Raw genomic sequence first — 144,179 nt, 5'->3', positions numbered from 1 at the left:
ACAACCTAAAACCTGACAATAAAAACAAATTGTGATAACATTAACAGCTTCATATGTGTGAGTTATGGTTTTAGTTTAGTATATATTTGAAATAGACTACAGCGTCCTTGCTGCGGTGCTTAATCAATTTACCAACGTTTCCCCCTTATGGTGTAAGTATCAGACGGATCGCAGCTGCAAGGAGGATGAAACTGTAATTATTTGTGTATCCTGGATGTGGTTAGCCATAACTAATGCCACCCTTATAGGGACTGATCCAGAGACGAATGTCATTTTTTACCACTACTCATGCGTCAGAGTCGCATTGCGTATGCTTTGCTATGATCATGCGATGCCGGTCGCAGGGAGGAATTATTTACAAAGTTATTGACAAACAGGTGTTGGAGATAAGCCTCCTCTAGCAAGTCCCTTCAATCGTCTGTATAGCAAGTCCCTTCAATCGTCTGTATGATACCGGTTGGTTAACAATGCATTGGGAATCCCAGGAAGCAGACAACACACGCAGTTATGTCCACCAAATGAGACTGCCTCCACTTTATTCAGCATGACATTATATAGAGAAAAAAGGTACTTGCATGAACACTTGATACACGTCACATTTCAAAACAATAATGCATCTCTTCCCATAACTCCTCTCAGGCTGACACCCTCCTACGTGTCCTTCACAAGAAGTCTAAACACAAGAGACTGTCTAATAACATATTTTCAAGACTAGGCAGGCAGAGATCCGCATAGGCTCGAAGCCACATAAGCACCCGGAATTTTTATGACATTTGGCTAAGGTAGGCAGGGCTAGCCTTAGTGATGGACAGTTGGGGTCAGGTGACCCAGGGTGCCTATCAGGTGTAGGTAGGAGGAGTATATACAGGGGTATATAGGCCTTGGTGTAGGCAGCCATCTTCCTCTTAGCAGTTTCTTCGGATGCAGTAAGGAGTGTCATTTGCATTACGGTGATTTCTTTGTATTCCCTGTCACTTTCTCTTTCCCGTTCACCTGCATTATTTTGTGCTGTGCCCTCACTGTTCCCCCCTTTGCACCATGCCCCGTCTGCGAAGATCAGCGCCCCCTCCCCGGCGCCTTGCTGAGGCTGCCCGCCCGCTCACGGCGGCTAGTTACCGCCGGCCGCGGGTGCGGGTGGTGCCCCCTCCCGCTGTTCCACCCGCAGGAGAGCTGTTGCTGCTCTCCCCGGGCGGCGGTATCTCCCCGGCAGCGGCTGCGGTCGGAGATCAGCGCGGCGGTAGTACCGTGCGCGCCGGGTCTCCGGCCTCCCTGGTCCTTCCGTCCTCCCTCCTCGCGGCTGCAGTGAGCGGGTCAGGTGACCCGCTGAGTGGGTCCCGTGACGCCGCACGGCGCGGTATTTCGGGGCTCCCCTCAGCCGGTTCCCCTGCGGGTGCCTTGCTGGTGGAGGATTTAGTTTCCCTGGCATCAATTTCGGGCACAGCTCGGGGGGCGGGGCCCGCTTTTAGCAACGCATCTGGGGGTGGGTCGGTACCCCTTTTCGCCCCGCCGTTCCCCTGGTTCCCGCTCCTGTGGTGAGCGTGGTAGCGGCAGCATCGGGCATGGTCGGGCAGGTGGCTGGGATTCATCTGGGCGCGCTCCCGGTGTCCCAGATCCTGCTGCCATCGGCCGGTGGCCTGTGGCCCGGCGATGTGACGCCATCTGCTGGCCAGCTAATGGTACAGCAGATGGGGTCAGTCCACAATACCATGGCCGCTTCGTTTACGGCAACGGGCAGTGGGTCTCAGGCTTCGCCCACGGGTTTCCTGCCGGCTGCGTCGGTGTCGGTGGCCTGCTCGGGTGCGCTACAATTCCCGGTCATGACCTCCAGGGCGTCGCCTGAATTCTGGGGGGGGTGCCCCCCCTTTCTGCCCCTTATTTGCCGCCGGCGTTTGCGCATTCGCAGGGCTCAGTACCCTCTTGGCCCGTCCCGACGGGTCCGGGGTTGGCCCCGTTTCCGGGGTCTTACGCCGGCGGTGTTTCTCCCGGGGCCCTTACGCAGACGCCTTATTGGTCGGGGATGTTTCCGCAGGCTCCGTTCGCTTGGCACCCTGGTTTTGCCGCTCCGGCCATCTGGCCTCCCTCCTTTGGTGCGGCCGTGGCCGCGCCTGCCCCCTTTTCCCAGCCCCCCCTTTCTGCTTCCCCCCTCCATTGCCTCCTGGTCCCCCTCCGGCAACTGCCGTTTTTGTACCTCCCCTCCCCCCCCCCCCTGCTGTCTCCCCGTCAGGTGTCGATGTGTTAAGGGGGGTTTCTCCCCGGGAGCCATGGCGGTCGCAGCGTCCAGTGCAACGCAGATGGGATTGGCGGCATAGAGCGAGCAAGTGTGAACAGGCGAAGCTGGGGGATCTCGGGTCCCTGAAGACGTGCTGCCCGGCCCCGCCGCCGCGTCCGAAGAGGTGGGAGGTCCTTCTGGAACTGGTGAGATATTTAATCCTTCTTCTTCTGATAGCTCTTCTTCCAGCTCTTCTTCTGATGATAGGTCTTCCGAGTCCCCTAGGCGCCCGCGTAAATTAGCCAGGCTCATTGCGCATCGCATACACAAGAAAGATAGGAAGGCAAAGGGCAAGGGTTCGACGGTCGAGTCGGACCCTCCGCGTTTTACGGAAATGGTGCACTGCGCGAACACTGCGGTCACCAGGGGTTTGCGTAAGCGGATGAGGGAGAAAATTAGGAAGGGTAAATATGTCGACATGTTCACCCTTACGGATGACATGCAGAAGGCTTTCGATAAGGCTAGGAAAGCCGGGGGCATTGGTGAAAATGCATTTTGCAATTTTCATCAGTGGCTCCGGGGGTTCTTAGTATTTACGGCGTGCTACGCCGAGACAAGGCCGGCGGAGTATCATAATACGGTCAAATATTTATTCCTGGTGCACGAGATGTACGTGACCTCCAAGGGTTACGCGTGGCGGGACTACGACGAGAAATTCCGTCGCAACCAGGACGGTAACCCTACACTACCCTTGGGGTTCAAGGACGTTGAAGTGTGGCTGAAGGTCACGCAACATAATAGGCCCCTCCCAGAGTCCCAAGGCGGTAAATCGGGTTTGGGTGTTCGGCCGAGCCCGACTCTGGGGAATAAAGGGAAATGCTTCGCTTTCAATGATGGCAAGAGTTCCCGGGGTTCGAACTGCCGTTTTCGCCACTCCTGCAAGGTGTGCGGCGGGGGACACCCGGCCAAGGATTGCAATTCCACTCCCGGGTCCCGGCTCTCGGAGGCTGCCGAGGTGCTTGGAAGTGGAAAGTAAGGCGTTTTCCCCCATTAACATCCCGGAATTGACCAAGTGGTTGGGTGCTTACCCCGACCTCACTTCCGGGCTGTTTTTGTTAGACGGTTTCCGTCACGGTTTCAGGCTTCCCATTCCAGATTCAGTCCTCGTTGTCTTCATGCGCAATTTGAAGTCCGCGCGCAATTTCCCTTCAGTGGTCTCTCGGAAGGTTCAGGCGGAAATCAGTTGGGGCGCATGTGCGGCCCTTTCCCGTCCCCTCCCGTGCCCCAGCTATGCATATCCCCTTTGGGGGTGGTTCCCAAGAAGGCCCCGGGCCAATTCCGCCTCATTCAACACTTGTCACCCCCCCGTGGTCGCTCGGTCAACGACGCCATCCCGGCAGAATCTTGCAGGGTGCGGTACCAATCCTTTGACGAGGCCCTTCGGTTGGTCAAATTGGCGGGCCCCGGCGCCCTCCTGGCCAAGCTGGACATTGAGTCCGCTTTCTGCCTGCTGCCCATTCACCCCGATTCCCTTTGTTTCCTCGGTTTTCGGTTAGGGGGGGGGGGGGGTTCTACGTTGACCGGTGCTTGCCGATGGGTTGTTCTGTTTCTTGTGCCTATTTTGAGAAATTCAGTTCTTTTTTGCATTGGTGCGTGGTGTCTGCCTCCGGTCACCCGGGGGTTGCCCACTACTTGGACGATTTTCTCTTTGTGGGTCCGAGGGACAGTCCGGTTTGCGGGGATGTCCTGGGTTTGGCTCAGCGTTTGTTCGGCCGGCTGGGGGTGCCCGTGGCCTCGGGTAAGACCGAGGGGCCCACGGTTTGCCTCAGTTATTTGGGCATTGAAATCGATGTGGAGGCCGGTTGCTGCCGGCTTCCCGCCGATAAGGTGCACAAATTGCTGGGTCTTATAGAGCAATGCCTTCTTAGCCGTAGGATCAGGTTACAACGAGTGCAGTCGTTACTGGGGTCTTTCAACTTTGCGTGCAGGATCATACTCATGGGGCGCGTGTTCTGCCGTAAACTTGAGAGGTCTATGGCGGGGGTTCGCAAGCCTCACCATACGGTGTATATTTCGCGCGAGATTAGGGAAGACTTGCAAATCTGGTCCACATTTTTGGTTTCCTTTAACCTGGAGGTATTATGGCCAGTGGAGCGCTGTTCCAATGCCGCGTTGCAGCTTTTTACTGATGCTGCCGGCGGTTCGGGCTTCGGGGCTTTTTTGAGGACGGATTGGTGCGCCGCCCCTTGGCCGTTGTCATGGGTTTCCAGCGGTTTCACAAAGAACTTGCTTCTTTTGGAATTGTTCCCGTTGATAGTGGCGGTTGAATTGTGGACACCCAGCTTGTCGGATCGCAGTATTGTGTTCTGCTGCGACAATCTGGGTGTCGTACACGCTGTTAATAACCAACGTTCGTCCTCTCCACAAGCTTTGTGCCTGTTGCGTTATTTAGTGCTTAAATGCCTGAGGCATAATATTCATTTCACGGCTGCGCATGTCCCGGGTGTTGACAATAGAATTGCTGATGCGCTGTCCCGTTTTGAGTTTGGTAAGTTTCGGGAGCTGGTTCCTGAGGCGGCTGTTGGGGGTTTACCGGTTCCGCCCTTCCTGTGGAAGCTCATTGACTAGGAGTTACGGTGGCCTGTTGCCTCGGTTTCGCTGGTGGCCGGTGTGGCCGGGTGGCGGTAGTCCTGAACGCTGCCGCGGTGAGTGGTCCTGCCTATGCGGGTAGGACGCCGGCTTGGGTCGCGGAAGCCCGGTTTCAGTTGGCAGGTTTTGCGACCTGGCTGTTGGGAAGTTCAGATGTTAAGTTGTGATTTGTTGCGCCTGTTGCGCGAACCCAAAAACGCGTTTTTACCCGTTGATTCTTGAACGGCCAGCATTCAGGAATGGAGGGTGTGAAGTGAATTTAAAAATTTTCCTCCGAGGGGGCCGAATTACAATTGGCATTTCACTCACGGTCCACGGGAGGTTTTTTGAGTTTTCTCGTTCACTTGGGTTCTTTATCATGCATGTTTTCGTTATGTTGCTGTACTTGAATAATTTGCTGACGGTAGGAATTTTCTTTTGCAGCGTCTTTGGATGTCTCGGATCTGATTTGGCTTATTGGCCATTCTTACATTTTTTGGGCGGAGAGCGATCCTATGGTGGGGCAAACGGGTGAGGTCTTTGGGGACAAGGTAGTCAGATGGTTGGGTGTTAGAGGTTTGCGTTGGTTGGGTTTACTTAGTCTGCTGTTTCGCCACGAACGAAGGTGGGGGCGGCCTGGCTGGATTGTCATTCACCTCGGGGGGAATGATATGGGTCGAGTCAAAGGCATCGACCTCATCCTGAGTATCAAGGCGGACTTGGTCGCGTTGCGAGCATCCTGGCCCCAAGTGACAGTTGTCTGGTCTGACATAGTGCCCTGTTTCCACTGGCGGGGTGCTGTTCGTTTTTCTGCAATTGAAAAAGCTAGGAAGAAAGTTAATTCTGCAGTGTCAGTGTATGTGCAGGCGATAGGGGGTTTGGTTGTTAGGCACCCGCTTTTAGTTCTTCGCAATGTGCAGTTTTATAGGGAGGACGGTGTGCACCTTTCCCCTGCGGGTATTGGTGTGTTCTTAGAAAGTATCTTTCGAGTTTGTCGGGTTGAGTTTTTTCCTTTGGTTTGGTTGGATGGCGGTCTGCGGGTTTTGCTGTCGAAAATCCTTGTTGTGGCGGAAAGTCGCTACCAGCCAGCGGTCAAAAGTTACATAAGTGGTCACTGTGGGGCACCCCCTTTTGATAGAACAGCGAGTGTGTCCTCCCCTTGCGGGTGGACTACGGATGTTCCCGTGCGGGTTCGTCCAAGGCTCTTCTAGAGTAAGGGGGGTGAGTCCTGCGCAGTGCGGGTTATGTTTAAGGAGGCGGTTGTGAGTCCCCTCCTAGTTTTATTGGTTTATTATAGTTGACTGGTGCTGGTGAGTTGGTAGCGCCTTTTCTCGCCATCCTCCAATATTTAGCTTAAATGACAGGTCATCGAACAATAAATGCCAGTTTGACCTTTTAAATCTAGCAGTTGGTGTCCGTGTGGTTATTTCATAGTGATAAGCTAGCTAAGTGTTAATGCTAAGTGCGTCAGAATAAAGGCATGGGTGACTTATAGCTATGACGTGCTTCGCACAGAACGTACTAACTGTGAAATGTCAGCATTATTATGATTCATCCAGAAAAGCATACTTCTACTTCACTACATCATGGCTGCTACTTAACAAAATGGCTGACACTGCTTAAGCTAAATACATCTATCTTCCTCACAGGCAACCTTTGTGAGTGTTACCGGGGCTGGGGAGGGGGGGTTACTAAGACTCAGGCATGTATGATGTAACTGCCTGCAACTGTGATCTGTACACAGTTCTGTCGGCCAGTCTGCCCTGCAATAGGGTTACCTAAAGAAGGTTGATTATCGACTGATGTGCGTCTGATGATTGCGCCTTCCTACACAAGTGGGGGATCTAAGACAACTCCGGTAGGAGTTTGAGTAGAAATCCTGTCAGCCGTGAAATATGCATATTTTTGCACAGCTGTGGCGTAGAAATTCGCAACTGCAAAGGCATTTGCTGACATTTCTGAATCGGGCCCAAAGAGGAACATTGGGGCTAATTCAGACCTGATCGTCGATGTGCTAAATTTAGCACATCTACGATCAGTCACACTGACATGCGAGGGGACGCCCAGCACAGGGATAGTCCGCCCCACATGTCAGTCCCTGCCCAGTCACACAAGTACAAAAGCATGGCACAGCGGCGATACTTTTGTACTTCAGGAGTAGCTCCCAGCCAGCACAGATCCTACGCACGCAGGGAGCTACTCATCGCTGCCTGGGTCACAGCGGCTGCGCGTGACATCATGCAGCCGTCGCGGCCCATCCCCCTATGGCCTAAACGGTGGCTAAAGGCTGCCGGACCTCCAACTCCCGCCCAGCGACCGCCTCTGCCTGTCATCAGGCAGAGGCGATCGCAGGGCTACGACAGCCATTGGATGTCTGCCATGCGCCGGCGCACTACAACGCCGGCGCATGCGCAGTTCAGACCTGATCGCTGATGTGAGAAAACGCACAGCACCGATCAGGTCTGCATCAGCCCCATTTATCAAAGCTTGGAGAGAAATAAAACAGAGATACATAAAGTAGCAACCATTCAGCTCCTAGCTGTCCTTTTTCTAGCACAGCCTGTAAGGCCATTGCTTACAAAGGGACTAATTCAGATCTGATCGCTGGACTGCTAATTTTGCTGTCCTGGGATCAGATAGTCACCGCCTAAAGGGGGAGTGTAAATTCGCCATGCAAGTGTGCGATCACATGTGTAGCTGAGCTGCAAAAAACCATAAACCCCCTATCGGCTGATGATTGCCCTGTGTTTTCAAATATATAACACCAAAACTTAAAATACTTTATATATTAAATAAAGACACGGAGACATACATTTTGGCAGAAATTGTCAGCTATTTATTTAAATGAACTAATGCAATCTAATGACTGCATGAGATAATAACATTTAAAGTATGGTGGCACGAAAGAATGGCTAAAACCAACTTAACCCCCAACCAAATCAAACCATCTAAAACACCAAAGGTATCCACTCAACCTTCTTCTTGACTACCCCCTGTAAAGGTGGTGAGGCTGCCCCCGTAAAGGTGGTCTAGCAGATGTATACCAGTCAACGAAGGTGAGCGCACCTAAAAATCAACCACCAATCTAACTCCAATCAATTTCCTAACCAACAACAGGTAACTTGCCGTTCTTTCCCGCCATGAAAAGTTCCACTAACTGAAAAACCGTAACCCAAAAACACCATAGCCGACGAAAACCCCCACTACCAGAACCGCCCCTTAGGGAGGGAGGGTGGGGAGACTGTATATCAAAGTGTATAATGACTAAAAAAAGCCTTTATCGTGTCTTGAGCCATTATTGTCATTTCAGGAAGGGTATAATTTCCATGTCGATATTCAGCCCCTTAGGGGTCAAGGTACCTAATTCGTATATTGCCCTTGTCTCTTCTTTTGATATAAGATCTTCCACGTTTCCCCCTCTCCAAGGTCTTAGAATTTGTTTTAATCCCACAAATTGTAAAAGGCTTGGGTCTGAATTGTGTACTTCTTTAAAATGTAAGGGTACACTATGATTCTCACATCCATTCTTTATATTGCATAGATGTTCCTGGATCCGTATGTGCAGTTTCCTTTTCGTCTTACCCACATACTGTAGGCCACAAGGGCACCACAGCATGTAGATAACGCCGGTCGTATGGCAGCTTATTCTCCCTCTAATCTTGAATATTTTCTTATTGGAGAAGGATTCAATCTCCTTAATGACTCTTATGGAGTTGTGCCTGGTCTTCTTACAGGCTGTACAAACTCCACATTGAGAGAAGCCTTCATTCCTCTGTGGTGGTTCCATTTTGCTTGTTGAAAAATGACTCCTAATTAATGTTGTCTTCAAGGTGGGTGCCCTCCTGTAAACTACACGTGGACGCAGTGGTAGCAGTTCTTGAAGGTCCTCATCTGTCCTTAATACGTGCCAATGTTGTTTAATGCTCTTTTCCAAAAGTTTACTTTGTGCAGAATAATCTAAGATGAACAGTACATCATTTGGTTCCTTCTCTTCCTTTGTGTTATATTTCAGTAGTTCTCCTCTTTCTATTTTGGTGATTCTTTCTTTTTCCTTTTCAAGAAAATCATACATTCCACACAGAAAATCACACCTGCAGTATATGTTAATCCCCCTCCTCTCTACCCACCCTTTTCATAGAACATTATATAACATTAATATTTGTCAACAGGGACTACGTGATATATAAATAAATGTTATTTTAAATTAATTATCATCTGGTGTTGTTAATTCTATTATAGTCTGTCTGGTATATGGGCCGATTTGGATAAATTTGGATCTAGATTCTTATGCATGATTACATCATTGAAGATCACCAGATATATATGACTGGATATCTAGTAGTGCATAATTATGATTAGAATCATTTTCTTGCTTTTCTTCATTTTAATTAGAAGTAAACACGCTATAAATCTAAGTTGTTATCTTGAGAAAACTTAATGCATGCCAATCAAACACTATAAACAAATCTGCAATACACAATAAGGGCAAGGAAGCCAGGATCACCATTCAACCTGAGGGCGGAAGTGACTAGATACCAAGGATTACAAACGATAATGATATTGTGACAGATAACTATTATATATGTGTTTATGTGTTGTGCTGTTTGTGTGTCCTATAAATTGACCAATTAATCTGTAAGAAAAACGAGTGAAGAAGCTGCTACCGCCTTTACATTTGAGGGCGGAAGTAAACTGTTACCATAGGAGCGCTATAAAACAGCGTTGGGCTGGAAATCGATTATACCGCAATCCTGACGAAGCCTTACTAGGTGAAACGCGTAGATCGCAGAAAGAATCGATCCCGCCCCGTACAGCGCCCGGAAGTGAGAAACAACGGAGCCAGAGGGACGGGAGTCTGCCGGCAGACAGTACCAGCGCTGCACCTTCCAGCAAGTACATCACGACACTCATCACTACAGGGCAAAAATTACAGGACTGTGCTTTGAAAACGGTAGGAGAGATCCTGACCAATCACACTGCTGTTAACCCCTGCATCTATATACTGTTTTGCATGAACACAGACTAGACACCAGCACCTTCTAAATATCAGTGCAATTTACTGAGACTTTGCCACAACTCAGAGGAATCTGTTTCCCAGTGGGGTAAATCGCGAAACAAGTGTGCCCACAGGGATTGTTTTTATGTTTTTATGTTTGTCTTGTCCTATATGTTATGTGTGTGGATACAATACCGGTACTAATTGAGCCTTTTTAAATTGTCACAATTTATCCTTTTACAAATAAATTACTTATTTTTTAGACATTTAAATTGATTTGTCATCCTATATATTTTATATGGTATTTAAGTCACAATATATTTAATATTTATTGACCAATGCAAACCTAGTGAGCGCTGAACCATACACTATTTATACATGCTCCCTTATAGTGGGTCTGTGTAGTGCACCCACTAACAGTTCATAGCAGCCACTAGTTTGCAAGGCAGTAGGACGGAATAGCGCAGTTCTTAACAACCACTTTTTATATTGTACCTTCCACTACAACAAGAACAGCAGCTGTTTCCGTCCACAACCTTCTCACCATATCTCTATATTGGGCCTATTGATTAAACATGGCGTACAATAGGGAAGAAAGATATAAGCAATTAGAGACTTTTAATACATTCAGAATCAATAGTAGAAAAAGACCCATACAGGTAGTAGATGAAAATTTCTGTACCTTATATCTCACACTAGAGAAATTAGAGATTACAGAAATAAAGCAGTGGTGGGAAAGCACCACATTAAGTAAATATCTAGATCAGAATATGATACCAAGGGGCTTGCGTATTCTAAAGAAACCCACCTTTATGTCAAATGATAGTAAATTCATTGACAGATGGAATGGAGCACTGGATGCATGCTCCAACAATCTCATGAGACTTATCATAGAGGATAGAGAACTCTCATTGAAGAAAATTGAAGAGAATATAGAAAATATCAAGAAAAGGATTGAACCATTGGAAAAACTAGAGGATTTCAAGAAACTAGATGGCCTCACCAGAAATAAGATCAGGAAAATTGAAGAAGAGGTCATAGAACAAAAGAAACGAAAATACACCAGAGACCTGGAAGATTATGAAGTAGACTATAGGAACTGGAAGAAAGATAACTCCTATAGGACTGAACAGAACAACAGGAGGCAATATCCGATAAGGGATAATGGGATGGAAAGAACATATGAGCCAAGGAATCAAAGACGAAATCAGGAGGGAGATATACCCAATAGGAGACAAGAAGGAAGATTCAACTATCGACAGAAACCATCAGATAGGGGGCAAGAAAGAAAACCAGAGGTTGGAAGAAGGAACCGTGACCAATCAACATATAGAAGGCGGATGGAATACGTCCAAGAAAGACACCAGGGGACCAGCTCCAAGGAATGGGGAAACAATCAAGAAAGGACATCAAAACATTACCCAGATGAATATACCCTTAGACGGAGCTTTAATCAAGGTCAACTGGATGGAGAGGAAGATATGAATAATAAAGCAAGAACCCTCATCAACAAACTGACAGAAAGATTGGACCATTCCAAAACCAAAAGAAGACCGAGGGAGGTTGATGAGGAAGAAGAATATGAAGATGCAGACGACTGTATGGATGCTTTTTTAGACATGGTCTGCAGGGATCACAACCAGACGGAACCAGGGGCAATACCAAAACTGCCATATCCCCATCAGGACAAGGGAAAGAGGAAGAGGTTACAACAAAGTATAAGTACAAGCGAGGAAAGCGGGGAGGGGTCAAGACCAAACGGAAGAAGAAACAACAAGAAGAAGAAGAGCACCAAAAGACGTCAACAGAAGGCATCTTCAACTTAAGTACCCATAAACTCAGCGATGTTGAAATAAGGATTCTACAAAAAGGGTTAAAGTTTGCCCCTACAAATAAACTGAATAAATTTGGCACCTTCATTGACCTCCAGAAATTTGTAAGGATATTAACTTTGAAAAAATTCCATAAAAACAATCAAAAGAAAACAAGTACAGTAGAGTCACAAGAGGACGGCTTTTTGCATTCAGGCCTGAAAGAACCTTCCACATTTTTTCCACAACATCTCAAAAGCCATTCAATCAAAACGTTTCAGAAATTAGTCGAATTGGATATAGAAAGGATGACGGGAACTATACCAAAAAGAAAATGGAATATTACCAGGGACAAAAAGGAAGCCCTAATATCCCTCAGCAAGAACCCAGATATCATTATAAAGGCAGCAGACAAGGGGGGAGGAGTAGTCATCATGGACAAATCTATGTATGAAAATGAAGCAAGAAAACAATTAAGAGATGAAACAACATATCAAAAACTAGGGGTCAACCCCACAATCAAGTACACAGGCAAACTCACTCAACTCTTGAAAGAAGGTCTAGATAGCGGAATACTTGATAAGAAAGAATTCAATTATCTGAACCAAAAAAATCCCATCACACCGGTGTTTTACCATCTACCGAAGATGCACAAGGATACAAAAAATCCACCTGGAAGACCCATTATTGCGGGCATAGGCTCCCTGACCTCCAATCTTTCTGGATATGTAGACAAGTATCTACAACCAGTAGTAACAAAGCAGAGAGGCTACATAAAGGACACCACACATGTTATTAATATGCTAAAAGCAATAGAATGGGAGGAAGGTCTTATCATGGCGACCTGCGACATCAAATCCTTGTATACATGTATACGACATGAAGATGGGTGCAAACATGTGACGAACCGACTAATGGAGGACACGAACCTCAGAACTGAACAAATAGAATTTTTGGAGAAATCCATGCAGTTTATATTACACCATAACTATTTTCAGTTTGGAGATGATTTTTATGTTCAGGTAAAGGGGACAGCTATGGGTAGCAAATTTGCGCCTTCCTACGCAAATCTGTTCCTAGCTGAGTGGGAACAGGACAATATCTGGACCACCCACCCGGAGAATAATCTAAAACTTTGGGCAAGGTTCATTGATGATGTTATCATCATCTGGAAGGGTTCGCAGGAGGATCTTGAAGTATTCTTGAACCATCTGAACGAAAACTCATTAAACTTGGAGTTTACATACCATATAAGCAGAGAATCAATTAATTTTTTGGATCTAACAATCTTTGTGGAAAATAACCATTTGGAAACAAGAACATTCACCAAACCCACAGACTGCAATAGTTACTTGAATGCACATAGCAACCACCATAAGAAATGGATTACCAACATCCCAGGGGGCCAATTTAGAAGAATCAGAAGAAACTGTTCCAGGGACATCGATTTTGAGAAACAGGCCAAGAATATGGTGGAAAACTTCAAAGAGAAAAATTACAACTTAATGCATCTTGAAAAGGAAAAAGAAAGAATCACCAAAATAGAAAGAGGAGAACTACTGAAATATAACACAAAGGAAGAGAAGGAACCAAATGATGTACTGTTCATCTCAGATTATTCTGCACAAAGTAAACTTTTGGAAAAGAGCATTAAACAACATTGGCACGTATTAAGGACAGATGAGGACCTTCAAGAACTGCGTCCACGTGTTGTTTACAGGAGGGCACCCACCTTGAAGACAACATTAATTAGGAGTCATTTTTCAACAAGCAAAATTGAACCACCACAGAGGAATGAAGGCTTCTCTCAATGTGGAGTTTGTACAGCCTGTAAGAAGACCAGGCACAACTCCATAAGAGTCATTAAGGAGATTGAATCCTTCTCCAATAAGAAAATATTCAAGATTAGAGGGAGAATAAGCTGCCATACGACCGGCGTTATCTACATGCTGTGGTGCCCTTGTGGCCTACAGTATGTGGGTAAGACGAAAAGGAAACTGCACATACGGATCCAGGAACATCTGTGCAATATAAAGAATGGACGTGAGAATCATAGTGTACCCTTACATTTTATAGAAGTACACAATTCAGACCCAAGCCTTTTACAATTTGTGGGATTAAAACAAATTCTAAGACCTTGGAGAGGGGGAAACGTGGAAGATCTTATATCAAAAGAAGAGACAAGGGCAATATACGAATTAGGTACCTTGACCCCTAAGGGGCTGAATATCGACATGGAAATTATACCCTTCCTGAAATGACAATAATGGCTCAAGACACGATAAAGCCCTTTTTTAGTCATTATACACTTTGAAATATAGACGCCATCAAGAAAATCATACATTCCACACAGAAAATCACACCTGCAGTATATGTTAATCCCCCTCCTCTCTACCCCCCCTTTTCATAGAACATTATATAACATTAATATTTGTCAACAGGGACTACGTGATATATAAATAAATGTTATTTTAAATTAATTATCATCTGGTGTTGTTAATTCTATTATAGTCTGTCTGGTATATGGGCCGATTTGGATAAATTTGGATCTAGATTCTTATGCATGAATACATCATTGAAGATCACCAGATATATATGACTGGATATCTAGTAGTGCATAATTATGATTAGAATCATTTTCTTGCTTTTCTTCATTTTAATTAGAAGTAAACACGCTATAAATCTAAGTTGTTATCTTGGGAAAACTTAATGCATGCCAATCAAACACTATAAACAAATCTGCAATACACAATAAGGGCAAGGAAGCCAGGATCACCATTCAACCTGAGGGCGGAAGTGACTAGATACCAAGGATTACAAACGATAATGATATTGTGACAGATAACTATTATATATGTGTTTATGTGTTGTGCTGTTTGTGTGTCCTATAAATTGACCAATTAATCTGTAAGAAAAACGAGTGAAGAAGCTGCTACCGCCTTTACATTTGAGGGCGGAAGTAAACTGTTACCATAGGAGCGCTATAAAACAGCGTTGGGCTGGAAATCGATTATACCGCAATCCTGACAAAGCCTTACTAGGTGAAACGCGTAGATCACGGAAAGAATTGATCCCGCCCCGTACAGCGCCCGGAAGTGAGAAACAACGGAGCCAGAGGGACGGGAGTCTGCCGGCAGACAGTACCAGCGCTGCACCTTCCAGCAAGTACATCACGACACTCATCACTACAGGGCAAAAATTACAGGACTGTGCTTTGAAAACGGTAGGAGAGATCCTGACCAATCACACTGCTGTTAACCCCTGCATCTATATACTGTGTTGCATGAACACAGACTAGACACCAGCACCTTCTAAATATCAGTGCAATTTACTGAGACTTTGCCACAACTCAGAGGAATCTGTTTCCCAGTGGGGTAAATCGCGAAACAAGTGTGCCCACAGGGATTGTTTTTATGTTTTTATGTTTGTCTTGTCCTATATGTTATGTGTGTGGATACAATACCGGTACTAATTGAGCCTTTTTAAATTGTCACAATTTATCCTTTTACAAATAAATTACTTATTTTTTAGACATTTAAATCGATTTGTCATCCTATATATTTTATATGGTATTTAAGTCACAATATATTTAATATTTATTGACCAATGCAAACCTAGTGAGCGCTGAACCATACACTATTTATACATGCTCCCTTATAGTGGGTCTGTGTAGTGCACCCACTCCTTTCCTATACAGTCAATTTGTTTCCTTAAACCCCTATCGGCTGATGATTGCCCTGTGTTTTCAAATATATAACACCAAAACTTAAAATACTTTATATATTAAATAAAGACACTGAGACATAAATTTTGGCAGAAATTGTCAGCTATTTATTTAAATGAACTAATGCAATCTAATGACTGCATGAGATAATAAAATTTAAAGTATGGTGGCACGAAAGAATGGCTAAAACCAACTTAACCCCCGACCAAATCAAACCATCTAAAACACCAAAGGTATCCACTCAACCTTCTTCTTGACTACCCCCTGTAAAGGTGGTGAGGCTGCCCCCGTAAAGGTGGTCTAGCAGATGTATACCAGTCAACGAAGGTGAGCGCACCTAAAAATCAACCACCAATCTAACTCCAATCAATTTCCTAACCAACAACATGTAACTTGCCGTTCTTTCCCGCCAACAGCGAGGTTCTGACTACAGAAACACGCTCCGCCACCATACCCCTAACCTAAAGAACCCACAACCGAAAACAGATCCTCAATAAACAAATGCAATCCCTCTCTAGCTAAGTGAAGGCCATCTGGCCTAAACAAGTGGCAAGAACGAAATTTGATCCTTTGGTGCCAAACCACCGCACCTCCTTTCGCTAAAACTGAGTTAGCCACCGCTGAATTCACTTTCTTCCTGGCTCCATCAATCGCTCTACAATCAAACACTCCTCGCCAACATAAACGGGGCACCATACAAGACCACACCACTCTACAACCCGGCCAAGCCATCATAATCTCCTCCAAATCGCGCACCATCAACAACCGTAGATCCACCGCCTTTCCTTTCCCCAAATAATTTCCACCTAGTGACTCACCAAAATCCTAGGCAAACCAAACCGACTAGCCTGTTCAAGAAGTTTGGCCTTCATCTCCCGCCAAAGCATACCCCTCACTCCTATCCACCTCACATCTGCCGACATTGGAAACCGCAGCGCCCCGTCTGAGGCCATAAGCCTAGCCGCCCAAAAAATTTATGAGTGACCAATCACCCAAATGCCAAACCTATCATTCTGCAAACCTACAAGGAGGGAAAAGGCAAAAAAGATTAATTTCGTTTAAACCCACCAAAGAACTGAAAGTTGTGAATTAACTGTTCGAATACTGAGGATCTGCCAAAAAGAAAATTCTGTAAGGAATTCAATTTCCTGTGAAACAAGCTTCAGGCCAATCGAAACCACATAAAGATACTCCTATGCCGCCTTTCGCTTGCGCCTCCTTAAACTCCTTCTTAGAATCCTCCGTCAGTGTGAAAACATCAACATACTCCCCTTGCTGAATTCGTTTTCTACAACTCTCGCGGAGCCCTCGCAAGACCGCAGTGTAGTCGCAATGAACTACGCCCGGCAAATTGCGACGCTTTCTGGCCCTACGCACGCTACCAGAAACCTTATGCCTTTTGCCCCGCCTATCTCGCATTCGCGCCTCCCGCTGCGCATATTTATGAGCTCTCCTCTTTTCCTTCGCCGCGCTACTAACCGCCGATCGCACAGAAGAGGATGAAGAGGTAGAAGAACTGCTATACCCCCTGTATGAAGAGGAAGATGCACTCCCCCAACTCACATCAGAATCCTCCTCCAACTCACCTGACGTCCCGGACACAGACGGCGATGCCTCCCCTTCAACTAGGCCGCCATCGAGGTCCTCCCCTTCTGCCGAGTCTGAAAAAGATGGAAGAGCCGCCCCAGAGGCCGCAGTCCCACTGGCGGAATTTGAAGACAACAAAATCCCCCTGGGGTCCCTAACACCTTCGGCCGCCGTATTGCCTCCTATTAAAGCTGCGGCTGCCCCTAAATTGCGGCAAGCTTCTAAAAACTGTGCCATGGCGGGGCCGGAAGCGCCAGGTACAGTAACGCTATCCACCGCTGCGGGCAACGCATGACCACTCCCCGGGGACCCGGCCGACATAAAGGGCGCCAAGGCAGCGGCCATAACTGACACCGTCGATGAAACGGCAGAGGGGTCAAACGCTGCAGCCCCTGCATTCATTCCTTCTCCCTGCTCAGCAGCTGCCACAGCACCTCTGTCCCCAGCACGCTGCCCTGCCTGCCTCCTAACAGATCTGGAGCCTACTGCAACCTGATCCCTCGCTCCCCCTCCTGCTCTCCCCTCTTATGCAGTTTGCCTAGGCACCACCCCTCCTCTAGCTGAGACCAGCAAATGGCCACCACCCCCTGATGCCACAGCCACCTGACCCCCACTGGCTGCCTGGGAGCTTCTCCTGCCAGAATATGGAGAGCTCCCAGGCAAACTCCCTGTATCACTGGCTGCCTGGTGCGCGTGTGTGCGTCCCCGTGAAGCCATATCACCGGGGGACCGGTGGCTACCGTGCCTCCGCCCCGGCATCACTCGTTCCCGCAGTCAGGGATGTCTCTGCACCCCTCACGGAGCCAGCCCCTTCCATTCTATTGCGCCTCGCGCGTTTAGAGGCACGCACGCACCCACCCCCTTGTGGCCGGAGAGGGAGTCCTGCCAGCGGGCTTCCCCACTGCACTCCCCCGCCGGCCGCGCACAGGCTGCTCCTCCGCTCCCGGCCCTCTACCCGTCGCTGCCCCGGTCTGATCATCCGGCGCCCGCGGGAGCAGAGGGGGAGACACGCCGCCACGAACCTCTGCGTGCCCCCGTACACGGGCACGCGCAGCAGCGCCGCCAGCAGCACCAGCACTCACGCGCTGTGAGCCCCGGCCAGAGGGGGATCCCACGCAAGTACCCGCTGCATCCAGGTAACGGGCAGGGGTCCGGGGCAGGCGCTGCGGACGGGGCATGGTGGCCAAATGCAGATGCAAACAAACACAGCAAAAAACCCAAGTCCTGCCTACACACTCCTGTATCCTCAATCCCATAACGCCTAAGCTAAACTACAAGCTATGGGGGGAACAGTATAAAGGCAAAATCAAAAGCTTTTATCCCAAGCCCTGGACAGCACTTACCAGACCAAAGACTGAAACAAAAGAGGCTGACCCAGCCCCCTCACCAGACTAATCATACCACTAGCCCACCCCTATACTCTATTCCTATAGGACCCCATAACTTCCCCCCCTAAACCTCAAAAACAGGCCTGCTCCCAGCCTATGGGGTTTAACCCACTCCTTTCCTATACAGTCAATTTGTTTCCTTTGGGCTGTAACACACTGGCCGGTTTCTCCCGGATGGCTAAAAGCCGGACAAACTTTGTCCGGCTTTTTGCCATCCGGGAGAAACCGGCAGAGTCTGTCACACAGGACGGCTTTGAGCCATGTGTGATGCTGTGCGCATGCGCAGCATTAGGCATGGCTTGGGAAAAAACCGTTGTGTGTGAAAGCTCCCCTTCACACACATGGTTTACTGGCTGCAAAGACGGCCAGGCGCCCGCCTGGCAGCCGGACCTTCCAGTGGTGAGACCCGGCTGCAACCCGGCAGCCGGGCCGGGGCCGTGCAGTGTGTAAGGACACTAGTCCTCACACTGTTCATTACAATGCCGGCACGGGAAAAAGCCGGGTAGTGTGTTTTAGCCCTTTTTGTGCAGTCTGTGCGCAGCCCAGGACTTACTCCTCCAGTGCGATGAGAAGAGGCTGATATCGGGGCCGGAGATGATGTCAGACACCCTCCCTGAATACGCTTGGGCACGCCTGCGTTTTCCAGAACACTCCCAGCAAATGCTCAGTTCCCATCCACAAATGGCCTCTTCCTGTCAATCAACTTGCGAACACCCGTGCACCATTCCCGTCGTTGTTGTACGATGCACGCGTGCATTGCGGTGCATACGCATGCGCAGTTAGAATCTGATCGCCCGCTGTGCGAAAACGCACAGCAGCTATCAGATCTGTATTACCCCCAAAGTCCATTCGGGAGTAAGGGTGTGTACACACGGTGAGATCCTTGCTATGCCCGATTTTTACTTGCGATTTCCCTTGAACTCCCCCAGAGCCCAGATAGCACAGATATTGACTAACTTTTCTTGAGATATGGACTATGCGTGCTTACGATTTTGGCTTATGTGAGATTTTGGCTTATGTGAGATGTCATTGACATGTGAGATGAACTAGATAGTACACCGATCTAGCAGGGATTGACTTGCCTGCACAGTCTATCTTTTCTTGCAATGCCGACCTGGCGGGACCGCGCATCGGGATCACAAGGTGACTTTCACTTTGCGATCTGCACTAACTTTTCTTGAGATTTTGACTATATAGTCAAAATCTCAAGAAAATATCTCACCGTGTGTACACACCCTAAGCAAGATTTCATCCTGCTTATCCATCTATGCTCCTCTGATGGTGACTGTGAAGAAACACAAGTCTCTCTAGATGAAGGGACACTTTCACTATATGAAGAGTGTGGAATTTACCCTCCAAAGTGCAACAGAAAAGGTGCCGACTTTGCTATTGAAAGTGCATGCTACAAAGGTGTCAGGGGTCAGGGCTGTATTAACAGTATGTCCGGATGAGTCTTGCGCAGCCGCAAATATATCAATAGTCCAAAAGTTGCTTCTTGAAATGTCAATTGACATTATTTTGTCAGGTTTCATGGCTTCACCAGTTTCTCATCCTGCTGTGTTCTCACAGGGCCTAATTCATGTTTCTACGCAGATGCAATTGCAAATGCGATTTTCTAGGCTACAGAGCTGCTAGTGTTAGCAAGAGACGCTGCCGTCTGGGAATAAAAAAAGATGCCAACCGGACTCCATTACAAACTCGTTCGCAATTGTGTACACATTTGCAGCCTATACACATCAAAGAGGAGACAATGGGGGTCATTCCGAGTTGATCGCTCGCTAGCAACTTTTTACAGTGCTGCGATCAGGTTAAATCTCGACAAAACTGAAAACAGTAATGACACACCTGCATTTTTGCAAACAATTTCCTGTTAACACCTTCAAACAGTCACTTCTAATCAATCACTTTACTATGAAATCTTCATTGCGGGCAGATTCGCAGTGTCACCTTGATGCATGTGCAGTGCAATCGCAGCCTGCCGATCAGGGCTTAAAGTGGTCTTGGAGAGGTGGTGCAACTCATGTACCCCCCCCCCCCACACACCTCCCCCCCCCCCCCCATCTCCCCTCACATTAAGCAAAGAGAGTGATAGTGTTTTCGGCAAACCCCCTCCCCCCGCAAACTATAAATTAGTGACATACTTTCCATACTTTATAAAGGGGAATTGATCTAACAAAGAGGCAGCATGGTCACACAATAGTACCCCCAATTCAAATGACACCACACTGTAGCACAATCTTATTCACATCACATGTAGTGCCCCTGATTCATTTTACACCACATAGTAATGCCCCATATTCAAGTTCTGTCACTCAGTAGTGCCCTTAATTCACATTGCGCTACACAATGGTACCCTGTATACATGTTATGCCACACAGTAGTGCCCCTTTATTTATTTATTAACAGTTTCTTATATAGCGCAGCATATTCTGTTGCGCTTTACAATTGGAAATAATAATGATATAACAAAACTGGGTAATAAAAGTCATAGAGGTAGGAAGGCCCTGCTCGTAAGCTTACGATCTATAGGGAAATAGGCATGTATACACAAGGAAAGGTGCTATCTATTGCATAGTCGTCCAGATTCCAAAGGTTCTTGGTGGGCTGTATGATATGGTCATACAGCAATGATGAACCGGGGTCAAGAGAAAGGGAAAGTGAAGAATGAGAAGACATGTGAGGATATGTGTGGACTGTGCAGAGTGGATGCAATTTGATAGGAAAGTTTATGAAAGTTATGTGGGTGGTTCAGGAATTTGATACGCTTGCCTGAAGAGGTGAGTTTTCAGGGAACGCCTGAAGGTTTGGAGACTAGAGGAGAGTCTTATTGTGCATGGTAGGGCATTCCACAGAGTGGGTGTAGCCCGTAGAAAGTCTTGCATTCGTGAGTGGGAGCGAGTAATGAGTGTGGATGAGAGACGCAGATCTTGTGAAGAGCGAAGATGTCGGGTTGGGAGATATTTTGAGATAAGCGAAGTAGTGATGAGCGGGTTCGGTTTCTCGGAAACCGAACCCCCCCGAACTTCACCCTTTTTACACGGGTCCGAGGCATACTCGGATTCTCCCGTATGGCTCGGTTAACCCGAGTGCGCCCGAACGTCATCATCCCGCTGTCGGATTCTCGCGAGATTCGGATTCTATATAAGCAGCCGCGCGTCGCCGACATTTTCACTCGTGCATTGGAAATGTTAGGGAGAGGACGTGGCTGGCGTCCTCACCGTTTATTCATTGTTGAGTTGATGCAAATATTTGTGCTTGCTTATATCATTGTGGGGACTGGGGAGCAGCTTTAAATTAATATAGGAGGAGTACAGTGCAGAGTTTTGCTGATCAGTGACCACCAGTTTTATCCGTTCTCTGCCTGAAAAAAAACGCTCCATATCTGTGCTCAGTGTGCTGCATATATCTGTGCTCACACTGCTTAATTGTGGGGACTGGGGAGCAGCTGTATTATATAGCAGGAGTACAGTGCAGAGTTTTGCTGACAGTGACCACCAGTATACGTTGTCTGCCTGAAAAAAAAACACTCCATATCTGTGCTCAGTGTGCTGCTTTATTGTGTGGACTGGGGAACACCAGTATAATATATATATATATATATATATATATATATATAGGAGGAGTACAGTGCAGAGTTTTGCTGACCAGTGACCACCAGTATATAATATATAGCATTACGGTACAGTAGGCCACTGCTGTACCTACCTCTGTGTCGTCAAGTATACTATCCATCTACATTCTATACCTGTGGTGCATTTTAGTTTTGCAGTTTGCTGACACAGTGACCACCAGTATATATAGCAGTACGGTACGGAAGGCCACTGCTGTACCTACCTCTGTGTCGTCAAGTATACTATCCATCTACATTCTATAACTGTGGTGCATTTTAGTTTTGCAGTTTGCTGACACAGTGACCACCAGTATATATAGCAGTACGGTACGGAAGGCCACTGCTGTACCTACCTTTGTGTCGTCAAGTATACTATCCATCTACATTCTATACCTGTGGTGCATTTTAGTTTTGCAGTTTGCTGACACAGTGACCACTAGTATATATAGCAGTACGGTACGGAAGGCCACTGCTCTACCTACCTCTGTGTTGTCAAGTATACTATCCATCTAGATTCTATACCTGTGGTGCATTTTAGTTTTGCAGTTTGCTGACAGTGACCACCAGTATATATAGCAGTACGGTACGGAAGGCCACTGCTCTACCTACCTCTGTGTCGTCAAGTATACTATCCATCTACATTCTATACCTGTGGTGCATTTTAGTTTTGCAGTTTGCTGACACAGTGACCACCAGTATATATAGCAGTACGGTACGGAAGGCCACTGCTGTACCTACCTCTGTGTCGTCAAGTATACTATCCATCTACATTCTATACCTGTGGTGCATTATAGTTTTGCAGTTTTCTGACACAGTGACCACCAGTATATATAGCAATACGGTACGGAAGGCCACTGCTGTACCTACCTCTGTGTCGTCAAGTATACTATCCATCTACATTCTATACCTGTGGTGCATTTTAGTTTTGCAGTTTGCTGACACAGTGACCACCAGTATATATAGCAGTACGGTACGGAAGGCCACTGCTGTACCTACCTCTGTGTCATCAAGTATACTATCCATCTACATTCTATACCTGTGGTGCATTATAGTTTTGCAGTTTTCTGACACAGTGACCACCAGTATATATAGCAATACGGTACGGAAGGCCACTGCTGTACCTACCTCTGTGTCGTCAAGTATACTATCCATCTACATTCTATACCTGTGGTGCGACCTTGGTGCGCCTCTTTTTTTCTTTGCATCATGTGCTATTTGGGGACAATTTTTTTGAAGTGCCATCCTGCCTGACACTGCAGTGCCACTCCTAGATGGGCCAGGTGTTTGTGTCGGCCACTTGGGTCGCTTAGCTTAGTCACACAGCTACCTCATTGCGCCTCTTTTTTTCTTTGCATCATGTGCTGTTTGGGGACAGTTTTTTTGAAGTGCCATCCTGCCTGACACTGCAGTGCCACTCCTAGATGGGCCAGGTGTTTGTGTCGGCCACTTGTGTCGCTTAGCCATCCAGCGACCTTGGTGCACCTCTTTTTTTCTTTGCATCATGTGCTGTTTGGGGACTATTTTTTTGAAGTGCCATCCTGACTGACACTGCAGTGCCACTCCTAGATGGGCCAGGTATTTGTGTCGGCCACTTGGGTCGCTTAGCTTAGTCACACAGCTACCTCATTGCGCCTCTTTTTTTCTTTGCATCATGTGCTGTTTGGGGACAATTTTTTTGAAGTGCCATCCTGCCTGACACTGCAGTGCCACTCCTAGATGGGCCAGGTGTTTGTGTCGGCCACTTGTGTCGCTTAGCTTAGTCACACAGCGACCTTGGTGTGCCTCTTTTTTTCTTTGCATCATGTGCTGTTTGGGGACAATTTTTTTGAAGTGCCATCCTGCCTGACACTGCAGTGCCACTCCTAGATGGGCCAGGTGTTTGTGTCGGCCACTTGTGTCGCTTAGCTTAGCCATCCAGCGACCTTGGTGCACCTCTTTTTTTCTTTGCATCATGTGCTGTTTGGGGACTATTTTTTTGAAGTGCCATCCTGCCTGACACTGCAGTGCCACTCCTAGATGGGCCAGGTGTTTGTGTCGGCCACTTGGGGCACTTAGCTTAGTCACACAGCTACCTCATTGCGCCTCTTTTTTTCTTTGCATCATGTGCTGTTTGGGGACTATTTTTTTGAAGTGCCATCCTGTCTGACACTGCAGTGCCACTCCTAGATGGGCCAGGTGTTTGTGTCGGCCACTTGGGTCGCTTAGCTTAGTCATCCAGCGACCTCGGTGCAAATTTTAGGACTAAAAATAATATTGTGAGGTGTGAGGTGTGAGGTGTTCAGAATAGACTGAAAATGAGTGGAAATTATGGTTATTGAGGTTAATAATACTATGGGATCAAAATGACCCCCAAATTCTATGATTTAAGCTGTTTTTGAGGGGTTTTTTGTAAAAAAAACACCCGAATCCAAAACACACCCGAATCCGACAAAAAATTTTCAGGGAGGTTTTGCCAAAACGCGTCCGAATCCAAAACACGGCAGCGGAACCGAATCCAAAACCAAAACACAAAACCCGAAAAATGTCTGGTGCACATCACTATAGCGAAGTGATGTACGTTGGTGTAGTTTGGTTAATGCCTTGTGTGTGAGTAAAAGTATTTTATATTTAATATGGTAGAATACAGGTAACAAATGGAGGGACTGACAGGTTAGATCTGGAGATGATGAACGTCTAGCGAGGAAGATTAGCCTTGCAGCTTCATTCAGAATGGATTGTAGTGGTGAGAGTCTCGTTTTGGGAAGACCAGTTAGGAGACTATTGCAATAATCAATGCAGGAGATAATGAGAGCGTGGATTAGAGTTTTAGCAGTGTCTTCTGTAAGGTATGGTCATATTTTGGATATGTTTTTTAAAACGCACGTAACATGATTTTGAGATAGATTGAATGTGGGGAACACAATTCCCACAGTAGTAGTGCCCCTTACACATGACCACAGTAGTAGTGCCCCTTACACATGACCACAGTAGTAGTGCCCCTTACACATGACCACAGTAGTAGTGCCCCTTACACATGACCACAGTAGTGCCACTTATACACATAATGCCCAGAGAAGTTCCGCTTATATACAAAATGCCCACAGTAGTAGTGCTGCTTATATACAGAATTCACACAGTAGTAGTGCCCCTTAAACAAAATGCCCACAGCAGTAGTGCCCCTTACAGATAATGACCATAGTAGTGCCAATTATATACATAATGCCCACAGAAGTGCCACTTATATACAAAATGCCCACAGTAGTAGTGCCGCTTATGTACAGAATGCCCACAGTAGTACAGTCCCTTACATATAATGCCCACAGTAGTAGTACCCCTTACACATAATGAGCACAGTAGTGGCGCTCGCTTATACACATAATGACCACAGTAATACCCCTTATACATATCTCTGCCTCTGTCACCTCCAGTGGTTCCCCACCTTTCTTGTCCCTCCAGTTCCCTCTCATATTGTCTTCAAGATGCGCAGAGCCCGCTCCTTTTCATGGCTCCTCTTCACTTCAGCAGCAGTGACAGCATGATATCACATACACCATGGTGAAAAAGGAAGCCACTGGGACCTGAGGAAGGGATGAATGCTGTCCAACAGATATAACGTGTGTGAGTACCAGGAGGGGTGGGCTGTAAATGGAGAAGAACCATGGAGACACCAGGACCTGAGGAAGGGGAAGGTGGCTGAAGCTCATCAGTAACATTAGCACTGCCTGTATCGTCTATTGATATAGGTGATGGGGCAGTTTTTCAGTTACTGTGCAGGGCAATGGAGGTGGTGGAACTAGTTCCCCCTACCTTTACATGTGGTGGAACTCTGTTCCATATCATTCCCCCCACACACACTTTAACCCCTGCTGCCGATAACCGCTCACTTACGTCAACATTGGCCAGAGGATACAAACATCAAATAGACTCAATATTTTCTTAGCAGCATTATTTCCAGATGCAGCCATAACTGCAAACAAAATAGAGCCCCAGAGCTAAGTTTTTGGAGCAAAACAGTGCCATATCATGTAATATTGAGGTAATACATTTAAGGCAGGGCAGGGCTGACTTCAGCGGTGTCACAACTGAGGGCCTGAGCTGACGGAAGGCAGCCTCAGTTGTAGGGGCTGAGATGTACCGGAACCTGGGAGGTTGTATCAGACCCCTGGACATGTAAGTAACATGAAGAGAAACCGCCCGAAGGCGTGACCACGACAACTTGAGTAAAAGTCAATGATATTTATTTATGACAAACTCCATGCATCACAGTAGCAGTAAAAAGTAACATAAAAATCAGCAGAGAAATAATAATACAGTTCCTGGGTACTACAGGATGGCAGGGGCCACAGAGCTCTGGTGGTATGAGACAGTTCTTATTATCTGCAAGTTGGAAAGTCCTTACCAGGCTCAACTGTAGCAATGAGGAAAGCCCAGGGTCGTACCAGCTGGTGTTCTATGGAAAGCTGGACTGCTGTAGATAAAATGCTGCTGTGGGTACTGGTTAGAACCAGACAGGTGTTGGCACGGAGTGGATACTGGCTGGAACCAGTTAAATAATAAATAGAGCTTGAGAGCGATGCAATATAGATGAAATGTAGAATTTGAGAGCGGAGAAATAATAATACCGGTGGAGAGTGGTAAACTGCAGAAAGGACACCGGCCCTTTAAGAGAAGCTGTACACTGCTGGAAGCTGAGCTGGAAGCAGGTGATGTAGTAGCTGGAAACAGGTGAGTCCAGAATGGATCGGAGAGTCAGGCTACACCGCAGATGGAATGCTGGTGCGGGTCTCTATAGCAGAAGTCTGGAGACAGGAGCTGGAACCTGGAAGACATTCACAGAAGAGAGACAAACTGGAACTAGGTTTGACAACCAAAGCACTGACGCCTTCCTTGCTCAGGCACAACCTATTTATACCTGCAGCAAGGAAGGCATTGGCTAGGCAATTATGCAAATTAATAATACTGACAACGGATTGGTAGGAATGATCAGCTGACAGAATCCAAGATGGCTGCGCCCATGCAGACACTTGGAGGGAAGTTTGGATTGTAATCCATGTGGTCTGGAAAACAGTAATGGCGGCGCCGGCCACCGGAGACAGGAGACGCCAGGCTGACAGATGCACATCCAACCACGCGGACACAGCGGAGGCCGCGGCTGACGTAATCGCCACTCTGAATGCAGAAGCTCAGGGATGGCGGCGGAGGCCGCGGGAGACGCCATGCCAGATGTATAAGGCGTTACTGTGACTGCGTCCAGAGAGACAGGCGAGGATGCGGGAATGTGCACATCAGGATGACAGATGGGATCCGGTCCTGGAGCGCTGTGCCAGCCTTAGGAGGCATCTGATAGGTAAGAAATGGCGTCCAGATACCCGGATCGTGACAGCACCCCCCCCCCCTTAGGAGTGGCCCCAGGACACTTCTTTGGCTTTTGAGGAAACTTGGAATGGAATCTCCGGACCAAGGCAGGAGCATGGACATCAGAAGCATTGGTCCATGAACGTTCCTCAGGGCCATAACCCTTCCAGTCAATAAGATACTGAAGTTGACCGTAACGGTGACGTGAGTCCAGGATCTTGGCTACTTCATACTCAACGCCTCGTTGAGTTTGGACTTTCGGAGTTGGAGGAAGTGAGGAAAGAAACCGATTCAAGATTAGCGGTTTCAACAGGGAAACATGGAATGTCCTGGGTATCTTTAAGAAGGGAGGCAACTGGAGTCTGCAAGCAACAGGATTGATGACTTGATCAATTTTAAAAGGACCGATGTAGCGAGGTGCAAACTTCATACTGGGAACTCTTAACCTCAAATTCTTCGTGGATAACCATACCCGATCACCCACCTTGAGAGCAGGAACTGCTCGACGCTTCTTATCCGCAAACTTCTTGTACCTGAACGATGCCTTGAGCAGAGCTGATCGTACGCTCTTCCAGATATTGGCAAACTGATGCAAGGTGATATCCACTGCGGGAACAGAAGTTGCTGGAAGCGGTTGGAACTCAGGGACTTTAGGGTGGAATCCAAAGTTGGTGAAGAATGGTGTTGAAGAAGATGAAGAATGATACTGGTTGTTATGACAGAACTCGGCCCAGGGAAGTAATTGAACCCAGTCATCTTGAGAGGAGGACACATAGATGCGGAGGAAGGCCTCCAAGTCCTGATTCACCCTCTCAGTTTGACCATTGGTCTGAGGATGGTAAGCCGTGGAAAACTTTAGCTTGACTTGGAGGGCTTGACATAAACTTCGCCAGAATTTGGCTGTGAATTGAACTCCTCGATCTGAGATAATTTCTTCTGGAAGACCGTGGAGTCGAAAGATCTCTTGTATGAATACTTGAGCCAACTTGGAAGCTGACGGAAGACCGGTGAGAGGAATGAAGTGTGCCATCTTGGTGAACCGGTCAACTACCACCCAGATGGTATTAAACTTGTTGCACATGGGCAAATCTGTAATAAAATCCATCGACAAATGGGTCCATGGTCGACGGGGAACAGATAGTGGAACCAGTTGCCCCGCAGGCGACTGGCGGGATACTTTATGTTGAGCACACTTTGGGCAAGATGCAATAAACTCCAAAACGTCCTTTTTCAGAGTTGGCCACCAATAGGACCTAGAGATAAACTCCAGGGTTTTTTGGGTACCTGTATGTCCGGCAAAGCGGGAAGCATGGGCCCAATGCATGAGCTTCTTCCTTAGTGTCGGCTTCACAAAACTTTTCCCTGATGGGGGCGTAGAGTCCATCCCTACCGTGGAGAATGCCAACGGATTTATAATAGGATGCTTGTCTGAAGACTCTGACTCATTTTCTTGCTCCCATGAGCGGGAAAGGGCATCGGCCTTGCGATTCTGAGAGCCCGGACAGAACTGGAGTTTAAAGTCGAACCTGGAAAAGAAAAGTGCCCATCTGGCCTGACGAGGGTTGAGACATTGTGCGCCTTTCAGATATAGAAGGTTCTTGTGGTCTGTAAGGATGGTGATTGAATGAGAAGCTCCCTCCAACAGATATCTCCACTCCTCTAGAGCGAGCTTGATGGCTAGCAACTCCTGGTCGCCAATGGCATAGTTGCGCTCCGCTGGGGAGAACTTCCGTGAGAAGAAACTGCAAGGATGTAAATGGCCATCTTTAGCCCTCTGAGATAACACCGCTCCTACTCCAACGGAGGAGGCATCCACCTCTAGGATGAAAGGAGAGTCGATGTCAGGCTGTTTCAGGACAGGCGCAGAGATGAACCTCTGTTTTAAAAGATGAAAAGCTTGCATGGCTTCTTCAGACCACTTGGACGGGTTAGCACCCTTCTTGGTGAAAGCAGTAATAGGCGCCACAATGGTGGAAAAGTCTCGTATAAACTTTCGGTAATAATTGGCGAACCCCAAGAACCTCTGGACCCCTTTGAGGGTTAAGGGTACCGGCCAATTCTGGATTGCTTGTAGTTTCTCAGGATCCATCTCTAGTCCGGAACCGGACACAATGTACCCTAGAAACGGAATGGACTTGACTTCAAAGACGCATTTCTCTAATTTGCAATAGAGATGATTGACACGGAGACGGGACAGAACCTCCTTTACCCAAAAACGATGTTCCTCTAAATTGTTGGCAAAAATGAGGATATCATCTAGATAGACCACGACATGACGGTATAGAATGTCTCTGAAGATCTCATTGACGAAATGCTGGAAGACAGCTGGAGCATTGCTCAATCCGAAGGGCATGACGAGGTACTCATAATGTCCGTCACGGGTGTTAAATGCGGTCTTCCACTCGTCACCCTCACGGATCCGGATGAGATTGTATGCACCTCTCAAGTCCAGCTTTGTAAAGATGGTAGCTCCGCTAACTCTGTCAAAGAGCTCAGTAATCAGGGGTAAAGGATAGCGGTTCTTGATGGTAATGTCGTTCAAACCTCTGTAGTCGATGCACGGCCGCAGACCACCATCTTTCTTTTTTACAAAAAAGAAGCCTGCGCCGGCTGGAGAAGAAGAAGGTCGAATGAACCCCTTTGCTAGGTTCTCTTTAATGTATTCCTCCATAGAATGCGTCTCGGGCAGAGACAATGGATAAGTTCGGCCTCGAGGTGGAACCTTCCCTGGAACGAGATCAATCGGGCAGTCCCATTCTCTATGAGGAGGAAGGATATCAGCAGAAGCTTTACTGAACACATCCGTGAAATCTTGATATGGAGGAGGTGGAACATCAGACGACCTGGGGGAGGAAGAACAGACAGGCAACACTTTAAACAAACATGTCTCAGCACAGGAGGAACCCCATGCCAGGATTTGCGTAGTCGTCCAATCAATTGTAGGATTGTGAAGACGGAGCCATGGAAGGCCCAGGACCACAGGATGTGTGGCTCTTGGAATCACTAAAAGTGAAATAAGTTCGGAATGAAGAACTCCCACTCTCAGACGAACTGGTAGAGTCCTTAGAGCAATAACTGTATCAAAAATTTTACTGCCATCCACGGCAGTTAAGGAAAAGGAGGAAGGAAGTCTCTCGGTGGGTAGGGACCACCGTTTAACATAGGCTTCGGTAATAAAGTTCCCAGCTGCTCCGGAATCCAGGAGGGCAATGACGTTCTGATAACGTTGAGCAACTTGAAGCGAGACTGGGAGATTACAATCTTGAGGAGATGGAGAGGAGATCATTACTCCTAGCCGGCCCTCTCCTTGGCGAGCTAGGATTTGGAGTTTTCCCGGACGTTTGGGACAGGCATTAATAGTGTGAGACGGAGCTGCACAATACAGACAGAGAGACTCAGAGAGACGTCTTCGGCGCTCAGCAGGAGTTAAACGGGAACGGCCAATTTGCATGGGTTCATCTTTAGTTGGTGACAGTTGGCGAGGAGGAGGAGCAGAAGATTTTGGAGCAGATGATCTTCCACGCTCAGTTGCTCTCTCTCTGAAACGTAAGTCAACTTTTGTACAAAGTGAGATTAGCTCATCTAACTTGGAGGGTAAGTCTCTGGTAGCTAACTCATCTTTAATACGCTCGGATAAACCATGCCAGAATGCAGCATACAGGGCCTCGTCGTTCCATGCCAGTTCAGATGCCAGGATCTGGAACTGTATAAGATATTGTCCTACAGTATGTGATCCCTGGCGTAAACGGAGAATCTCAGACGAAGCTGAAGTTACCCGGCCTGGCTCGTCGAAGATGCGCCTGAATGTTGACACGAATGCAGTGTAAGAAGATAGCAGGGTGTCGGACCTCTCCCATAACGGTGATGCCCAGTCAAGGGCTGAGCCACTGAGAAGTGAAATAATGTAGGCAATTTTTGTACGGTCACTGGGAAAATTGCCAGGTTGTAGCTCAAACTGAATCTCACACTGGTTGAGAAATCCCCTGCAGAATCTTGGAGATCCGTCAAATTTTGCTGGCGTTGGAAGATGAAGACGTGGAGCAGAAATGGGTAAGGTGGGTGGGGTTATAGCTGGAGTCACTGTGGTTGACGCACCAGACGCGCCTGATCCACGGAGAGTTGTCTGAATCCCATCCAGCCGAGTAGAGAAATCCTGGAGACAGCGGATGATGTGGCCCTGTGCAGCCTCCTGATGTTCTAGTCGGGCTGCCAGTTCTTGCATCGGCCTGGCCGCTTGATCCTGGTCTCCGGCTGGATTCATTAGGTCAGTGCTTACTGTCACAACTGAGGGCCTGAGCTGACGGAAGGCAGCCTCAGTTGTAGGGGCTGAGATGTACCGGAACCTGGGAGGTTGTATCAGACCCCTGGACATGTAAGTAACATGAAGAGAAACCGCCCGAAGGCGTGACCACGACAACTTGAGTAAAAGTCAATGATATTTATTTATGACAAACTCCATGCATCACAGTAGCAGTAAAAAGTAACATAAAAATCAGCAGAGAAATAATAATACAGTTCCTGGGTACTACAGGATGGCAGGGGCCACAGAGCTCTGGTGGTATGAGACAGTTCTTATTATCTGCAAGTTGGAAAGTCCTTACCAGGCTCAACTGTAGCAATGAGGAAAGCCCAGGGTCGTACCAGCTGGTGTTCCAGGGAAAGCTGGACTGCTGTAGATAAAATGCTGCTGTGGGTACTGGTTAGAACCAGACAGGTGTTGGCACGGAGTGGATACTGGCTGGAACCAGTTAAATAATAAATAGAGCTTGAGAGCGATGCAATATAGATGAAATGTAGAATTTGAGAGCGGAGAAATAATAATACCGGTGGAGAGTGGTAAACTGCAGAAAGGACACCGGCCCTTTAAGAGAAGCTGTACACTGCTGGAAGCTGAGCTGGAAGCAGGTGATGTAGTAGCTGGAAACAGGTGAGTCCAGAATGGATCGGAGAGTCAGGCTACACCGCAGATGGAATGCTGGTGCGGGTCTCTATAGCAGAAGTCTGGAGACAGGAGCTGGAACCTGGAAGACATTCACAGAAGAGAGACAAACTGGAACTAGGTTTGACAACCAAAGCACTGACGCCTTCCTTGCTCAGGCACAACCTATTTATACCTGCAGCAAGGAAGGCATTGGCTAGGCAATTATGCAAATTAATAATACTGACAACGGATTGGTAGGAATGATCAGCTGACAGAATCCAAGATGGCTGCGCCCATGCAGACACTTGGAGGGAAGTTTGGATTGTAATCCATGTGGTCTGGAAAACAGTAATGGCGGCGCCGGCCACCGGAGACAGGAGACGCCAGGCTGACAGATGCACATCCAACCACGCGGACACAGCGGAGGCCGCGGCTGACGTAATCGCCACTCTGAATGCAGAAGCTCAGGGACGGCGGCGGAGGCCGCGGGAGACGCCATGCCAGATGTATAAGGCGTTACTGTGACTGCGTCCAGAGAGACAGGCGAGGATGCGGGAATGTGCACATCAGGATGACAGATGGGATCCGGTCCTGGAGCGCTGTGCCAGCCTTAGGAGGCATCTGATAGGTAAGAAATGGCGTCCAGATACCCGGATCGTGACAAGCGGTGATTAATTAGGGGAGAGAGTGGCGTAATGATTGATATTATCGCAAGTTGATGCGCACCCCTTCTTCTCTCTGACTTCTCCTCTGGTGACACAAGGTGGCCATCCAAAGACTGGGAAAGCACATCTCTTTCCTTCATATTTACCATGAGACATATTATAGAGCAATACTGTATGTCTGAATTATATAAATGCTTTGGTGAAGACTGTAGACAGGGAAACCAGTCTTTTAAGTGGGATGTAGTCAGGACTTTGGTAGTCAGGATCCCGATGGTCCGAATTCTGAGAGTGACACAATGCCAACAGATCCCAATGGTGAATATTAGGGTTAGGGTTAGGCACTAGGGTGAAGGTCAGAATTAGGCTGTGGGAGGGGTGGGTTAGGGATAGGATGCGGGAGGGCTGGGTTAGGGTTAGGTTGCAGGAGTGGTGAGTAGGGTTAGGCTGTAGGGTGGGGTTTAGGCTGTGGGAGGGGATGGTTAGGGTTAGACTGTGGGAGGGGATGGTTAGAGTTAGGCTGTGGGAGGGGTGGGTTAGGGATAGGCTGCGGGAGCGGTGGGTTAGGGTTTATATACTCACTGGGATACACTGGCATTGTGACCATCAGGATTCTGGTGTTGGGATTCTGGCCATTGGGATCCTGACCAACATCATTTCACACCCATCCCTTTTAAGTAACTCTTGCAGGAAATAATACACAACCCTATGAATTTTCATTTAAGTGGGCAACCACTTTAATATTCCACACGCTAAACAACACATATCTTCTTGGTGAGAAAAGGTAGAGCTTACTATTGACAACATCATCTATAATGCTAACACATCGACTGTGCTACTCAAGTATTCAACAAGGCAGAGGAGGCGCAATTAACACTTTCTTTGTGATAAAGTTATACTCAGCCATCACAATCTGGCAGCTCCTTCACTCTGGAGAAGTCTGTTCAGATATCCAAAAGATTTTATTCTTAACTTTCTTTAAAGACTATAGAATTTCCTTTTTGAATAGCTTTAGGCAGTGTGACAAAAAATGACAAAGCTAGCATTTTAGTGAAATAACAGTTGTATGAACCCCTACTGATTTTAGTACAGAGAACACCTACAAGCACATTTATATTTTGGACAACTTAAATTACCTTAAAAAAAAAAGACTGTGTTGCATCACTGTGCGGTACATCGAGAAATATTCAAATTAGGAGCATCTATAATGTATTAAAAATGGGTCAAAGGATGAAAAATAGTCACAGCACATCTGCAGTATTAGAAAATTTCAAGTGTATCTGTATATTGTATAAGATTTATTTTGCACACATTGTGGATAATGTCAGCAGGGCTAGTATGTATTTAGCTTATGCCGGTAATTCTTGGTAAATTAATATTCAAGATGGTTTGTTAACATATGATTGAGTAGCACCAGAGGTCTGGATTGGAACCTACAGACATATTTATCAAAGACCTACTGACGATAAAAAAATTGTATTTTCACCATATACAGTATATATAGGCCTTCCTACCTCTATGTCTGCCTGTTTTTACCCAGTTTTGTTCTATTACTGTTGTTCTAATTGTAAAGTGCAACGAAATATGCTGCGCTATATAAGAAACTCTTAACAAATAAATAAATACATAAATAAATAAATATAGTTTTTAGTCATTCCGTCCTATACATTAAAGTGTTATTTTATGCAATAAGTATTGCAGGCACTGTACAGCTGCAATACTACAGTAGTTCCATTACTGACTTTTATATATATATATTAGTGATGAGCGGGTTCGGTTCCTCGGAAACCGAATCCCCCGAACTTCACCCATTTTACACGGGTCCGAGGCATAGTCAGATTCTCCCGTATGGCTCGGTTAACCCGAGCGCGCCCGAACGTCATCATCCCTATGTCGGATTCTCGCGAGATTCGGATTCTATATAAGCAGCCGCGCGTCGCCGACATTTTCACTCGTGCATTGGAAATGTTAGGGAGAGGATGTGGCTGGCGTCCTCTCCGTTTGTTAATCTTGAATTCTTGATGCAAAAATATTTGTGCTTATTGCTTAATTGTGGGGACTGGGGAGCAGCTGTATTATATAGGAGGAGTACAGTGCAGAGTTTTGCTGACAGTGACCACCAGTATACGTTGTCTGCCTGAAAAACACTCCATATCTGTGCTCAGTGTGCTGCATATATCTGTGCTCACACTGCTTTATTGTGGGGACTGGGGACCACCAGTATATTATATAGGAGGAGTACAGTGCAGAGTTTTGCTGACCAGTGACCACCAGTATACGTTGTCTGCCTGAAAAACACTCCATATCTGTGCTCAGTGTGCTGCATATATCTGTGCTCACACTGCTTTATTGTGGGGACTGGGGACCAGCAGTATTATATAGGAGGAGTACAGTGCAGAGTTTTGCTGACAGTGACCACCAGTATACGTTGTCTGCCTGAAAAACACTCCATATCTGTGCTCAGTGTGCTGCATATATCTGTGCTCATACTGCTTTATTGTGGGGACTGGGGACCAGCAGTATTATATAGGAGGAGTACAGTGCAGAGTTTTGCTGACAGTGACCACCAGTATATATAGCAGTACGGTACGGAAGGCCACTGCTCTACCTACCTCTGTGTCGTCAAGTATACTATCCATCTACATTCTATACCTGTGGTGCATTTTAGTTTTGCAGTTTGCTGACAGTGACCACCAGTATATATAGCAGTACGGTACGGAAGGCCACTGCTCTACCTACCTCTGTGTCGTCAAGTATACTATCCATCTAGATTCTATACCTGTGGTGCATTTTAGTTTTGCAGTTTGCTGACAGTGACCACCAGTATATATAGCAGTACGGTACGGAAGGCCACTGCTGTACCTACCTCTGTGTCGTCAAGTATACTGTGCATCTACATTCTATACCTGTGGTGCATTTTAGTTTTGCAGTTTGCTGACAGTGACCACCAGTATATATAGCAGTACGGTACGGAAGGCCACTGCTCTACCTACCTCTGTGTCGTCAAGTATACTATCCATCTAGATTCTATACCTGTGGTCTATTTTAGTTTTGCAGTTTGCTGACAGTGACCACCAGTGTATATAGCAGTACGGTACGGAAGGCCACTGCTCTACCTACCTCTGTGTCGTCAAGTATACTATCCATCCATACCTGTGGTGCATTTCAGTTGTGCGCAGTATATATAGTAGTAGGCCATTGCTATTGATACTGGCATATAATTCCACACATTAAAAAATGGAGAACAAAAATGTGGAGATTAAAATAGGGAAAGATCAAGATCCACTTCCACCTCGTGCTGAAGCTGCTGCCACTAGTCATGGCCGAGACGATGAAATGCCATCAACGTCGTCTGCCAAGGCCGATGCCCAATGTCATAGTAGAGAGCATGTAAAATCCAAAAAACTAAAGTTCAGTAAAATGACCCAAAAATCTAAATTGAAAGCGTCTGATGAGAAGCGTAAACTTGCCAATATGACATTTACGACACGGAGTGGCAAGGAACGGCTGAGGCCCTGTCCTATGTTCATGGCTAGTGGTTCAGATTCACATGAGGATGGAAGCACTCATCCTCTCGCTAGAAAAATGAAAAGACTTAAGCTGGCAAAAGCACAGCAAAGAACTGTGCGTTCTTCTAAATCACAAATCCCCAAGGAGAGTCCAATTGTGTCGGTTGCGATGCCTGACCTTCCCAACACTGGACGGGAAGAGCTTGCGCCTTCCATCATTTGCACGTCCCCTGCAAGTGCTGGAAGGAGCACCCGCAGTCCAGTTCCTGATATTCAAATTGAAGATGTCACTGTTGAAGTACACCAGGATGAGGATATGGGTGTTGCTGGCGCTGGGGAGGAAATTGACAAGGAGGATTCTGATGGTGAGGTGGTTTGTTTAAGTCAGGCACCCGGGGAGACACCTGTTGTCCGTGGGACGAATATGGCCATTGACATGCCTGGTCAAAATACAAAAAAAATCACCTCTTCGGTGTGGAATTATTTCAACACAAATGCGGACAACAGTTGTCAAGCCGTGTGTTGCCTTTGTCAAGCTGTAATAAGTAGGGGTAAGGACGTTAACCACCTAGGAACATCCTCCCTTATACGTCACCTGGTCCGCATTCATCAGAAGTCAGTGACAAGTTCAAAAACTTTGGATGACAGCGGAAGCAGTCCACTGACCACTAAATCCCTTCCTCTTGTAACCAAGCTCCTGCAAACCACACCACCAACTCCCTCAGTGCCAATTTCCACCTTACACAGGAAAGCCAATAGTCCTGCAGGTCATGTCACTGGCAAGTCTGACGAGTCCTCTCCTGCCTGGGATTCCTCCGATGCATCCTTGAGTGTAACGCCTACTGCTGCTGGCGCTGCTGTTGTTGCTGCTGGGAGTCGATCGGCATCCCAGAGGGGAAGTCGGAAGACCACTTGTACTACTTCCAGTAAGCAATTGACTGTCCAACAGTCCTTTGCGAGGAAGATGAAATATCACAGCAGTCATCCTGCTGCAAAGCGGATAACTCTGGTCTTGTCAGCCTGGGTAGTGAGAAACGTGGTTCCCAATGTCCACTTAACCACGGACATGTGGACAAGTGGACCAGGGCAAACTCAGGACTATATGACTGTGACAGCCCACTGGGTAGATGTATTACCTCCCGCAGCAAGAATAGCAGCGGCGGCACCAGTAGCAGCATCTCGCAAACGCCAACTTGTTCCTAGGCAGGCTACGCTTTGTATCACCGCTTTCCATAAGAGGCACACAGCTGACAACCTCTTACGGAAACTGAGGAACATCATCGCAGAATGGCTTACCCCAATTGGACTCTCATGGGGATTTGTGACATCGGACAACGCCACCAATATTGTGCGTGCATTACATCTGGGCAGAATTCCAGCACGTCCCATGTTTTGCACATACATTGAATTTGGTGGTGCAGAATTATTTAAAAAACGACAGGGGCGTGCAAGAGATGCTGTCGGTGGCCCGAAGAATTGCGGGCCACTTTCGGCATTCAGCCACCGCGTGTCGAAGACTGGAGCACCAGCAAACACTCATGAACCTGCCCTGCCATCATCTGAAGCAAGAGGTGGTAACGAGGTGGAATTCAACCCTCTATATACTTCAGAGGATGGAGGAGCAGCAAAAGGCCATTCAAGCCTATACATCTGCCCACGATATAGGCAAAGGAGGGGGAATGCACCTGACTCAAGCGCAGTGGAGAATGATTTCAACGTTGTGCAAGGTTCTGCAACCCTTTGAACTTGCCACACGTGAAGTCAGTTCAGACACTGCCAGCCTGAGTCAGGTCATTCCCCTCATCAGGCTTTTGCAGAAGAAGCTGGAGACATTGAAGGAGCAGCTAAAACGGAGCGATTCCGCTAGGTATGTGGGACTTGTGGATGGAGCCCCTAATTCGCTTAACCAGGATTCACGGGTGGTCAATCTGTTGAAATCAGAGCACTACATTTTGGCCACCGTGCTCGATCCTAGATTTAAAACCTACGTTGTATCTCTCTTTCCGGCAGACACAAGTCTGCAGAGGTTCAAAGACCTGCTGGTGAGAAAATTATCAAGTCAAGCGGAACGTGACCCGTCACCATCTCCTCCTTCACATTCTCCCGCAACTGGGGGTGCGAGGAAAAGGCTAAGAATTCCGAGCCCACCCGCTGGCCGTGATGCAGGGCAGTCTGGAGCGAGTGCTGACATCTGGTCCGGACTGAAGGACCTGCCAACGATTACTGACATGTCGTCTACTGTCACTGCATATGATTCTGTCACCATTGAAAGAATGGTGGAGGATTATATGAGTGACCGCATCCAAGTAGGCACGTAAAACAGTCTGTACGTATACTGGCAGGAAAAAGAGGCAATTTGGAGGCCCTTGCACAAACTGGCTTTATTCTACCTAAGTTACCCTCCCTCCAGTGTGTACTCCGAAAGAGTGTTTAGTGCAGCCGCTCACCTTGTCAGCAATCGGCGTACGAGGTTACTTCCAGAAAATGTGGAGAAGATGATGTTCATCAAAATTAATTATAATCAATTCCTCCATGGAGACATTCACCAGCAATTGCCTCCAGAAAGTACACAGGGACCTGAGATGGTGGATTCCAGTGGGGACGAATTAATAATCTGTGAGGAGGGGGATGTACACAGTGAAAGGGGTGAGGAATCGGAGGATGATGATGAGGTGGACATCTTGCCTCTGTAGAGCCAGTTTGAGCAAGGAGAGATTGATTGCTTCTTTTTTGGTGGGGGCCCAAACCAACCAGTCATTTCAGTCACAGTCGTGTGGCATACCCTGTCGCTGAAATGATGGGTTCGTTAAAGTGTGCATGTCCTGTTTATACAACATAAGGGTGGGTGGGAGGGCCCAAGGACAATTCCATCTTGCACCTCTTTTTTCTTTCATATTACTTTGCATCATGTGCTGTTTGGGGACAATTTTTTTGAAGTGCCATCCTGCCTGACACTGCAGTGCCACTCCTAGATGGGCCAGGTGTTTGTGTCGGCCACTTGTGTCGCTTAGCTTAGTCACACAGCGACCTTGGTGCGCCTCTTTTTTTCTTTGTATCATGTGCTGTTTGGGGACTATTTTTTTGAAGTGCCATCCTGTCTGACACTGCAGTGCCACTCCTAGATGGGCCAGGTGTTTGTGTCGGCCACTTGTGTCGCTTAGCTTAGTCACACAGCGACCTTGGTGTGCCTCTTTTTTTCTTTGCATCATGTGCTGTTTGGGGACAATTTTTTTGAAGTGCCATCCTGCCTGACACTGCAGTGCCACTCCTAGATGGGCCAGGTGTTTGTGTCGGCCACTTGTGTCGCTTAGCTTAGCCATCCAGCGACCTCGGTGCAAATTTTAGGACTAAAAATAATATTGTGAGGTGTGAGGTGTTCAGAATAGACTGAAAATGAGTGGAAATTATGGTTATTGAGGTTAATAATACTATGGGATCAAAATGACCGCCAAATTCTATGATTTAAGCTGTTTTTGAAGGTTTTTTGTAAAAAACACCCGAATCCAAAACACACCCGAATCCGACAAAAAAATTTCAGGGAGGTTTTGCCAAAACGCGTCCGAATCCAAAACACGGCCACGGAACCGAATCCAAAACCAAAACACAAAACCCGAAAAATGTCCGGTGCACATCACTTATATATATATATATATATATATATATATATATATATATATATATATATATATCTCCTATATAATAGCCCTGTGATTCTGTGCCTGGGTTTCTAACGCTGGGCGTGGCTAGGACTCTCATTGGGTTAGTGGCAGGTCTATCACACCCAGCCCACAGCTGATTGGGTGAGAAACGCCCTCCCACACAGGTTACATCCAATGGGAGGCTCTGCCCTTTGCCTGCTGTGTTTTCACAGAGCAGGATTAGCAATGGGACTGATGGAGCTGCAGCTCCAGCCCCACACCCCAAAATAGGCCCACTGCATCTGCAGCAACATACCCTCCAACAATTTACACATAAACATTGATACACATTCGAAAAGGGGGCGTGGCCACGGGTGCAGCCGCGTTGCCATGCCCCTTTTCCTGTACTTTCAATGGAAGCTTGAAAAGTCAAAAAACAGTACAGACCATAAAAAAAAGGGACTGTACCTGCCAAAAAGGTGCAGCTGGAGGGTATGCCACTGCATCTGCAGCAAGTCTCTGTGCTGCATATAGGGTAAAAAACAGCGTCCTATGGGGGTCATTCCGAGTTGATCGCTAGCTGCATTCGTTCGCTGTGCAGCGATCAGGCAAAAACTTGGCACTTCTGCACAGACGTATGCAGCGCAATGCACATGTGCGGCTTACGATTACAACGAACTATGTAGCTTTACACAGGGTCTAGCAATGATGCTTTTCAGTCGCATAGGCAACCGCAGAGTGATTGACAGGAAGTGGGCGTTTCTGGGTGTCAACTGACCGTTTTCAGGGAGTGTTTGGAAAAAAAACCAGGCATGGCTGGGTGAACGCAGGGCGTGTTCATGACGTCAAATCAGGAACTGAATGATCTGAAGTGATCGCAAGCGCTGAGTAGGTCTGAAGCTACTCTGAAACTGCACAATTTTTTTTTGTACCCGCTCTCCGATCCCTTCGTTCCCACTTCTGCTAAGCTAAAATACACTCCCAGTGGCCGGCGGCATAGCGTTTGCACGGCTGCTAAAAACTGCTAGCGAGCGATCAACTCGGAATGACCACAAATGTCCTGCTGCCAGTTCACCTGCCCCCCTCCGGCATCGACAATCCCCACTCCCTAGCCGCGCCGCAGGTGGAACAAAAGCTGCTGCGTCCACTGGCATAGATGTGTATGAAAGCGGCGCATCGGAAGACTTTCATAGGCCTCCCTGCGCCGCATACTCTCTGAGCCCGGGAGCCTGCTCTGCATGTGATGTCACAGAAGTGCCTCCCCACCACAGCCGCACCCAGATCCCCAGAGGCCCTGACTCCGCAACACAGCACCTGGCCTGCCAGCCTGGAAGCCCCGAGATGGTTAATGTAACGGATAGAGAGGGTGATATCGCGGAGGGTAGTGTCTGGATGCTGAATCAATGTAAAAGGTGACAGTGCTGTGCAGTGCAGTGGGTGTGCAGTCTGGCCTGGTGCTAGGGTGTTCGGCGCCCCCTCCAAACTATAAATTTGCACCCTCGCATACTTTACAAATGCACAGCGCACATAATGACCCCTGTAGTAGAGACACTTACACATGTAATGCCCCCTGAACCAGTGACGCTTACACATGTCATGCCCCCCCTGTACCAGTGACGCTTACACACGTAACGCCCCCTGTACCAGTGACGCTTACACACAAAACGCCCCCCTCTACCAGTGACGCTTACACACGTAACGCCACCTGTACCAGTGATGCTTACACATGTAATGCCCCCTCTCCCAGTACCGTTTACACACATAACGCCCTCTGTACCAGTGCCGCTTACACATGTAACGCCCCCTGTAGCAGTGTCGTTTACACACGTAACGCCCCCTGTACCAGTGTCGCTTACACACGTAACGCCCCCTGTACCAGTGCTGCTTACACACGTAACACCCTCTGTACCAGTGTCGCTTACACATGTAATGCCCCCTGTACCAGCAACACTTACACACATTATGCAGCAGTCACACATACACACACACACACACACACACACACACACACACACACAACAGACACATATATACAAACACATACATACTGTACATACATTACACACATACACAGTCACACATATATACCGTATGCACAGACACTGTATATACACACACACACTCACTCTCTTTCCAGACACTTATCTAATGAAGTCTGGCTGTCCGAAGCTGTAGCAGCTCATCCTCCTGCTGCAGCATGGTCCCGTGTAGCTCCACCCCTTACTCCCATCTAGCTCTGCCCAGTTTGGCTCCCACCCGGCCACTGAATGTCACACAGGGGAGGGGAGGGGGGAGAGGAGGCTTTGTGCTGCTGGCGCCGCTGCATATGTGACAGCAGCCGGCAGCAGCAGGGATAGCAGCAGCAGCTCAGCACAGGGATGCAGAGCAGGGAGAACGCCTCTCCTTCCTGGTGCCTCCCTGCACTGCATCCCTTTGCTGAGCAGCTAGCGCCGGCCTGTGTATAGTGTCACTGACACTAACACTGCACAGCACTCTCACCTTTTACATTGATTCAGCCAGTCACACAGTTCTGCCAGCCAGTCACTATTGTTAGCACCAGTGTCCCAATGCGCCGCAATACAGGGAAGTAGATGCACTACATAAACTACAGCTGTCAGCAGCCCTTAGCACCGAAGCATTACACCCCTTAGGGCTGCTGGGAGCTGTAGTTTATTGTGTACATCTTCTTCCCTGTAATGCGGCGCGTTGGGACACCGGCGCAAACAATAGTGACTGGCTGCTGTGCGAGTCTCCGGGAGAGCCACTGCCAAAGGGAGGACAGCAGCTTAGCTGCTGACAGGAGGAGAAGCAGGATAAGCATTACCTGCCCTTCCCCCACTCACAGTACCTCCGAGCCCCATCCGCGGCACCCCGACACACCCCCTCCAGTGCCCACGATAGCTCCGGACACCCTCCCCCACCCACAGCGACCCCGCACCCGTACCTCCCGCCACACCACCACATCCACCCCTCCCCCTCCTGGGGCAACCCCGCAACTGCTCCTCCCCCACCCGCAGCGGCTCCGGACCACCACCCGCGGCACCCACGCACCCTCCCCCACCTGCGGCACCACCGCAACCGCCCCCCCCATGGCACCCCAGGATCCCATCCGCCTCTTCCCCGCACCCCTTACTCCCCCAACCAAAGCACCTACTAGGTGATTCACCAGGCCCTGCGTGCGCTGTCCACGCCGTTGCAAGGGGCTTCCACCCCTTAACCATTGCACGCCCTTTGTCCGTGTAATATTTAACAACTCACACAATTATGATTGGATGTAATACTCCATATAATAAAAATATTGCACGCCACAAGGGTGTGCAAGGGTTAATGGGGCGTAGCCCCTTACGACGGTGTGAAGAGCGCACGTAGGGCACGATTAATCACCTAGTATATATATATATATATATATATCCATAAGAAATGAGGCGGCACTCAGAGGCTTTGTAACTTGCAGAAAATGTAAATTATAATCGGTAACATTTTGGAGACGTGTTCCCCTTCTTCAGACCAACACACTAGTGACAACAAGTGAAATAAATACCCACACTTACCCCTGTGACCTCTCCTCAGTCACGCTGCCTGCAGCACCGTCCGGACACTTCCTGCATCTCACAGTCAAGCGGAAGTGACGTCTTGGGTCCCGGCTGCATGACCTAGGTAATGCTGTAAACAACACAACATACAGTGTTACAGCGTGTCTTTTTACAAAACAGACAATTTTCATAAAGTGCATACTTTCGGAATGTTGCCTTAGCTACTAGCAACATATAGGTGATTAACCAATAATCACGTGCAGTAAAAATATACTTGTGCTGCAGTGTTTAATACATCACATCTCACAGACAATAAAAAATACCATTAAAACATTACATTTAAAAAAACATAAAGCATTGAAGGGATAACATATTCCTATAAACGTTCCGATATATTATCTTATAATATATATTTTTTGTTTTATTGTATGCATTATAGTATTAACTTCATTGTGACTTCATTAGAGATGAGCGGGTTCGGTTTCTCTGAATCCGAACCCGCACGAACTTCATGTTTTTTTCACGGGTCCGAGCAGACTCGGATCTTCCCGCCTTGCTCGGTTAACCCGAGCGCGCCCGAACGTCATCATGACGCTGTCGGATTCTCGCGAGACTCGGATTCTATATAAGGAGCCGCGCGTCGCCGCCATTTTCACACGTGCATTGAGATTGATAGGGAGAGGACGTGGCTGGCGTCCTCTCCATTTAGATTAGGGTTGAGAGAGAGAGAGAGAGAGAGAGATTGACCTGAGGCTGTGATACTGTAGAAGAGAGTGCAGAGTTTAGTGACTGACGACCACAGTGACCACCAGACAGTGCAGTTGTTTGTTTTATTTAATATATCCGTTCTCTGCCTGAAAAAAACGATACACACAGTGACTCAGTCACATACCATATCTGTGTGCACTGCTCAGCCCAGTGTGCTGCATCAATGTATATATATATCTGACTGTGCTCAGCTCACACAGCTTATAATTGTGGGGGAGACTGGGGAGCACTGCAGTGCCAGTTATAGGTTATAGCAGGAGCCAGGAGTACATAATATTATATTAAAATTAAACAGTGCACACTTTTGCTGCAGGAGTGCCACTGCCAGTGTGACTAGTGACCAGTGACCTGACCACCAGTATATATAATATTAGTAGTATACTATCTCTTTATCAACCAGTCTATATTAGCAGCAGACACAGTACAGTGCGGTAGTTCACGGCTGTGGCTACCTCTGTGTCGGCACTCGGCAGCCCGTCCATAATTGTATATACCACCTAACCGTGGTTTTTTTTTCTTTCTTTATAGTCATACTAGTTACGAGTATACTATCTCTTTATCAACCAGTCTATATTAGCAGCAGACACAGTACAGTGCGGTAGTTCACGGCTGTGGCTACCTCTGTGTCGGCACTCGGCAGCCCGTCCATAATTGTATATACCACCTAACCGTGGTTTTTTTTTCTTTCTTTATACATACATACTAGTTACGAGTATACTATCTCTTTATCAACCAGTCTATATTAGCAGCAGACACAGTACAGTGCGGTAGTTCACGGCTGTGGCTACCTCTGTGTCGGCACTCGGCAGCCCGTCCATAATTGTATATACCACCTAACCGTGGTTTTTTTTTCTTTCTTTATACATACATACTAGTTACGAGTATACTATCTCTTTATCAACCAGTCTATATTAGCAGCAGACACAGTACAGTGCGGTAGTTCACGGCTGTGGCTACCTCTGTGTCGGCACTCGGCAGCCCGTCCATAATTGTATATACCACCTAACCGTGGTTTTTTTTTCTTTCTTTATACATACATACTAGTTACGAGTATACTATCTCTTTATCAACCAGTCTATATATTAGCAGCAGACACAGTACAGTGCGGTAGTTCATGGCTGTGGCTACCTCTGTGTCGGCACTCGGCAGCCCGTCCATAATTGTATATACCACCTAACCGTGGTTTTTTTTTCTTTCTTTATAGTCATACTAGTTACGAGTATACTATCTCTTTATCAACCAGTCTATATTAGCAGCAGACACAGTACAGTGCGGTAGTTCACGGCTGTGGCTACCTCTGTGTCGGCACTCGGCAGCCCGTCCATAATTGTATATACCACCTAACCGTGGTTTTTTTTTCTTTCTTTATACATACATACTAGTTACGAGTATACTATCTCTTTATCAACCAGTCTATATTAGCAGCAGACACAGTACAGTGCGGTAGTTCACGGCTGTGGCTACCTCTGTGTCGGCACTCGGCAGCCCGTCCATAATTGTATATACCACCTAACCGTTGTTTTTTTTTCTTTCTTTATACATACATACTAGTTACGAGTATACTATCTCTTTATCAACCAGTCTATATATTAGCAGCAGACACAGTACAGTGCGGTAGTTCACGGCTGTGGCTACCTCTGTGTCGGCACTCGGCAGCCCGTCCATAATTGTATATACCACCTAACCGTGGTTTTTTTTTCTTTCTTTATACATACATACTAGTTACGAGTATACTATCTCTTTATCAACCAGTCTATATATTAGCAGCAGACACAGTACAGTGCGGTAGTTCACGGCTGTGGCTACCTCTGTGTCGGCACTCGGCAGCCCGTCCATAATTGTATATACCACCTAACCGTGGTTTTTTTTTCTTTCTTTATAGTCATACTAGTTACGAGTATACTATCTCTTTATCAACCAGTCTATATTAGCAGCAGACACAGTACAGTGCGGTAGTTCACGGCTGTGGCTACCTCTGTGTCGGCACTCGGCAGCCCGTCCATAATTGTATATACCACCTAACCGTGGTTTTTTTTTCTTTCTTTATACATACATACTAGTTACGAGTATACTATCTCTTTATCAACCAGTCTATATTAGCAGCAGACACAGTACAGTGCGGTAGTTCACGGCTGTGGCTACCTCTGTGTCGGCACTCGGCAGCCCGTCCATAATTGTATATACCACCTAACCGTGGTTTTTTTTTCTTTCTTTATACATACATACTAGTTACGAGTATACTATCTCTTTATCAACCAGTCTATATATTAGCAGCAGACACAGTACAGTGCGGTAGTTCACGGCTGTGGCTACCTCTGTGTCGGCACTCGGCAGCCCGTCCATAATTGTATATACCACCTAACCGTGGTTTTTTTTTCTTCTTTATACATACATACTACTACGACATCTCTTTATCAACCAGTCTATATTAGCAGCAGACACAGTACAGTACGGTAGTTCACGGCTGTGGCTACCTCTGTGTCTGCACTCGGCAGGCAGTCCGTCCATAATTGTATACCACCTAACCGTGGTTTTTTTTTATTTCTTCTTTATACATACATAGTTACATAGACATCTCTTTATCAACCAGTCTATATTAGCAGCAGACACAGTACAGTACGGTAGTTCACGGCTGTGGCTACCTCTGTGTCTGCACTCGGCAGGCAGTCCGTCCATAATTGTATACCACCTAACCGTGGTTTTTTTTTCTTTCTTCTTTATACATACATAGTTACATAGACATCTCTTTATCAACCAGTCTATATTAGCAGCAGACACAGTACAGTACGGTAGTTCACAGCTGTGGCTACCTCTGTGTCTGCACTCGGCAGGCAGTCCGTCCATAATTGTATACCACCTAACCGTGGTTTTTTTTTCTTTCTTCTTTATACATACATAGTTACATAGACATCTCTTTATCAACCAGTCTATATTAGCAGCAGACACAGTACAGTACGGTAGTTCACGGCTGTGGCTACCTCTGTGTCTGCACTCGGCAGGCAGTCCATAATTGTATACTAGTATCCATCTCCATTGTTTACCTGAGGTGCCTTTTAGTTGTGCCTATTAAAATATGGAGAACAAAAATGTTGAGGTTCCAAAATTAGGGAAAGATCAAGATCCACTTCCACCTCGTGCTGAAGCTGCTGCCACTAGTCATGGCCGAGACGATGAAATGCCAGCAACGTCGTCTGCCAAGGCCGATGCCCAATGTCATAGTACAGAGCATGTCAAATCCAAAACACCAAATATCAGAAAAAAAAGGACTCCAAAACCTAAAATAAAATTGTCGGAGGAGAAGCGTAAACTTGCCAATATGCCATTTACGACACGGAGTGGCAAGGAACGGCTGAGGCCCTGGCCTATGTTCATGGCTAGTGGTTCAGCTTCACATGAGGATGGAAGCACTCAGCCTCTCGCTAGAAAAATGAAAAGACTCAAGCTGGCAAAAGCAGCACAGCAAAGAACTGTGCATTCTTCGAAATCCCAAATCCACAAGGAGAGTCCAATTGTGTCGGTTGCGATGCCTGACCTTCCCAACACTGGACGTGAAGAGCATGCGCCTTCCACCATTTGCACGCCCCCTGCAAGTGCTGGAAGGAGCACCCGCAGTCCAGTTCCTGATAGTCAGATTGAAGATGTCAGTGTTGAAGTACACCAGGATGAGGAGGATATGGGTGTTGCTGGCGCTGGGGAGGAAATTGACCAGGAGGATTCTGATGGTGAGGTGGTTTGTTTAAGTCAGGCACCCGGGGAGACACCTGTTGTCCGTGGGAGGAATATGGCCGTTGACATGCCAGGTGAAAATACCAAAAAAATCAGCTCTTCGGTGTGGAGGTATTTCACCAGAAATGCGGACAACAGGTGTCAAGCCGTGTGTTCCCTTTGTCAAGCTGTAATAAGTAGGGGTAAGGACGTTAACCACCTCGGAACATCCTCCCTTATACGTCACCTGCAGCGCATTCATAATAAGTCAGTGACAAGTTCAAAAACTTTGGGTGACAGCGGAAGCAGTCCACTGACCAGTAAATCCCTTCCTCTTGTAACCAAGCTCACGCAAACCACCCCACCAACTCCCTCAGTGTCAATTTCCTCCTTCCCCAGGAATGCCAATAGTCCTGCAGGCAATGTCACTGGCAATTCTGACGAGTCCTCTCCTGCCTGGGATTCCTCCGATGCATCCAGAGACTTGTTGGAGGTACTGTGTCCCCGGTACCAAATACCATCTAGGTTCCATTTCTCTAGGCAGGCGATACCGAAAATTTACACAGACCTCAGAAAAAGAGTCACCAGTGTCCTAAAAAATGCAGCTGTACCCAATGTCCACTTAACCACGGACATGTGGACAAGTGGAGCAGGGCAGGGTCAGGACTATATGACTGTGACAGCCCACTGGGTAGATGTATGGACTCCCGCCGCAAGAACAGCAGCGGCGGCACCAGTAGCAGCATCTCGCAAACGCCAACTCTTTCCTAGGCAGGCTACGCTTTGTATCACCGGTTTCCAGAATACGCACACAGCTGAAAACCTCTTACGGCAACTGAGGAAGATCATCGCGGAATGGCTTACCCCAATTGGACTCTCCTGTGGATTTGTGGCATCGGACAACGCCAGCAATATTGTGTGTGCATTAAATATGGGCAAATTCCAGCACGTCCCATGTTTTGCACATACCTTGAATTTGGTGGTGCAGAATTATTTAAAAAACGACAGGGGCGTGCAAGAGATGCTGTCGGTGGCCAGAAAAATTGCGGGACACTTTCGGCGTACAGGCACCACGTACAGAAGACTGGAGCACCACCAAAAACTACTGAACCTGCCCTGCCATCATCTGAAGCAAGAAGTGGTAACGAGGTGGAATTCAACCCTCTATATGCTTCAGAGGTTGGAGGAGCAGCAAAAGGCCATTCAAGCCTATACAATTGAGCACGATATAGGAGGTGGAATGCACCTGTCTCAAGCGCAGTGGAGAATGATTTCAACGTTGTGCAAGGTTCTGATGCCCTTTGAACTTGCCACACGTGAAGTCAGTTCAGACACTGCCAGCCTGAGTCAGGTCATTCCCCTCATCAGGCTTTTGCAGAAGAAGCTGGAGACATTGAAGGAGGAGCTAACACGGAGCGATTCCGCTAGGCATGTGGGACTTGTGGATGGAGCCCTTAATTCGCTTAACAAGGATTCACGGGTGGTAAATCTGTTGAAATCAGAGCACTACATTTTGGCCACCGTGCTCGATCCTAGATTTAAAGCCTACCTTGGATCTCTCTTTCCGGCAGACACAAGTCTGCTGGGGTTGAAAGACCTGCTGGTGAGAAAATTGTCAAGTCAAGCGGAACGCGACCTGTCAACATCTCCTCCTTCACATTCTCCCGCTACTGGGGGTGCGAGGAAAAGGCTCAGAATTCCGAGCCCACCCGCTGGCGGTGATGCAGGGCAGTCTGGAGCGACTGCTGATGCTGACATCTGGTCCGGACTGAAGGACCTGACAACGATTACGGACATGTCGTCTACTGTCACTGCATATGATTCTCTCACCATTGAAAGAATGGTGGAGGATTATATGAGTGACCGCATCCAAGTAGGCACGTCACACAGTCCATACTTATACTGGCAGGAAAAAGAGGCAATTTGGAGGCCATTGCACAAACTGGCTTTATTCTACCTAAGTTGCCCTCCCACAAGTGTGTACTCCGAAAGAGTGTTTAGTGCCGCCGCTCACCTTGTCAGCAATCGGCGTACGAGGTTACATCCAGAAAATGTGGAGAAGATGATGTTCATTAAAATTAATTATAATCAATTCCTCCGCGGAGACATTGACCAGCAGCAATTGCCTCCACAAAGTACACAGGGAGCTGAGATGGTGGATTCCAGTGGGGACGAATTGATAATCTGTGAGGAGGGGGATGTACACGGTGATATATCGGAGGGTGATGATGAGGTGGACATCTTGCCTCTGTAGAGCCAGTTTGTGCAAGGAGAGATTAATTGCTTCTTTTTTGGGGGGGGTCCAAACCAACCCGTCATATCAGTCACAGTCGTGTGGCAGACCCTGTCACTGAAATGATGGGTTGGTTAAAGTGTGCATGTCCTGTTTTGTTTATACAACATAAGGGTGGGTGGGAGGGCCCAAGGACAATTCCATCTTGCACCTCTTTTTTCTTTTATTTTTCTTTGCGTCATGTGCTGTTTGGGGAGGGTTTTTTGGAAGGGACATCCTGCGTGACACTATCTATTGTGCAATTTTAGGAATAAATTTGTTTTATTAATTATACCATTAGTGTTGTATTCATCAAACCTAGCGCAGTCACAATATCCCCCTTTTTTCTGCTGTGTAATATAACGGGAGTGACTCTCCCTTTTTCCTGTGACTGCAGCTCGACGAAGCATCTCACACCCAAAGCGCCCAAGTACCTTCGGGTATATCTATTCTTTCACACAGTCAGCTACCTCATTGCGCCTCTTTTTTTCTTTGCGTCATGTGCTGATTGGGGAGGGTTTTTTGGAAGGGACATCCTGCGTGACACTGCAGTGCCACTCCTAAATGGGCCCGGTGTTTGTGTCGGCCACTAGGGTCGCTAATCTTACTCACACAGTCAGCTACCTCATTGCGCCTCTTTTTTTCTTTGCGTCATGTGCTGATTGGGGAGGGTTTTTTGGAAGGGACATCCTGCGTGACACTGCAGTGCCACTCCTAAATGGGCCCGGTGTTTGTGTCGGCCACTAGGGTCGCTAATCTTACTCACACAGTCAGCTACCTCATTGCGCCTCTTTTTTTCTTTGCGTCATGTGCTGATTGGGGAGGGTTTTTTGGAAGGGACATCCTGCGTGACACTGCAGTGCCACTCCTAAATGGGCCCGGTGTTTGTGTCGGCCACTAGGGTCGCTAATCTTACTCACACAGTCAGCTACCTCATTGCGCCTCTTTTTTTCTTTGCGTCATGTGCTGATTGGGGAGGGTTTTTTGGAAGGGACATCCTGCGTGACACTGCAGTGCCACTCCTAAATGGGCCCGGTGTTTGTGTCGGCCACTAGGGTCGCTAATCTTACTCACACAGTCAGCTACCTCATTGCGCCTCTTTTTTTCTTTGCGTCATGTGCTGATTGGGGAGGGTTTTTTGGAAGGGACATCCTGCGTGACACTGCAGTGCCACTCCTAAATGGGCCCGGTGTTTGTGTCGGCCACTAGGGTCGCTTATCTTACTCACACAGTCAGCTACCTCATTGCGCCTCTTTTTTTCTTTGCGTCATGTGCTGATTGGGGAGGGTTTTTTGGAAGGGACATCCTGCGTGACACTGCAGTGCCACTCCTAGATGGGCCAGGTGTTTGTGTCGGCCACTAGTGTCGCTTAGCTTAGTCATCCAGCGACCTTGGTGCAAATTTTAGGACTAAAAATAATATTGTGAGGTGTGAGGTATTCAGAATAGACTGAAAATGAGTGGAAATTATGGTTTTTGAGGTTAATAATAATATGGGATCAAAATGACCCCCAAATTCTATGATTTAAGCTGTTTTTTAGTGTTTTTTTAAAAAAACACCCGAATCCAAAACACACCCGAATCCGACAAAAAAAATTCGGTGAGGTTTTGCCAAAACGCGGTCGAACCCAAAACACGGCCGCGGAACCGAACCCAAAACCAAAACACAAAACCCGAAAAATTTCAGGCGCTCATCTCTTCTTTATAGTGAGGCAAGGTCGATCCACCTGTAGCTTTTATCAAAGTGGCATGCACAAACTGGGTAGAGTGTATTGCAATGGTGCATCATGTCTGATGGTTATGTGGAAAAGTCTTTTCTATGTGTGTTTAACAATAAACAACAATGTTTGTATTGCAACGTTTCCAGCCACGAGTACACTAGAAAAGCTTTTGACATGACCTTTTTTTGAGAATGATACAAAGTACTGTACTCTAAGCACAATTGTTTGTAGTTTCTCCATGCCGCCTCAAAATAAACTGGCAGATTTCTTCTTGTTGGAAAACCTAGGGGGTTGAAGCCCGACACTAAGCTTGCTGTCCTCTGTGAGCGCATCGCAGCTGCTATCTTAGCAAGCAAAAATGTAATCAGCGAGGAGTATTGGAAAAACAATAACGTCTACTTTATCTTCAAAGTAAGCACACACACACACACATAAGAAAACTCTTCAGATGAGGTGTCAATCTGCCTGGTCTGAAATCAAAGTGACTCTGGGGTTCTCGGCTAAAACATGGTATTGTGATGAAAAACAAACTTCAAATCCAAATTGAATTGGTTGCTAAAACAAAACTGCATACACCTGCTAAACTTATAGCTGATTCTTAATGATATTCATGGATAAAGTCACATAAAATAAAGATATAAGAAAGGACAAATGACCAGTGGCCGCTGTAGAAGCAAAAAGAAGAGATGAAAGTGGGCCCCCTTTGTTGTGGTTTTGGTTCTAATTTGTCATCATCATGTTTTGGTTTTGGCTAAACCACCCTCAACTGTTTGGGTTTGGATTCGGATTTTGGTTCGGTTTACAATTGATTAAAAAAAATATTGATATTCATTGATATTCATTGATAAATGTCTATAAAAATCAACAATCATGTAATTTTTGCGATCTAAAACTCATTATTCATATTTAACATGTGAATTCTGAATTGTGGTAAGTCGAACCAGGACTCGATTTGGATTGGATCTACTGGTTCAGTTCAGATCCACAAAATGTGGGTGGATTTGGATCTCTGGAGAACCAAACGGCACATCTCTAGCAAAAAGTATCATACCAGCTCCTAACTGTCATTTTTCAAACCCAACCTGTGACATGGCAGTTAGTAGCTGATTGGCTGGTACTTTATCTCTGTCCACTTTATCTCCATCCAAAGCTTAGTAAATAGACTCCTTATTTATTTAAATTGTATTCACTTTTTCATCCATTACTAATGCATTCTGTTGCAGAGATTTTTTTTAAGTGTACTGTATATGAGAAAAAAAAAATCCACCCTATTCATAAATTATATATAATCTCCCCTTCCCCATGCACTTTTTTCTAACCCTCTCTATGACAGAGGTAATTGCAATTCTTTCAATATTTATCTCAGCAACAATCCATTTTCCTGCCAGAAGAGGCAGGACAATTTTGCATCCCACTGCTCTGACATTAACATCTCTCATGTTGAGAGTACAGTGGAGATTTATCAAAGCTTGGAGAAAGAAAAAATGGACAGAGATAAACTGTCAGTTTCCAGGATATGGGGTCCATTTAGTAACTAGTGATAAAACTCATTATGAGGGCGGGATGTACTAAAGGGAAAATGCGATAAAACCCCTGTTTTCAGGGGTTTTATCGCATTTTGGTATGTACTAACCACCGTCTGCTAGTTTTTTTTACCCCTGAGGGTATCGTCATCTTTGGATGGCAATACCCTATAGAAGCCTATGGGCTTCTTAACGCCTGCCACTTCAACCCGCCACCTCCGCTGCCACCCGCCGCAGACGCCGACCCCCTCCCCAGGACATACCTTCTTCCTGGAAGCCCTGATCCCGGAAGTTAAACTCCTCCTCTCCCTAGCAACAGAACAGGAGGTCCTTACTTCTGCAGGGAGGAGGAGGAGGTGCCCGGGACAGCCTACTGCCTGCTTCCCGGCAGGTGAGCAGGTGGAGACCCCAGGGAGGTGACGGAGACCCCCCGCACACCATCTCACAGGTATCGCGGGGGGCTTCCGTCACTGCATTGCGATGTTAATCGCATATGTTAGTACATATGCGATTAACATCGCTGCGATGGGCGGCGAGGGGCGGCGATGTATGAGAAAACTAGTTGCATATGATAAATGGTGCTCCAGCTTCCAACTGTCATTTTTCAAAAACATTACAGATAGGAGCTGATTGGCTGGGGCACCATTTATCATACTCACTCGTTGATAAATGAGCGCCTGTGTTTGAAAAATGACATTAAGGTTGGGTACATATCAGGACGATGTGTGTCCCAGCTGACATGAGGACCGATGGAACAATGGCCCTCATTCCGAGTTGATCGCTCGCTAGCTGCTTTTAGCAGCATTGCAAACGCTAAGCCACCGCCCCCAGGGAGTGTATCTTAGCTTAGCAAAATAGCGAACGAAAGATTAGCAGAACTGCTACTAAATAATTTGCTGCAGTTTCTGAGTAGCTCCAGACCTACTCCTAGATTGCGATCACCTCAGTCCGTTTAGTTTCTGGTTTGATGTCACAAACACGCCCTGCGTTCGGCCAGCCACTCCCCCGTTTCTCCAGCCACTCCTACATTTTTACCTAGCACGCCTGCGTTTTTACCTGGCACGCCTGCGTTTTTACCTGGCATGCTTGCGTTTTTTAGCACACTCCCTGAAAACGGCCAGTTTCCGCCCAGAAACACCCACTTCCTGTCAATCACACTACAATCACCCGAGCGATGAAAAAACGTCGCTGAAGCTTGTGTAAATCTACAAAGTTTTGTGTGAAAGTACTTAGCGCACGCGCGCTGCGTACCATGCGAATGCGCATATTTGCCGTTTTTTTACTTAATCGCTGCACTGCGAAAATCATCAGCGAGCGATCAACTCGGAATGACCACCAATATACTGTATACCACGCAGCTATACACACCGCACAACAGGCGTACGACTGTGCAATATAGCATTACCCGCCATATTCACCTGCATACTGTCGTCAGTGGGGGCGGCCCATCTGACATGCAGCACATCAGATGGGGCGACTCTACTGACGAAAGGTCAGGAGTGCGCAATCGCGTATACTCACTGAGTGATATGGACACTACTGTGTATTGTTCCTATCTACTTCGGCATAATTTATGGTCCAATATATACCCTAATGTATACTCTACCTCAGGAGCAAATTGGTTAGAACTTTGGGGTCTACTGTATGTACTATGCATTGGAGAGAGATAAAGTGGATGGAGATAAGAAAGGGGTCTATTTACTAAGCCTTGTATGGAGGTAAAGGGGGTCATTCCGAGTTTATCGCTCGCTAGCTACTTTTTGCAGCCGGGCAAACGCATAGTAGCCGCCCACTGGGGAGTGTATATTTGCTGTGCAAGGGTAGCTCAGAACTTACTCAGCGCTTGCGATCACTTCAACCTGTCCGGTCCCGGAATTGACGTTAGACACTCGCCCTGCAAATGCTTGGACACGCCTGCCTTTTTCCAAACACTCCCAGAAAATGGTCAGTTGACACCCACAAACACCCTCATCCTGTCAATCTCCTTGCGATCGGCTGTGCGAATGGATTCTTCGTTAAATCCATCGCACAGCAACGATCCGCTTTGTACCCGCACATCGCGCCTGCGCATTGAGGTGCATACGCATGCGCGGTAGTGACCTGATCGCTGCGCTGCGAAAAACGGAGATAAAGTCCCAGCCAAAAGGCTTCTAACTGCAATGTCACAGGCTGGGTTTGAAAAATGTCAGTTAGTTGAGAGTGTGATGTTACAGACTGTGTTTGAAAAATGACAGATAGGAGCTGGTTGGTTGGTACTTTGGGGTCTATTCACTAAGAGTTGGACGGAGAAAAAGTGGATGGAGATAAAGTACCAACTAACTGGTTGGTTTGGGCCCCCACCAAAAAAAGAAGCAATCAATCTCTCCTTGCACAAACTGGCTCTACAGAGGCAAGATGTCCACCTCATCATCATCCTCCGATTCCTCACCCCTTTCACTGTGTACATCCCCCTCCTCACAGAGTATTAATTCGTCCCCACTGGAATCCACCATCTCAGGTCCCTGTGTACTTTCTGGAGGCAATTGAGGGTGAATGTCTCCACGGTGGAATTGATTATAATTCATTTTGATGAACATAATCTTCTCCACATTTTGTGGAAGTAACCTCGTACGCCGATTTCTGACAAGGTGAGCGGCTGCACTAAACACTCTTTCGGAGTACACACTGGAGGGAGGGTAACTTAGGTAAAATAAAGCCAGTTTGTGCAAGGGCCTCCAAATTGCCTCTTTTTCCTGCCAGTATACGTACGGACTGTCTGACATGCCTACTTGGATACGGTCACTCATATAATCCTCCACCATTCTTTCAATGGTGACAGAATCATATGCAGTGACAGTAGATGACATGTCAATAATCGTTGGCAGGTCCTTCAGTCCGGACCAGATGTCAGCACTCGCTCCAGACTGCCCTGCATCACTGCCAGTGGGTGGGCTCGGACTTCTTAGCCTTTTCCTCGCACCCCCAGTTGCGGGAGAATGTGAAGGAAGAGCTGTTGACGGGTCACCTTCCGCTTGAGTTGACAAGTGTCTCACCAGCAGGTCTTTGAACATCTGCAGACTTGTGTCTGCCAGAAAGAGAGATACAACGTAGGCTTTAAACCTAGGATCGAGCACGGTGGCCAAAATGTAGTGCTCTGATTTCAACAGATTGACCACCCGTGAATCCTGGTTAAGCGAATTAAGGGCTCCATCCACAAGTCCCACGTGCCTAGCGAAATCGCTCCGTTTTAGCTCCTCCTTCAATCTCTCCAGCTGCTTCTGCAAAAGCACGATGAGAGGAATGACCTGACTCAGGCTGGCAGTGTCTGAACTGATTTCACGTGTGGCAAGTTCAAAGGGTTGCAGAACCTTGCACAACGTTGAAATCATTCTCCACTGCGCTTGAGTCAGGTGCATTCCCCCTCCTTTGCCTATATCGTAGGCAGATGTATAGGCTTGAATGGCCTTTTGTTACTCCTCCATCCTCTGAAGCATAGAGAGGGTTGAATTCCACCTCGTTACCACCTCTTACTTCAGATGATGGCGGGGCAGGTTCAGGAGTGTTTGCTGGTGCTCCAGTCTTCAGCACGCGGTGGCTGAATGCCGAAAGTGGCCCACAATTCTTCGGGACACCGACAGCATCTCTTGCACACCCCTGTCGTTTTAAAAAAAAATTCTGCACTACCAAATTCAATGTATGTGCAAAACATGGGATGTGCTGGAATTTGCCCACATGTAATGCACGCACAATATTGGTGGCGTTGTCCGATGTCACAAATCCCCAGGAGAGTCCAATTGGGGTAAGCCATTCTGCGATGATGTTCCTCAGTTTCCGTAAGAGGTTGTCAGCTGTGTGCCTCTTATGGAAAGCGGTGATACAAAGCGTAGCCTGCCTAGGAACGAGTTGGCGTTTGCGAGATGCTGCTACTGGTGCCGCCGCTGCTGTTGTTGCTGTGGGAGGCAATACATCTACCCAGTGGGCTGTCACAGTCATATAGTCCTGAGTCTGCCCTGCTCCACTTGTCCACATGTCCGTAGTTAAGTGGACATTGGGTACAACTGCATTTTTTAGGACACTGGTGACTCTTTTTCTGACGTCTGTGTACATTCTCGGTATCGCTTGCCTAGAGAAGTGGAACCTAGATGGTATTTGGTACTGGGGACACACTACCTCAAGCAATTCTCTTTTTCCCTGTGAATTAACGGTGGATACCGGACACACGTCTAACACCAACACAGCTGCCAAGGCCTAAGTTATCCTCTTAGCAGCAGGATGACTGCTGTGATATTTCATCTTCCTCGTAAAGGACTGTTGGACAGTCAATTGCTTACTGGAAGTAGTACAAGTGGTCTTCCAACTTCCCCTATGGGATGACAATCGACTCCCAGCAGCAACAACAGCCGCGCCAGCAGCAGTAGGCGTTACACTCAAGGATCTGAGCAATCCCAGTTAGGAAAGGACTCGTCAGACTTGACAGTGACATGGCCTGCAGAACTATTGGCGTTCCTGTCTAAGGGGGAAATTGACACTGAGGGAGTTGGTGGTGTGGTTTGCAGGAGCTTGGGTACAAGAGGAAGGGATTTAGTTGTCAGTGGACTGCTTCCGCTGTCACCCAAAGTTTTTGAACTTGTCAATGACTTCTGATGAATGCGCTCTAGGTGACGTATAAGGGAGGATGTTCCTAGGTGGTTAACGTCCTTACCCCTACTTATTACAGCTTGACAAAGGCAACACACAGCTTGACACCTGTTGTCCGCATTTCTGGTAAATAATTCGACACCGGAGAGGTGATTTTTTTTTGGTAATTTGACTAGGCATGTCAATGGCCATATTCATCCCACGGACAACAGGTGTCTCCCCGGGGGCCTGACTTAAACAAACCACCTCGCCGTCAGAATCCTCCTTGTCAATTTCCTCCTCAGCACCAGCAACACCCATATCCTCATCCTGGTGTACTACAACAGTGACATCTTCAATTTGACTATCAGGAACTGGACTGTGGGTGCTCCTTCCAGCACTTGCAGGGGGCGTGCAAATGGTGGAAGGCGCCACCTCTTCCCGTCCAGTGTTGGGAAGGTCAGGCATTGCAACCGACACAACTGGACTCTCCTTGGGGATTTGTGATTTAGAAGAACGTACAGTTCTTTGCTGTGCTTTTGCCAGCTTAAGTCTTTTCATTTTTCTAGCGGGAGGATGAGAGCTTCCATGCTCATGTGAAGTTGAACCACTAGCCATGAACATAGGCCAGGGCCTCAGCTGTTCCTTGCCACTCCATGTCGTAAATGGCACGTTGGCAAGTTTACGCTTCTCCTCCTCAGACGCTTTTAATTTAGATTTTTGGGTCATTTTACTGAACTTTAGTTTTTTGGATTTTACATGCTCTCTACTATGACATTGGGCATCGGCCTTGGCAGACGACGTTGATGGCATTTCATCGTCTCGGCCATGACTAGTGGCAGCAGCTTCAGCACGAGGTGGAAGTGGATCTTGATCTTTCCCTATTTTACCCTCCACATTTTTGTTCTCTATTTTTTAATGTGTGGAATTATATGCCAGTAATATATCAATAGCAATGGCCTACTGTACTGTACTATATGTATACTGCTGGTCACCAAAATGCTGCACTGTCCTACTATGTACTGCTCACAATAATGCAGCACAGATATGGATAGTATACTTAACACAGAGCTGCATGATACAGCAATGGCCTACTGTACTGTACTATATGTATACTGCTTGTCACCAAAATGCTGCACTGTCCTACTATATACTGCTCACAATAATGCAGCACAGATATGGATAGTATACTTGACACAGAGCTGCAAGATACACAGCAATGGCCTACTGTACTGTACTATATGTATACTGCTGGTCACCAAAATGCTGCACTGTCCTACTATATACTGCTCACAATAATGCAGCACAGATATGGATAGTATACTTGACACAGAGCTGCAAGATACAGCAATGGCCTACTGTACTGTACTACTATAATTATATACTGGTGGTCCCACAATGCAGCACACTGATCAGATATTTGCAGCACACTGAGCACAGATATGGAGCGTTTTCAGGCAGAGAACGTAGATATTTTCAGCACACTGAGCACAGATATTTGCAGCACACTGAGCACAGATATTTGCAGCACACTGAGCACAGATACGGAGCTTTTCAGGGAGAGAACGCAGCCACGTCCTCTCCGTTCAATCTCCAATGCACGAGTGAAAATGGCGGCGACGCGCGGCTCTTTATATAGAATACGAATCTCGCGAGAATCCGACAGCGGGATGATGACGTTCGGGCGCGTTCGGGTAAACCGAGCAAGGCGGGAAGATCCAAGGCTGCCTCGGACCCATGTAAAATAGGTTAAGTTCGGGGGGGTTCGGATCTCGACGAACCGAACCCGCTCATCTCTAATAGGAACCAATTTACATAATTCTGTGCTCTTATGTGCTGAATTAATGTTAGTTCTCTTAGCCCAAATAAAGTTGTTTGCTTAATACTAAGTATCATGCCACAGTCCGAATTATGGAAATATCAGTAATCATTGTAATGGGAGGCATTCAATATCCCGGCTGTCAAGATTCCGGCACTTAGCATACCAGCGCCAGAATCCCGACCGCCAGGATACCGACACATATTCTCTCACTTGGGGTGTCCATGAAACCCCTGGAAGGAGAATAAATAGCACCACTGTGCCCGCAGCGTGGCGTGAATAGCGAGCCCGCAAGGGGCTCTTTTGTGTTCGCCCAGCAGCCGACATTCCAGTGCCTGGCATACCGTGGTTGGGATTCTGACCATCGGGATGACGGGCGCCGTTATATCGATACCAATCCCATTGTAGTACTAGGTATGATTCAGAGTTGACGCAATGCTGATGTTTGCACAGTTGAGAATTTTTGTGTACCGTGGGTGCGTCACAATTGCACGTTGCAATGGTGAATGCAGTGAGGATTTATTTGCAAAGTGAGTGGCAGGTAATGAGTGTTTGTGGGAGGTTTCACGGGGGTGGCGAAACAAGCGCAGGCATGTTGCAACAATTGCATGGGCGTGTCTGAGCCTGCAACTGCATCTTTGTACACAGCTGTAAAGGCTCCAGGGGCTTACTTGTGATGGACATTCTGAACAACTGTAGGATTGCTTAGAGGTTAGATGTTGCAACCAATGTGAGACCGATGGTGTGTCTTTGTACGGGTGTGGTTCATCAAATCGACAGTGTCTAGGTCGACAATGTTTAGGTCGACCACTATAGGTCGACAGTCACTATGTCGACATGGATGGAAGGTCGACAGGGTTTCTAGGTCGACATGTGCTAGGTCGACAGGTCTAAAGGTCGACATGAGGATTTTTTTTTTTTTTGGTGTCGTTTTCTTCGTAGAGTGACCGGGATCCCAAATTAGTGCACCGCGTCCCCTCGCATGGCTCGCTTCGCTCGCCATGCTTCGGCCATGGTGCCTTCGCTCCGCTACCGCTTCGCTCGGCACACTTTACCGTTCCAATCTTAGTCCATGTGGATCGTTAAGTATGAAAAAATTCAAAAAAAGAAAAAAAATGTGAAAAACTCATGTCGACCTTTAGACCTGTCGACCTAGCACATGTCGACCTAGAAACCCTGTCGACCTTCCATCCATGTCGACCTAGTGACTGTCGACCTATAGTGGTCGACCTAAACATTGTCGACCTAGACACTGTCGATCTTCAGACCGGATCCCCTTTGTACATAACGTGTGGATCAGAGACACTAGAAATGGGTGTCTCTGTACACAACACAATGACAGCATCAAAACCATATTTTTACAGATCCGCTGCATTAATCTAGGCCTGAAGTTCCCAACCACAGTCCTCAAGGTACAATAACAGGCCAGGTTTTAAGAATAGCCTTACTTGTGCACAGCTAACTTAACTAGTACCTCAGTTATTTGTATGAAACCATCTGTGCTCAAGCATGGATATCACTAACATCTGAACTGTTAGTCTGCCTTGAGGACCGTGGTTGGGAAAGACTGATTTGCACATGCAGCTGTGTGCAGTGATGTCACAATGGGGGTGCAGGCTGAAACTGGGTGGCACCCTTGGAGGGGGTGACACCAAAATGCCTGCTTCTTCGCAGTGACAGGAGCCGGGTGGTGCAGTGTGACATTCTCCTGCAGCACTCAAACTCTTGTCATAGAGGAGGAGCCAACAGTGCTGGCACTAGTCTATGTGGCAGACCAGTATCTCCGGGGATGCTGGGCACACCGGGACGTGATGTAATTGGAATTCCCAGAGAGGCCACGCCCTCTTTATGTTAGACCACACACCCTTTTCACCGCACACACTTTCAGCTTACGGGTAAGGGGGAGGATATAGAGTGCACACCGGGTGTCACCCGAACTGGTGACACCTCTGACTGTGTGCATTTCAGAATCATGACCACAGTGATTTGTGGCTAATAGACACATTCATGTTTTACAAATACAGATGGAGCCCTGCTCATCTATCACTTTAATAGGATTAATTGAGCCAGTGCTGTTGGACTTAATACCCCGCTGTAATGACTTAGGGGGTCATTACTACATGATCGCTAGCAGGCTACTTTTAGCACTGCAGCGATCTGGTAGTCGCCGCCTACAGGGAGGGGGTTAGGGCTTTGCAGGGCTGCGATCCGCTGTGCAGAGACTGCACAAGAAAAAAGTTTGTGCAGTCTCTGCACAGCTCAAGACTTACTCACCCGCTGCGACGATCCTTCCTGGAGCTGACGTCAGGATCCCTCCCTGCATTCAGCCGGACACGCCTGCATTTTCTTACTCCCAGGAAACGGTGAGTTGCTACCCCCGGCCGGCCTCTTCCTGTCAATCTTCTTACATTCGCCGATGCAACACTTTCTTCGTTACCCTTGTTGCTGCCCAGTGACAGCCGTCGCCAGGCAGCGACGTGTCTGCGCATTGCCGTCCGCGCGCATGCGCAGTTCTGACCCATTCGCACAACTGCGAAAGATTGTAGCGTGCGAACAGGTCGGAATGACCCCCTTAATCCCCTGCTGTATTGTTCTCGTAGTTTTTTCTTCTTCTTCAGCTTCTCGTTTTGCAACTGAGAATAATAGATGAAAGGCGTATGCTAATACGCCTTGGTGCACCTAGGTGCAGCAGAGAAGGCTTGATGAACGAGGATCCATCTGTATATTACATACTGTACTTGCCCTCCAGGCAGCCAGCAGAGTATTGGGCTACATTTCTAGGATGATTTACCCAAATCCGGGTTTTTTTTCTTAAAACAGTAAGCTTCTTCAAGACGTGGTTATTTTGTGGCCTGGTGTCTTACTTCATTTACTGGAATTAAGAAACAGGCTGAGATGTAATGAAGAGCAATTAGTTAAACTCATAGTATTTGGGTGACTTTGAAACAGATTTTAAATGCTAGGTCTTTATATCCCGCGGCAAAAATGACAGAAGAGTCTGAGTTTTTGGCTCACCAATCGTCATGGCATTTCCCACATGCAAGTAGGGAACTTGCAGTCTCCAAATTTCTTCTTTGTTTTTGCGCATGAGAATGCTAGTGTACTAGAAAGGATGGAAATAATTTTTTTTTATTATTATATATGAACAATTATTTATGCAGTGCACACATATTACACAGCGAATCACAGAAAACGTTGTCATTCGCAACAGTCCCTTTCCCAAAGGAGCTTATAATCTATATTCACTATCACATGGACACACATACACAATAGGGTTAATATTTTATCAGAAGCCAGTTATCCTACCAATATGATTTTAAGAGTCTTGGAGAAATCCAGGGCACCTGGAGGAAATCAATGCAAACATGAGAAGAACATACAAACTCCACACCATTATGATCTTGGTCAGGAATTGAACTCTTGACATTGGTTCTGTGGGGCAGGAATACTAACCACTAAGCCACCATACTACTGTATAACCATTCTGTAAGTAAACATCTTTGGAGTTTATCTTTTAAGTATATCCTTTAAGTATGGCACCAATTATGCAACACTTATTTCCTAGCCTGTTGGTTACTCTGGCTCATAATGTTTTCACACATAGTAATTGTTCCTGGATTTTTTACAATTGTAACATCCTGGACATCTGTGTCAGGTGACTGATAACTGTAGTGAGCATTCAGCATTATGAGGCACAATTGCTTAGATAACTGTGTTTTAATTCAGGAAAACATTAATTACTTGATCATTATTTTCTCCATCACCACTTAAAAGATAATTGAACATCTTGCTCATTGTCCATTAGTTAAGATTATTATTAAGTCTTTTAGAGTTTGAATTAGAATAGCAAGTGTGATGCTGGCATGTGTTTTCCTCACAGTATTTACCAATGTAACAAGTGTTGTGCCAAGGTTTTTAGTGCTGAAAGAACCATGCAAGAACACTAATTTCTACTAAATATTTAAATAGTTCATTTTCGAACTAAAAAATTAATAGCTTATGTGGGGGTATCCAATTAGCCGTGATAATGCTGATTTTTAAAATTTCATCACAATTTTTTCATCATCGGTATACAATTACATCACGAGAAAAAAACAAAAGTTTTTCTCGTGAAAATACATAGGGTCCGTGAAAAGACGCAGACCTATGTATTTTCGCAGCACCAAAGGTGCAAAAAATAGTCACTTATCAGGGGTTTGACTTCGCCCGCCTAAGGCCGGTGAAACCAAACAACTGTCAAGTGCCGGCATCGAGGGATAAGGGCCTGCTATCGGGGCTTACAGGATAGTCCTCAGCGAACCGATTAGCCATGGTGAATAACCGGTTGTTTTAAAAAAATTAAGTGGGCATGACGGGTAGGAATCATATGACCGGCGTTTGGGATCCCGGAGGTCACCATACGGACCCCGGGGTCCCGGCCGCCAGAATGCCGGCGGGGTAGGGGACGGGGGAGCACGCTCGCCACAGGTTCTATTCCCACTCTATTGGTGTCATGTACTGTCGGGCTGGCCAGAGATCGGGATTCCAGCATCAGTATGGTGACTGGTGGGATCCCAACCGTCAGTCACATGACTATATCCCAGCGTGACAGAGGAATACAACATAGCTAATTAGTATCTGTAACCACCAGGTACAATAGTCAGCAGTTTACGGTGGGGTAGAACTGAATACAGCCAGTCCTCCTTAATGGAACGTAAGTGGATACATTTCGTTTTCTTCACTGTGGTGTCTAATGGTCTACTGGTCTAGTGCTGAGTCCTGGAAGATGTTTGATCACTATTTCTTATATACTTAACAGGTACCGGCACATAACAAACTTGGAAATTAGCACAGTACTATATCAGAAAAAATTACCTATACTGTAATCAATTATGTAAAAACAGCTTGATTCACATTTTATTAAAAGTATTTTTGAAGAGAAATATATATCAGAATTTGTTTTGAAGGCAAACAGTATTCTTAACAAACACTTCTAAATACTAAAGTAATTTAGAAATACTTTTAAAGACTAAAATGTATATCAGTTTTACCTGTATTCAAATTTTGATTTGATTAAAGTTTATTTGCATTAATATAGTATGTACGTTTTGGTGTCATTTTAAAACAGTTTTAGAAAAAGTTCTTTGAGCCCTGACACCCTGTCTGATTCATTTGTTGGCTTATTTTCCTGTGTACAGTACTGTATAGTCTTCTTCTTAGTCTTCGCATCTGCTCGGCGTTCAGCAGGAGAGTGAATATAAGAACACTGCGGTTGACAGACATACTGTAAGCGACAACAAAATATTACAATCTAGAATAGGATATACAGTATGGTATGTGTTTTTCATGGGCAGAATTTTAGAATCACACAGAATTTTTGCCAAATTTGCATTTTTAAGGGCAAAAACTGAGAATAATAATCTCTCTGTTTTATAATAAATAATATATAGCTTCATGTACAGTAAATAATGTAGTGTCTTGTAAAGTAAATAAAAGTACTGTTAAGGTGGGTATACACTAGGCGACATGCTCTATGAGCAACGTCACCTAGTGTTTCCCCCTCCCAGGCCGAGTGGTCGGCGGCGGCAGTGCATACACACTGAGCGATATGACGACCATATCGCTCAGCGACGTCACACCGCGGCCGGGCCGTGCAGGCAGCTCTTGGACGACAGTGCAAATTGAGCTGCATACATGGCCGACAGCGGCATATACACTTGCCGAGAAAGTAAACAACGCCGTTCAGGAAGGGTGAAAATGAGAGATGTCGTTCACTTTTTTGGCAAGTGTGTATGCACCTTTATATGTAGAGTAAATAAAGTACTGTTTCATGTAAAGTAAATACAATACTGTTTTATATAAATTAAATAAACTTCTGTTTAATATGAACCCTATTAATTTACATGTAGCATAAAGTACTATTTTATGTAAAGTAAATAAAATTAATTGTTGTTTTGTCATTCATTTAAAGAAAGTTCTGTTTACTGTATTGTAAATAATGTACTGTTTAACGTAAATTAAATGAAATTCTATTTCATGTAATGTAAATAAAATAATTTGAATGTACATAAAGTACTGTAACAAATTAACTAAAATACTATTTAATGCAAAATAAATGAAGTACTGTTTCATGTAAACTAAATGGAGTATTGATTCATGTAAACCCAAAAAATATTTACATATAACATAAATAAAGTACTGTTTTGTGCAAAGTAAAAAATAAAGCTGGTTCAATACTGTAAATAATTAAGTTCTGTTTGATCTATTGTAAATAACATAGGGGGACATTTACTAAGCAGTGATAAGAGCGGAGAAGTGAGCCAGTTAAGATTGTTGCCCCATCAACCAATCAGCAGCTCTGTATAATTTTATATTATGCAAACTATAGATGTTACTTCAGTGCTGATTGGTTGCCATAGGCACTTCTCCACTGGCTCACTTCTCCGCTCTTATCACTGCTTAGTAAATGTCCCCCATATTGTTTTATGGAAAAAAAATTAAGTTCTGTTTAATATACTGCAACTTTAGTACTGTTTCATGTAGAGTAAATAAAGTTCTGTACCATGTAAACTTCATAAAGTTTACATGGTAAACCAAATAAAGTTTTCGTATATAGGGGGTCATTCCGAGTTGATCACTAGCTGTCGTTGATTGCAGCATAGCGTTCAGGCAAAAATCGGCATGCATGCATATGCACCGCAATGCGCAGGCGTATGGGTACAATGAGCATCGTGGGTTTGCACAAAGTCTAACAAAGATTCCAGTCGCACGGCCAGCGCAGGAAGATTGACATGAAGTGGGCGTTTCTGGGTGTCAACTGATGGTTTTCAGGGAGTGCTTAGAAAAACGCAGGCGTGCCTAAAAAAACGCAGGCGTGGCTGGGCAAATGCAGGGCGGGTGTGTGACGTCAAAAGCTGACCCTCCGTCGTTAGAATCAATGCACACAAAGAGTAACTACAGGGCTGGTCTTGTTTTGCACAAAAAGATTTTGCAGGCGCTCTCCTGTACAAGCGTTCACACTTCTGCAAAGCGAAAATACACTCCCCCGTGGGCGGCGACAATGCATTTGCATGGCTGCTAAAAACTGCTAGCGAGCGAACAACTCGGAATGACCCCCAAAATGTAAATAAAGTAATTTTTATGTAAAGTGAATAATAAAGTACAGGTTAAGTCTCCCGTATCCAAAATGCTTGGGACCAGAAGTTTTTAGGGGGATATTTCTGTATTTTGGAACATTTGCATACCATAATGAGATATCTTGTTATAAGTTCTAAACATGAAATTCATTTTTTTTTTTCATATTGTACACTTTGTACACATACTGTAGCCTGGAGATAATTTTATACTGTAAAATATTTGTAATACTTTTGTCCATGAAGCAAAGTTTGTGTACAGTGAACCATCAGAAAGCAAAGGTGTCACTATCTCAGTTGCGCTAAAAATTTTTTCCAATTTCAGAATATTTCGATTTTGGAATTTTAGACATGAGAGATTTAACTTGTACTTTTTCTTGTAAACCAAATAAAGAATTTACAGTACACAAAATGTAACTAAAGTATGGCTTTATGTAAAGTAAAGAAATAAAGAAATAAAATACTGTTTCATGTAGAGTAAATACATTTCGGTTTCATGTAGACATTTTCACAACCAATTAAAATTAATTAATATTGCCCTTTAACATAATTAGTAAATAGTATTTCTATCTTAATAAAATGAACATGAATTCCCCCTTGATATATTAATGGAATTTCTCTTTAAGAGAATCAGCGTGATTTGCCGTCCTATTCAATACACAACGATTGCATTAATTATAAGTGAATTATCATCCCTCTCTTCTGATTGGTCAGATAGATGCTACAGTTTTACAGTTGATTTGTGGTGGTTTGTTACAGAAAAAAATTCACAAAAAGACCCTATCAAAACTGCTGAATAGTAAATTTGCCCCAGGGTCTCATGAGTCCAAACAGCCAGTTATACTGTATGCAGGGGTTTAAAGCCCCCAGAAAACCTGCAACATTAAATTAAGGTCTTTATTTAGGTTTGTTAGCAAACCAAAAAAGTAAGCAATTGGACAAAACCATGTTGAACTGCTGGTGAGGCAGATGTAACATGTGCAGAGAGAGTTACTATAGATTTGGGTGGGGTGTGTTCAAATTTAACTTGCAGTGTAGAAATTAAGCAGCCAGTATTTACCATGCACAGAAACAACATAACCCACCCAAATCTAAATCTCTCTGCACATGTTACATCTGCCCCACCTGCAGTGCAATATGATGTTACCCAATTGCTTATTTTTTTTTTTTTTTGCTAACAAATCCCCTAAATTTGCCCCTTAGTACCTAGGGCCTCATGACTCTTTCATCTGTCTCTGCTCCCTGTTCAACTAGTATAGACCTGTACTAAAGCCATCTATACTAAGGGAAACTATGGGGGTAATTCAGACCTGATCGCTAGGGTGCGTTGTTTGCATTCCTGCGATCAGGTAGTCGCTGCCTCCAGGGGCAGGGTATTAGCTGTGTGCAGGTGTGCAATCGCATTTGCAGCAGAGCTGCACAAACATTAGTTTCTGCAGTTTCTGCTCAGCCCAGGACTTACTCAGCCGCTGCGATGATCGGGGCCGGAGCTGATGTCAGAAACCCCCCCTCCAAACGCCTTGTCCCTCCTGCGTTTTCCCGGACACTCCTCTAAAATGGTCAGTAGCCACCCGCAAACGGCCTCTTCCTGTCACCTTGCGATTGCTTTTTTTGCACCATCGCCGTCGCTATGCACCGATGCCCGGTGCAGTCGTCCGACACGACTGCACATTGCGGTGCATACGCATGCGCAGTATAGACCTGATCGCCCACTGTGCAAAAACGCACAGCAGGACATCTGCCTATGAGAGTTAGCTGTACTGTATTAGTGACATTTGAATATAGCATAAGAAGTCAAGCAATTACAATTAGCTGATGGAGTGCACTAAATCAGACTGCTTCTTCCTGATTGGCAAACACTGTGATAATAAGATAAAGTATAATGCACACAGCATAATATGATAAATAAATACAACAATAACAGCGTCCCTCCGTGTTGTAGCAGGATTTCTGTAAATAATGTATTGTTATTACCATATGATATGTACATTGGGGGTAATTCCAAGTTGATCGCAGCAGGAATTTTTTTAGCAGTTGGGCAAAACCATGTGCACTGTAGGGGGGGGCAGATATAACATTTGCAGAGAGAGTTAGATTTGGGTGGGTTATTTTGTTTCTGTGCAGGCTAAATATTGGCTGCTTTATTTTTACACTGCAATTTAGATTGCAGATTGAACACACCCCACCCAAATCTAACTCTCTCTGCACATGTTATATCTGCCCCCCTGCAGTGCACATGGTTTTGCCCAATTGCTAACAAACTTGAAGCTGCGATCAACTCAGAATTACCCCCATTATTTGTAAAAGCATTAATACACATACTTTATGGATATAGTATGTCTAACAGGAACACAGTCTCCGTTATCTCAACTCAATGTTACACAATCGAGAATGCAGTCAGTCTTCCCATCCTATAGCATCTACTTAAGATTAATTTCAGCTCCATTTTGTCAAACTCTTATCTGTTCAGCTCCCAACGCGCCACTCAATATAACCATATAACGTATCTTTGCCTCCTCTCTGGTGATAAAACTATTTATTAAAGCTACAGTAATATCAACTGCAAAAATAATTTGGACACAGGGATTTACATCAGTGTACATATAGACGAATAGTCTCTAATCAACATTTAAATGTCTGGATTCTCATAAAACAATTTGTTAACAAGTTGTTAACGGGTTACAGATACTGAATGATGTCTGGAAAATGAATTGGCTGTCCAGGATACTAAGTGGCAGATTTATCAAAGCTTGCACAGAAATAAAGTACCAACCAATCAGGTTCTAACTGTCATTTTTCAAACACAGCCTGTAAAATAACAGTTAGGAGCTGATTTGTTGGTACTTTATTTCTCTCCACTTTAACCCTCTCCAAGCTTTGATAAATCTCCTCCTATGTATCCTAAGCAGAAAAATAGAAATATTGGAAAACACAACAGGTTCTCAAACTTTGTCCTTGGAACCCCATACAGTTCATGTTTTCCAGATCACTTGTAGATTTTTAAAATGTGACAGTTGGTGATACACAATGGGGGTCATTCCGAGTTGATCGCACGTAGCAACTTTTTGCTGCTTGTGCGATCAACCTGACGCCGCCTATGGGGGAGTGTATTATAGCATAGCAGGGCTGCGATCGCTTGTGCAGCCCTGCTATGCTAAAAAAGTTTCAAGCAAAACAAGACCAGGGCTGCAGTTACTCACCAGTGCGACGGATCCAGCAATGAAGGTCCCGGTCCTGACGTCAGCTATCCGCCCTCCAAACGCTTGGATCCGCCTGCGTTGGACTCACCACGCCTGGAAACCAGAGCCGGATTAAGGGGGGCGCCCAGGGGACACTTTACCCTGGGCCCCCCAAATCTAAGGGCCCCCCATGCCTGCGTCAAGCACTGGCAGTTTTGCATATTTTTTTTTAATGAAGTTCAGCAAACTTCCCCTTCCCCCGCAGACGAATTGTGTTTCAGAGACGAAGACAGCCTGGTCTCCGTCTCTGCACCCGGCGGGGCCACCCACAGGCACTAACGAGCAGCTGTGAATGCTCCTCACACAGAGCTCTCTGTACTGGAGACATAACTCACCGTGGAAGGAGCTGCTGAGCATGTGCAGTAGTAGCAGCAACTCCTGTGCTCAACTCACATGGACTTCGGCAGAATCTCCTCCTCTTCTCTTAAATTGGTTAGTGGGGTGTGTGTGTGTGTGTGTGTGTGTGTGTGTGTGTGTGTGTGTGTGTGTGTGTGTGTGTGTTTTTGTAGGTATGCTGTTTGTTTGTGTGTGTGTGTGTGTGTGTGTGTGTGTGATGTATGCATGGTGTGTGTGTGTGTGTGTGTGTGTGTGTGTGTATGCTAGCTATCATACCTTCCAACTGTACCTGCCAAAAAAGCTTTGTACCAGTTTTTGACTCTACTTTACAATGAAAGTATTGAAAACTGGGCGTGACCACGCCCCCTTTACTCGTGACCACGCCTACTTTTCTAATTTGTATCGGGTTTTGTGTGTAAAATGTTGGAGGGTATATGTATGTATGTGTGTTTGTGTATGTATGTATGTATGTATGTATGTATATATGTATGTGTGTGTATGTATGCTGTGTGGATGTAGGTATGCTGTACAGGGGCAAACGCATGTTTTGTAAAGGGGGGGGGGGGGTTCCAAAGAGGGGGTGGAGGCAAGCATAAGGGAGCAGATATATATATATATATATATATATATATATATATATGGTAAAAGTCTGGGGAGTCGATAGATAGCCAGCAGCAGTATCCGGTGGCGGTGGTAAGATGGGGACGTTTGGGACTCGGGAGGATGACAGTGTATCACCCAGCCAGCTATCCAGCCCCATAGAAACTACATTACCTGGCGGATGATCTGTGCACTACCGCTGCAGCTACCCCCCTAGCCCCAGCCAGCACTCCTCGCTGGAAGAGGGGCGATCGCATTGGATCCTAGCATATAATAAATGCCTACACTCTTATTCACCTGAATACCTACCCATGGCCTGAGACAGTTACCTGATTGTATTTATTATTTATTGTACAACTTTGAAGAAGCTGTTAATAATAATAATAATAATAATAAAAAATTATTATTATTATTATAAAGGGGCAAACGTAATTAAATACAAGAGCGCCTGTTATTATAATCCTGCCAACACAGTGCAGTAGGGATGTGTGTAATTTTTGCATCTATAGATAACCAGACACATCCAATATATGTAGAGCCTACACATCTGCTGACTGCTGTAGGCAACGGGCTGCTGCTGACTGTGAAACTACAAGTGTCAGAATGCTGAGACTTGCAGTTCCACTCCATTTGCCAGGTACCTGCACCAAGGGGTGAGACTCACCGATGTGGTGCCCTCCTCCCGGGACATATGCATCCTCTACATCGTCCTGATCAGCAGCTCCTGCTCCCACCCTCTGCCGCAAAGCTCTCAAGCAGCTCAAGAACCCGCGCCTACTTGTGGGACCACCCTGGACACCGACTCCGGGCCGCACTGCTTGGTCAGGTCCTGTAGCTCGGAGCCCGGGCTCTTTGCTATGCTGAACACATCGTCCAGGGACAGGAAGGCCGGGATCAGCAGCCACACCATCTCCTGCTGCTCCTCCATCACCTAGACAGTGTGTCTCATCACACTGAAAAGCAGCAGTGTGCTAGGGTAGGCGAGCGCCCCGATCGTTCCTCTCTTAAATCTGTGCCTGTCACCTATGGCGATGTATCGGCAGCAGGGGGGGTTTCTACAGTGTGATATTGTTTTTCTACAGTGTATACATATGCTAATTTTCTATTCAATAATATGTGCTATATTTTGTTACTGCCTCCAACAGCTTTCTGCTTAGACTTTTATCTATCTTAGTTAGATAGATAGATAGATAGATAGATAGATAGATAGATAGATAGATAGATACATGTAAGGAACCTCCCCTACCTATATACACTATATATATTTAGTCCTCCGGGGCCCCCCTTGTCTAAAGTACCCCGGGCCCCCTGGAGCCTTAATCCGGCCCTGCTGGAAACGGTGAGTACTATCCGCCCTGGAACACCTCCCGCCTGTCCATCTTCTTGCGATTGCCGCTGCGATCACATTTATCGCTGGCGGCGGAAATGCCCAAGCAACGATGTGCGTGCGCAATGCATCCAATGCACATGCGCATTTCCAACCCGTTCGAAGAACCGCTGCATGCGAACGGGTCAGAATGACTCCCAGTGCACCTGCCGGGTGACCTGGAGAATGTGTACCGAGTGTGAGAACCACTGGTTAACACAGGGCCGGATTAAGCCTTCGGGGAGCCCGGGGCACTAAAGACAGGGGGCCCTCCTGGTTATGCCCCTGTGTGTGTACTCCTCCTCCTGTAACAGCAATTCCCTGTACCCACATACAGAGCTTGATTTAAACCTCATTGGGATCTTAAGCAAGAAATCTGTTTGGGGACCCCTCCCTCAACTGCATGCAATTTCACACACACACACACACACACACACACACACACACACACACACACACTGCCCTCCATAGACACACACACACACTATCCCCGTAGCTGCACACATAAACACACACTGCCTTACTGACACAGACTCCCCTTACTGACGCAGACACTATCTTACTGACACAGACACACTGACATAGACACACTTACTAATGCACATTACTCACACAGACACCTCTTAATGACACAAACACTGACATACACCCCTTACTGACACAAATGCCTACAGACACCACTTACTGACAGAAAGCCATTATGGACACAGATAGCACATTCACAAATACATACTTACTGACAGACATCCCTTACTGACACAAATACCTGTTACTGAAACACACGACACCAACACACTTACTGACAGACACCCCTTACTGATACAGACATCCCTTACTAACTCACTTACTGACAGATACTACTTACTGACACCACTTATTGGCACATTACCATACATATTTGCTGACAGACATCCCTTACTGACACAGACACAACTTTCTTGATGCCGATACCCCTTACTGACACGCACAACACAAACACACCTACTGACACAGGTGTCACTTACTGACAGACACCACTTATTGACCAAGACCCCCCTTACTGAAACACACACTAACCGACACCACTTACTGACATACACACACTTCATGACATGCATTCAGACAGCACGAGAAGGCACAGCCTTCATGATATGCTTGCAAACCCCCCCCCACCCCCTTCCCAGACTGTAGCAGGAGAATGTCCCAGGAAATACCTCACCCCCACTACTACAGACTGAAACACACACTACTACTGTGGTGGCTTGGCGATCACCTCTCCCAAGTCCGTCCAAACCAGAGAGCTACTGCTGTAGCTCTTAACCCTTCGTGCAGCTGCCCACTGCGTGACTGTGTGCAGTCAGCAGGGGACAGCTATGTCAGAAGCAGAGTAGCACAGCCAGGGGGCCCCTTGAGATAGGAGGGCCCGGGGTACTTAACCCCTGTGACCCCCCTTAATCTGGCTCTGGGTTAACACCAATAAGTGTTGCTTTATATAGATGCATTACAATGGGCAAAAGTGCTATAAAGGGAGTTTGAAACAACATTAAAATGTTTTTACAGGGCCTAGTTGATGGTATTTATACAAATAAAGGTTCTAAATGCAGGGTTGTGCTTTCAGATATTTATGATCTGGGTCACATACTGTAGATTCCATTAGAATATACATGACTTGAATATTCATCTATTTACTAGGACATACTGTACAGTAGAATTAAATTTGCTAAGGGGCAGGTTTCAGCGCCATCCTAATGTATGGGCACACTGGGCAGCTGCCCAGGGCCCCATGATTACGGGGGCCTTCGAGCATGGGCGAGCTGGGCCGGGGGCATCTGCCCGACAGTGATGGCTGTCACCATGCTGATTGGTGGATGGCTGGAGCAATCCACCAATGAGAGTGCAGTATTCTCGACATTACTACCAGCCTGCAGCCAGATAGTGAATGGCTCCAAGAATACTGATTGGTGGGTGGCTGGAGTTATCCACCAATCAGAGTGTGGCAGCCATTCACTATATAGAACAGTAGCATGTGGAGATTTATTTATTTTTTTGATTCCTGTGACTGGCTGGGTAGGGGCTACATTGTATTGCTTTGCCGAGGGCCTACAATGCTTTTAAGATGGCCCTGGTAGGTTTACTGTTCCTTCAAAAATAGGAAAAAGCAGAGGTGTAATCCACAGCAAACAATCATATTCTTGCTATCATTTTCTAGACTGTACTAGGGGGGTCATTCCGAGTTGATCGCTTGCTAGCAACATTTTGCAGCGCTGCGATCAGATAGTTGCCTCCTATGGGGGAGTGTATTTTCGCTTTGCAAGTGTGCGAACGCTTTTGCAGCCGAGCGGTACAAAAACAGTTTGTGTAGTTTCTGAGTAGTTCTGCACTTACTCCAGTCAGGAATTGACGTCAGACACCCACCCTGCAAATGCTTGGACACGCCTGCGATTACCCAAACACTCCCAGAAAATGGTCAGTTGACACCCATAAACGCCTTCTTTCTGTCAATCACCTTGCGATCGACTGTGCAAATGGATTCTTTGTTAAATCCATCGCCCAGCACCGATCCTCTTTGTACCCATACGACGCACCTGTGCATTGCGGTGCATACGCATGCGCAGTTTTGCTGAGTTTTAACCTGATCGCAGCGCTGCAAAAAGTTGCTAGCGAGTGATCAACTCGGAATGACCCCCTAGATTAGTAATAGCTAGAATCTGGTTGCTATGGGCAGAACCTTTACATTTTTATTTTAGAGGTTTTAGTACATGTTCCGCTTTGCCTGGTACTGCATTTATTAAAGCAGTAATTAAATTTCTTTATTATAGCAGAATTCAATATTTTAAGGTATTTTACCAAAGACAGTTAAAGATCTTCAATTAAAATATATTTGCTACTTTATGCAATCCTACACCAAGTTAAAAGTACAACAGTAGGCTCTATTTTCTAAGTCAAGCAAAGGCTGCTGAGATAGTCTCATGGTAATATGCATGAGACTGTGCACTGGAATCAGAAGCTGATCAGAGCATTGTAGCACTTCTGAAAAGTGGAAAGTGGGCCTGGTGCAGTACCGTATGTACTATGGCCCTCATTCCGAGTTGATCGCTCGCTAGCTGCTTTTAGCAGCAGTGCAAACGCTAAGCCGCCGCCCTCTGGGAGTGTATCTTAGCTTAGCAGAAGTGCGACCGAAAGGTTTGCAGAATTGCTACTAAAAAAGATTGTGCAGTTTCAGAGTAGCTCGAGACTTACTCCTACCTAGCGATCACTTGAGACTGTTTAGTTCCTGATTTGATGTCACAAACATGCCCTGCGTCCGGCCAGCCACGCCTACGTTTCCCCAGACACTCCTGCGTTTTTATCCGACACGCCTGCGTTTTTTCACTCACTCCCCGAAAACGGTCAGTTACCACCCAGAAGCACCCGCTTCCTGTCAATCACTTTGCGGCCAGCAGTGCGACTGAAAAGCGTCGCTAGACCTTGTGTGAAACTGCATAGTCTTTTGTGAAAGTACGTCACGCGTGCGCACTGCGCACCATACGCATGCGCAGAAGTGCCGATTTTTTACCTATTCGCTGCGCTGCGACCGAAAGCAGCTAGCGATCAACTCGTATATCTGGTCAAAAAAGTTAATTTGTGAAAAACTTAAAGGTGCTACAGTATACAGTATGTCTTAAGCTTCAAAACTGAATCTAACAGTTCTAGAGAGAAAAACCAATGCCATTTCCTTAGAGCTCCACCTGCTGGCTGGTGGTTTACAATACCTGTTTTTTTATTTCAACCAGACATTACATTTGTCTATGATACAGTAGTTTTGGACAATGCTATATGAGTATCATTTGCATAATGCACTACTCTGGATATAAATTGCACCTGAGCTGAACTCACCAAAATGCAAAACCGATGAGTAGACCAAAATGGAAGATCAATCATTGGGTCCACTCCAACTACGGGACATTTACTGTAATAAGAACTAATCCTGAAAAACAGACATTAATTGTGTTTCAGCTATTGTTAGTGAGCCATTCATTATATAAATTGCCATCTTGATCTGGCATAGAGATTTTTATTCTTTAAGAAATGTTACAGTCATAATCTATATTTGTCACATCACATGTTCTATAATGGAGCCCTTGAATCATCAACTAATGGAAAGACATATCAGGCAAAAAAATGCATCTGTTTCAGCTATTACTTCCTTGCTGTCGAATTTTGCCGTCTCAGCCTTCCTTGCTTGGTATTGTTAATTGCCATAGTTAAACAGGGTAAAAAAAAAAAAAAAGTATTTCAATCTGCTACTGTCACTATTTAACAAAGAGAGCCTAGGGACTTCCTACCGGGAAACGAAGCTGACAAAAAAGTTCTGACGCGCAAGAGGAGAACAAATTCAAAGTTGGGGCCAGGCAAATCATTATGGATAAAAATAATAAGTTATTTAAATGCTGACATAGCAAATGGACTCTATGGCCTAGACAGTCCTTTGTCTTCCCTTCTCCACAAAGCATTAAACTCTCACTGGGATAGTAAGTGGACAAAAGTGGCCCGCCGAGTCATAGATGCTAGCACTGGAACATTTATCTTTATGTTACACATCAAAGGAAATGTATTATCTAAAGGTTTCATACCACACAATATAAAAAAAAAATTCTAAAGAGGATATTAAAATAAAAACACAATTTATTTGACATTTTATTAAGCAATGAATGAAGTAATCGTTATGCTAAAGAGATAAGTTAATTCTCTGACCTAAGAAATGCTGGTGCCTTAATATGTTTTAATGCATAATAACATCATCATTACCTCACCTCTTGGTTTAAAAGTGATGAAAGTGATAAATCTGTTACATTATAATAGTAACATTATGACACTCAGTAATGACTTGACAGTTATGTCACTAAACATAAAAAGGGGAAAGTGAAATTCTTTTCATTACAGGGTAAACGCTCCTTACCTGCAAACCTCTTATAACAGTTGCTTCAGATCCTCCACTTTATCTCACCAGTAGTTCCAGATCTGCCAAATGTACCATTTTATCTCAGTAATACATCCAATTCCACCACTTTATTTCACCAGTACCTCCAAATCTATCACTTTATCTCACCAGTACTGTACAATCAAATATATCACTTTATCTCACCAGTCCCTGCAAATCTACGACTTTATCTCACCAGTACCTCCAAATCCCTCACTTTATCTCACCAATACCTCCAAAGCCACAAAGTTATTTCAGAAGTACTTCAAAATCCATCCACTTATTTTACCAATACCTCCAAAACCACGACTTTATCTCACCAGTACCTCCAAATCCCCCACTTTAACTTACCAGTACCTCCTAAATCACCACTTTATCTCACCAGTAATGCCAAATCTACTACTTTATTTCATTAGTAGCTCCAAATGGATCACTTTATTCCACCACTATCTCCAAATCCACTACTTTACCTCACCACTACCTCCAAATACCCCACTTTATCTCATCAGTAATTTAAAATCTACCATTTTACCATTTTCTCTCACAGTACCTCCAAATCTACCACTTTATCTCATCAATATCTCTAAATCCATTATTTTAACTCATCATTACCTCTAAATCCACTACATTACCTCACCAGTACCTCCAAATACAGCATGTTATCTCACTAGTAATTTAAAATCCACCTTGTTACCATTTTCTACCAGTAATTTAAAATCTACCATTTTACCATTTTCTCTCACAGTACCTCCAAATCTACCACTTTATCTCATCAATATCTCTAAATCCATTATTTTAACTCATCATTACCTCCAAATCCACTACATTACCTCACCAGTACCTCTAAATACAGCACGTTATCTCACTAGTAATTTAAAATCCACCTTGTTACCATTTTCTCTCACCAGTACTTCCAAATGTACCACTTTATCTCAACAGTACTGCCAAAACCACCACTTTATCTTACTGTACAGTACCTTCAAATCCCCTACTTTATCTCACCAGTACCTCCAAATCCCCCACTTTATCTCACTAGTACCACCAAATCCCTCACTTTATATCACCATTACCTCCAATTATACCACTAAATCTCACAAGTACATTTAAATCCACCACTTTATCTCACCAGTGACTCCAAATACACAACTGATTTCAGTAGTACCTCTAAATCAACCAAATCTACCACTTTATCTCAATAGTACTTCCAAAACCACCACTTTATCTCACCAGTGCCTCCAAAACCATTACTTTATTTTACCAGTAACTCCAAATCTACAACTTTATTTCATCAGTAGCTCCAAATGTATCACTTTATCTCACCAGAACCTCCAAATCCACAACTATCTCCAAATCCACCACGTTATCTCACCAGTATCTCTAAATACAGTAATTTAAAACCCACCATTATACCATTTTCTGTCACCAGTATCTCCAAATCTACCACTGTATCTCACCAGTATCTCCAAATCCAGCAGTTTAACTAATCATTACATCCAGATCCACCACTTTTTCTTACCAGTACAGTACCTTTATGTTCTCCACTTTATCTCACCAGTGCTTCCAAATCCACCACTTTATCTCACCAATACCTCCAAATTCACCATTTTATCTTATCAATACCTCAAAAGTCACCACTTTATCTCACCAGTACCTCTAAATCTACCACTTTATCTCGCCAGTACCTCCAAATTCCCCAATTTATCTTACCAATACTGTACATCCAAATGCACCACTTTATCTCACTAATAACTCTAAATTCACCATTTTTTTCACAGCAGTACAATTTTTTTTTCTTAGCAGTACAGTACCTCCAAATACAGCACTTTATCTCATCAGTAAGCACTTTATCTCATCAGTGCCTCCAAATTCCCCACTGTACCAAACCAGTAATTCCAAATCTACTACTGTATCTCTATCTTCACTGTTGAATAATATCATATTGTTCAATAACCATGCAAGCAGACATCTAACTCCTATCTTGCATATAATCCTTCCTCTTCACAAGACCTTTTGGACACAAGTAATGTACCTACAAATAGAGGTAGGGATATTTGGATCAATCAGGAACTATCTATAATACAGATTATTATTATTTTGAAGACTGCCTCTTAAAGGTCAATGTTATAAGCCAAGACATATATTTGAATTACTATTAGTTATTATAACATTTTTCTTATATGGCAGCACAAGGGTTCTGCAGTGCCTATCAATGTACATAAACAAATGAGCAAAACGAAAAAACAGTGACTTACACTAAAAGACAATGCAGTACACGTACATGGCTTATAAACATTGCTGCATTGGTGGTAAAAACAGTCAAATAAGCAGCAGTGGGCAGAAACTAATGGTTAAATGCTGTTGTAGGGAGTAGAGAGTAGACGATAGTATAAGTAATGTAAGGAGAAGCACATGAGGTAAGAGGGCCCTGCTCATGAGATATGGACCATTATGCTGTTCCATCTCTACATGGCATCCACTTTGCTTTTCTAAGCATACATGGAGTCGACATATGTTTGGGCTTCACTGTGCATTCTCTGTGCCCAAGAGATGATAGCGGGTGGAAGCAATGACTGGAACTACCACTGTTGCAGATGGTGTACAATATTAGTCCTGTCACTGATGATGTGTCATTTATTGGCCCACACGATTCTTAGGATCAACTAACCAGCTCTCTTTCCCTATGCTTACACCAAAATCATCAGATATGGTTTTCATATTTTAAAGATAATGAAACATGTTTAAATGACTTAACCACTGTTGCAGGTCTCTGCTCATGCCCTATTTATTTTATTGTATGCATAGGGAGAACCCTGATAATAATTACCACAAAGCAGAAGCTGACATGCTGGTAACAGAAAAAAGAGAGTAGTATCTCTGTTCAGCCTATACATATATTAACATTTCAATGTCCTTCTGAAAACTCATTTTTACAGCAGATATTTGTACACGGCTTTCTCTATTTCCATATCATTAAAAAATTAAAAAATACCCCTTACAAGATGTGATTAGCACTGGACCACTGAGAGTAGAACCTTGGACTATTTGTATTGTTCTTGGGACAGTCTTTAAGGGAAAATAGTTTGCTCCAATTTCCTAGACATTAAAATTGTCTCCATCTTTATCTATCACCATGAAGACAGTAATTTGTAATAAATCACATACGTTAACTACTTTACAATGTACATGTGAAATATACAGGTAGTGGACAAAAAGAAGATGAGAAACCAATATAAAATTACTTAATAAGGTCTAACGCTTTGGACTCCAATCCTCATAGAACATTACCAAATGTAACCCAACTGTCACCCCTCTTTCAAAGTCATTGAGGTTTCCCCTTGCAACCATGGCAACCAATTTGGGTTCCCAGTCACTTTGCGGAGAAAATGACACCAAAAACAATCAAAAACCTCATGTCGACCTTTTGACCTGTTGTCCTAGTACATGTCGACCTAATGACCTACTGTCCCTGTCGACCTAATGCATGTTGACCTTCCATGGTCGACCTAATGACTGTCGACCTAATTTGTGTCTATCCAATGACCCATACCCCACCTCTGATTGCCGTGTCTAGCAAAGTGCTGGGATGTAGTTGCACTACTGCATTATGTTGCATTATTCAGGTATGCTAGAAGCTGATGATCTTTGTGCTTATTGTGTGTGCAGTGCTGCCACCTGTAGACAATTACTGGTACTGCAATGATCCTTTGCACATTGGTGTTAAGCTGATCAATTGAGGATTTTTTTCATTGACCATCACATCTTATAATTCTAAATATAATAATAATTTTAGTTATATAGCGCTTTTTCTCCAACAGGACTCAAGGCGCTTTACAGAAATCAAAAGCAATGTACATAATACAGAAGATTTAAGTAATACAGCAATAGATAAGCCACACAGGCATAAAAGAAAACCTTGAGCACACAGAGAGCATAATGCATGATTGGTGTAGGATTTTGGGTAATGACTTCCAAGGGTTGTGTATTCCACCCTCACAAGGTGCCAGGTGCATCATCCATCTTGGGCGCACTGCATATGATTACCCAGGGTGTAATACTCTACCCCTAGATGAGATAACACAAAATTAGGAGATTGCAGAGTACTAAAGTTCAGAGTAGGGTTTGTCAAAGTCAGAAAAATATTACATAGAGAGACCATATAAACTGCACACATATAAGCCGCTATACTTGCAAATATGCGCAGCGAGCACAGCAAACACCAGACGTCATGGAGATTTAGAATTGGCTGATGAATTAATGTCATGGATGTGTATCATTTGAACCGAACCAGATAAACACATCATGTTTGGTATTGAAGCAAGCAGAATAAGGTGTGGTTTAGTTTGAGACCTATTGTGTTGTCGTGGGACATTGCAGCGGATAGATATGATTATATGTATAAAAGTTAAGATCAGCTTTGTTGGGAACAATGGATGATCAACTAAGTTTTCAGGTCTGAACCTGATTAGCATATACAAAGAGAACAGTGATTCAATACAAAAGCTAGAGAGACCCCTCCCCCAGATACTGGTCAAACAGGAAGGTAGTGGTCAGGTGTGGCCTCAGAGAACAGATGTAATGTAGCTACACTCACACACAGACACACACAGCTACCTGGCACCCAGCAGCATGGAGGCTACATCCCCAGGACTGACCAGGCACCAAAGGCTAAGTATTGAATCCACATGGCTAGATAAGGGAATATAGACAGATTGCTTTCTGGTTTAAATAGGATGTTGTAGCTTGGTTGTGTGATTGTTGGGTGTTAGTGTTGGTGCCCTGTGGAATCTGTGATGGTAGCTGGGATCTTGTTAATCATAAATACCACCATGCAGTAGTTTTGAATATGTGCTGGTAGCAATGGCAGGCTGATACTTGTGAGTACATTGTGAAAGGTGATTTGGAATGTGAAATTATAAGATGGTTCTAGGAAGTTGGATTACATTGTGAAAGGTGATTTGGAATGTGAAATTATAAGATGGTTCTAGGAAGTTGGATTACATTGTGAAAGGTGATTTGGAATGTGAAATTATAAGATGGTTCTAGGAAGTTGGATTACATTGTGAAAGGTGATTTGGAATGTGAAATTATAAGATGGTTCTAGGAAGTTGGATTACATTGTGAAAGGTGATTTGGAATGTGAAATTATGAGATGGTTCTAGGAAGTTGGATTACATTGTGAAAGGTGTTTTAGATGGTTTGGAATTGTAAAATCAGAACATATGCATTGTTTTGAGGCTTGGACATTTTGGAGTAAAATGGAGTCTTGTGTTTTCTGCTATGTGATTGTGGTGCCATGTGTTTGGACCTGCAAATCTAAAATGGCTGCTGCTGGATGTCTTCCCCTCCCCCTTTCAGGCATGTGGTGTGGTCTTTGGAATCAAGTGGAGGTTTCTCAAAATGGAGTCTAGCTTCCATCCCATGCTGTATTCAGCATTGACTAACTGCGCAGCGATTGTCTCTCACATATGTAGTTTTATCTGCAACCATGTTGTCTCTTATGTAACGTAATCATTGTTTTTCTGTGAGCCAATTTCTCTCATCTCTCTCTCTCTCTCTCTCTCTCTCTCTCTCTCTCCCTTCTCCTTTCTCTCATATCTCCCCTAGACTAATATAGTATTGTTTTGTATTAGATAGTATTGTATTTTGGTTAGGAAGTCTCTGTTATATTGTAGTGTATCATATGTACTGTTATCCTTTTTTTTTACAAGTATATTAGATATAATACAGTTAATAGGCTTTGGAACCCTAAACCAGTATCTGTGTATTTTCTATAGTGTTAAGTGTTCACTTGAGCGTCGGTGACGCACAAGCAGCTTTGTAGTTAGTCAGGTTACACAAGGTTGCACTTACACCCTGTACTCACATTAAGGTATGCAGTGTATTTCATTGATATAAGGTTTTACATAAAGGTATAGTGTTGTGAGCGTCTGCATCGCTGGTGACCTCCTCGTGGTCTCGAGCGTAAGCTACGCCATAGCGAATCATTTCCCTAGACATAACCAATAACGTGTCCTGTGATCACTGGGCCGCGAGCGAACGTGACGCTTGAGCGTCTCGCCTACGGCTGAGCGATCGTTACGCAAATAGCGTACCATTACGGTACTTCTTAAGTAAACAGCGTACAGTGTTCTTAGACTTCTTAAGGTGTTTTATACGACAAAGGAATTCAGCATTGTCAATTGGGGGCGTGTCCTATCCTTCTCATATCTGCACTGGGTAGATCAGCAGACATTATCCCTCCAGCAAAGGGTGGGAGGTTGTCTCGCAGTTGCTGACGGGATAAGCGTCTGCTTTCGCTTAGATTAAGAGTGCTGAAGGAATCCGGGACCGGAAGTAAGAACAAAACGCTTGTGTCTTTTTTAAAACTGTTTATTTTTCTTTTGTCTTGCGTACGCACGCATATATCTGCATTTCTGTTTCATTTTCGTATATCACTATTCCTGTCTGCCAAATTTTATAGTTGATAGAAAGGGCTAAAAGGAGATTTGCTGTTATTTAATAAGTAGAGGTAATAGTTAAAGTATAGAACAACACACGGCTTGTCCGAGAGACGAGGCAGCCAGTGTGCAGTGTGGATTGCGGTAGATGATCAGGGATCATCTACATTGATAAAATATATATTGTGTTACGGTGGATCCTTTGCATTGCGTACACGTGTCACTAACAAAGACTAGCGTACGCAATCCGAAAGGCAGACGCACGCAGCGTACATTACGCAACGTAGCGTCTGGTTACGCCCACGTAGCTCAAGTTGTGATAAAGTTGAATTAGCGCAAAAGCGATAAGTAGCGCAAAAGTGAAGTAACGCAAGGCGATAAATAACACAAATTGATTTCAGCTTTCCAAAACTTAGTTTAAATACCTTGTTTTACTGTAGTACCTCTGGGGAGAGCTATCAGACTACGGGAAATGATTTTTCTGATCAGAAAACTATAAGAATGATAGTGGGTTGAAAACGGTATGAGTGTATTGAATCCCGCTTTGTGGACTTTGTGATCTATGTGATAATCCCGCTTTGTGGACTTTGTGATCTATGTGATAATTTGTGATCTATGTGGAATGTGATAAGCACGATCTGAGTGAAAACGTGCAACAGAGTGTGATAAAGTTTTCGTTGTATTACGCTCTGGCTGTTTTGGAGCACAGTAGGGAGACTCCAATGATCCTACCATTTATGGGCAACAAGTGTCTATAAGTGGTACGATTGGACCGCACGGTTGTATGTGTGACCAATAACGCAACGGGATATGAGGTCGTATATCCATGCGTAAATCTTGCCCTCATACGTGTTGTAGGGAGCACATGCAAGCGTGATTTGTGTAAAGAAAAAGGAAGGGAATTTTCTCAGGAAAATCTCTAGAGATAGGGCCTGCAACGGCTACACGTATCTGCTAGAAGGCGGAACGGAGATACCCGGAGCAGAAGAAGTTCAGTGGAAGAGCTTTAAGGATTTCCAACGAAGTTCTGTGTTTGGTGCATTTTAGGAAGTTTTTTTCTGTGTTAAAAAGGTCCACAATGGCAGCCAAGTGCACAATACAGAGACGGTCGGAGGTCAGGATTCAGACTCCAGAGGCTTGCAGACCCCGAGGGTCTGCTCGGTTAGTAATGTGGGGGAAATATGGTCCCCACTCTGAGACCTTTTGTGATGAATGGACACGAATGACTGCGGGGGATAAGGCACCATTTCCCGGGATAGGTAGTTTTGACTCAGAGGTGTTGCATAATTTAAGGCGAAGGATATGTCTCATCAAATCAGCAAAGAGACGAATCAAGCATTATGATTGTTTACAAATATGGCAACAGGAGAGTGAAATGCAAAGAAATATAACTTACTTACCTAACTTTCATCTTGAGAGAGGAGAAGTGGCAATGGAGGGGATTGTGGTTGCGGAGAGAAGCACAAGGGTGAACAATAAAAATGCTCTTAGCAACAGTAGTACAGATAATAAGAATAAGTGTAATAAATGTAACAAAGATAATTGTAATACTGTTGAATGTACAACTATTAACCCATGCAAGTCGCACCCCATGTTAAACTTTCCTCAGGAACACCAACCAGAAAGTGAACCAAGAACGATGTCGGCACCTCTTTCAGAAGTCATCACACAAGACGTCCAGGTGGACACGACCCAGTCGGTAAAAACTGTAATCAAACCCCCTAATGGAGGGTCAGGTGAGGTCGTGTTCACAGGTATGTATGGTAATATACATCACACACAAACAAATGTACACCACAGAGAGGTAGCTGTGTCCGTATTAGCGAGCAACTTGAAAGACACACTAAAAATTAGGGTACAAACTTCAATACCTCATTGGAGAGGTATCTCGGTGGCGGCATTAAGAGAGTCCGCTATCGAGCATGACCGAAATATCCAAAGAACCAGGGAAGCGCAGGGAGAGCGGTTGATGACACTGAACATCCAAGCACTAGAGGATGCATCAAGTCGACCGGAACCCCAGGCCCCTAGCACATGGAGAAGGCCAAGGATTTGTTACCATTGTAGAAGAGAAGGGCATTATGCCAACAACTGTAATAACCCACATAAAGTTAGACCCCCTAGACATGAAAATGAGCATGAATATGACACACCATTATAATCAGGGATCATATAGGAAGAATTTTGGGCCACACCCATAAAATATAGTCAAGAAAGGTGATCATTAGGACTGATGGTAAGCCTGAGGTAACGATTAATAAAGTGGGAGGTCATTCACTAAAGACACAGGGATGACCAGGTGAAACGTTGTAAATGTATTTGTGAAAAATGTTTTTTTCTCTCTCTCTCTCTCTCTATCCCCATCTATGACGAGTATTGGTAAGAATTCACACATTGCATATCAACTTGGTCCTTGCAGAAGTCTACCAAACCCCAGCATAACCTCCGCCACAATGTATTTCTGGCCAGATACAGACAATGGAGTAATGCAGGAGCTGGTGGGGAGGGACTGCTCAAGGAGACCATTAGACACATAGATATGACAGCCTAATAAGTCTGACAATGTTTTTCTAATGCTAACAATGTTTTCTTAATGTTGACAATGTTTAAAAATGCTTTGTTTCTCTTTTCTTATTGGTGGTTATTGTCGAGTTATGTAATGTATATATGCACATGAATTGTTCTCTATCTCTTTTGTTTTTTTTTGTTGTCTCTCTCTTCCCACTCATGTTTCCATGGTTTAAAGATGGTATGTCACCCCTCAGTTGGACCTATGGTAATGCCAGATTTTTGCTCCTTAACAGAAAGATCGCTGGATGGGAAGGAATATTGCATCACCAGAATGTTCGTTTGGAAGACTGAGAGACAGCACCTTTTGAGAGGACAGCAGAACAAGAAGAACAACAAGACGAGAGAACTTATTATCGTAACAAGTTCTCTCCCCCTCAGACGGTTTTCTTATACCCCCTTTACAAACTTCTTCTTTTCTCCTCCCGTAAGATGGACTTGCCCCAAGAGACTGTGATATGGATTTTTCCGTTAACCATGATGTTGACCAGAGCAGTCTGTTTCGGTGAGAGTACCAGTGAGGTCGAGAAAGGATCCAGAAAGGTCCTGATGACTGAGACGGAGGTGTAAATTTCCAATAGCAACCCAATCACCAAGCAAAGGCGAGTACCGGGCACGATCTAACAACCATGTTATCTGTAAACATTTTCTTTGAAGGATTGTTAGTTCAAAAAGAAAAACTGTATCTGTAGGCTCTGTGACAACGGTTGAAGATGGATGCATAAAGAAATGCCAATCCAGTCTTAATATCCATATGGACCGGCATCCATTGAGTGACTATCACTCTCTAGTGGGTAACGTGTTGAACCAAACAGATTGTTGGGTATGCTCTCAAGTACCTCAGGGTCACAGCAAATCAGGGCTAGTACCATTTCCTTTAACGGTAGGGGAGGTACTTGAGCTAAAGGGTGGGAGACCGGTGGACAGGAGGTTTAATATCTCCAGCCCTCCTAGTTTGAAGCTCCACCAATACCATGTGGATAGGTCCCTCTTATGTTTTAACATCTCCAATCCTAGAAAACCGGGAAATTGGGAAGTGTCATGGAGCAACCAAACCATGACCTTTTCACATAGAGCAGATAGAATGCCTACAGATACAGAGCTCGTACGCCACATAGCCAGTAGAGGAAAATCTTTCCGGTATCGATATACCTTAGGAAATAGGATTACTAAAGGTTGGAGAGGTATCACCAGGATACTGTGCACATATCGTACAAACCGATACGTGCATTAAGCAGATGGAAGAATTAGGGTCAGGAGATTTCACCTGGAAGGTTTGTAATATGGTCATGTCCTTCTCCGTCCCTTATGTTCTCCCCGATGATGCATATTTCATATGCGGGAGAAAGGCGTACAAGTGGCTTGCCCCAAACTCTGAAGGATTGTGTTATATTGGAAAAGTATTGCCTGAAGTAATGACTGTTACACATGACAAAATGAAGGATATACACCGTGGTGCCCAAGCTCCTTATACTCACACTCACTACGAACACCGAGTTAAAAGACAACTGTCAGAAAGGTTAGAGCATCCGGCCTCTGATCTTATCCATGAATCCACCGGGATTCAGGTTCTGGTAGCGTTAGATTTCACTCGTACCGCTCGAGGAGTGATGAATTATAGATACATTTCCGCACTCGCCAATTTGTTAGATAATATCACTGAAATGTATGATGACACGTTTAGATACACTGGAAGAGAACTTCAAGCTTACAAAACAGAACTAGTTCAGCATAGGATGGTTCTTAATTACCTTACAGCAGTAACAGGCGGATATTGTGTTACTTTGGCAACACAGTACGGTATAAAGTGTTGCACGTATATCACAAATAGCACCGAGGATCCGGTAGAGGTCATAGACCAAAAGATGGACGACATTCTGCAATTAAAATGGGAATTTCGTCGAAAACACAATCTCACCCTTGTTGCTGTAGGTAATGAGCTGACTGGTTGGGTGTCATGGTTGAACCCGCGAAATTGGTTCTCCGGTTTGGGAGACTGGGCTCAAGGAGTCATAATGGATGTTGGAAAGTTTCTGCTATGTATCTTGGGTGTCGTTATATCGATTGGATTGATATTTAGATGCGGGCAGGCTTTAATGAGGTGCAAACAAAGTACAAGAGTGATGAGCTTGAGGAGTGAGGAAACTGTAATTAACCTGGATTTGATTTATGACCCAATGCTAGAAACCATGACGTAATGATGTAATGAGTATACGGTCCGTCTTTCACCCATTTCTATGTTTTCCTCCGAGGTACAAAGACCCACGTAGACGAAGGATTTGATGAGCCAAGGGGCCGACAACGGAAAGATGGAAAGAAGAAGAGCAGACGACCTGATATACAAGATTTTGATGGACCATGCCATGGGTACCCCAGTTTCCCTAGGAACTTTAAAATCACGCTAGCCCAACATTTTTTGTAAATCCATGGACGTTGTTTGCTTTACTCACGATTTATGAGCAAAAGCACAAAGAAGAAGACTCCAATCAACCGACACCAATCAAGACCTCAATCGACGAACGTACATTTCCCTGACATAGAATATCATTGCATTTTCCATAAGTGTTCTTTATCTTCATCTCTACAACCCTCAGGTAATGACACACATAGTCGATAGGGAATACAGGCACAGATATCAGCAACCACATACTTCCCTCATTCATGTATCATCAACTAAAATGTGCATCCCCATTTTGTTGCAACTGAAAGCCGAAATGAGCTCGGTAGAGTTTGACAGCCCATCCACAGACCCTTAATATGGGATAAGAAGGAATTCAAATGTATACTTCGCAATACCTCGAAGCTTGATTTACAACACGTTCGGCACGATGATACATGACCCCCCCAAACATGGACGCATACACACATGCTTCTGCTATCTCACCAGGTCATACCCTTTTCACACCTACTCCTCTCTCCTCCCCTACCCAACCATGGAAATGTATTAACCCCTGACATATATTTTTCTCTTTTTGAAATGTTTTAGGAAGTGGCAGTTATTGGTGACTGCCAAAGGGTGGACTGTCAAAGTCAGAAAAATATTACATAGAGAGACCATATAAACTGCACACATATAAGCCGCTATACTTGCAAATATGCGCAGCGAGCACAGCAAACACCAGACGTCATGGAGATTTAGAATTGGCTGATGAATTAATGTCATGGATGTGTATCATTTGAACCGAACCAGATAAACACATCATGTTTGGTATTGAAGCAAGCAGAATAAGGTGTGGTTTAGTTTGAGACCTATTGTGTTGTCGTGGGACATTGCAGCGGATAGATATGATTATATGTATAAAAGTTAAGATCAGCTTTGTTGGGAACAATGGATGATCAACTAAGTTTTCAGGTCTGAACCTGATTAGCATATACAAAGAGAACAGTGATTCAATACAAAAGCTAGAGAGACCCCTCCCCCAGATACTGGTCAAACAGGAAGGTAGTGGTCAGGTGTGGCCTCAGAGAACAGATGTAATGTAGCTACACTCACACACAGACACACACAGCTACCTGGCACCCAGCAGCATGGAGGCTACATCCCCAGGACTGACCAGGCACCAAAGGCTAAGTATTGAATCCACATGGCTAGATAAGGGAATATAGACAGATTGCTTTCTGGTTTAAATAGGATGTTGTAGCTTGGTTGTGTGATTGTTGGGTGTTAGTGTTGGTGCCCTGTGGAATCTGTGATGGTAGCTGGGATCTTGTTAATCATAAATACCACCATGCAGTAGTTTTGAATATGTGCTGGTAGCAATGGCAGGCTGATACTTGTGAGTACATTGTGAAAGGTGATTTGGAATGTGAAATTATAAGATGGTTCTAGGAAGTTGGATTACATTGTGAAAGGTGATTTGGAATGTGAAATTATAAGATGGTTCTAGGAAGTTGGATTACATTGTGAAAGGTGATTTGGAATGTGAAATTATAAGATGGTTCTAGGAAGTTGGATTACATTGTGAAAGGTGATTTGGAATGTGAAATTATAAGATGGTTCTAGGAAGTTGGATTACATTGTGAAAGGTGATTTGGAATGTGAAATTATGAGATGGTTCTAGGAAGTTGGATTACATTGTGAAAGGTGTTTTAGATGGTTTGGAATTGTAAAATCAGAACATATGCATTGTTTTGAGGCTTGGACATTTTGGAGTAAAATGGAGTCTTGTGTTTTCTGCTATGTGATTGTGGTGCCATGTGTTTGGACCTGCAAATCTAAAATGGCTGCTGCTGGATGTCTTCCCCTCCCCCTTTCAGGCATGTGGTGTGGTCTTTGGAATCAAGTGGAGGTTTCTCAAAATGGAGTCTAGCTTCCATCCCATGCTGTATTCAGCATTGACTAACTGCGCAGCGATTGTCTCTCACATATGTAGTTTTATCTGCAACCATGTTGTCTCTTATGTAACGTAATCATTGTTTTTCTGTGAGCCAATTTCTCTCATCTCTCTCTCTCTCTCTCTCTCTCTCTCTCTCTCTCCCTTCTCCTTTCTCTCATATCTCCCCTAGACTAATATAGTATTGTTTTGTATTAGATAGTATTGTATTTTGGTTAGGAAGTCTCTGTTATATTGTAGTGTATCATATGTACTGTTATCCTTTTTTTTTACAAGTATATTAGATATAATACAGTTAATAGGCTTTGGAACCCTAAACCAGTATCTGTGTATTTTCTATAGTGTTAAGTGTTCACTTGAGCGTCGGTGACGCACAAGCAGCTTTGTAGTTAGTCAGGTTACACAAGGTTGCACTTACACCCTGTACTCACATTAAGGTATGCAGTGTATTTCATTGATATAAGGTTTTACATAAAGGTATAGTGTTGTGAGCGTCTGCATCGCTGGTGACCTCCTCGTGGTCTCGAGCGTAAGCTACGCCATAGCGAATCATTTCCCTAGACATAACCAATAACGTGTCCTGTGATCACTGGGCCGCGAGCGAACGTGACGCTTGAGCGTCTCGCCTACGGCTGAGCGATCGTTACGCAAATAGCGTACCATTACGGTACTTCTTAAGTAAACAGCGTACAGTGTTCTTAGACTTCTTAAGGTGTTTTATACGACAAAGGAATTCAGCATTGTCAGGTTCCAACAAAACCGTCAGGTTCATGTATTTTTCATCCTATCCACAAGCGCACGAGATGAGGCAGCCATGTTGGGTGCACTATGAAGGTTACACAGTGGGAGATGAGCCATACAAGGGCCAAATGTATGTATGGGAAAACTGACATGTTTAGGAGTATGATATACCCTGCATGGAAAGATCCAAATGAAGCACACCCTATCCACGGAGGAACCATCTGAGGAGGCCATCTGGGGCGCATAGCGTAGGTTGCTGCCGGCAGGGGTGCAATTAATGGAGGTAAACATTACAGGAATGGGGTGGAAGTACGCTGTAAGAAGAGAAAAACACATTTGCATGAACCAACAGATGGAGGAAAACTGTAAGAACATTGTTTTGAGAAAATCTTAAATGTCCTGGTCTCATGGGAGCAGTGCGAGTCTAATGGAAAGGACCCTGTTGGGCCTGGTCCTGAGGCTCACCCACCTCAGTTCCCTGCTCAGCTTGAGGGGTCGGCCTGGGGGGTATGGGTCATTAGGTCAACAAGACTTAGGTCGACAGTCATTATGTCAACCACTATTGGTAGACATTCATTAGGTGGACATGGTTACAAGGTCGACGTGGTTATTAGGTCGACATGTACTAGGTCGACATGGAAAAAGGTCGACATGAGTTTTTTTACTTTTTTGTGTCATTTTCTTCGTAAAGTGACGGGGAACTCCAATTAGTTCACTGTGTCCCCTTGCCCGGGCAAGGTGCCTCGCTCTGCTGCCGCTGCACTCAGCACAGGTTGCTAAAAGGTTCAAAAAATGAAAAAAAAAAGTGAAAAACTCATGTCGACCTTTTTCCATGTTGACCTAGTACATGTCGACCTAATGACCATATCGACCTAGTGACCATGTTGACCTAATGCATGTTGACCAATAGTGGTCGACCTAATGACAGTCAATCTAAGTCTTGTCAACCTAATGACTGTATCCCGGCCCGGTCATGATGTTCTCGGACGGAGGGGTAGTAGGCATTGGTCCTGGTGTTCTCATGGCAGAGGCGAGGAGAGGACACATAATGATCCTGAGTTGCAGTGTTTGTGGAACTAGTTTAATTAGAGATTCTAGCATAGTCCAAATACAGTTCAAACTCCGGTTCTGACTTCATCCTTAAAATACATCCTTAACAAATGCATACTTCATAAATGCTTGCAGACCAAGTCCTGACTGCAGGCCTTGATGATATTGCTCTTAAATGCTACAACTATTCCGAGTTGATCGCTCGCTAGCAGTTTTTAGCAGCCATGCAAATGCATAGTCGCCGCCCACTGGGAGTGTATTTTCGCTTTGCAGGAGTGCGAACGCCTGTGCAGCAGAGCGCCTGCAAACACATTTTGTGCAAAACAAGACCAGCCCTGTAGTTACTTATCCTGTGCGATGATTGATGCGACGAGTGACACGGTAATGATGTCAGATACCCACCCAGCAAACGCCCGGCCACGCCAGCGTTTTTCAAACACTCCCAGAAAATGGTCAGTTGACACCCAGAAACACCCTCTTCCTGTCAATCTCCTTGCATTCGGCTGTGTGATTGGAATCGTCGCTAGAACCAGTGCAAAACCACAAAGGACTTTGTACCCGTACGAAGCACGTGCGCATTGCGGTGCATACGCATGTGCAGATTAGCCTTTTTTTTCAATGATCGCTACGCAGCGAACAACGACTGCTAGCGATCAACTCGGAATGACCCCCTATATCAGCTGGCAAATGGGGAGGTGTGCAATCAGAAGTTCAGCTAATTAACAGAGGGGATTTTGCATTGAAGACAGATCACAGACAGTTGCAGACAAACTTTCCTGGGGTGTGAAAAGTTTAGCCAGAGACTATCTCCAGCTATGCCAGCCACTCAAAACAAATATGACCCGTGGCATATTTTACCTATGAGCTGTAGGACCTCAGCCCCCCTAGCTAAAATCTGCCCCCCACTCATTGTCAGTCAGCCAGATGCAGTCCTTGACTGCACTGGCTTCACTGAGACTGGCAGTAACTTCCTATTGGAAGTCCTACCTGTCAGTCACAGACACTACAGGCAGTCCCATTGGAAGGCGTTTCCTCCCTTTGGGACTGCCAGATTGAGCTGCGATATGCAGAGAGCTGGCTTCCTGTAGGTGCCACTCCCTGCCTTTCACGCAGCCCAATCCGGCTTCTATGGGCTGCAGCCGATGCAGTCCATAGAAGCCGGGGTTTGCGCATGCACAGTTGCACCACAGAGTCTACACATGTGCCTGTTCTGGCACTTGCCAGACCCATTGCACATGTGCAGGAACCCAGGGCTGGCTGTCTCCTCTCCGGGCACGGAGGTAATGGCAGCCCCCCTACTAAAAATAAGTAGGAGTAGCCACTGAATGTAAACTCCTCTCACCTATGAGTTCGTATATGTTGAAATAAAAAATTCTAAACTATTACTACACCCACGAATAAACAAGTGCCAAAATATAAAAATCCCAAACCATGTAATCTATAATCAGCAAGTCCTTAAGGCCTTGCTTCTTCTAAAAATAATTTATATTTTTTATATATATAGTTTTCCAAGTACAGGTGTTGTATGGTTTTCTTATTAAATTTGCAAATAATTTTGTATTAAGTTACAAATTGACTTATAAGAAAATAGTATCACTTTAATACATCTTAATCATTGTGTTTTTACAGATTGCAATACACATTTTTGGGGTGAAATAGTGCTCACCATCACTAATATAACATACAATTGAGTGCTGCCTGCAGAACATGGCTATTGTTCAGCGAAAAAGTCATTTGTGTACATCTGCAATTTTTCTATATATTCTTAAGTGACCTTTAAAGAAAGCAGATGTCTCATTGGTGGCATTTATACTTTATTAGCAAATTACCCTGCCGTGTCTCGCAGGAGAATCTTTATACCAAGCCAGTAATTTATGTAAAAATCTTATATTTCATAGAAAAGATACATGCTGCATGTTAAGTACATTCCCATGTTAATAATTCCTAACAATAGCTGAATATACAACATTCACTTTATAGGCCACGATATTTCTTCTTACGTTATGCACGCTGTAGGTGAAATAATATTGCTTTGTACTTTGTACCAGATTAAATAATAAAACTTTCACGTAAAAATATGCAGAGCTGCCAAATATGGATGAGCGTGGCCTGTAAGATGTGTAAGGCCGGTATGAGATTTGTCATTGCGCACTTGGAGCTTAGAAGACCAATGACATTTTATATAAGTATTATTTTTCTTTTGAAATCCACAGTGGCATTATTTATTTTTTGGAGCAACTGGTAAAGGACTGAGAAATTGAAGTTAAAAGACTCTTTTTTTTAAAAACTTAGTCCCATAGCAAATTTTTTGGAGAGATGATGCTGGTCAATCCTTGAGTTCAGTGCATGCCCAGCAAAGTGTCTTTTGGGGTTTGAGATCTGGAACTGAAAGTCCAAACAAGGCATCACTGCACATGCACTGAACATACACTGGGGCAGATGTATTAAGCCTGGGGAAGTGATAAAGAAGTGATAAAGTGGCACCAACCAATCAGCGCCTGTCATTTTTCAAACCCGTAATGATTGGCTGGCGCATTATCACCTTCCTTGCTTATCACTGCTTTATCATTTCTCCAGGCTTAATACATCTGCCCCCCTGTCCTAGAAGATGAAGAGAGAGAGCCAACTGGGCAGTGTCAACAGGAACCTTAGTCAGGGCCAGAATAAGGCTTGTGGGGGCCCCGGGACAACTAAATTGTGGGGGCTTCCTCCATTAAATTGACCCGTTGCCCTGTCCACTGCACACCTTCCCCCCCTTCCCCCACAATATGGCCACAGTGCAATGTCCAGGGTGCATTGGTGGCTGCATGGGGGAAAGGCGACTTAAAGCTGCACAGGGGGGCTTTTGTCCTCCACCGCAGTGCTGCAAAGGAGCACAATGTTTTCCTTAGCAGCTGGCCAGGACCCATCCCCCCATTATGCCCCTGCTCCCCCCTCTTAGTGCCACTGGGAGCGGGGTAGAAAATTGGAGTACCCAGAGGAGACCCACACTTTTAGCATAGATCAAACAAATAAATATTGTTCAGCTCTCTGAATGTTATGGATCGGTATTGGTAAACACAACTTTAGGATAGGGTTCCCTTCTGTGCATTGGTAAACTGGCATTGCTAGGTCAAAAGAAGGTGCTGGATCCAACCTTTATCCTATTGCTAGGTCACACTGCATTGTAAGCTCCCTCTATGGTTCCAGCACACATTCTTCAAAGATGTTAAAAGAAATAGAAAAAAAGATTGAAAAAAAATGAAAAATATATAAATGTAAGAGTAAAATTCAATGGAAAAAAGCTTTATTTAATAAAATAAAGCATTTTTTTTTTCTCTATTGCGTACTGCTATTGCCACTCATCAAAGGATTGTGGCAACACATGTACTATACTACTTGTTGGCTTTCCCATGCATAGGCAGGATATAGCTGCAGGCTTCCGCAAAGGCAATCGCTGGTGATATCCAGCTCCAGCTTTTGCCACCTTCTGGACTTAGCAGATATGGAGGAGCCCTATCACCAGTGAAAAGGGAAAAAAAATTAAAATAAGCAAACGCTACCAGTGGCGCACCCAGGGGGGGTTTCCGAGCACCCAGAAACCCCCCTCCACAAAAAAAATAAAAATTATCCGCTGCATGAGTATTATTAATGGCTGTCTATCTTCCTCTGCAGCCTGCTGTCTTCCTGGTGGCACTTGTAAGTGCAATAAAAGTTTACTTTATTTTAATTATAGTACATATATATCCTTGTGCATACATATATACATATGTATATACATACATACATACATACATACATATAAACACACACACACACACGATATATATATATACATGTGTATATATATATGTGTACTGTATGTGTGTGTACATATATATATATATATATATATATATATGTATGTATGCATGCTTATTTAATATGCTATGTATATGTGTATATGTATGTGTGTGTGTATGTATATATATATATATATATATGTGTGTGTGTGTAGATATATATATATATATATATATATATATATATATATACAGACACACTAGTTTTACGGACCCAGCATATACTGGGTCACCTCAGTCCCCACCCCCGTGATTGGCTCCTCTCAGTTCTGGAAACCCCCCCATGCAAATCCTGCGTTTGCCACTGGCTGCAGCCCTCCTGCTATTTTGGAGCTACAAATCTCAGTTTTCGGCTTGCACCTCTGCAGCAACTGGGAAACAACAAGAAGCATGTGTTATATAAAGTACTATTGAGGTAAACAGTTACCATCCAGCATGCTCAAGAGTTGACTGAGTAGCTGTCCTCTTTTCCTCATATCACGATTCTGTTACACAGAAGCCAGCAGCGGCAGATTGGGATGGACAATGAGCCCAGGAAATTTATGGAAGCAGCCCTAAAAGGGTGGAGTCTGATGAAGGGGCGGGATACCACCTCATAAGGCCTGATTCTGAGTTGGATGCATTTGCAGGTTTTCTTGCATCTTTTGCTGCAGTTGCAACTGCAACTTTATGATAATGCCGCTACAGTGCCCTACCCTGGTGTAAATCCATGCATATGAATATGCCCAGTACTGAGATGCCCGTTTTCTGTGTCTACATATGCTGCAGTTATGCTTTGAGCATTCTTAGCCCTATATCAAGTGCAGATCAACCATCTGAATACGGCCTCCAATGTAAGCGATTTAGTGTCTCAATCACTTTTGACAACATGCCCATACAGTATGTTCCCTGCATTTGATTACCCAATCCCCTGTAACAGCCTATGAATGGTTAGGGTGGGTACTTTATGTCCTAGGGGGTAGGGATGATTAGCTTATTGCCCCCCACTGGAATCAGTCAGGGTTGTGGAAAGCATTGCTGGACCTAGGTAATGTTAGGATATGGTACGCGCTGTACCTGTCTCCTTCTGTATATCAGTCTATGGGTGCATCCCTTAGTGTTAGACCTCTAGTGCCAGGAGTCACTCGGAGGTGAAGTCATATGATGTAAGTTCCTGTTGCCCCATCTCAGGGAGACAGTGAGGAGAGTGTAACACACAGAGCTGAGACTGGGAGCAGATCTCAGCTACAGAGACTCAGTGTTCCAGTGCATGCATCATCTTCTCTATGGTGGGAGTCAGACTGCACAGCTGTGTAGTCCTCCATGCTTCACCACCACAGACATCTCCTGATAAGTACTGCTACCTAATGCTGTTAACTGGTGTTATATATGGGCTCCTGATTACCGCTATTAGTGTTACATCTGAGTCACATGTGTACACTAAATATCCCTGCATTACTGTTTAAGTCTTCAAGTTTGTGGACTGATGTCACTGCACCAGATAGCCCAGTACACTCTACCAACAACCCGCTGAGTGCTGTTGAATAATCACAGTGACAAAGTTTAAAGTTACATTTTATACAAGTGCAGAAATTATGTATAATACAGGACACATCATGAACTTTGCTAAGCTGAAAGGTTCAGAGAACTTTGCTACATGGAAGTTTGCCATAGAGATGCAGCTTAAGCGGGAAAAGTTGTGGAAGGTTACTATAGACCCTGGAGCAGGTCTAGACCCAGATTATTTAGACAGATCCATCGGGACAATAGGTTTAGCTGTGGAGCAGCATGTCTATTCAATAGTCAGTAGGAAAATGTCAGCTAAGGACATGTGGACAGCTCTGCAAAATGCGTATGAGGACAGAGGTCTGATGAGAAGGATAAGTTTGAGGTGCATGCTATATTGAATGAAACTGAGTGCCTGCAAGGACATGAACGATTATATTGATAAGATATTGTCAATAGCTCAGCAGTTGGCATCTTTAGGGGCACAGGTGGGCGAGGAAGCAGTCGCAATGGCAATGCTGCAAAATCTGACGCCAGAATTAGATTTTTTGGTGGTTGCTTTAGAGTCAAATGATACTAAGCTGACAACAGAGATTGTAAGGGCCAAGCTATTGCAGTTCCAAGAAGTTATTCCTGTCGAGACCATAGCTGAGGGTTCTGCCTTTATCACAAAGGGCACAAAGATCAGAGAGCACAAATTCAAGTGTTTTGTATGTCACAAGATAGGACATAAAGCTTCAGATTGCAAGATGAGAAATTCCAGTGGTGCGCAGAAGCAGCGTGACAACCCAAATGAGTCAGCATTGAATGTAGCAGTCACAGGAGGGATTGCTGGTACATGGACTTGGGGGCCACTAGACATTTCAGTTGCAATAAGCATTGGTTCAATTCTTTAACACTGTGTGTTCCCACTACAGTTACAGAGATTGGAAATAAGGCCCTTACTGCATTACAAGCTGGGACAATCACAGTACGTTTAAGAATTGGAGATGAGACAGTTGTTACAGATATCCAAGATGTGTTGTACGTGCCTGATTTAGGAAGTAATATCATTGCTATCAGCTTCCTAGAGAAAAATGGCTACAAAGTCCAATTTCAGAAACCAAATGTATGGTACATAATAAAAGAGGGACTGTTATTGCTTCAGCAACCCGGTGCAACTAACTATATGTCCTGGACACTGAGTAGTGTACTGCAATGATGGCTACTGATGAAAAACAGTCAATGTAACTGTGGCACAAATGCTTGGGTCGTCTGTGTTATGACAACATCCAGAAACTGCTAGATGGAATGGTAACAGGGATCACCGTGAGCAACGCTGAAATACCCATGTGTGAGAGTTGAATAAAAGGCAAGCAAACTCGCAACCCATTTTCAAAGTCAGTTAATAGAGCAGAGACACTGTTAGCTTAGTGCACACAGACGTGTGTGGTCCAATGGAGACAGAATCAATCAGTGGTTACAGGTATTTCATGACTCTTATTGATGACGCCACAAGAATGACACATGTGTACTTTCTTAAGGAGAAGAGTGAAGTGGTCAACAAAATTGTGGAGTACAAAAACCTGGTGGAGAATCAGACAGGTCTGAAACTAAAGATCCTGAGATCAGACAACGGTGGGGAGTATGATAACAAAGTCTTAGCTGCATTCCTTAGAAAATATGGCATAAAGCATCAACTAACAATTGCCTACATGCCGGAACGGAATGGGGTGAGTGAGCGGGAAAACCGCACAATTGTTGAGAGAGCACGGACTATGTTAAGTGACGCTGGCCTGAAAAAGAAATTTTGGGCAGAAGCAGTATCTACTGCAGTATACCTACAGTGGCTGTCAAAGGTAAAACGCCACTGGAGGTGTGGTCCCGAGAAAAGCCAAGTGTCAGTCATCTTCGTATCTTCGGGAGCAAAGCTTTTGTACATATACCAAAGGGCAAAAGGAGAAAGCTAGAGCCAAAATCCATAGAATGTATAATGCTCGGATACTGCGATGAAAGCAAAGGATACAGACTTTGGGATGTTACAAGTAAACGTCTTCTTAAATCCAGAGATGTGGTATGCTACGAGACAGCTCCACTAACTGGAGCAGTGGAGCAACAACAAAATGTTTTATTGGATATACAGCCAGCAGAAAGCATGTCTGAATCTAAGAGTGTCAAAGCAGACAACAAGTCAGAGAGCAGAAGTTCCACGAGGAGTAACAAAGGTATTCCAGCCAAGAAATACAGTGAGGAGTATGCAATCATAGCTTACTGTGAACCTCAAAACATACAGGAAGCAAAGTCAAGCAGTGATTGGACAGAGTGGAAGTTAGCAAATGATACAGAACTGTCAGCACTAAATGATATTAGTACATGGACTATGGTTGATAGACCAAGCGACCATAAAACAATTAAGAACAAGTGGGTTTTCTGCAAGAAGTTGAATACAAACGGGACAGTAGTTTATTACAAAGCCCACCTTGTTGCCAAGGGATATACCCAGAAGTATGGAAATGTTTACGGAGAGATCTACTCACCAGTCGCAGGGTATAGCACCTTAAGGTTAGTGATTGCTGTTGCTACACTACATGATCTACTGTTATATCAACTAGACTTTGGTTCCACATTCCTTAATGGAGAATTGATTGAGAAAATGTATATGGAACCACCTGAACATTATGATATGGACATATTCCAAACTGGGAAAGTTTGTCTCTTAAAGAAGTTGCCATACGGTCTCAAGCAAAGTGGTCGTTGCTGATATGTAAAGTTGGATGCAGCATTACTAGAAATTAACTTTGTTAGGTCAGAGACTTATCACTGCCTATACCACAAAACCATCAAAAAAAAGTTGTTCATCATAGCTGTCTATGTGGATGATTTACTTTTGGCAGGTCAAGAAGATCACATCACTGGTGTCAAGCACCAGCTTAAACAAAGATTCAAGTTGAAAGACCTAGGCCCTGCAAATCATCTATCAGGTATGAAAATTGTCCAAAACCAGCAAGAGGGAACTGTCACAATTGACCAACAAACATACTGTACATATGAAGCAATAATTTCCAAGTATGGAATGACAGATGCAAAACCAGTAAGTACTCCCATTGATAAAGGTACAAAGATGGTTATGGCCATGTCACCAAGCAGCAAAAGGGAGATAGAGGAAATGCAATAAATCCCTTATCCATTGGTAGTTTGATGTATGCAAGCATTGGGACACGTCCAGACATAACACATGCAGTGAGTTGGGCAAGTCAATTCGCAAATAATCCTGGGAGACAACACAGGATTGAAATAAAGAGAATACTAAGGTACCTCAAAGGTACAAGTTCACTAAAGCTGAAATTTACAAGATCATCAGATACCAGCTTAAAGGTATTCTGTGATGCCGACTCGGGATCAGATGAGGATGATAGACGTTCGTATACTGGATAGCTGTTTGCACTAGCAGGCGCAGCCGTAAGCAAGTAGGAAACAACCCACAGTAGCTCTTTCTACAACAGAGGCAGAGTACATGGTGCTCACAGAAACTTCAAATGAAGCGCTTTGGATAAGAGAGATTTTATGTGAATTAGGTCTTCTTTACCACAGTGAGACCATCAACATAAAGTGTGATGACAAGGGAGCAATTGATCTTTCTTGTAGCAAAAAGCATCATGGACGGCCTAAACACATTGCTGTAAGACATCATTTCATTCGGACTGTCATCACACTTGCTACTTGCATTCCTGATGGAATTTGGACTAGAATATGGTTAATGTTGATTTATTCTTACTGTTTTTGCTTCATGTTATGTTTTCGGTTACAGGAGTGACTTTATCGATTTGCTTGATAAAATGTAATCTTCTTTAAATTTGTGACCGGAGACAGTCTTGAGCGAGGAGGAGTGTTAGGATATGGTACGCTCAGCACTTTTCTCCTTCTGTATATCAGTCTATAGGTGCATCCCCTAGTGTTAGACCTCTAGTGCCAGAAGTCACTCAGAGGCGGAGTCATATGATGTAAGTTCCTGTTCCTCCATCTCAGGGAGATAGTGAGGAGAGTGAGACTGGGAGCAGATCTCAGCTACAGAGACTCACAGTGTTTCCAGTGCATGCATCATCTTCTCCACAGTGGGAGTCAGACTGCTTAGCTGTGCAGTCCTCCATGCTTCACCACCACAGACATCTCCTGATAAGTACCGCTACCTAATGCTGTTACCTTGTGTGATATATGGGCTCCTGATTACCGCTACCAGTGTTACATCTGAGTCACCTGTGTACACTAAATAATCCTGCATTACTGTTTAAGTCATCAAGTGTGTGGACTGATGTCACTGCACCAGATGGCCCGGTACACTCTCCCAACAGGTCATTTGCAGGGTGTGACTTAATGTTGTGGTGGGGCTAAGCACCCTAGAATAATTGTATGAAAAAAACAGAAGTCTAAGCTTCACGCAACATCATCACGATCTCCACAGATGCATGCAGTGTAATACATATAACAGATATAGCGTAATATGGATGATAGAAAGGCAGTGTAATGAGTATATAATATACAGCTACAGTATAATGTGCATTATAGAGACACAGTGTAATGAGTAAATATTATAGTTTTACAGTATAATATATAATACACAGTTACAGAATCATATGTATATGATCAACTCACACTGTAAAATGTACTGTATATACTGTAACAGACATGATATGTTTATATATGTTGATATGTTTATAGCAGCCAGAGGTGGAATGCACATAACACCCGCTCCAGGCTGTGATCTCTCAGGTTCCCGGGACCAGGAGCATACAAGGAGGACAGGAAGGGCAGCAGATGGGAAGAGCTGACAGCCGGAGTGAGCTCAGATATTTTAGCACAGCAGACATGCAGCTTTCGAAGTTCCAGTCTTCCGGTTTGCGAGTGAGGTCACGGAACGGCAGTGTGAGCCGGCCCAGCGTTCAGTGTGAGGGACAATGGGACTGTCCCGGCGGATTGGGCTATGGGACCGGCCTACCAGCAAACCATTTCGGCGTCCTGAAGGGCCAATCCGCCCCTGGAAGCCAGTGATCACCATCTGTACAAAACAGTCACTCTATCAGCATAAGTACTTGCCTCCCGGCAGATATTAATGCTAATGGTGATCATCGGTGAACTCCTGTCAAGGAGAACATTTCAGAATGTCGATGTGTGACATGTTGACTTTTTCAGAATGTTGACATTATGGCTAGGCTGTGGGATAGGAGAGTTAGGATTAGGCAGGAGGGGGAGGTTAGGGTTAGGCTGAGGGGCGGGGGGAGGTTGGGTTAGGCTGCGGGACGGTGGAAGGTTAGGGTTAGGCACTAGGATGGATTGTTAAAACATAAAAACATAGAATTTGATGGTGGATTAAAACCACTTAGCCCATCTAGTCTTCCCTAAACACATGTACTGTACAAACTAGAGTTCATTTTTGTCGGGAGCCAGTTAACCTACTGTACTAGTATATTTTTAGATTGTGGGAGGAAACATGATTGCTGGGACCTTGAAGCGCCACTGCTGATGCCGCTGCTGTTGGGACCAGTTAATGGACCACAGGGCCATGGACGACGAGTCAGCATTCTATTATGTCTACAATACATGATGAGTTTTGACATGTTCAATGTTGACATTATGAATGACATCATATCATGCCTAACCTGAAAGAAAGCAGTTAGAAAATGAATCTATATACAAAATATATGTGACATTATTTTTGAAAACATTAAAAGATGAAACAGAATTAGATAGTTTTTTTTTATCTTTTTTTTTTTTATGCATTAAACAAATAAAAACATTGCCTGTGTTCACTAAGCCTAGGCCAACTATGATTATAAATCATGGGTTCTATGTACTAAGCCTTGGAGATAGATAAAGTGGACGGAGATAAAGTACCATTCAGTCAGCTCCTAACTACCATGTTACAGGCATAATTTACGCATACTGTACTGTAACAAATGCAAAAAGACTGCCTGTTCACCATTCTTGAGCTGTGTACGGTATCACTTAGGGGGGAATTCAAATTTTTGATATGTCAGTTGGGTGTCTGTTTTTTCCTATCTAATAGACAGGAAAAAACAGACATCCAACCGACTTTTCAAACATTTGAATTCCCCCGATATTGTCAATTGACCGTATAATAACAATATACAAATCTCAAATGTCCACGCTACTGTACTATTACTATTAGTCCTATTTGTTATGAAGGTGGATTCGTTTCAATATAGTATATAGATCATATAAAAAATGGTATATAGTTCATTGAAAATCAATGTGTCCCAATCAAAGGCTCACATGTCCAGAAGTTTAATCAGGATGGCAAGCACTTATAATTATTGCGTCCATAACCTGTATCGGAGCATATTACACGATAAATGCCCTTATTTATCAATGAGTGATACATTTCACTGTGAGTGATAAATTACACCAGCCAATCCACACCTAACTGTTTCAAACACATGGCAGTTAGGAGTTGATTGGCTTTTGCAATTTATCACTCACAGTGAAATTTATCACTCATTGATAAATGAGCCCAATAGTGTATAGTGTTTCCTCAGGGAAGTTCCAGCTGTATATTCAATATATTAGTGCATTCTTCTGTAATTCCCAACAGCGGGAGATCTCGGCTTTTCTTGGACCGCTAGGCAGACTGACAGGTAAGCAGCTGATCCGGTTTTTGGTCTAAATAGTCCCTTGTTTTTCTCCAATACAGGAGATTAGAGCTCTCCGGACCACCGGGTAGACTTACAGGTTAGCGGATGCAGCCAGAATCCGATCTGTGTAGCGGTCTCCAGCTTGCGTAGCCTCCAGGGACAGCAAGACAGCAGGTCCTCTCTATCAATGAAATCTAATACTACAGGAACAACTCTCCATCTAGTGTAGACTAAAAACCAAAAATTGCTAAAACATGAGCAAGAAAGCATAACATATGCCTGAGAAACTAAGGAAGCACTGAACAGCCTCGTGTTGCATTCGCAATCAGTGGATCACAAGTGATTCATCATCATCATCATCATCATCAGAGCATTTGAACCTGCCTCTAGCCACCCGCAAATAAAGCACTTTTTTTCAGATCTAAAATGCATCTGGTTCCATTCTGCATGTGTTTAATAAACCTGCTATCCTTTAATGGGTGTCACATGTCACCTAAAAAAAACCTACATAAAGACTCAGAACCACGGATTGCACATAAAGGTCAGCTATGTATTGAAAGCTAATATGAAAAAAACCTGCTAGGCGGCAAAGAAAGGAAGGCCGGAAACAAAGCATCAATGCACAAGAAAAACATACAATCCAGGCTGAGACTTCAAAGGTGTCTTCAGGAACCAAAGCACAACCAGAGTGTCAAAGCTTTAACTTGTAACTTGACTGCCCACCTGGTAGGGTGGTGGTGCTGCCCCCCAATCAGGTGGTATAGCCAATATAACCAATCTGCACTCATAAATAAAACCATTGCTTGTAGACAGATGTTCTTTCATTACCAAAATAGCCGATATCAAATCCTACCAATAAAATCCAACATAACAAAAATAGACTGATGGGAAAGTCAAACCAAGCACAAAGGCTTGTGCCGTACAGCTACTGCCTTAAATAAACTAAAACTAGGCCATTCTTTCACAAGACAATAGGATACAAAGGGCCAAATGTAATAGAGTGAGAGTTTCAGAAAGTGAGATGTTTGGTAAGGTTTTTCAGGTTTTTTTAAAGGGGCAATCATTTACACAGCAAAACCAGGTTGATCTTGCTGTGTAACTGATTGCCACTTTGAAAAAAACTGCAAAACCTTACCAAACATCTCACTTCTCACTTTCTGAAACTCTCACTCTATTACATTTGGCCCAAAATGTCATACTGTATACAGTACAGTAGTATTTGCAGCAGCAGCAGCAGCAGCACACAATCTAGCCTCTAGCCCCAAAGTTTAATCCACCCCAGGCTTATAAAAAATCATTCAGTTTTTCAATTGCATGAACAAACTATTGATGTACTCTACTCCAAAATACAACATCCTTCCATTCCCTACCCATCCCATCTCTCCAGACTGCATACAGAAGTCACACAAGTGCATTATACCTGTATATATTCTGGGCATTTTCAGAATGAGCATGCACAGCCAGTGTCAGATAAACTGGGCCCAGGGTTGGACTGGGCCACAGGGGAACAGGGGAAACCGCTGGTGGGCCCCACTGGCGGTGGCACCCACCTCCTCTAGGGTATCAGGTTTCAGACTGTGCACTTGAATTATACATTATATACATATTTTACCTTATACTGCACTAGTGATGAGCGGGTTCGGTTCCTTGGAATCCGAACCCCCCCCCGAACTTCACCCATTTTACACGGGTCCGAGGCAGACTCGGATCCTCCCGCCTTGCTCGGTTAACCCGAGCGCGCCCGAACATCATCATCCCGCTGTCGGATTCTCGCGAGATTCTTATTCTATATAAGGAGCCGCGCATCGCCGCCATTTTCACTCGTGCATTGGAGATGATAGGGAGAGGACGTGTGCAGCATTCTCTCAGTTGTGTTCAGTGTGCTGCAAATATCTGTACTCAGTGTGCTGCAAATATCTACGTTCTCTGCCTGAAAAACGCTCCATATCTGTGCTGCATTGTAGTATATAGTAGGAGGACATTGCAGAATTTTGCTGACCAGTGACCACCAGTATTATATCAGTACGGTACAGTAGTCCACTGCTCTACTTACCTCTGTGTCGTCAAGTATACTATCCATCCATACCTGTGGTGCATTTAAGTTTTGCGCAGTATATATAGTAGGAGGACAGTGCATAATTTTGCTGACCACCAGTATATAATATATAGCAGTACGGTACAGTAGTCCACTGCTCTACCTACCTCTGTGTCATCAAGTATACTATCCATCCATACCTGTGGTGCATTTTAGTTGTTGTGCGCAGTATATATAGTAGGAGGACAGTGCATAATTTTGCTGACCACCAGTATATAATATATATAGCAGTACGGTACAGTAGGCCACTGCTCTACCTACCTCTGTGTCGTCAAGTATACTATCAATCCATACCTGTGGTGCATTTAAGTTTTGCGCAGTATATATAGTAGGAGGACAGTGCATAATTTTGCTGACCAAAAGTATATAATATATAGCAGTACGGTACAGTAGGCCACTGCTCTACCTACCTCTGTGTCGTCAAGTATACTATCCATCCATACTTGTGGTGCATTTTAGTTGTTGTGCGCAGTATATATAGTAGGAGGACAGTGCATACTTTTGCTGACCACCAGTATACAATATATAGCAGTACGGTACAGTAGGCCACTGCTCTACCTACCTCTGTGTCGTCAAGTATACTATCCATCCATACCTGTGGTGCATTTTAGTTGTTGTGCGCAGTATATATAGTAGGAGGACAGTGCATAATTTTGCTGACCACCAGTATATAATATATAGCAGTATATCACATTAAGCCAATGCTCTTCCTACCTCTGTGTCGTCAAGTATACTATCCATCCATACCTGTGGTGCATTTTAGTTGTTGTGCGCAGTATATATAGTAGGAGGACAGTGCATAATTTTGCTGACCACCAGAATATAATATAAAGCAGTACAGTACAGTAGGCCACTGCTCTACCTACCTCTGTGTCGTCAAGTATACTATCCATCCATACCTGTGGTGCATTTAAGTTTTGTGCAGTATATATAGTAGGAGGACAGTGCATAATTTTGCTGACCACCAGTATATAATATATAGCAGTACGGTACAGTAGGCCACTGCTCTACCTACCTTTGTGTCGTCAAGTATACTATCCATCCATACCTGTGGTGCATTTTAGTTGTTGTGCGCAGTATATATAGTAGGAGGACAGTGCATAATTTTGCTGACCATCAGTATATAATATATAGCAGTACGGTACAGTAGGCCACTGCTCTACCTACCTCTGTGTCGTCAAGTATACTATCCATCCATACCTGTGGTGCATTTTAGTTGTTGTGCGCAGTATATATAGTAAGAGGACAGTGCATAATTTTGCTGACCACCAGTATATAATATATAGCAGTACGGTACAGTAGGCCACTGCTCTACCTACCTCTGTGTCGTCAAGTATACTATCCATCCATACCTGTGGTGCATTTTAGTTGTTGTGCACAGTATATATAGTAGGAGGACAGTGCATAATTTTGCTGACCACCAGTATATTATATATAGCAGTATGGTACAGTAGGCCATTGCTATTGATATATTACTGCCATATAATTCCACACATTAAAAAATGGAGAACAAAAATGTGGACGGTAAAATAGGGAAAGATCATGATCCACTTCCACCTCGTGCTGAAGCTGCTGCCACTAGTCATGGCCGAGACGATGAAATGCCATCAACGTCGTCTGCCAAGGCCGATGCCCAATGTCATAGTAGAGAGCATGTAAAATCCAAAAAAACCAAAAGTTCAGTAAAATGACCCAAAAATCTAAATTAAAAGCGTCTGAGGAGAAGCGTAAACTTGCCAATATGCCATTTACGACACATAGTGGCAATGAACGGCTGAGGCCCTCTCCTATGTTCCTCATGACTAGTGGGTCAGCTTCACATGAGGATGGAAGCACTCATCCTCCCACTAGAAAAATTAAAAGACTTAAGCTGGCAAAAGCACAGCAAAGAACTGTGCGTTCTTCTAAATCACAAATCCCAAAGGAGAGTCCAATTGTGTCGGTTGCGATGCCTGACCTTCCCAACACTGGACGGGAAGAGGTGGCGCCTTCCACCATTTGCACGCCCCCTGCAAGTGCTGGAAGGAGCACCCGCAGTCCAGTTCCTGATAGTCAAATTGAAGATGTCACTGTTGGAGTACACCAGGATGAGGATATGGGTGTTGCTAGCGCTGAGGAGGAAATTGACAAGGAGGATTCTGATGGTGAGGTGGTTTGTTTAAGTCAGGCACCCGGGGAGACACCTGTTGTCCGTGGGACGAATATGGCCATTGACATACCTGGTCAAATTACAAAAAAAATCACCTCGTCGGTGTGGAATTATTTTAACAGAAATGCGGACAACATTTGTCAAGCCGTGTGTTGCCTTTGTCAAGCTGTAATAAGTAGGGGTAAGGACGTTAACCACCTAGGAACATCCTCCCTTATACGTTACCTGGAGCGCATTCATCAGAAGTCATTGACAAGTTCAAAAACTTTGGGTGACAGCGGAAGCAGTCCACTGACAACTAAATCCCTTCCTCTTGTACCTTGGCAGCCTGGGCGGTGTTAAACGTGTTTCCGGTATCCACCGTTAATTCACAGGGAACTAGAGTATTGCTTGAGGTACTGTGTCCCCGGTACCAAATACCATCTAGGTTCCACTTCCCGAGGCAGGCGATACCGAGAATGTACACAGACGTCACCAGTGTCCTAAAAAATGCAGTTGTACCCAATGTCCACTTAACCACGAACATGTGGACAAGTGGACCAGGGCAAACTCAGGACTATATGACTGTGACAGCCCACTGGGTAGATGTATTACCTCCCGCAGCAAGAATAGCAGCGGCGGCACCAGTAGCAGCATCTCGCAAACGCCAACTTGTTCCTAGGCAGGCTACGCTTTGTATAACCGCTTTCCATAAGAGGCACACAGCTGACAACCTCTTACGGAAACTGAGGAACATCAGCGCAGAATGGCTTACCCCAATTGGACTCTCCTGGGGATTTGTGACATCGGACAACGCCACCAATATTGTGCATGAATTACATGTGGGCAAATTCCAGCACGTCCCATGTTTTGCACATACATTGAATTTGGTGGTGCAGAATTATTTAAAAAACTACAGGGGCGTGCAAGAGATGCTGTCGGTGGCCCGAAGAATTGCGGGCCACTTTCAGCATTCAGCCACCGCGTGCCGAAGACTGGAGCACCAGCAAACACTCCTGAACCTGCCCCGCCATCATCCGAAGCAAGAGGTGGTAACGAGGTGGAATTCAACCCTCTATATGCTTCAGAGGATGGAGGAGCAGCAAAAGGCCATTCAAGCGTATACAGCTACCTACGATATAGGCAAAGGAGGGGGAATGCACCTGACTCAAGCGCAGTGGAGTATGATTTCAACGTTGTGCAAGGTTCTGCAACCCTTTGAACTTGCCACACGTGAAGTCAGTTCAGACACTGCCAGCCTGAGTCAGGTCATTCCCCTCATCAGGCTTTTGCAGAAGAAGCTGGAGGGATTGAAGGAGGAGCTAAAACAGAGCGATTCCGCTAGGCATGTGGGACTTATGGATGGAGCCCTTAATTCGCTAAACCAGGATTCACGGGTGGTCAATCTGTTGAAATCAGAGCACTACATTTTGGCCATCGTGCTCGATCCTAGGTTTAAAGCCTATGTTGGATCTCTCTTTCCGGCAGACACAAGTCTGCAGAGGTTCAAAGACCTGCTGGTGAGACACTTGTCAAGTCAAGCGGAACGTGACCCGTCAACAGCTCCTCCTTCACATTCTCCCGCAACTGGGGCTGCGAGGAAAAGGCTAAGAATTCCGAGCCCTTCCGCTGGCGGTGATGCAGGGCAGTCTGGAGCGAGTGCTGACATCTGGTCCGGACTGAAGGACCTGCCAACGATTACTGACATGTCGTCTACTGTCACTGCATATGATTCTGTCACCATTGAAAGAATGGTGGAGGATTATATGAGTGACCGCATCCAAGTAGGCACGTCAGACAGTCTGTACGTATACTGGCAGGAAAAAGAGGCAATTTGGAGGCCCTTGCAGAAACTGGATTTATTCTACCTAAGTTGCCCCCCCCTCCAGTGTGTACTCCGAAAGAGTGTTTAGTGCAGCCGCACACATTGTCAGTAATCGGCGCACGAGGTTACTTCCAGAAAATGTGGAGAAGATGATGTTCATCAAAATGAATTATAATCAATTCCTCCGTGGAGACATTCACCAGCAATTGCCTCCAGAAAGTACACAGGGACCTGAGATGGTGGATTCCAGTGGGGACGAATTAATAATCTGTGAGGAGGATGTACACAGTGAAAGGGGTGAGGAATCGGACGATGATGATGAGGTGGACATCCTGCCTCTGTAGAGCCAGTTTGTGCAAGGAGAGATTGATTGCTTCTTTTTTGGTGGGGTCCAAACCAACCAGTCATTTCAGTCACAGTCGTGTGGCAGACCCTGTCGCTGAAATGATGGGTTTGTTAAAGTGTGCATGTCCTGTTTATACAACATAAGGGTGGGTGGGAGGGCCCAAGGACAATTCCATCTTGCACCTCTTTTTTCTTTAATTTTTCTTTGCATCATGTGCTGTTTGGGGACTAGCTTAGCCATCCAGCGACCTCGGTGCAAATTTTAGGACTAAAAATAATATTGTGAGGTGTGAGGTGTTCAGAATAGACAGGAAATGAGTGGAAATTATGTTTATTGAGTTTAATAATACTATGGGATCAAAATGACCCCCAAATTCTATGATTTAAGCTGTTTTTGAGGGGTTTTTGTAAAAAAACACCCGAATCCAAAACACACCAGAATCCGACAAAAAAATTTCAGGGAGGTTTTGCCAAAACGCGTCCGAATCCAAAACCAAAACACAAAACCCGAAAAATGTCGGTGCACATCACTATACTGCACAGGACTATGGTTTATTTTCTACAGTGCATTGTTATTATAATCTGGTACATTATAATGCATGCACTATCAGTATTTACTGTATATATTTATCAAGGGTCCCAGTCTATGCTCTCTTTAATGGTTAGCCAAGCATCTGATGTTTAGCCACACCCCTAAACATGGGTCCCTACGAAAGCATTTTCCTGGTGGGCCCTTTATGCCCCAGTCCGACACTGCCTGGGCCCTAGGCAAAATACTGGTAAGGGCATCCTCCTTTTCCTCCTGTGGCTTCGGTAAATAAAGTTGGGAAAGTGAGACCCCTCTAGCTGACGAGTGACATATCACATACGTTACAGATGTATCCACTTACATCAGGGGTGGGGAACCTCAGGCCCGAGGGCCGTATAAGGCCCTCAAAGCCTCTTGATCCGGCCCGGCCAGGCTCACCTAAACGAGAGGAGATGCCGAGCGCCCGCTGAGATTTTACCACCAGCGGGCGCCTGGCTCAACAGCAGCCGGAGGCAGGAGCTCACTCCTGTGCTCCAGCTTCTGGCTCAGGCAGTGTACATGTGTGCTGTGCGGCGCTTTGGGAGAGACGTCATGATATCTCTCCCATAGTTCCGAGGAGAGGGAGGGCAGCGGTCTGGAAGCAGGAGCAGTGCTGGTGAGCATTGTTTTTTTTTTTTCCTTTTAATGTGTGTGTGTGTGTGTGTGTGTGTGTGTGTGTGTGTGTGTGTGTGTGTACGCGGCGCTACTAGGGGGCATATCTAATGGGGCATAACTACAGGGGGCATATCTAATAGAGCATAACTACAGGGGGCAGGGCCGGACTGGGACTAAAAATAGGCCCTGGCATTTTTGAAGCACACAGGCCCACCTCTGTGACTCCTCCCCTTACTATTCCTGACTCCTCCCACTTATTAGTCTATGATCTTACAAATATCATTAATAATATTCTAACAACATACAGGCGTACATCATTCTCTATTAAAATATACACAACCAGTGGTTGAAGTGGAAATTTTTAAGTGGGGGTATGGAAATGTGAGGTTTGTAATTAAGCGCGCGCCTTCGGCGCGCCCGCTCCGGAAAAGGGGGCGTGGCGACTTAAAGGGGGCGTGGCCTTCAGTGTAGTTTACAACACCATACACCCCTTATACGCATTATGCACCACAATAGTAGGACCCCTTATACTATCTAGTACTGCTGCCCCTTTCACATTATACCACACAGTATGAGCCAAAATTCACATTACAGCACCCGGTATGAGCCGAAATTTACATTATATGCCCCCGATAGTGCAGTGCCAGGTATACAAATGCCCCCACAGTGCCAGGTATACAAATGCCCCTACAGTGCCAGGTATACAGATGCCCCCACAGTGCCTGGTATACAGATGCCCCCACAGTGCCAGGTATACAAATGCTCCCACAGTGCCAGGTAAACAATTGCCCCCACAGTGACAGGTAAACAATTGCCCCCACAGTGCCAGGTATACAAATTCCCCCACAGTGCCAGATCCACAAATGCCCCCCACAGTGCCAGGTATACAAATGCCCCCACAGTGCCAGGTATACAAATGCCCCCACAGTGCCAGATCCACAAATGCCCCCACAGTGCCAGGTATACAAATGCCCCCACAGTGCCAGGTATACAGATGCCCCCACAGTGCAAGGTATACAGATGCCCCCACAGTGCCATGTATACAGATGCCCCCACAGTGCCAGGTAAACAATTTCCCCCACAGTGCCAGGTATACAAATGCCCCACAGTGCCAGCCAATTGCCCCCACAGTGCCAGGTATACAATTGCCCCCACAGCAGCCAGTGCTGCAGCTGCTTACCACTGCTGCACTGCTGCTGCTGCTGCTGCTGCTCCTCCTCCTCCGGGCTGTGAGGGACGGGGGTGAGAGTGCCGGGCGGCCCGCCAGCACGGCTGTGTCTGGCGCGGCAGCGTATAGCGTTCAAACCAGCCGCCGGTTCGTGAGCCAATCAGAGCTCGCGGACCGGCGGCTTCTGATTGGCTGCCGGTCCGCGAGCTCTGATTGGCTCACGAACCGGCGGCTGCTTTGAAGTCCGCTATACGCGCCGCGCCAGACACAGCCGTGCTGGCGGGCGCCCGGCGCTCTCACCCCCGTCCCTCACAGCTCTCCAATCCTGACAGCTGAGACGCGCTGCCGCCGGACTGAGCGGCAGTGCGTCTCAGTGACCGCTGGACCGGCCCACGTGGCCATCGGCCCTTCTGGCATTTGCCAGAAGTGCCAGATGGCCAGTCCGGCCCTGACAGGGGGCATATCTAATGGGGCATAACAACTGACGGGGCATATATAATAGGCCAAAGCAACTAACTGGGGGCATATCTAATTGGGCATAACAAGAGACTAGGGGCAGGCTAATTTTTAAGTTGATAATTTTTGTATGGCCCCCAAAGGATTTTATAAATATCCAAATGGCCCTTGGTAGAAAAAAGGTTCCCCACCCCTGACTTACATCTAGGCAAGATGTATGAGGACACATCTGTATTTTACTTAGAAATAAAAGTGAATTTAAATAATTGTTTCACAATCATTAATCTATTATTTCAAATGATTTCTTATTATTTAAAACATAAGACATTTCTTTTAGAACAGACAATATCTTGGTGCCTGCATCTTTCCACTACGGATGGGTTAATAGGCATTGGTAAATGGAACTTATGGAGATTACAGCACTTTAAATGGTTTGGCTGTCTACGTGGAAAATGTCTTGCTGTGTTTGCTTACATAATGCCACCCTGCTTCACCTGACGTATTGTTACACACTGCTACAAGCTTTAAACTGACAGGACCTATTGCAGTACGACGCTGGGATCTGACAGGACCTGATGGAACTTACTTACAACCTTTTCTTTTTTTTATACAGTCATTTTTTTTGCATGGCATATTTTTGTGTATGCCAACCTTGTTTCGGCGTTGATGATACTTAGCTGAGGGTGATTTTTTTTCTTTCTTTTCTTTTTGCTTCTGAAAGTTCAGCCACTAGCATGTTATATATGTCCGCTATTTAGTAATATTTTAGAGATCGCATAATACAGTAATTATGCATATTATACAAAGGGCAAAACACACATCATGGACTACAGTATATTCTATCAAAGTACATAAAAAAGGATGGTGTAATAAAATATTTTATTTCTAAAGCCTAAATTTACATTTTGGGATTAGATACCACAAGGTCAGGAGCAAATTTAGTGATCAGATATTCCCACTCGACCCCGCATTCTGTAGACCTCTGCCTCATCTAGCTACCTATTTTTCTTGCTTTTTGCAGTCTAAAGGCCCATACACACTAGCCGAGCCCCCAACTACGCTGATATTGGCAGCGGCGGGGATGCGGCATACAAACTTGCCGATGCCAGTGGGGAAAAGAGCGACGGTGCTGCATGGCTGTCGTTAACGAGGACCTCCCTCGTCTGTGCCCCTTATGTCCCCAGGAGTGATGCCCCTGATGAAGTACCCCCTAGGCAGTGCCCTCATTAGTAGTGCCCCCATGTAGTATTGCCCCCAGTGGTAATGCCCCTGTGTAGTATTGCCTCCAGTAGTAATGCCCCAGTGTAGTATTGACCCCTGTAGTAAATGCCCACTGTAGTAGTGCCCCCCAGTGGTAATGTCCCCTGTAGTATTGCCCCCATGTAGTAATGCCCCCAGTAGTTACACACACACACACACACACACACACACACACACACACACACACACACACATACTTACCTTAAGCCCCGCTTCTGCTTTTGACCGCTGCCGTCCATCTGCTCTTCCCACCCACTCCTCGGAACTATGAGAGAGATGTCATGATGTCTCTCCCATAACACACACTGCCAGAGCCGGAAGCTGGTGCTCAAAAGTGAGCTCCTGCCTCTGGCTGCCGCTGTCGGGAAGGAGCCGGGCGCCCGCTGGTAAAAAAATCTCAGCGGGCGCCCGGCATTTCCCTGCAGCTCCGGCCTTGAGTTAGGTGGGCCAGAGGAGGCGGAACTGGTTCTGTCTCCAAATAGAACTGACAGAATGCAGTTCTGCCCCAGTCCGGCTCACTTTAACCCCTGATGGTGATTAGTAGTAAACCACCTGACACCTGGCCATAGAACAGACTTGGAAGAGCAGCACCTCTGGAACTTTCCAGAACTGCTGCTCACATAACAGGAGACCTAGAGACACCTGGTGGCAAGGAATCATACTGCAAGAACAATTTGAAATATAGTATGTGCTTGATATGCAGCATTCCAAGATTTGTATCATTCATTTGCAGCGTCTGCTTGGATCTGTGGCTTTCTGTCACTAGTATTCCTATGTCTTTCCCATCTCTGTGATCCCCAATTATATTTAATTTAACATAGTCATCACTATGAGCTATATACTTTACTTATACACAATGCATTTGAACTGCCTTGTCTTGGACCAGTTTGCCAATTGTTTAAATTATTATGTAGAAATTTTACCAGCAAATGAGGATGTCTTAGGCCATCTACACAGTAATTAATTGAAGGAGTGCAATGTCAAATCCTGAGGTAAACAATTACTACTTTTAGCCCAGCCTGAATATGTCCTATTTATAAGTACCCTTAAGCCGCTGTCCTTCTAGCAGTTCAAGTCATGTAAAAAAAAATTGTTCTAGGTCTATTATGCTCATTTTATGAACAATACTAGCTTCTACCCACAGCTTTGCCCGTGTGTATTTCACATTTAATGCAGTTCGCTCTATTGCTTTGAGTGCAAATATAAAGATCTCTGCTTGTACAGCCCTGAGAATAGGCTACAGCACAAAAAGCTGACCATGCGACTTTATGTAGAGTCTGACCTTGTGACTTGCTGATTGTCATAGCAAAACAAATGTTTGCTGGGAATTGAAGTTTTATACTGAAAGGAAACATTAATTTGAGGAATAAATACATATTCACCTTTGCTGTAGTCTGACAATATAGTGGCCTCTATAACTAGAGCCAGTGCAAGGTTTCTTGGCACCCTAGGCAAAACTTCAGCCTACTGCCCCCAACCCCAACCAGTACCCATATCCCGGCCCTGCAGATGAAAGTGTGACTTATAAGTTCCACAGCCACCACTTGCATTAAGTACAACAAGGATGCTTCCAACAGAGACATCCTTAAAATTGTGATAGGCAGGCTCAGTGGTGCCCTACCCCCATCCCCCACCCCAAATCCCAGTGGCCTAGGCAGCTGCCTCATTAAAGAGCAGATTAAAGTATCTCATCAGTATTGAAGGCACACCAACAGTTTGCTATATAGAATTGCAAGCTCTTATGTCCCCTGGAAAAATCTCCAATATATAATTGTTAATAGAGAGTGAACTTGTTCATTCTTGGGTGCAAGGATCAGGGCTGGCTCCAGGCCTACTGCCACCCTGTGAGAGAATCCCCCTACCTAATATTTGTCTGTGGTTCAGCGTGCACAATCCTGGAAAAGTCGGCATGGACTCACAAGAGGGCATGGCCTTGCAACAAGGAGCATTGCCTCAAAGAGAATGCCATCTTCGTATGACAGGGAGAGGCCAAAGCTTTGGAGAGGCAGAGGGTGACAGGAGAGAGAGGGTGATGGGGAGATTAGTGATGCAGGGGAGAGGCAGAGGGTGACAGGAGGGAGAGGGTGATGGGGAGATAAGTGATGCAGGGGAGAGGCAGAGGGTGACAGGAGAGAGAGGGTGATGGGGAGATTAGTGATGCAGGGGAGAGGCAGAGGGTGATAGGAGAGGGTGATGGGGAGATTAGTGATGCAGGGGAGAAGCAGAGGGTGACAGGAGAGAGAGGGTGATGGGGAGATTAGTGATGCAAGGGAGAGGCAGATGGTGACAGGAGAGAGAGGGTGATGGGGAGATTAGTGATGCAGGGGAGAGGCAGAGGGTGACAGGAGGGAGAGGGTGATGGGGAGATAAGTGATGCAGGGGAGAGGCAGAGGGTGACAGGAGAGAGAGGGTGATGGGGAGATTAGTGATGCAGGGGAGAGGCAGAGGGTGATAGGAGAGGGTGATGGGGAGATTAGTGATGCAGGGGAGAGGCAGAGGGTGACAGGAGAGAGAGGGTGATGGGGAGATTAGTGATGCAAGGGAGAGGCAGATGGTGACAGGAGAGAGAGGGTGATGGGGAGATTAGTGATGCAGGGGAGAGGCAGAGGATGACAGGAGAGAGAGGGTGATGGGGAGATTAGTGATGCAAGGGAGAGGCAGATGGTGACAGGAGGGAAAGGGTGATGGGGAGATTAGTGATGCAGGGGAGAGGCAGAGGGTGACAGGATAGAGAGGGTAATGGGCAGATTAGTGATGCAGGGGAGAGGCAGAGGGTGACAGGAGAGAGAGGGTAATGGGGAGATTAGTGATGCAGGGGAGAGGCAAAGGGTGACAGGAGAGAGAGGGTGATGGGGAGATTAGTGATGCAGGGGAGACGCAGAGGGTGACAGGAGAGAGAGGGTGATGGGGTGATTAGTGATGCAGGGGAGAGGCAGAGGATGACAGGAGGGGGAGGGTGATGGGGAGATTAGTGATGCAGGGGAGAGGCAGAGGGTGACAGGAGAGAGACGGTGATGGGGAGATTAGTGATGCAGGGGAGAGGCAGATGGTGAGGCAGTGAGTTGCCCCTTATGCTGGGCTTATGGTGTGTACACACGGTGAGATCCTTGCTATGGCCGATTTTGACATGCGATTTTCCTTGAACTCCCCCAGAGCCCAGATAGCACAAATAGCACAGATTTTGACTATCTGTACTTTCGGTTTTGACTATGTACGATTTTGACTAGATAGTACACTAGATCAGAGGCGTAACAAGGGTAGGGCGAGTGGGGCACGTGCCCTGGGCGCCTTGGCAGGCCCAGGAGAGGGGGGCGCCGCCGGTGGCCAGGGCATCATGCCCCACTCGCCCCCGTCACGCCGAAATGTGAGGGGAGGAGAGCACAGCGTCTCTCCCTCCCCTCACCGCCGCTGCCAGCACTGCGTGTGTCCGGTCTCCGGCGACGTTAGCCAATCAGAGCTTACGGACCAGCTCCTGATTGGCTGCCGGTCCGCGAGCTCTGATTGGCTAGCGAACCGGCGCCACACAGCCGCCGGAGACCTGGAACGGTGAGGGGAAGGAGAGGCACTGTGCTCTCCACCCCTCACATATCAACAAGCGGTGAGTGACCGGGGTGGGGGCGGCACAGTGGGGCATGTATCTGGCACTGAGTGGGGCACGTAACTGGCACTGAGTGGGGCATGTAACTGGTACTGAGTGGGGCATGTATCTGGCACAGTGGGGCATGTATCTGGCACAGTGGGGCATGTAACTGGCACAGTGGGGCATGTAACTGGCATAGTGGGGCATGTATCTGGCAATGAGTGGGGCATGTAACTGGCACAGTGGGGCATGTAACTGGCATAGTGGGGCATGTATCTGGCAATGAGTGGGGCATGTAACTGGCACTGTGGGGCAATGTAACTGGCATTGTATGGCAATGTAACTTGCACTGTGGGGCATGTATCCGGCACTGTGGGGCATTGTATCTGGCACTGTGGGGCAATGTAACTGGCACTGTGGGCCATTTTCAGTGGCCACACCCCTTCTGGTGCGTGGCCACACCCCTTCTGGTGCGTGACCACACCCCTTCTGGTGTGTGGTCACACCCATTTTTTCGCCGCTCGCGCAACCCTAGCTACGCCTCTGCACTAGATAGTCAAGATTGACTTGCCTGCACAGTCTATCTAGCCTTGCGATACCAACCCCATGGGAGCGCGCATCGGAACCGAATCTGTATCGCAAGCTGCCTAACACTAATGTTCCTTGCAATTTAAACTATATCGTCAAAATCGAAAGGATATATTTCACCGTGTGTACACACCTTAACACTATACAATTATGTGGCAGATCATTTGCCAGATCTGGTTGGTTGGAATGAAAATCTGGTAATGGATGAGAGCAAATAACAATCGACCATTTGTTCCCAAACACTGGAAAACAGACAAAACCTGTTGTTCATACAATTTGGTTACATCACAGAAGAATGATAAGTCGTGAGTTGTCTTGAGTGACAATTTTCTTGAAATGTCCATACATTTTTTTTTACTTTTAAACTTTTAGGATCTACTTAGCAGGGCGACATTGATAGGCATATTGTGCCATTTAATTCAGGTATGTTCCCCTTGCCAAGGTTCAATTGAATTTTAGAAAATTCACGGTCGCTTGCATCACCACCCAGTCTGACTCTCATATTAGTAGTTGGCGACAGGATTTTTATGTGATGCCACATACTTGAGTGGTTCACACATGCATTAATCTTGTTCTCTCTGGTACCCCCTGTGATTACTAGCAGCATCTGTCTGAGGTCTCCTGAGAAAACGAATGGGATGCCTATTCATCTGCCATAATTTTGAAGATCTTGTAGAGTTCGATTAAGATCTTCTATGGATTTTTTGTTGGCTATTGTACACTCATCCCATAGAATGAGAACTGAGTGAGGAAAACTTTTGCTCTGCACTAGTTTTAGAAATGGTGCATCCTGGAAACTCACTAATCTAAATCAAATTAAATTAAACATAGAATTAGTTTTTCCTGTTGGTAGCAATGTAGCCGCAATTCCAGAAGATGCCATAGCTGAAGCAATCTTTCCATTGCTTCTTATTTTTTGTCACACCATACCAATACATTTGGTTTTGGTATTGTTAAGCTTTAACTTGATGAATCGAGATGAAACAGGAGTTTCAGTACTTTTTGCGCCAACTTGGAACAATCTGGTAGACGCAACGTTCTGATATTAGTAAAGATTTTGATGTTATTTAAACAGCAGCAGCATGTTCTTGTTGTGCTTTCCAGTTGGGAATAGAACAGTAATAAATTGAGACTGGGCTACAACAGACAAGACAGAGAGGTAAGAGTTCCCTGCTCGCAAGTTTATAGCCTATAAAGACTAGACTGTTACGTGGAATAATATTGTGAATGTGTGCATTTTGCAATTTTCAATACAGTAATGCACCTGATACTGTATCTTCAAAAGATGAATCTCCACTTAGCAGATGTCAACCCTTCTGGGTACAATTAAGATATTTTGTATGTTGATGAGGATATTGACCTCTATAGATTGCTTACACTCTTTCAAACACGTCCTGATATCTTCTGACAATGTGTTGTATCTCACATTGTTTTCATTTCTTTCTTTGGAATTGTTTGTGAGTCTCCATGAAAATGGAGCATTTCATTACGCAGTCCCCTTAGTGAAGAATTTTCTGTCAGGAGTCCAGCATTCATGATTACCTAAGCCAATGATGCAAATCTCTAAAGCTAATGGCCTTGCCTTCCAAATAACTTCCTCTGGAACACAACACAAGCCTTACCAGTCAACAGGGGCTAGATTTATCAACGAGCTCTCAGAAAATTCTCTGTATCTGGATGTCCATAAAACAATTCATCCATGGAACCATTTAGTTGAAAGCAGTACTATTTTCACAAATAAAACACCATAATAGAAGTGCCTTTCATTTGAAAAACCTACCATTAAAAGAAAAATACCAGGTAACCGATTACTGCAGTGGCTACATATACTGTAGGAAATGCATCCCTTTTTTCTGCACTGTTAGTACTGATGTAAAGAACAATAGTGTCCACTACAGTATTGGGATCTCGGCACTTGGGATGTCGGCAGTCAGAATAACGACAGAGGCATCCCGACACCTACTAGGTAAGTATGCTACCCCTATTCTCTAACCTTCCTAACCCTAACACTCCTTACCTGAGGCCTAACCCTAAACCTCCCTGGTGGTGCCTAACCCTAACCCCCCCCTCCCCACAGCCTAAACCTACCACTCCCAACCCCGCAGCCTAACCATAATCCTCCAATTTATCCCGCCTGTGCCCCCCCCCCCCACACACACACAGCCTAAACCCTGCAGCCTAAACCTGACCTACCCCTGTGGCTTGCCTCTCAGCAGTCCCAGCATACTTACGTTTGGGATCCCGGCACTTGGTATTCCGAGCAGTGTCTGGATTCCGGTGTCAGTATTCCGACTTCCAGTATCCCAAATGCCAGGATCCTGACCGGATCCCAGTTAAACTACAGAATGCAAATCCTAAATTGCCTTTGTTTTGCATGGTGGTTCCATTCAGTGTACATTCAGTTGAACGCCCACTATATGTTCTCAGCTCTGTAAAATCCAAAAGCTAGATCCACTGCTCTAGAACCACCCATTTCAATGAAACAAGCTTTTTAAAATTTCACCTAAAATAGTGCTGAGGTGAGCCTCATGTCAATATCTGACTTTGGGGCATATCCATCCATTATTGCCAATTTGTTTAATACTGATACTGTAATTATAATTTCTCATTGCCGCTACAGTAAGAAATTATAAGAAATAAATAATAAGAAATAAGACATTAAGGATCACTAACATGTATCACTAAACACAGGCAGGATCAGGGGCACTGATAGGAGTCCGTCCCTTAGATCCTGTGATCACTTTACTTACGGGTTTGAACCCACTGCCAAGATACACCACATGCACAGTTATCAGACTGCATATTTACAAGCAGAGAGTACTGAAGAGGGATTATTGGATCCCTCTTCTGGAAAATGTTGGGAATGTAGTTCTTAGACTACAATAACAAATGCCATCAGAAGGGGCCAAGTTGGTAGCTGATGCCATTGAAACCTTTGGGGGCAACTTTTCCAACTGAAAATGGGGGATCACCGATGATATCTCTGATATCTGCTACATTCCCCCCACAGGCATCCTGCGGATACTTAATATATCTGCGTAGCCCATGAAAATAAGTATTTTGGGGATATCCTGCAAATTTTATTTGATAAATATGCCCCTTATTCATGAATGAGACAGGATAGCAGGATAGCCTTAATTATTTTAAAACTCAGTTCCCATAGTAGTAGAGATGTGTGCCGGGCCATTTTTTGTGTTTTGGATTTGTTTTGTTTTTCATGTTTTGGTTTTGGATTGGTTTTGCCAAAACCGCCATTGTGTTTTCTTGTTTTGGTTCTATTTATTTACATCATAAAAACAGCTAAAATCACAGAATGTGGGTGTGTTTTTGTTCCTACCGTATTATTAACCTCAATAACATTCATTTCCATTCATTTCCAGTCTATTTTGAACACCTCACAGCTCCCAATATTGTTTGCCTCCAGTTTAGGCCAATAGGTTGCACTGAGGTAGCTGGATGACTAAGCTAAGCAACAGAAGTGGGCTGCAGCTGGGGTAAAAATAATCCCACACCCAAGAGGTGGCTTTTCTGGTCTTATCCCCAGGCATCGCAATGGCTTTCTTTTTTATCACGGTCAACAACTGCAGCCACCGGTGGCTGACTTACACAAACAACATCATCATCGACATCCTCACTGTCAGATAGTACACACATATCCCCCTCATCCTGTCCCACTTCCACACACATGAATCCTCAATTTGTATTCTGTCCTCATCAGATTCATCACCATCTTTACTTGTACTGCTCCCCACATGTGCAGATGGTTCAGAAATGGTGGAAATATATATAATAATTACACACTGTGGTTGACTTCACCAACACTGTCACACAAATGAGTCAGAAATGTATATAATAATAATTACACACTGCGGTTGACTTCACCGACAGCATTGCACAAATAAGTCAGAACTTTATATAATAATTACACACTGCGGTTGACTTTACCAACAGCGTCGCACACTACGTGTATGAGTAGGAAATACTATACTGCGGTCTGAACGGCAGTGTCACAGTACTTCTGAAAATAAAAAGTGTATAGTACACTGGGGTACAGCACAAACAAAAAAAATATATTTTTAAAATAATTTTAGGCTTTTTGTCTTTAGCTTTTATTATTTTCATTTTACACTGGGGCAGATCCCCTGGATGGACAGACCGAGCACCCCTTTTTCAGATACAGCAGACAGAGAAAATTCCCCTTTTTCAGATACATCAGACAGAGAGCACCCCTTTTTTCAGACAGAGCAGACAGAAATCACCCCTTTTTAAGATACAGCAGACAGAGAGCACCCCATTTTCAGATACAGCTAACAAAGAGAGAGCACCCCTTTTTCAGATACAGCAGACAGAGAGACCACCTCTTTCAGACACAGCACACAGAGAGCACCCATTTTTCAGATATAGCAGACAGAGAGCCCCCTTTTTCAGATACAGCTGACAGAGAGAGCACCTTTTTAAGAGACAGAGAGCACCCCTTTTTCAGATACAGCAGACAGAGAGCACTCTTTTTTCAGATACAGCACAAAGGTCATTCCCGCCCACCCCATGTCACACCACCCAGTACTGAGATGGAAACGTCCGTCTAGTACACTCTCCAATGCCGGAGTGAAGTTGTCGCCGATGTACGGGGACTTACATAGAATCCAAAACCTGCGAGAATTCGGCAGCGGGATGATGACATTTTGCATCGATGACGTAGACGTAGACGAGACGGGAGGGAAAACTCGGCTCGGATCCCAGCTCAGATTGCAAAGTTTGGGGGGGGGGGAGGCTTCAGTTTTCAGAGAACCGAACCCGCTCATCTCTACGTAGTAGTTAACATAATTGCCTTACAATAACGCATTCAATTCTCAACCAGGACTTTATCTGTGTGGAGTTTTTAATGTCTTTCTATAGTTGAGTAGGTTTCCTCCCACATTCCATCATACAGTATTGGCAAGTTATTGCATCCTGATAAATCCAGCCCCACTATAGATGTATATTTGAGAAGCACCTACACAACCACACCAGTGTAAAAGGGGCTACATTTGTTAGTTGCATTTACCCATAAAGCCAACAGCTCCCACTTTAAATGCAGTGACATTTCAGCAGCTCAAAAGAAATGTCAACGTTTCTAAGGTGAGAACGAAAAGCGTAATCATTAGTTAACTTTACAAATTTGAAAAACCAAACTTGTCGTGGCTGTTTACTGTGACATCAGGTATATACAGCAGGACAGCCGGAAAGGTTGCATAATAAACAGTGACGCCTCTCTTCCGTCCAGGCGGACAGATAAATGTTTATTGAAATATCCGCAAGAAAAAAGCCAACAGCTGCAAACGCTCTTTATCAGTCTGACCTTCACACACGTCATGGATATACAGTAGGATGTTCCTGCAACATCAACTTCTTTGATACTTGTTCCCACCAAATGAGCAGGGTATTCTGAATATGTATTATTTCAGTACTTTCTTTATACTGTAGTTGTAATATAAATAGCTGACTGTCACTGTCTTTGACACGTTTGGGAGATCAAGTGAATATGTAAATGGGGGCTACCATTAGAGTACAGTGCTAGCTGGATGATAAGAATACTGGGGGAGAGTTGAATCAGAGTGCCTCCTGTTTCATGATATAACGAGTGCTCTCTCATTATAGCAGATTTAGGCAACCTGTGCTTCTCCATCTGTTGTCGAACTACAAGTCTCAGAATTAGTAGCCAGCGGCTCTTTTTTGCAGCTTTTTAACATGTTATCTTCCTAGCTTGTGGGGTTCATTTATTATTTGTGTAGGGTTGTGTTTTTAGGGCCTAATTCAGACCTGATCTACGATCAAAATCTTTGACATGCAAGGGGACGACCAGCACAGGGCAAGTCCGCCCCGTATGCCAGGTCCTGCTTTTCCCCCCGCAGACATGCAAAAGCATCGTACGGCGGCGATGCTTTCTCACCTGCTGAGTAGCTCTCTGCGTATGCAGCCTAGCTGCGACGGCAGATGGCAACCTGCCATGTTTTTGGCTGCAGCGGCTGCGTGTGACATCACGCAGCCACCGCGACCCACCCCAGGAATGGTCTGGACATGCCTCCATTGTCCAGACCACGCCACCGCAATGCCATCCCAACGCCGCCAACACACCCCTGACCGCCCCACAACCGCCCCACAACCGCCTCTGCCTGTCAATCAGACAGAGGCGATCACACAAGTGAGATGCCGTCACATCTGCACGTGCGCACACAGCACTGGCCTTCAGCCTGCGTACGCTGCTGCTGCAGCAATCAGGTCTGAATTACACTATATAACACACGATCTGCTTTTTGGTGTACAGTATGCACTGTATAGACTGAGGGTAACAAAAGCAGGCAACTGTGCCCTTATTATATAAAGAAATTGATGAAAATCATACAGACTCAAACAGTGATGGGCAACACTTCAGAAGACAAATAGGTGGCCCTCTACCATCCAATAGGGACACAAATTACCCTTAACTTCAGCAATAATTATCACAACATATCATGTTATGTACTTTCTGTCTGTGGAAGCAGGTGGCCCAGTACTGACCCAATATAGATTATCTCACCTGTACATGATTAAAAAACATCTACAAAACATGACCCGATGGGGGTACCTGAGGTCTGGAGTTGAGAACCTCTGAGATAAAACAATACATTGTAACATATCAACAGTCGTTTTTATGTAAGACAAACAAGAGTAAAAACCAATAACAAACAAATTATCCAATAAATCAAGCAGGAACAAGGGGCCAAAGGTGAAGGCTCAGAGAACAGCCTGTTATTACCCATCACTTATCTAGACGGGAAAAACAATGCATTCAGTAAACGTCGAACAAGGGTATGCATAAAACTATAACATTTTCAAAAATCAGAAAACCCTTTAAGCAGAAAGACATAAAGAGGCTTATTTACTAAACTAAACCATTCATCTTTGAAGGGTTGCCACGTGGCCAGAACTTTGTGGGCCCCATAGAAACATTTTGAAGGTGCCCCCATCCCAATGCTTCTAGAGAGACACGTCTCTGCAGCAGTTATTAATTTTATGCCCTATAATAGTGCCCTGGTTCATTTTCTGAATCATAGTAGAGCCTTATTTAATGTTATGCCCCATAGTAGTGCCCTAGTTTCTTTTATGAATCGCAGTAGTGCTTAAGTTCACCCTATGTCACATTTCAGAGCTGCCAGTACACATTATGCCGCACAGTACCCCCAATTCACATTATGATATATAGTGCTCCTGGTTCATATTGTGTCTCATTACAGTGCCCCGGTTCATATTATATAACATTATAATGCTCCAGTTCCTTTTATACCACACTACAATGAGCAGGTCCGGGGGCATACTTAGATATATTGCATGCCCCAAAGAAAAAGTTTGAAATAACCCCTACGTACCACCCAATGACAAAATAATTATATAACACATGTAACTTTGAGAGGGAAGCTCTGGGCCCCATAGCAGCTGCACTGCCTGCACCTATGGTAGCTACGCCATTGGGTTGACGTTTTCTGCAGTACCACCACAGCAGCTATTGAGATATCTGCTGCAGTCCCTTTCTTAACTATTTGCGATAATGGCATCCATTTACTTTACCTTTTTACCCTTCGTTGGGAGAGGCTCTTATTGGAGTGTCCCAAAGTGTCCAATCATAAATAGACCCCAAAACCAGCATGGCTCCAGTATGGCTGTCTATGGACACCCAAACTGTGATCGCTGATACAAACTTCCTGCTGCAGCACAATCGTGCCCCCCCCCTTCCCAGGCAGCATAGGGGCAACAACAATGGATGATCCTCTATTTATTACTGCTCTACTTGATTGACTCAGCATCATTTTATTAACAAATTAGCATATGTTTACATTTTTTTACTGGATCATGTTTAGTTTTTATTACATAATTTTATAATAAAATAAATCCAACATTTTTTAACATATTTAGATAATATTTTAGTTAGGTGGTTATGAATACCAATCTCCACACAGATAGGGCCCTGGTTGGTAATTTAATTCATGAACCCAATGCTGTTAGGCAGCAATACTAATCCCTGTGCCACTGACTAGAAACATTTATATACTTAGGAGGTCTTTTGCACTTACTAAAGACTAGTGCAGGTGAAAATATACACTTCACTATAAAGTGGCCTGAGTGCAAATCACCACAGAACTCTGGAGAGCTGCAGAAGTCATGCTGAACAAAATGGCTGCAGATGCATTTCCTGTATAACAAACACTTCCTGTATAACAAATACTTTCTGTATAAGAAAGGCCACCAGCAATGGTGATGGGTCCAGTACTGGAAGGGGGTGTGGCCAAAAGTGTGGAGTCATGGCCTCCCCCCCCCCCAAAAAAAAAAAAAAAAACTATACAGGAGTGGGTGTCGCAAGCGCTGTAGGGGGCGTAGTGTGGCTCCCTGTGTCTCTCCTGGCTCCCTGTTGGATATGCCACACTCTCCCTCTCAGTCACATGATCCCTTGCTCCCACATGTCAGGCTCCCAGAGCTCAGACCAATTTTGTCCATGGGGAGGTGCCAAGATGTGCTGCAAAGGGGGACTATATATATATATATATATATCCCCCTCCGCAGCTTAACATACTATGCTGCATTGCTGCTGAGGGATACATATATCAACCTCAGAAGCTGACCTGGGCCCCCGCCGGACCCCTCCAACAGATTTAAACAGTACCCACTCCCCTCCGACACACACACTTGGTGCCCATGTGTATGCAATTCACATACAGCATGCATCTACACTAATGATATTAATGATAATGATTTGGCAGAAAGCATGCATCGGCTGCTCATGCACATCTCAAGATGTGTGCTACTCTACTGTATATAAGGGCGGAAATACTGAATTTTTGCACGAGATTTTTTTTTCAAGGGTCATTTACTCCCATATTATAAAAAACTCTGAATTAATATCATAGCGTGCCAAGCACACTGCTTACTATACGCTATGCCGATCCCACACACTTGCCATTTAGAATGCATACGAAATGGGGGGGGGAAATAGATTTTACTTTCTGGCAATTTCTGGAAATATTTTATATATATATATATATATATATATATATATATATATATATAGTACATTCATAAGACAAAGACTAGTACCTTCACTGTGAATCCTTTGAATCATTTATAATCCATGTAAGGGTGGTAGCACACAGGAGGAGGATTTTCTCCCTTAATTTTCTTTTGGATCATATGGTTTAACTCGAAGAGAGTGCACCAGCTAAATGGGTTCTAAAAATAAAAGGGATCATAGATCCCTATAGTGATCACAAGAGCTGTTTGTATGGCCAATCCTGTCAATGAAAGGCGAATGAACAATAGATCACAGCAGCTTACGATATTCTTCTTTAATCCATTGTCTATTAAACATTTCTCCTGTGTTTTATTTAGTGGTTGTGTGAATGGGATGCGGTTAATATACCGCCTGTCGGGATCCCGGCATTCAGAATACCAACACCGGAATCCCGACACTTGCGAAAATGCCGGCGGTCGGCATCCCAACCACAGCCCAGTATTCCCACTTGGGTGGTGGGTCCACGCCATCACCTGAATGGGAAGCCTGCCACTGGGCCCAGAGCATGGCAAGTGCAGCAAGCCCGTGAGGGGACTCGCTGCCTCGCCGACAGGATTCCGCTGTCAGTATAGTGACAGCTGGAATCCCGTCTGCCGGTCTCCCGTATGTATTCCATGTAGCTGTTATATATATATATATATATATAGGGCCTAATTCAGACCTGATCGCAGCAGCCAATTTGTTAGCACATGGGCAAAACCATGTGCAGTGCAGGGGGGCAGATATAACGTGCAGAGAGAGATAGATTTGGGTGGGTTATTTTGTTTCTGTGCAGGGTAAATACTGGCTGCTTTATTTTTACACTGCAATCTAGATTTCAGTTTGAACACACCCCACCCAAATCTAACCTTCTCTGCACATGTTATATCTGCCCCCCCCCCCCCCCCTGCAATGCACATGGGGGATAATTCAGACCTGATCACTAGGCTGCATTTTCGTACAGCCTGTGATCAGGTCTAAACTGCGCATGCGTATGCACCGCAATGTGCAGGTGGGTACATGGGTACAAAGCGGATCCCGGCTCAACGATGGGTTTGTGCGAAGAATCCATTCGCACGGGCGTTCGCAAGGAGATTGACAGGAAGGAGCCATTTGTGGGTGTCAACTGACCGTTTTCGGGGTGTCTGGAAAAACACAGGCGTGTCCATGCGTTTGCAGGTTCCTGACGTCAATTCCGGTCCCGGACAGGCTGAAGTGATGGCAGCGGCAGAGTAAGTCCCGGGCTGCACAGAGACTGCACAAGATCTGTTTGTATAGTTCTGCTACACATGCGTTCTCACACTTACACAGCTACAATACACTCCCCCTGTAGGCGGCGACTATCTGATCGCAGCAGTGCAAAATTGCCTGCTAGCGATCAGGTCTGAATTAGGCCCCTGGTTTTGCCCATGTGCTAACAAATTTGCTGCTGCAATCAGGTCTGAATTAGGCCCTATATCTATAACAGCTACAAGTTAAAGCAAGCCGATTCATTTGCACTGTATTTGTAAATAACAGAGAGAGTAACATTTCCGGCCAGCTACTGTAAGGGACTGCACTGCTGCAGAATGCAAATTTTCAATTAGAAATTCTCTTCTGTAAGATGGGTATTTTACATATTTTTTATTTCCTTTTTTTTCTATATTGTCTTGCTTGAGGTTTGCAACACTACATTTTGCTGAAAATTTTTCCCATTCACAGCACCTAAGAAATATTCTTGTAATTAATTAAAAAATGAAACCAGCCAAATACTTCCTATTAGCATTGCTAATTTCATTGAGAAGTCAATTAGACTGGTACATTTTTCACAAAAGGTTGCCTGCATAGCTCAGAACACTTTTTTGTGTATCATTTACTCTAATGTTGCAGAAGATTATATTAAAGATCGGAAATTTGGAAAGCAACCCAAATATGAACTGTTTCAGAAAAAAAATAACTTTAATTAAATTACTGAGAAAGCAAGAAATACAGGCACTTACGGGTCTTCTGGTTATCGCACGCCGTTTCCAATGCAGTGAAAGGTTGAAAAAATAACACAGACCACCAAATAATTTATAAAACAAGATGTATAATAAAATTATGATATTTGTAGTACATTTCTTTTCTCTTTTAAGGTGTTTAAAAAAGGTAGTTAACATTTAGCCAGTCCAAAATCAAACTAATACCAAATACATTGGGGTCAATTTACTAAGGTGGGATTTTTTAGAACTGTTGATGTTGCCCATAGCAACAAATCCGATTCTATCTATTATCTCCTATAATCAGCTAGATAAAATAAGAATTTACTTACCGATAATTCTATTTCTCATAGTCCGTAGTGGATGCTGGGAACTCCGAAAGGACCATGGCTCCGCAGGAGACTGGGCACAAAAGTAAAAGCTTTAGGACTACCTGGTGTGCACTGGCTCCTCCCCCTATGACCCTCCTCCAAGCCTCAGTTAGGATACTGTGCCCGGACGAGCGTACACAATAAGGAAGGATTTTGAATCCCGGGTAAGACTCATACCAGCCACACCAATCACACCGTACAACTTGTGATCTGAACCCAGTTAACAGCATGATAACAGAGGAGCCTCTGAAAAGATGGCTCACAACAATAATAACCCGATTTTTGTAACAATAACTATGTACAAGTATTGCAGACAATCCGCACTTGGGATGGGCGCCCAGCATCCACTACGGACTATGAGAAATAGAATTATCGGTAAGTAAATTCTTATTTTCTCTGACGTCCTAGTGGATGCTGGGAACTCCGAAAGGACCATGGGGATTATACCAAAGCTCCCAAACGGGCGGGAGAGTGCGGATGACTCTGCAGCACCGAATGAGAGAACTCCAGGTCCTCCTCAGCCAGGGTATCAAATTTGTAGAATTTAGCAAACGTGTTTGCCCCTGACCAAGTAGCTGCTCGGCAAAGTTGTAAAGCCGAGACCCCTCGGGCAGCCGCCCAAGATGAGCCCACTTTCCGTGTGGAATGGGCTTTTACAGATTTTGGCTGTGGCAGGCCTGCCACAGAATGTGCAAGCTGAATTGTACTACAAATCCAATGAGCAATAGTCTGCTTAGAAGCAGGAGCACCCAGCTTGTTGGGTGCATACAGGATAAACAGCGAGTCAGATTTTCTGACTCCAGCCGTCCTGGAAACATATATTTTCAGGGCCCTGACTACGTCCAGCAACTTGGAATCCTCCAAGTCCCTAGTAGCCGCAGGTACCACAATAGGCTGGTTTAAGTGAAACGCTGAAACCACCTTAGGGAGAAATTGAGGACGAGTCCTCAATTCTGCCCTGTCCGTATGAAAAATTAGGTAAGGGCTTTTATAGGATAAAGCCGCCAATTCTGAGACACGCCTGGCTGAAGCCAGGGCTAACAGCATTACCACTTTCCATGTGAGATATTTTAAGTCCACAGTGGTGAGTGGTTCAAACCAATGTGATTTTAGGAACCCCAAAACTACATTGAGATCCCAAGGTGCCACTGGAGGCACAAAAGGAGGCTGTATATGCAGTACCCCCTTGACAAACGTCTGAACTTCAGGAACTGAAGCTAGTTCTTTCTGGAAGAAAATCGACAGGGCCGAAATTTGAACCTTAATGGACCCTAATTTTAGGCCCATAGACAGTCCTGTTTGCAGGAAATGCAGGAAACGACCCAGTTGAAATTCCTCTGTAGGGGCCTTCCTGGCCTCACACCACGCAACATATTTACGCCAAATACGGTGATAATGTTGCACAGTTACATCCTTCCTGGCTTTGATCAGGGTAGGGATGACTTCATCCGGAATGCCTTTTTCCTTCAGGATCCGGCGTTCAACCGCCATGCCGTCAAACGCAGCCGCGGTAAGTCTTGGAACAGACAGGGTCCCTGCTGGAGCAGGTCCTTTCTTAGAGGTAGAGGCCACGGGTCCTCCGTGAGCATCTCTTGAAGTTCCGGGTACCAAGTCCTTCTTGGCCAATCCGGAGCCACGAGTATAGTCCTTACTCCTCTCCTTCTTATGATTCTCAGTACCTTGGGTATGAGAGGCAGAGGAGGGAACACATAAACTGACTGGTACAACCACGGTGTTACCAGAGCGTCCACAGCTATTGCCTGAGGGTCCCTTGACCTGGCGCAATATCTGTCCAGTTTTTTGTTGAGGCGGGACGCCATCATGTCCACCTTTGGTTTTTCCCAACGGTTCACAATCATGTGGAAGACTTCTGGGTGAAGTCCCCACTCCCCCGGGTGGAGGTCGTGTCTGCTGAGGAAGTCTGCTTCCCAGTTGTCCACTCCCGGAATGAACACTGCTGACAGTGCTATCACATGATTTTCCGCCCAGCGAAGAATCCTTGCAACTTCCGTCATTGCCCTCCTGCTTCTTGTGCCGCCCTGTCTGTTTACGTGGGCGACTGCCGTGATGTTGTCCGACTGGATCAACACCGGCTGACCCTGAAGCAGAGGCCTTGCCTGACTTAGGGCATTGTAAATGGCCCTTAGTTCCAGGATATTTATGTGAAGTGACGTTTCCATGCTTGACCACAAGCCCTGGAAATGTCTTCCCTGTGTGACTGCTCCCCAGCCTCTCAGGCTGGCATCCGTGGTCACCAGGACCCAGTCCTGAATGCCGAATCTGCGGCCCTCTAGAAGATGAGCACTCTGCAACCACCACAGGAGAGACACCCTTGTCCTTGGAGACAGGGTTATCCGCTGATGCATTTGAATATGCGATCCGGACCATTTGTCCAGCAGATCCCACTGAAAAGTTCTTGCGTGGAATCTGCCGAATTGAATCACTTCGTAAGAAGCCACCATTTTTCCCAGGACCCTTGTGCATTGATGCACTGACACTTGGCCTGGTTTTAGGAGGTTCCTGACTAGGTCGGATAACTCCCTGGCTTTCTCCTCCGGGAGAAACACCTTTTTCTGGACTGTGTCCAGAATCATCCCTAGGAACAGCAGACGTGTCGTCGGAATCAGCTGCGATTTTGGAATATTTAGAATCCACCCGTGCTGTCGTAGTACTACTTGAGATAGTGCTACTCCGACCTCTAACTGTTCCCTGGACCTTGCCCTTATCAGGAGATCGTCCAAGTAAGGGATAATTAAGACGCCTTTTCTTCGAAGAAGAATCATAATTTCGGCCATTACCTTGGTAAAGACCCGGGGTGCCGTGGACAATCCAAACGGCAGCGTCCGAAACTGATAGTGACAGTTCTGTACCACAAACCTGAGGTGCCCTTGGTGAGAAGGGCAAATTGGGACATGGAGGTAAGCATCCTTGATGTCCAGAGACACCATATAGTCCCCTTCTTCCAGGTTCGCTATCACTGCTCTGAGTGACTCCATCTTGAATTTGAACCTTTGTATGTAAGTGTTCAAGGATTTCAGATTTAAAATAGGTCTCACCGAGCCGTCCGGCTTCGGTACCACAAACAGCGTGGAATAATACCCCTTTCCCTGTTGTAGGAGGGGTACCTTGATTATCACCTGCTGGGAATACAGCTTGTGAATGGCTTCCAATACCGCCTCCCTGTCGGAGGGAGACGTTGGTAAAGCAGACTTCAGGAACCGGCGAGGGGGAGACGTCTCGAATTCCAATTTGTACCCCTGAGATACTACCTGCAGGATCCAGGGGTCCACTTGCGAGTGAGCCCACTGCGCGCTGAAATTCTTGAGACGGGCCCCCACCGTGCCTGAGTCCGCTTGTAAGGCCCCAGCGTCATGCTGAGGACTTGGCAGAAGCGGGGGAGGGCTTCTGTTCCTGGGAAGAGGCTGCCTGCTGCAGTCTTTTTCCCCTTCCTCTGCCCCGAGGCAGATATGAGTGGCCTTTTGCCCGCTTGCCCTTATGGGGACGAAAGGACTGAGCCTGAAAAGACGGTGTCTTTTTCTGCTGAGAGGTGACCTGGGGTAAAAAGGTGGATTTCCCAGCCGTTGCCGTGGCCACCAGGTCCGATAGACCGACCCCAAATAACTCCTCCCCTTTATACGGCAATACTTCCATATGCCGTTTGGAATCCGCATCACCTGACCACTGTCGCGTCCATAACCCTCTTCTGGCAGAAATGGACAGCGCACTTACTCTTGATGCCAGAGTGCAAATATCCCTCTGTGCATCTCGCGTATATAGAAATGCATCCTTTAAATGCTCTATAGTCAATAATATACTGTCCCTGTCCAGGGTATCAATATTTTCAGTCAGGGAATCCGACCAAGCCACCCCAGCACTGCACATCCAGGCTGAGGCGATTGCTGGTCGCAGTATAATACCAGTATGTGTGTATATACTTTTTAGGATATTTTCCAGCTTCCTATCAGCTGGTTCCTTGAGGGCGGCCGTATCAGGAGACGGTAACGCCACTTGTTTTGATAAGCGTGTGAGCGCCTTATCTACCCTAGGGGGTGTTTCCCAACGCGCCCTAACCTCTGGCGGGAAAGGGTATAATGCCAATAATTTTTTAGAAATTAGCAGTTTTTTATCGGGGGAAACCCACGCTTCATCACACACCTCATTTAATTCATCTGATTCAGGAAAAACTACGGGTAGTTTTTTCACACCCCACATAATACCCTTTTTTGTGGTACTTGTAGTATCAGAAATGTTCAAAACCTCCTTCATTGCCGTGATCATGTAACGTGTGGCCCTACTGGAAAATACGTTTGTTTCCTCATCGTCGACACTGGAGTCAGTGTCCGTGTCTGGGTCTGTGTCGACCATCTGAGGTAACGGGCGCTTTAGAGCCCCTGACGGTGTTTGAGACGCCTGTACAGGTAATAACTGATTTGCCGGCTGTCTCATGTCGTCAACAGTCTTTTGTAAAGTGCTGACGCTATCACGTAATTCCTTCCATAAGACCATCCAGTCAGGTGTTGACTCCCTAGGGGGTGACATCACTATTACAGGCAATTGCTCCGCCTCCATACCATTTTCCTCCTCATACATGTCGACACAACGTACCGACACACAGCACACACACAGGGAATGCTCTGATAGAGGACAGGACCCCACTAGCCCTTTGGGGAGACAGAGGGAGAGTTTGCCAGCACACACCAGAGCGCTATATATATACAGGGATAACCTTATATAAGTGTTTTTCCCTTATATAGCTGCTGTATTGATTTATCTGCCAAATTAGTGCCCCCCCTCTCTTGTTTTACCCTGTTTCTGTAGTGTAGGACTGCAGGGGAGAGTCAGGGAGCTTCCCTCCAACGGAGCTGTGAGGGAAAATGGCGCCAGTGTGCTGAGAAGATAGGCTCCGCCCCCTTCTCGGCGGCCTTTCTCCCGCTTTTTTAAGGAAAAATTGGCAGGGGTTAAATACATCCATATAGCCCAGGAGCTATATGTGATGTATTTTTTGCCATCTAAGGTGTTTTTATTGCGTCTCAGGGCGCCCCCCCCCCCCCCAGCGCCCTGCACCCTCAGTGACCGGAGTGTGAAGTGTGCTGAGAGCAATGGCGCACAGCTGCGGTGCTGTGCGCTACCTTATTGAAGACAGGACGTCTTCTGCCGCCGATTTCCCAGACCTCTTCAGTCTTCTGGCTCTGTAAGGGGGCCGGCGGCGCGGCTCTGGGACCCATCCATGGCTGGGCCTGTGATCGTCCCTCTGGAGCTAATGTCCAGTAGCCTAAGAAGCCCAATCCACTCTGCACGCAGGTGAGTTCGCTTCTTCTCCCCTTAGTCCCTCGGTGCAGTGAACCTGTTGCCAGCAGGATTCACTGAAAATAAAAAATCTATACTTAAACTTTTTCACTAAGCAGCTCAGGAGAGCCACCTAGTGTGCACCCTTCTCGTTCGGGCACAAAAATCTAACTGAGGCTTGGAGGAGGGTCATAGGGGGAGGAGCCAGTGCACACCAGGTAGTCCTAAAGCTTTTACTTTTGTGCCCAGTCTCCTGCGGAGCCGCTATTCCCCATGGTCCTTTCGGAGTTCCCAGCATCCACTAGGACGTCAGAGAAATGTTAAGTAGAATCTGATTGGTTGCTATGAACAACATCACCAGTATAAAAAAAAACTCCCACCCCATTGATTCTATCAGACTTAGAAATTGTTAGCAAACTAATGAAGTTACTCACACAATTAGCACCTTTTGAAAATGCGTAAATAGAGATTAATAATTTTATTCAGAATAAAGTTTGAATTAGCTGCTTCTAGAACTGATTTTCACCTAGAAACAGAACCAGTTATTTACTGTGACTACTGAGATGTGTACCTTAAATTGTATTCCATCAAATTAAATTACATGGTTTTTACTAAATAGATATACATATACTCTATGTGTGTGTGTGTGTGTGTGTGTGTGTGTGTGTGTGTATGTGTGCGCGCGTGTGCGCTTGTGTGCGTGTGTGTTCTCTATTTTACACTCATGAGATCTTACCCATTATTTTTTTTTATGTAACAATTGGAATGAACAGCTCTAAAAAAAACAATTCTGTTTGCTTGTAATACATTTAATATTTCAGGACCTTGGACAAGTCCCTCTCTCCCATTCTCTGCAGAATAGAGCACAGGTTCCCAAACAGTGGCCCTCATTCCGAGTTGTTCGCTCGCTAGCTGCTTTTAGCAGCAGTGCAAACTCTAAGCCGCCGCCCTCTGGGAGTGTATCTTAGGTTAGCAGTAGTGCGAACGAAAGGATTGCAGAACGGCGTCTACATTTTTTTAAGCAGTTTCTGAGTAGCTGCAGACTTACTCCTACCTTGCGATCACTTCATACAGTTTAGTTCCTGCTTTGACGTCACAAACACGCCCTGCTTTCGGCCAGCCACTCCCCCGTTTCACCAGCCACTCCTGCGTTTTTATCTGCCGCGCCTGCGTTTTTTTTACACACACTCCCCGAAAACGGTCAGTTACCACCCAGAAACACCCACTTCCTGTCAATCACTCAACGATCAGCAGTGCGACTTGAAAGCGTTGCTAGACCTTGTGTGAAACTGCATTGGCTTTTGTGAAAGTACAAACAATTTGTGTTCCCTAATGCACACTGAGTGAGTAATAATACTACATAATAGTCAGATAATACGGAGATCTTAGTTGCGTATATCTGCAGATATAGGGTTAAGCCCCCAGGCCGATCGACAAGGCTTCTCCATCACTGGAGGTCCCTAATACTAGGTATGGGTCCGGGGTGCAGGACCCCATCATGCCTGCACAGGTCGGCTACCCCAGGTCAGCACACAGGTGAAAGTTAATAAGGGTTAATAAGAAGCACAGAAGTGCTATATAAGTGAAGTGTGATTAAAATACAAAAATATATACAAAGTGATAGGGAAAATCATGAGTGTTAATAAAGTGTTAGGGTGTGCCGACCTGAAGCCGCCCAGCCATACCAACACAGGGGCCACCACACCCCACACCCACCCCATAAATAATTACATATATGTCTGGGTCTAAATGCCCAGTGTAAGGCCACATGATAATGGCTCCTACAGCATCTGAGAGCCAGCTTACCTGGAGACACCCCTGGCTTCCCCAATGGCACTCTGGAGTCAGCAATCCCTCCTAATGCTGACCCATCCATTCCTCTCTAAATACAATGCACAAATATTGGAAAGCTGCTCAATCAGATGTAATATCAGTCAGGTGCTAAAAGGGAGGGATAATTCTGTGTAAGAAAAAACAATTTGTGTTCCCTAATGCACACTGAGTGAGTAATAATACTACATAATAAGTCAGATAATACGGAGATCTTAGTTGCGTATATCTGCAGATATAGGGTTAAGCCCCCAGGCCGATCGACAAGGCTTCTCCGTCACTGGGGGTCCCTAATACTAGGTATGGGTCCGGGGTGCAGGACCCCATCATGCCGGCACAGGTCGGCTACCCCAGGTCAGCACACTGGTGAAAATTAATGAGGGTTAATAAGAAGCACAGAAGTGCTATATAAGTGAAGTGTGATTGAAATACAAAAATATATACAAAGTGATAGGGAAAATTATGAGTGTTAATAAAGTGTTGGGGTGTGCCGACCTGAAGCCGCCCAGCCATACCGACACAGGGGCCACCGCACCCCACACCCACCCCATAAATAATTACATATATGTCTGGGTCTAAATGCCCAGTGTAAGGCCACATAATAATGGCTCCTACAGCATCTGAGAGCCAGCTTACCTCAGTGCTGATTGGTTGCCATGGGCAACTTCTCCACTGACCAGTGGCGTAACTACTGCCCCCGCAGTCCTCGCGGTGGCTTGGGGGCGAGGGGCTGCGGGGGCGCCACTGATTTACAGCAGACTGACATGCGGACGAGCGTCCGCATGTCAGTCTGCAGTCTCCTTCCCTCCGCCGCTTGTTGGAGGGACACGGAGGGACAGCGCGCCTCCCTGTGTCCCTCCTGCTGCATCATCTCCGGCGGCCGCGGGTCTAATAGGGGGAAGTGCCGTCCGTGAGCTCTAATTGGCTCACGAACCGGCACTTCCCCCTATTAGACCCGCGGCCGCCGGAGATGATGCAGCAGGAGGGACACAGGAGAGACGAGCTGTGCCCTCCGTGTCCCTCCAAAAAGCGACGGCGGGGGGGGGGGGGGGGAAATATCTGGCACTGGGGGCATATATGGCATGGGGGGGGGAGGAATATCTGGCACTGGGGCATTTCTGGCACTGGGGGGAATATCTGGCACTGGGGGCATATCTGGCACTGGGGGGGGGATCTGGCACTGGGGCATATATGGCACTGGGGGGGAATATCTGGCACTGGGGGCATATATGGCACTGGGGGGGGGATATCTGGCACTGGGGGCAATATGGCACGGGGGGCATATATGGCACTGGGGGGAATATCTGGCACTGGGGGCATATATGGCACTGGGGGGGGGATATCTGGCACTGGGGCATATATGGCACTGGGGGGAATATCTGGCACTGGGGGGAGGGATATCTGGCACTGGGGCATATCTGGCACTGGGGGGAATATCTGGCACTGGGGGGAATATCTGGCACTGGGGGGGGATATCTGGCACTGGGGGGGAATATCTGGCACTGGGGGCATATATGGCACGGGGGGAATATCTCGCACTGGGGGGAATATCTGGCACTGGGCTCATATATGGCACGGGGGGCATATGTGGCACTGGGGGGGAATATCTGGCACTGGGGGCATATGTGGCACTGGGTGGGTATATGTGTACCTGGCACATGGGGGGGAAAACTATGTTTGGCACTGGGGCATGTAAGTACACTGGGGACATATGTGGCACTGGGAGCACAGCCCTAGCAACAAGGACTACCTCCTAGCAACGAGCATGACACCCAGTGCATGAAACACCTGGCAACGAGCATGACACCCAGTGCATGAAACACCTGGCAACGAGCATGACACCCAGTGCATGAAACCCCTGGCAACGAGCATGACACCCTGAGCATGAAAACCCCTGGCACCGTGCATGGAACCAAGAGCATGAAACCCCTGGCAACGAGCATGACACCCAGTGCATGAAACCCCTGACAACGAGCAGGTAATTGAAAAGTAATTAGAAGCCTTACTGTAGGACTTAATGTGTAATGGGCATTACGGTGTGTGGCATAATGTATCACGGACATTGCGGTGTGTGTCATAATGTGTCACAGGCATTACGGTGTATGGTATACTATATCGCGGGTATTGTGATATGTGGTATAATGTCTCAGGGTCATTGCAGTGTGTGGCATAATGTATCACGGACATTGCGGTGTGTGTCATAATGTGTCAGGCATTACGGTGTGTGGTATACTATATCACGGGCATTGTGGTATGTGGTATAATGTCTCAGGGTCATTGCAGTGTGGCATAATACATAACGGGCATTGCGATGTGTGGCATAGGGTATAACGGGCAGGGCATTGCGGTATGTGTCACAGGCATTACGGTGTATGGTATACTATATCACGGGCATTGTGGTATAATGTCTCAAGGTCATTGCAGTGTGTGGCATAATGTGTCACAGGCATTGTATGTGCTATAATGTATCGGGCATTGCAGTGTGTGGCATAATGTATCACGGACATTGCGGTGTGTGTCATAATGTGTCACAGACATTGTATGTGCTATAATGTATCAGAGGCATTGCAGTGTGTAGCATAATGTCTAACGGGCATTTCGATTCCTGTCATAATGTGTCACAGGCATTACGGTGTGTGGCATAATGTGTCACAGACATTACGGTGTGTGGCATAATGTGTCGGGGGCATTACAGTGTGTGCATATTGTGTCGTGCATTATTGTGTGCGGCATAATGTCTAAGGGCCATTGCAGTATGTGGCATAATGTATACTGGGCATTACTATAAGGAGGAAAAATGACAAATATTGTAAGGGGCATGAATCAGGATTATTTTTCTTTCCTGTGGTGGCCAACGTATGGGCGTGCAGGTTGCAAAACTGGGGTATAAGGTAGTCTTTTCCTGCAATACCACGCCCCTTTATGCGAAACCACGCCCACTCCGACAAAACCACGCGCCTTTTTTGGCGCGCGCGCATATTTGTCCCTTTCTTGCTCCCAATTATGGAGCATGAAGGGGGGGGCGCCGAAGAATTTTTTGGCTTGGGGGAGAAAATTTTCTAGTTACGCCACTGCCACTGACTCACTTCTCCGCTCTTATCACTGCTTAGTAAATGTCCCCCATAGGGAAGTATGACCCTTACGTCATGAATTACCATGAATAGGGAACACTCCTTGCTGAATTACAGTACCACCATCTCCTGGTTCTACCACTCATCCAACACCTTCTATTACTATAATCTCTTGAACCCTCCTTTTCTCCTTACTACAGACATAGAATTACCACTTTACACCTCTAATTCTAAAAACCAAGGACACTATGGGGGATGTTCAATTACATGTAGCCACGGCTTACTGTGTTTACTGCAGCTAATTGCTCCCCCCCACCCGGGGATATTCAATCATTAGGGATTTTATTCCATGTGCCTTAGGCAGGCAAAAAAAAAAAATCCAAGATAACCAGTCTTATCAGCCCTGTATTTTGGCGGAAATGCAAAGGTCTGGGAACTTATCCCTGATCCTATGTGTTTTAGCCCAAAAATGTAAAAAAAATTGGAAAAAAATGTGGATTCATTGAATTGCCCGAAGTTAAATCTACTGAAAAATTATCGGTGCCAATTGAATATCCCCCTATAACTCTACATAACAATTCATAATTTGAAGACCATGTTTAGGAAACCCTCAGGACATATGGCAATGGCACAGTCAGGTAAGTTGTAATCCATAACATTTTATTTACAATTTCTAAATGCATGCATTTCTCATATTTGTGAATATAACTTTACTGTAGATGAAAGTGCTGCAGAGCTTTTTTTAGAAATAAATTCTGACTGTTTATTGCACAGTTCTACAGCACTCAACTGCACATCAGATTGAGTTAAAATTCATTTTTGGTATCTGTTATTATTCTGTATGCATAGATAACCGCATAGCACTATTTCACTTACTGTATCTGTAAGCAGGACGTAATACTTGGTGTTCTTGTTTTTTTATCTGTACAGATAGTTACTTTGGGCCTAATTCAGACCTGATCGTAGCAGAAAATTTGTTAGCAGATGGGCAAAACCATGGGGTAATTCAGACCTGATCGTAGATGTGCTAAATTTAGCACATCTACGATCATCTTCCCTGACATGCGGGGTGACACCAAGCACAGGGCTAGTCCGCCCCGCATGTCCGGCCCTACCCCATCGTAGAATTACAAAAGCATCGCACAGCGGCGATGCTTTTGTACTGTAGGAGTAGCTCCCAGCCAGCGCAACTCCTGCGCGCTGGCTGGGAGCTACCCGTTGCAGCCCAGGTCGCAGCGGCTGTGTGTGCCATCACGCAGCCGCCGCGGCCCGCCCCCCCATTGGACCGCACCCCCTAAACAGTGGTTAAATCCCGCCGGCCCGCCCCTCCCGCCCAGTGACTGTCTCTGCCTGTCAATCAGAGTCAATCGCTGGGCTACGACAGCCGTCAGTTGTCTGCCATGCGCCGGCGCATGGCTAACAAATTTCTGCTTCGATCAACTCTGAATTACCCCCTATATGTGCAGGTGCTACTAGCCTGGTAAGTGGGCACAGCTATTACTACTCCAGAAGCAGTAGCCTGTAATTCACATTTCAAATAATGAATATATGTTTTAGCAGTTGCCAATATCTTCTACAAGTTTTTCTTATATTTTAGCTGTTCAGAACTAAAGAATTTGAAACCTCATTTCTACAAATTCTGTTTGCTTTTATTATCATTTACTGTATAGTGTATACAGATAATACTTAAAACAAATGGGCATCTAGCAAAGTATTGCAAGAGTTTGTCTGTGTCTGTTTGAATGTTTTGTCCAGGGCTGGATTGGCCCACACATGTCCATTCTGACCCTGCAATTGCTCTGTGTTTTGCACGAACAGACTGCATAAAGCACAGAGTGGCTCTCAAGTCTCCTTATCACATGACACATCACATCCATGACGCTGATGAGGGGACTTGAGAGCTGCTCTGCCCTGCATAAAAAGCACAGGGCTATAAGCATGCTGCCACCAGAAATTGTGGGGCCCCGGACTGACAAAATAGACAGGGTCCCTCCCTCTCCAAAAAAAGATTCTGCCATACTGCTCCACCCCTATGTGATGTCATACATTGTGATATTACATATAGTTGAAGTGTTGCAGACCTGCAGGAACAGTTTACAGAGAACTGATGTGCAGATAAGGCTTGTTTTAAGAAGTCCTCCCTGCGCATCAGCCTGATGCTGATTCACAGACTGGTTCAGCTCTACAGGTATTGACGGTAGGAGCAAGGGGTGGGCCAACCTTTCTGCAAGGGCCGGGACACCAGTCCCTATAGTCCCCCCCTGGTGGCTGCCCTGCTACCACGAGAAATGAGTACCCGGATGGCATGGGGGAAAGGGGATAGGGGGGGGTGGTGGTGGAGTTCTCTGTGATCATATTGTGAGGTAGGACAAGTGGTCATTTTATTGGAGGGGACACCCACAATTTAGTTGCCCTTGGGCCCCATCAAGCCTTAATCTGGCTCTGGTTTTTACAAAGGGAGAATGGGCAAACAAAAGAAGGGAAACTATGAGAGCTCCAGAAACAAAACTGCTGTGAATTTGTAGCAATCATGTACACCAATGCTACAAGTGTCTTGAGAATGGACACTCACTCAAAAATTATCCAACTAAAGGCCCCAATACATCTGCAACATACTGTTGCAATTTCCCGATCCCCTGATATCTAGGTTGGGGAGTCGGTAATATTCATGAAGTTTAAAAATCTCAATTCCCCGATCCCGACTGAAACTGGTCTGTATTAGCAAATCTGGGATCTTTACATGAATAATCTCCCTGATTCCCCGAACGATCGTAGATCCTCAATGTCCGCCAAACGGTGTGGATTGGGATGTTGGCAAGTCTGTGTTGAATGGAACATGGGAGTTCTGCGTGGCAAGTGGTAGGCATATGGGGAGGTCTTAGTAATGTTGTTCTGTAACATTAAAATGTGAATGTATTTGAATTGCTCCTATCTGACACAAAATATTAGACAATCACCATTATTGCAAAATGTGTTATAGACTGCTGTCTTACAGCATTAACATACGGTGAAATCCCATTGCAGATGTTTATAATTAAAAAGAAAAAAATGGCTTGAGTAAAACTCCTTATTCTTTATATTTCATCATAAGATGACTGCTAGCATACTATGGGGTCTGTTTTCTAAGCCTTGGATGAAGGTAAAGTGGACGGAGATAAAGTATCAGCCAATCAGCTCCTAACTGACATTTTCAAACCCAACCTGTGACATGGCAGTTAGGAGCTGATTGGCTGGTACTTTATCTTCATTCACTTTATCTCCATCCAAGGCTTAGTAAATAGATCCCTACATCACTTTAGCTGACTATTATATATTATAACGTTCTTGACTAAAGTATCTGTCAGAGAGTCATCATACTCATCATCTGCCA

The sequence above is a fragment of the Pseudophryne corroboree genome, chromosome 6 (assembly GCF_028390025.1).
Source record: "Pseudophryne corroboree isolate aPseCor3 chromosome 6, aPseCor3.hap2, whole genome shotgun sequence".
Taxonomy (NCBI): domain Eukaryota; kingdom Metazoa; phylum Chordata; class Amphibia; order Anura; family Myobatrachidae; genus Pseudophryne; species Pseudophryne corroboree.
The sequence above is the reverse complement of the archived record's forward strand: the minus strand, read 5'-3'. Positions refer to the sequence as shown.